Below are 128,950 nucleotides of genomic sequence, written 5' to 3' on the forward strand. Positions count from 1 at the left end.
TCCAAAGAGAATTCAGGCATGCTACAGGAGTCAGAGCATCGTTGGCTACAATAAGAAGAAGAATTTTAGACTCAGGTTTGAGGAGTCGTCGACCAATAAGAGTTCCTCAGCTACAACCTAGATATTTTTTGGACCGCCTCCAGTGGCCTTAAGAACACATACAGCTCTCCCAACAGTTTTGGAATTTTGGGCTTTTTTCAGACGAGACCAGAATCTGTTTAAATAGTGATAACCGGCGAATTCGTGTGTGGCTAGTTGTGCAGCTCTTGTTGACTCTCGCCACATACGAATTCGCCGGTTATCACTATTTAAACAGATTCTGGTCTCGTCTGAAAAAAGCACAAAATTCCAAAACTGTTGGGGGAGCTGTATGTGTTTTTAAGGCCACTGGAGGCGGTCCAAAAAATGTCTAGGTTGTAGCTGAGGAACTCTTATTGGTCGACGACTCCTCAAACCTGAGTCTAAAATTCTTCTTCTTATTGTAGCCAACGATGCTCTGACTTCTGTAGCATGCCTGAATTCTCTTTGGAAGGCTGGTAAAGACATAGAACAATTTCTATGGAAGGAAATTCTGATATATCCATTATGTCGATCATTGGTAACTCGGGGTCTACCAGACCGAGCTCTATTCCGTATCGAGTTTGTCTCCAGGAACCTATTCCATATCCGTGAGACATCACTCTGAGAAACACCCACTATTTACGCCACGAACCGCTGTGAATGATCTTCTTCAACTAATTCGATAATTCTTATACGGTCAAACTCAGAAATTAAAGTACGATTCATTTTTAATCACGTTTTCAAAAATTTCACCAGAATAAATTTTTCAAATGTTTACACCTTGGCAAAACCAGGTCAATTAAATTGGTATTCAAATAAAATAAAAAACCAAAAAAGGTATATTTTTTATAAAAAAGCCCCATTAAATATGTGATGAAGATACGGATTTATAAAAGCCAGTGGCGGCTCGTGGCCTTGGAGACAGGGTCGGCAAGGTTTTTTTGTCTCCTCATATAGGTATACCATCAAACTAAAAGGCTTAATTCATCATAGGAGATTTTGTTGTTTTTTGCTTTTTTTTATTTGATGTACTTGACATTCTCTCTTGTTTCATGGTGTTTCGACAATACGTGTTGATTCTTTTGAGACAAGGTAAATCCCGTTTTTTTTAGGCAGAAATTGGTGGTAATAAGAAAATTGATAAACAGTTTGTTGTAATTAATTGCAGTACTTACACTTACTACATAGAATTATACATACATATTGTGCAACTTATCCCACTTTCTGAAAATATTTGGACCAGCATAATTTTTAAGTACCTAACTTGTAATAATAAATATCTTGGAAATTCTTTGGCGAACGTAACTTTTAAATTTTAAATCGTCAAAGAGGTCAAAAATTTGCAAATCTTCAAAATTCGAAAAACGAGTATCTATTTGCATATAATAGTAGGTATCCAAAATTTTAAGATATACTTACTCGTTTTTCGAGATATGTATCATGTCGTTGTCTTTTTTGGGGTGGTTCGGAAATATCAAGCGAATCCAAAACGTCACTGCGTATATATTGGAAACTACTATCATTACGAAAATCTCTGAGATTTTGCACCAGCTTTCGTATTCTATTTTTAGAATAAATAATGTCAGTTGACTGATTTTGAACAACAAGGAATATCTTGGGCAAACTCTGTCTTAAAAATATTTAAAAAAAATATTGAAAGAGTCATTAGTATTTAATAAAGTTCTCAAACCGATTGCTTCACGGATCGAGGTATCGCCACTTTCAAAATCATCGCCTTCGATAATAAAATCAAAAACTTCCAAAAGCTGTTCACGAAAATCTGCTACAGATACTAAAACTATAAGAGATAATATGCTTAGATAAAACTAACCGAGATTTAAAATTTCATCGCGTCTGACAAACTGTTCGCTTTTTTTTTCGAAACAAATTTGTTCTAAAGCAGTAATCCGTTTAGGTGAGCTAAACTGGCAAGAAAAGACGATATTCTTTATTTTTTTACACGTATCATGTAAAACTAAATTCATTATATGCGCATAATAGTGAGTAAATAAAGCTTGTGATGCAATAGTTTTAACTTTTGCCTGGAGACTATTCAATTCACCACTCATCACAGCAACGCCGTCATAAGATTGCCCCAATTTGCCCTACCAATATATTTTTGGTATCAAAAAATTTGAATCTGTTCTTTAAAACACCAAAAATATATTCTGCCTTATTGCTTTTACTCACATCTCTAAAACCTAAAAACCTCTCATAAATATTACCACGTAACGCGTATCGAACAAAATAATTGATAATTGTGAATGACATGATAATCAGAAGTTTCATCTACTTTCAGTGAAAAGCAAATGGTTTTCTAAATCTCAGATTCAACAACGTTATTCAAAATTTAACTATTTGATTATATGTATTAGTTCATTCTGTATTACGAATACACTTCGAATCAGAAAGTAAATAGGTATTTCTAAAACAATTTTATTAATTCTCTATAATTACTTTGATTTTTAACAAATGCTTCGATCCATCATGTCCACTAAATGATAATTCCTGACAACTTAAAAAAATTACAATATCAATTAAACGACGTAAAACGGCGTAATTATTTTTGACAATTTCTACCGATGCATGCTTCCAAATGAAACACCGACCGGCAGACCGAAATGTGCCGTACTTGCCGCTTAACCTGCCATGCCGTATCTGCTATTGCCCACGGAGAAAGGTAATGTTCGCTTGCTCATCGACTTGTTATGTCGTTGAGTTTTACGTGTAAATTGTCAAGCTACGGATGTTAGGGACGGCTAGCCGAAAAGTCAGATAAATGGCTCGGATCATTCATTTTTTGAGAAGTCTGTTATGCGCAGGGATCACTTAACGCTCGTATTGATCAAATTCTTTTAAAAAACATGAATAAAATTTAGTCTGTATTATCTGATAGATTTTTTTTATTTCACAGATACAAATATTTAAAAAATCTATATCTATAAATGTGTGGGTCGGCACTGCCGACCCTGACCGGCCGCCACTGATAAAAGCGTAAACATCGTGAATACGAGGGGTGATGCATAACTTTTGAAACTATGTGTATATTCACTTACCATATCCTCTTCTATAAGCCACATTTTTCAGCAGAATTTTGAATGAACGGTTCTTCTTCTTTGGTCCATTTTTATCGAACTTTGGACATAGGCTTTCCACAAATCTTTCCATATCTATCTGTTCTTGGCTGCGCTTTTCCGGTGGGTTCCTGTAGCTTTTACAATATCGTCCTTCCATCGCATCTGAAGTCTTCCTCTTCTTCCTGTCTCACATTGTGACCCGCAAATCTCTACTTCACAATAAAACACTGAAAAACGTTTGTTTTTCTATACTTCCACAAAATTTATTACAACTATGTTATTACTAAAGCTGTTTCGGCAAAGTGCCTTTCTCAAGTGATATATTTTACAATGTGTTTGCCTTTTTTAGTCTTTAACTGAAGAGGTTGAGGAGTGGGGAGCTGTTTGTCTCGAGTTGGTCATTCAGAATTATATCTGTATTTTTCAAGTTATTAATTTCCATTGATTCTAAAAGTGATAGCTTAAGGCCTTTATTTTGAATATGTAGAATTTGAAACTCTTCATTGAAATAATGATTATGATCTAGAAGGTGAAGAGCGTATGTAGAAGTGTCTGTTTTTCTATTGTTGAAAGCCCTTTTGTGTTCTGCTATCCGTTTGTCAAAAGTTCTGCCAGTTTGACCGATGTAAGTTTTCGGACAGTCACCACAAGTTAGTTTGTACACACCACTCTGTAGTTGTTTTCTCTTTCGGCTTTTATTGTTTTTAATATGTTTGCTTAAGTTGTTGTTAGTTCTGAAAGCTGGTGTTATTCCTTTCTTTTTTATGTATCTGGCTATTTTTGTTGTTATTTTGCCAGTATATGTGAGAGAGCAAAAGGTACTGGGTTCTTTCTGTGGTGGTGGATACACTAATTTCAAGGCTTTCTTATGGAGTTTTTGGTTTAAAATGTTGTTAACTGTTTGTTCGTTATAGCCATTGTTTACTGCTATTTGTCTAATGATATTTAGTTCTGTCTCGAAGTTATTTTTTGTCATAGGAATTTCTGTCAGTCTATGTATCATGCTATGGTAGGCTGCTAATTTGTGTTGTGTAGGATGGGATGATGAATTGTGTATAGTTGTGTCAGTATGGGTAGGTTTATGATATACGGAGAACTCATGTTTGTTGTGTAGTCTGGTAATCGTTACATCTAGAAAGTTTATGGAATTATTCTGTTCTGTTTCTATTGTGAACTCAATATTACTATGAAGTGAATTAATGTATGATAGAAATTGGTCTAGTTGTCTGTTGTAGATGTAACGATTACCAGACTACACAACAAACATGAGTTCTCCGTATATCATAAACCTACCCATACTGACACAACTATACACAATTCATCATCCCATCCTACACAACACAAATTAGCAGCCTACCATAGCATGATACATAGACTGACAGAAATTCCTATGACAAAAAATAACTTCGAGACAGAACTAAATATCATTAGACAAATAGCAGTAAACAATGGCTATAACGAACAAACAGTTAACAACATTTTAAACCAAAAACTCCATAAGAAAGCCTTGAAATTAGTGTATCCACCACCACAGAAAGAACCCAGTACCTTCTGCTCTCTCACATATACTGGCAAAATAACAACAAAAATAGCCAGATACATAAAAAAGAAAGGAATAACACCAGCTTTCAGAACTAACAACAACTTAAGCAAACATATTAAAAACAATAAAAGCCGAAAGAGAAAACAACTACAGAGTGGTGTGTACAAACTAACTTGTGGTGACTGTCCGAAAACTTACATCGGTCAAACTGGCAGAACTTTTGACAAACGGATAGCAGAACACAAAAGAGCTTTCAACAATAGAAAAACAGACACTTCTACATACGCACTTCACCTTCTAGATCATAATCATTCTTTCAATGAAGAGTTTCAAATTCTACATATTCAAAATAAAGGCCTTAAGCTATCACTTTTAGAATCAATGGAAATTAATAAATTGAAAAATACAGATATAATTCTGAATGACCAACTCGAGACAAACAGCTCCCCACTCCTCAACCTCTTCAGTTAAAGACTTAAAAATTCAAACACATTGTAAAATATATCACTTGAGAAAGGCACTTTGCCGAAACAGCTTTAGTAATAACATAGTTGTAATAAATTTTGTGGAAGTATAGAAAAACAAACGTTTTTCAGTGTTTTATTGTGAGATAAAATGAACTTCCATCAAGTAACGGTCGAATCCATCAATTAAATCTCTACTTGTTATGTTCTGTTACATTTTTTACTTTTGTTTCCTCTATTATCCATTTGTTTGATTTTCTGTCTTGCAGTTTTATTCCCAACATGGATCTTTCCATTTTTCTTTGAGTTATTTATATTTTGTTTATGTTGGCCTTTGTTAATGTCCATGTTTCTGAGCCGTACCTCACAACAGGAAGGATGCACTGATCAAATTATTCTTTGTACTTTCAATGAATGGTTGGTGATTCTTAAATGTGGCAGTATTTTTAACACAAAAAGCATTAAACATTATGGAAAGCCTGGTATTGTAAAATAATAAGTTTTCTATTTACAGTAAAACTTGTCATATCCGGATCAATGTGGCGACAGACCGATCCGGATATGAAAAAATCCGGATATCAAGAACACTTATTTTATAGTCTTTAAAACGTTTTCTCCTTCATACATTCCAGTAATCAACACCATCAATAACTTTCGTCGATAGACACCTTTTATAGATTCTATAATACCTTGATCCATAGGCTGACAGAGAGATGTCACATTTTAGGGCAGAAAAGACACTTTATTTAGCCATCTTCTAGTTCTTTTGGGTCGGGATGAGAGGGTACGTTGTTCAACAGCAGGACTGCCTTTCTCGGTAGAGTTAGGTAGATGCGGAAGGCAGAACCGTCCGGATATGGGGAGGTCCGGATATGGCAGGTTGTACTGTATTTCTCTTCTTTTTACAAGGGTAACATTTCTTTTTAGTTTCTCTTACTGTGTTGCTTACTTATGTACACCGTTTTCATCATATTTGTATCATCTATATATTTCCTCCCATGCACGATGGGAGGTGTTTTAACATACTAAAGAGTGATAAGAACAAAACTATGTAATGCCAAAAATTAAAATTCTTGCGAAAATTGCAAAAGCAGAAAAAGAAACACTACAAGAAAGAAAAGATACTTATCTGGATACAAACTAAAAATAAGTACATACACTAAGCACCAAAATTAACGCACCACCTTAAAAATGGGACATTTTTTATGTCTTGTATTTCCTAAACCTATTGTCCGATTTTTGTGAATTTTTTAATATGTTATAGCTTTATTCTTCAAGAATATCGGTGTAATAATATTGTTGCTAAACAAATAAGTGTCATTGTATACCGGGTGTAACAATGATAGTGTGTTTTTTCCTCAAATTTTGGAACACCTTGTGGAATATTCTGGCGTATATAAATTTTGAAATTAAAACTCGACTGTAGTCTTATGCTTTCTTCACATTATGCTTTTTGATTCATTAGCTTATGTTGAATAATAAAAAAGTTAGGTACTTTAACAACTAGCCATGTTCTTCATCAATACAGGGTGTTTCTAAATAAGTGCGACAAACTTTAAGGGGTAATTCTGCATAAAAAAATAATGACCATTTGCTTTATAAACATGTCCGCAAATGCTTCGTCTCCGAGATACGGGATGTTGAATTTTTTCTTACAAACTGATGATTTATTTATTGCTCTAAAACCAGATGAGATATGCAAATGAAATTTGGTAGGTTTTAAGAGGTAGTTATTGCGCATTTTTTGGCATACAATTAAGAATTTTATATTCGCCATTGGCGTGCATACGGGTCATATTACCCGTATGCACGCCAATGGTGAATATAAAATTCTTAATTGTATGCCAAAAAATGCGCAATAACTACCTCTTAAAACCTACCAAACTTTATTTGCATATCGCAACCGGTTTTAGAGCAATAAATAAATCGTCAGTTTGTAAGAAAAAATTCAACATTCCGTATCTAGAAAACGAAGCATTTGCTGACATATGTTTATGAAGCAAACGGTCATTATTTTTTCATGCAGAATTACTCCTTAAAGTCTGTCGCACTTATTTAGAAACACCCTGTATTGATCAAGAACGTTACTAGTTGTTAAAGTACCTAACTTTTTTATTATCCAACATAAGCTAATGAATCAAAAAGCATAATGTTAAGAAAGCATAAGGCTATAGTTGAGTTTTAATTTCAATATTTTATATACGCCAGAATATTCCACAGGGTGTTCCAAACTTTGAGGAAAAAACACACTATCATTTTTACACCCGGTATACAATGGCACTTACTTGTTTAGCAACAATATTATTACACCGATATTCTTGAAGAATAAAGCTATAACATATTAAAAAAATCACTAAAATCGAACAACAGGTTTAGGAATTACAGGACATCAAAAATGTCCCATTTTTAAGGTGGTGCGTTAATTTTGGTGCTTAGTGTATTATAATTTATCCAACTATATCTCAAAAAAGGAAGATATCCAAGAGGAGGGATTGACCACATCACAGGAAGTTGCAAAAGACTTATTCACACTGTAATAGAAATAACCACAGGCAGAAGTCTATGGAGAGAGACCAAACACTACACTCTATTATAATATATCATGACACCTACTACGCTGTTTTCATTTTGCTGTATACACAGGCTGGTTCATCTTATTCGCCTCAGTCTCTGTACTGAAAATGACTCGTTATTAAAAAAATTTCTTCACAGAAGTATACAGGGCCATTAACACTACAATCTAAAAATAATGTGAATTATACAGGGTGCTTCAAAGTTATATAAAGTATATCAAGTTATATTTTTTCTCATGGAACACCCCTATACCTGATGACATTATTGAATTGCCCTTAAAAAATAAGCTATAATTTTATAAAGTTTCCCTATACCTAAATACTGGATTTTGATTTATTTCAATTTTTATAAATATATAAGGTTTTGGAAAAAGAAAAAAATAAATATCTACGAATCTAAGAATCAGTGACAAATTTTTTCTTGGATCTTAATAACAGACTGTTCATCATATTACCGGTGTTGGTGATGTGTTGTACATAACCATGACATATTTGATTCTAATTGTTAAAGCTTACAAATTAGGACATCTTTAAATATTAAAAAAAAATGAAGGGCGATAAGTATAGAAAACCCTAATAGATATTAAAAACTAAGTAAATTTTCCACAAGATAGACTAATAAAATAAAGGGTGTTTCATTTAAAATAAGTATGTTATTACAGTTTGAATTTGTTAATATGACAATCTAATATTTTGACCACCCTGTACAACATTTTGCTACAATAAACATCTATTTAAATATGCTGAGTAGTCTGTTATTAAGATCCAAGAAAAAATTTGCCATCGATTCTTAGATGCGTATATCGATATTTTTTTCAACATTACATTTTTATAAAAATTGAAATAAATCAAAACACCATGTATTTAGATAGGGAACCCTTATAAAAGTATAGCTTATTGTTTGAGGGCAATTCAAAAATGTTATCAGATATAGGGAATTCCATAAGAAAAAATATAACTTTGATCTACCACTCTTTTTTGGAACAACCTGTATAACTCACATTATTTTTAGATTGTAGTGTTAATGGTCGTGTATAGTTCTGTGAAGAAATTTTTTTTAAATATCAAGTCATTTTCCATACAGAGACTGAGGCGAATAAGATGAGTTACCCTGTATATGCTGTAAGATCTAGAAGAAAAATCTAATTTTATTAATAAAGCCTAACACGGCCACTGTAAAAACCTAACTACCATTCCATAAAATTGAAAATTATTTAAAAAATAATTATAAAAATTAATGGGATCATAAGTTAGAGGATTTTTCTCTCATAAATATCAAGGACTGATTTACCCCCTTCAAATTCAAACTTAATTTGTTCGGGAACCTCATACTTTAAAGCATCTGATGTCTCATATTTAACTTCCCTATTTTCCCTAGGTACTTCAGTAATATTATGAGCTACTTTCATATGGTGTTTAAGATATGATTTGTCTGTAAACTTCTTATCGCAAGCAGTACACTCAAAAGGTTTTATTCCAGAATGACAATACAAATGCCTAGACAACTTTTGTTTATCGTAAAACTGACTAGGACAAATATGGCAGACATACTTCTTTTCTTTTTCAGGCAATCTATCTCCAACTGAATGAGACCTTCTTAAATGTGTGTTTAAAGTTCTTAAAGTCTTGTATTCTCTCTGACAGTATTCACAAGTGAAGGCTTTTACATTAGAATGTAAACTTACATGTCTTTTCAGCTCACTACTGGTGATGAAAGGTTTTTGACATATGTGACAGATGTGTTGTTTATCTCCAGCGTGACGTTTCATATGCTGATCATAGTTGCCTTTTTGTGGGAACCTTTTCTCACATATCGCACATGCATACTTCCAAGCTGCTCTGTCTGTATGTACTACTAAGATATGTGTTTTTAGGTTTTTGTTAGTATTATAAGCCTTACCACAAGCTGTGCACTTATAGTTTCTTCTATTAAAATGAGTGTATTCATGTACTATAAGTTCGCTTTTCGTTATAAACCTTTTTCCACACAAACTACACACATTGTCCCTTTTTCGGCTATGATATTTCAGATGTTGATCATAACCAGCATAAGTTCTGAACCTTTGAGTGCACTGATTACAAGAATAAGGTTTCACCATCCGTTCCTCCATATTATGAACACTTTTACAATGAGCCATTAGATCTTTTACTAAATTAAATATCTTATCACAAGAGTCACAAGTATAACTTCTTGATGATTTTCTTCCACGTTTTTTAAGCAACTTATCTGTATTTTCATCTTCCAATGTTTTTATTTTACCACACTTTCTATGATGTAATTTAAGATTAGTTTTTGTACTATAACTTTTGTTACAAGTAAAACACGTATAGACACCTTTCGGATTTCTTGTGCATGTTTTTCTGTGGAAGCGTAATGCTTTTTTACTTTCAAATTCCTCGTCACATATTAAACAAACACAAGATTCATTTACTTCAACTATTTCAGGTTTTGGTTCGTCTTTAATAGAATTAGTAGAATCAAGCGACCCATTGTTGAGTCTCTCTATTCTTGCAGTTAATACTTCATCATCCAATTCTACATCATCAACATCATCTTTGTAGTCACCCAAAGCTGGACTTACACTGCAACGATCTTCATCATTGTCATATTTAACTTCACTTTCTTCATTCTCTTCTGTATATATAGTCCTAACTCTTTTCACCAAATTTTCTAATTTCTTTTTGAAAGTCAAAAAATCGTCCAATTTTTTTGTACAACTCTCGCAAATGAAGTGTTCTCCTGGAGTATCCTCCTAAAAATAGTTTAAAACGTTTATATTTAAACTTACACCTAAATTCCATTTTTACACATACCAAATCAGCTACAATGGATTTTAACTTCGTTGACCAGTCTATGTTGTTTTCGTCCAAATCACTGAAACGAATTGTACATCCCTTTGAATCCAAGCAGATACTACAGTGATCCATTTTTGTTTTAATTTAACATTTCTTAAAATTACCAGAACTTAATGTTTAGTTTTTGGGTGTTTATAAACTTTCACAGATTTGGGATTTGGCAATTTAAATGTCAAAAGTTGTCAAAGGATAAATGTCATAATATTCTTCTTTTTATGTAGTACAATAATTCTACGTTCCATGCTTCCATTGTCTAAGTAGTTCATTCAAACAAACAAAGCGGGGAGTTGTCACTTGTCAGTTGAGTTGTGTAACTAACTTCTCAAATGATGCTGTAAATATTTTTGTTTGTATTTTTATATTTATTTTTCAATATTATAAGGCCACAATGTTCCCAGAAAATTGTTATATCTGTTTTAAACGAAGTGATGTCGTTTATGATCTATCTAAGATGAATGAAGATGGTTTCAAACTTTCTTTCATGTTGGTATTTTTAGTACCTGAAGTGGTAAGAAATATTTTTTTCCTAAATTAGGATGACTATTTGTAATGACATTGGATTTTTGTGCATATAAATAAAACTAAAAGGTTACCTATTAATCCAGATATTTTCTTGTGCAAGTAGCCATAATTTTGGCAGTGAAACATTCTGTACCATATTATGAGTATTTAAATGCATGAAAATACCATTCTGTAAGTACTTATTCTGTATGCTTGGTAGTGATTGTATTCTTTGTGGCAATACAGACATTATTCTCTACTTTCTTATGGGATCAAATTCACATATTTAACCATTTTGTATTATACACTCACCAGCACAAACTTCAGCCACTTAAAATTTTTGATTAAGTTTCAAGATTATACAGGGGTGAATGGAAACATTGTATTTTCTCCTAACTTTAAAAAATTCTATGGTAAAATGGAAGAGCTGATTTTGTTTCATAGTCCTGTCATACTTACTATTCTGGAGGCATCACTAACTATATTAATTTAAGCAAATAATCAAATAAATTAAAATCAAGTGTTTGCACTATATCCTTTACACAGGAAGGTATTTTAAAAATGAGAAACTTTTTATCAGAGTTGGACTGGAACATTTTTGATAGTGATTTTGATGTAGATTGCTTAGCAATGTTTTTAATAGATAATTATAATTATGCAGTATCTCATTATTTTCCACTAAAAACATTGGTTATTAAAAATAAAAAATGTCCTGTAAATTGGTTTAATGACAAACTTAAAAAATATGAGAAATTATCTGCACTCTTATAAAATACGTGCTGATTCTACTAAAAATCCAATACATTACAACGAATATAAAAAATACAAAAATCATTATAATTCCGAGTTGAAAAACGCGAAAAAGATGGCTTATGAGAAATTAATATTAACATCAAAGAATAGATCCAAGATGTGTTGGAAAATAATTAACTATGAGTGTAACAAAAAAAATAGTTCACATAATATAACAACCAATTTATCTTGTGACACTTTCAATAACTTTTTTGTTGAAATTGCTGAGAACATTATAAAAACCCTTCCTAATACATCAGACGACATAATCTTAAACTATCAAAACTTCCCAGCTCCATCGAGTTCATTCTTTCTATCTCCAACTACTCAACAAGAAGTATCGAAGGTTATAAATTCACTAAAAAATTCAAATTGTTTGGATACAAATGAGCTAAACACAGGGCCGGATCTACAAATTCTGGGGCCCCCTGCAAGAAGTCCTTTGGGGCCCCCTATACGGACTTACCAGATTTACAAAGAATCTTGAATATCGGAGCATAAATAAGAAAGTTATAGATTATAGATTATCAAACTTAATCAAAAATTTTGGGTGGCGGAATCTTGTGCCGGTGAGTGTAGATTCAAATAGTGTCCCATCTATACTTCGTTTACTTCCAAGGTAATCGGAGGTTTTGCCATGTCGTTGCAGCTTGTCATTGATTGGAAATTAATTTCTAATCAGTTTTAATTAATTTCTATCCAAATTACGAGATGTGATGACATAACAAACTCATTGATCAGATGTCTGAAACTAAGTTTTAGCTTATCTCTTTTTGCTGATGATACTACTATTACCTGCAAAGATTGGAATTGTAGGGCAGCAATAGAGGCATCAAAGCAAGCACAAGATAAGGCAGAACAATGGTTTGCAGCAAATATGTTGCTTCTAAACATCAATAAAACCCAGTCTTTGATTTTTTCAACAAGACAGCTTTCATCCGGAGATGCAAACAAATAAAATTTTTGGGGGTTTACTTGGATGTAGGACTATGTTGGAAAGCTCATACACAGTCCCTTGTTGCTAAGTTAGGAACTACAACTTTTCTGATTAGAAGACTTTCTGAGTGTGTATCTCAGTTCACTTTACAACAGGCCTATTTTGCACTGTGTCATTCACACATCACCTATGCAATTTTGGCATGGGGTCACAGTGCTGGAGCCAAAGATGTCTTTCGTATTCAGAGAAGAATAGTAAGGATAATTGCTGGCCGGTCCTATCAGAAAGAATGTCGGCAAGTATATGTTGCACTGCACATACTAACTCTGCCTTCGCTATTTATTCTGGAGAGTCTTGTTCATGTGAAACAAAATATATATTGTCATCAAAGACATGAGGATGTACACCGATATGAAACCAGAAATAAGCATGCCTTAATACTGCCCTACACCAGGCTCCAAAGAAATAGAGACGGACCAAACTCTTATGGTTTAACATTCTACAAGTTGCCTACTGAAATTACTGAATTGCCAACTTTACAATTTAGAAAACAACTAAAGAATTTTCTCATAAGTCAAGCATTTTACAGCAGTGATGAATTTTTAAATTTTAACTTTAATGTTTGGAACTGGGTTGTGAATTGTTGACTTCTAGTTTGTTTATTCTTAGGAACCCAGAAAATGTTTGTCTTGATTGATGTATGTATTATTTCATATTATGTCTTGTGTTTTTATACTTGTATTTTATACCTTGTGTTTTTATATCTGCCCTTTATATCTGTGAACCAAAGTTGTACACTATTTTTCGACATATGTAAGTACTTTTGTATATTAACATGAATAAATGACTTGACTTGACTTGACTTATCTGAGCGAACGAAGTAGAGATAGAGTGATAGATTCAATGAAGTGGCTTCTGGCCTATTCCACTGCAATCTTTTCAGATCTATTGTGAACCTCTAACTCTAGATTACATTCTCTAACCTGACCCTTTTTAAAAGGTCTAATAACTTCAAGACTGAAACTTGTATGTAGCTCGTTGCTGGTGGTTTTCTTCACCTAATGCAAAGAACCACACATTTGCCAGGCTGTCACAGAATGTGCTCTGTTGTTTCTTCCTCTAGGTCAGGTGACAGAATCTGCATAGGTCATCATCTGCCAATACCATCAGCTTCAAATGTCTATTCAGTTTGCAGTGCTCTGTTAGCAAACCTATGACCTCAAAGTTTTCCTATTTTTGCTTATTAGGTATGCCATAAATTTTGGCAAATGTTCTATAATGAACCTATCTTTGTTCAGGTGTATTCCTCCACCATTTCAGAGATTTGTGAGCTAGGTACCCACTTTGTTGTAGCCATTCTTGTTATTGCCTTTACAGTACCAAAGAAGGGTACTTTACAGTACAAAATGAATAGAATTAATGAGTCTTGTTCTTATTAATGCCATTTCATCTGCTTTTTTTAACACCTTGGCTGCGATACTAGACAAATGGACCTTGTATTAGATTAAAGGTTGGCTGTGTTGACTTTCTCGTATACCACAGTGGCAAATGGGGCATACTGGACATATATGCGTTGTAACGCACTCAACATAAGTTTATAAATATCTCTAAATGCAGCCAAGATGTTAATGTCCTTATGACCCTTGTACCTGGTACCCGGACAACTCAGAATAATGTAATATCTAGGAAAAAGGTTCACTGGTAACCCAGTGGAACCCAGAATTCAGAGGACCCAAGTAGATATCTTTGAAACAAAAAAGATGTTTTTCATGAAACTTTGCATGCAAGTACAATGACACATATAGTCTGTCTGCTATAACTTTTCCCATGCATCACGATTCATTTTCAAACAAATTAAGTCAAAACATATAGTGAAACGTAGGCTGATGTGTGTAGTATACAGGGTGATTGATTAGTGGGGTAAAGATCAATAGATCCGCTATAGTAATAGATAGCAATAAAAGTTAATAACAAAAATTGTAGCCAACTTTGAGCTTCACATTACAAAATTGGTCAAAATGTTACAGGGTGTTGGATAACACAGTGGCAGACCAAACTTATATTTTGTTCTGAAGCTATTTCCTTGTGGCATTTTTATGATTAATTATTTATATGGGAAATAAGCCACAATTAAAATGAAAAAAATAATTTTATTAACGTTTCGACGCCCAAATCGGGTGCCGTTGTCAAAATACAAAATATTACTAAAATAAACTAAAGTGTTGTTGCTAAGCAAAAAAATTCTTCTAATAATTTATTTAATCTCACTCATTTATATTGGCAATTCAGACATATATTATACATTTTAAAGTAGAAGACTTTAAAATGATATTGCCAATATTTATGAGTTGCGTTCCTGGGACGACTTACTGAAAGATAGTTCATTCGATTACATGAAATTAACCCCAACTCAAGAATATCCGTCATAAAAAATTATAGTATGTGATATGTCTTTAAAAAGACAACCAAATGCAACGACAGTAAAATTCTCGCGTTAGAGACTTCATAGTAAATCACAAATACTTACGATGTCGGGATAGTATCACAGGGTTTTTTCCTGGTTTTCCCTTGTGATTTACTATGAAGTCTCTAACGCGAGAATTTTACTGTCGTTGCATTTGGTTGTCTTTTTAAAGACATATCACATACTATAATTTTTTATGACGGATATTCTTGAGTTGGGGTTAATTTCATGTAATCGAATGAACTATCTTTCAGTAAGTCGTCCCAGGAACGCAACTCATAAATATTGGCAATATCATTTTAAAGTCTTCTACTTTAAAATGTATAATATATGTCTGAATTGCCAATATAAATGAGTGAGATTAAATAAATTATTAGAAGAATTTTTTTGCTTAGCAACAACACTTTAGTTTATTTTAGTAATATTTTGTATTTTGACAACGGCACCCGATTTGGGCGTCGAAACGTTAATAAAATTATTTTTTTCATTTTAATTGTGGCTTATTTCCCATATAAATAATTAATCAAACTTATATTTTTTTAAATCCTATATTTTATTTTATATTAGAAATTCTGTTAACTTCTCTATTACAAAAATATAAAGGTCTGTTATGTTATACAGGGTATTTACAAAGTTATAACCAATTTTATAAGAAATCATAACAAGTTCAACTCCCTGTATAAATAAAAATAAGCTCAACAGCAATGGTTTCTTCATGCCATATTTTTTATTTATTGTCAAAATTTTCAAAAATTATTGACATTGCTAATCAAATACAGGATGAGTCAAAACGCAAGTACATGATTTTCTCAGCAATTTTAAATGGAACATCCTGTATTTTATATCACTATTGAAAAGTACCATTACTGTACTTTAATTTTTATATAACATTCCCTATGTCAAAATTTATTAGTTTTCGATATTTTCATTTTTCAGAGCAAATTATTTTAGGTGTCTAAATTTTTCCAAATTTTGAGTAAGCCATGACTGAATTGACAATAATTGACGGTTACTGATTATCAATCCGGTAATCAATTTAACAATGTAGCAAATAAAGAAATGAAAATAATTTATTAGTAATACATTTTAAAAAAAATCAAAACCACAACATGCAACATTTTTGAAATAATGAAAAACTACTTTTCTATGTAAATGTAACAAATAAAGAAAGAAAAATAATTTATTAGTAATGAATTTTACAAAAAAAAAAACACAAACACAAAATACAACATTTTTTGAAGGCAATTAAATACTACTTTTGTATGTAAATGTAACAATGTAACAAATAAAGAACGAAAAATAATTTATCAGTAATACATTTTGCAAATAACATGTTTGACAAAATTAAAAGCTACTACTTATTAATAAAATATTTTTAATATTTAATTACATAAGGTGTTCAAAATTACCTCCTAACACATTTGTGCACACCTAAAAACGATCATTGAATGAGCTACATACATATACTACGAAGCATTTGTAAATTAACACATCGAAATACACTTTGTATTATATTTTTCATCTCATCCCTTGTTGTTGGAGATATTTTATAAACTTCATTATTAACGTAACCTCAAAAAAATCAGTCCAGTTATTATTAAATTCTAGTGATCTGGGTGGCCACACTAGGTACTGGTCCATTGAAAAAATGAAAATATCTCGAAAACTAATAAATTTAGACATAGGGAATGTTATCTAAAGATTAAAATACGGTAATGGAATTTTTCAATAGTCATATAAATACAGGGTGTTCCATTTAAAATTGCTGAGAAAATAATGTACTTGCGTTTTGACTCACCCTGTATTTGATATAAAGAAAATTAGCAATATCAATCATTTTTGAAAATTTTAACAATACATAACAAAATATGGCATCAATAAACCATTGCTGTTGTGCTTATTTTTATTTATACAGGATGTTGAACTTGTTACGATTTTCATATAAAATTGGTTATAACTTTGTAAATACCCTGTATCTGTAAAACATAAACCTTTATATTTTTGTGATGGAGAAGTTAATAGGATTTCGAATATAAAATAAAATATAGGGTGTTCCATTTAAAAAGAAACATAAGTTTGGTATGCCGCTGTGCTATCGAACACCCCGTATAGTATACAATATACAAAATGTATATACACATCGACGTTCATTTCACTTTATGTTTTAACTTAATTTTTTTGAAAATGAATCGTGACGCATGGGAAAAGTTATAGCGGATGAACAGTAACACATCTGATTCCTTTTTTTATTATCTGACTTCCAGTTTCAACGGAAATACTGTCAACTTATTTATTTTAAATGGAACACCCTGTATATTTTTGCATGTTTTAATAAAACTTATTCTTAATTCATATATGGATGCCTCAGAAGTCAAACGGTGGAAGTCACATGACTTATGAGATATAACACTTTTTATTATATTTTGTGTTTGCTATATTTTTCTATAACAAACGTTTGTTATTTATAGAAAAAGACAGCAAATACAAAATAATTGATTGATGTGATCGTTCAATGTGATCGACTATATACTTCATGTATATAGTGTTACGTCTTTCACAAACAAATTTGTTTTTTGCAGGAATGGTTGGATCATTTCAAGATATGCGATATTTGTATAACAGAAACAACAGCAGCTTATAGGTTTAAAGAAAAATGCATCAACAGCAGAAATAACCTAAAACAAGAAGTGGAAGTTTTTGACGACGATTGTAGTGATCTCAAAATAGACGTTGAATCTGATTATTCTGAATCTGAACCAGATTTTAAGCAATCTTTTATCTGCTATAATTGCGGACATAATAGTGTAACGAAAGATGAACTGATACAACACATTCAAGAAACACATCAGAATGATAGCAAAGAATTACCAAAATATAAAAGAAATACCATGTGTTTGCAGTGTGGCCGAAAGTTTACTAAAGAATCATCAATTAAAGAACATCGAGAGGTATGCGATGGTGTAAGAAGGCACAGAAAAGTCAAAAATGAGTATCAGTGTACGACTTGTAAACGATTTTACAGTTCAGAAAAAATTTTGAAGACGCATCAAAAGAGATGCGACAAACAACATCTCAAAAGAACAGATTACCAATGTCAAAAGTGTAATATCTATTACAAGAGTGCGAAAACTTTGTTGAATCATACAAATAGGGGTTGCAAGAAAGAAGGATCAGAGCCTGCCTACTTTTGTAAGAGTTGTGATAGTGTTTTTAGTACAGTATTAGATCTTAAAAATCATATGTTTAAAGATCATAACGTTATAGATTTCCAGTGTGAAAAATGTAACAAAGTATTTCAGAATAGTGAAGATTATAAAGAGCATAAATCTGAACATAAAAAATCAGTTCCTAAGCGACTTTTTACATGCGAGGTTTGTAGCATGGAGTTCAAGTTTCTGAAAGACATAATTGACCACTGCCAAAAGATACACGAACTCAAAGAAAAGTCTATCAGACCGTACTGTTGTGACTTATGTCAAAAGAGGTTTAGGTCATCAACAAATCTGCAAAATCACAAACTGTATCATGAGGGTAACAGGTCGCATATTTGCAGTATATGTGGTAAGAGTTTCATAACAAAAAGTGACCTCCAAAGTCATGAAATGACACACTATGATGATAGGAATTTTGGTTGTGACAAATGCGGTAAAGCATTCAAGACTAATAACAATTTATGGACGCATTATCTTATTGTACATACAGATCCTATATTGTGGAAGTTCGTGTGCAAAATATGTGAGAAGAGATTTCCTTTGAAGTCGAACCATGATCAACACTTTCGAAGACATACTGGCCAAAAGGAATTCATTTGTTCGTTGTGTAAAAAAGAGTTTGCAAGTAAGAGCGAACTACAAGCACATGTGAGATGCCACTCTAATGTGAAGAGGTATGTTTGCGATAAGTGTGGAAGGGACTACAGAAAGAAAAATACTCTGGACATTCATTTAACCAAAGCGCACGGTATTGGAAATGCAAAGATTCCAGTCAGAGAGAGAAAATATGCGTGCCATATTTGTCCAGGTAGGTTTTATGATAAGATCAAGTTGGCCAGGCATTTGTGTACACATTCAGGGCTTAAACCATATGCTTGTTTTGCTTGTGAGAAAAAATTTACAGATAAATCATATATGAAACACCATCTTAAAACAGCACACAATATCTATGAAGATAACAGTATGAAAGATCTAGCAATAGCTTAAAGTATTATTTATTGTAGAGAACACTATGTAAATAAATTAATAAAAAGTTTTTAGATGAAAAATTACTTGATTAATTATATCGTATTACTAGGTGGATGTGGGTGCCTTAAATAGACTAGAAAAACAGTAGCAAGGTTATGGTAGCCTGGGTACCAGGGTACGAGGTTCATCAGGGCAATGAAAAGCAGTTGAAATAGCCAATCAAGGCTAGTTTTGCGGCATTGCAAAGGCAGTCACAAGAAAGTGGGTAGCACAGAAATATCTGGAATGGTGGAGGAACTCACCAGGACAAAGACAGGCGAAACCATGATACTATAAATAACGAGATAGTATCTTCCCGTAGCTCAAATACGTCCGAGTTGGCGCATATGATGACGTAACTGGAGACCGGAAGTTGAATTTGAATTCTTGATAAAGTTAAATAGGATTTGTATGTATTCATTGATGAAATTATTCAATTAGCAACATAACATTAAACTTCAATGTATTCGAAAAAAAAATTAGTGTCGAGATTCCTGTCAAAATTTCGTCAAAAATAAAATATAAAATACACTTAGCTTAGAACCGCCACAATTCAAACTAATCGGACATTACGGATGATGACGAACCATTACGAACTTGCCGGTCTCCAGTTACGTCACGACTTCAGGATGTGCAATATATTTTCTTGTTATTTATAAGGTTGAAACAGGCGCTTGAAACGAATGTTGGGCTGCGACAGGGAGATGCGCTGGCGTGTCTCCTCTTGAACATAGTTCTGGAAAAGGCGGTCAGAGATGCCCGAATAGACAACAGAGGAAATATTTTTAATAAATCATCCCAAATTTTGGCATATACCGATGACGTGGACCTAGTTGCCCGCACAACACGCAAACTAGAAGAAATGTATACCACCTTCTCAAATGCCTCAAAAAATATGGGCCTGAAAGTAAACGAGGAGAAAACTAAGATGATGGCATCAACACCCAACAATAGAGCCAGAAACATCGGTCACCAATTCTGTGTTAACAACTCTACCTGAGAACGTCATGACGGAAGAAATCAAACGAAGGATAATCCTAGCGAACAAATGTTATTTTGGACTGAGTAGACATATGAGAAGCAGTAACTTAAGCCAAAAAACAAAAATAACCATATACAAAACCCTTATACAACCAGTGTTGACATATGGATCGGATACGTACATGGACCATCTCCAAGGCAGATGAAAACCTACTGCTTATATTTGAACTAAGGATCCTGAGAGGCATATTCGGTGATAAAGATGTATATATTGGTGGTAAAGACGTAGTATCTCTTATAAGAATAGGAAGACTAAGATGGGCCGGACATCTAGCAAGATCACAGCATAACAACCCTCCTAGAAGAATCCTCATGTCACAACCTGTGGGAAGTAGAAATAGAGGTAGGCCAAAACTTAGATGGAAAGATGGTGTAGATGATAGGATGGGAGAAAAATAGACGCAGCAAACTGGCAATGGATAGGACTGACTGGCGTAATAGACTTGGGAAGGTCGAGGCTCTTTCATAGGGCTGTAGCACCATTGATGATGATGATGATAGTATCATATGCGAAACAGTTCATTATAGAGTAGGTATTTGCCAAAATTTACAGTAGACCGAATAAGCAAAGACAGGTAAACAGTCAAAGCCATAATAGGTCAGTTAACAGGGCACTGTAAGCAAAATAGGCAGTTGAAACTGATGGGATTGGCACATTACCTGGCTGATACACACATGCAATAAAGTGCAAACTTTATAAAACAATACGCCCAGTGCTCACGTAAGGATTGGAAACAGGGGCAATGACGACTCAAGATAAAAAGTTACGAGTCTGAAAGAAAAGTATTGACGGCTATATACTTACTTATGGCGGAGTTAACGAACGGGGTATGTGGAGAAGACGATATAATTTCGTTTTCATACTCTATAGACTTTTTGGTGATGCAGATATCCTGAAAACCATAAAAAAAGGAGATGGAGAAGACATATTGATGAATTTATACACACACACACACCATCTGTTCATTTTGAGATGTACCTATGATAACATACATCCAAAAATTTTGATATAAAAATTGAGAAAATTTACCATTCCAACAAAACAGTTTTTAATTTCAACTCTGCAAGAAAAACTATTTTGTTCCTTTTTTAGTCACATTTTCATATATTTTTATTAAGAGCCTACATAATACAAGTCCAGAAAATTATCTACTACTGGAACTGGAAGAAGAATGTTATGTGTGTTTTGTTTTTAGGTTAGCTGCCATCATGTTCTGAAAGGAATATTTTAACAAATAATTGTAACTATCATTATATCTTATTAAAAACTTTAACATGACTAAAGGAGGTGTACAAGTTATCGAAAAAGATATAAGGAATCATCCCTGCTGTCCACATGGGCCTACAATACTGTTTTCAAGAAAAATTGAAGATGAAACCAGGAGATACTTTGCTTGTTCTGCTTGCAGAGATAGAAAACAGTGTAATTTTCTTCTTTGGGAGGACGAAAAGTCGAAAAATAAAGAAACCTTTTGGGCAACAGAAAACCAAAAATTTGTGAAAGGTATAAATCATCGAAAAATGTTTCTTAATCTGAATGAAATATCTTCGCAGGATGTTTCTAAAAGGTCGTTTTGTAGTACCTGTAACATGTTCTGTAGGGATGATGAAAAACACTCCACTCACAAAGTTGTTAAAGGTTTGACTGATTTACAACTGAGACATCCCTCTACCATTTTGCCAGCCTTGGATGATTCGAAACGAGAAGCACAGTATCATTTTTCAGAAACGTCAGTAACTGTTATTATGGATATATTTAAAGAACTTGGATATAGGTATGTATTTTTATGCATTTACAGTAGAACCCCAATTATCTGTGCTCCGTGGGACTGGACGTGGCACAGATAATTGAAAAAAAAAACAGATAATCTGAACATTTATTTTATATATATCACACATAGGTATGTACAGGGTTATTCACGATATTTTGACCCACTGTAAACTGCTTTATTTACAGAATTAGAAAAAAAAAATGTAAAATACAAAAGTTATTCGAATTTTAAATTATGATTTTTTTACATATCGATGGCTGAAAGGCAAAAATGACCAAGCGACATTTGACTAACTTTACACTAGAGTGGTTTAAACTTTGAAATTTTGAAAAAAAATTCATAAAACATGATTTAGTGGTTTTATTGTCATAATTCCAACGAACTTTAAATGTAGTTTAGATAATCTGGCTGTGATGACGTAATCAACTATTTTTTTAAATGAGAATAGGGTTCGTGTGCTAGCTCATTTGAAAGGTTAACAGCAGTAATATAAACATTAAGATAAATATTTATACAGGGTGTCACAAAAAGAAGAATGAATGTAATTTATTTCATTCAAAATATCTTCTACTTCTGTTAGAAAAAACAGAAGTAAAAGTTTATTGCACAAATAAACATTGCTTTTTGCTTAAATTCAATGTTCAAACTGCCAAGAGGCAGATGGGTGGCAGATTGAACATTGAATTTAAGAGCAAACGGTAGCGATCAACAGGTAGCAACAAACGCGTTCCAAGATTGAATATTTTGTCGAGATATTTGGCACACATATTCGTAATATAATAAAGAATGGCGGTACAGAGCCCATAGTTTAAAATTAGAAATCAACCTCGATGGATGTAATTAGCAATTGCTCCTAAAAAACTGTTGTTTTACAAGTAAATATCAACAATTAATTATTAAAGTTATATCAAATAAGCTGAATTAGTACAAGGAATTTGTAGATCATCTTTCTTTTTTGGAAAAACAATTTGTTTGTCTGTAAATTGCAATAATTGCAATGCAAAGTTTGTACCTTTAGTTTTTCTTTTTTAAACAAAAACTTGAAGCAATTAGGACAAATTGATAGTGATAGATAAGTAATTACCATATACCAGTGAAGTGACTTACTATCTTTATTAAAGGGTTTATTTTTGACATTTTGTTGAATATTCAAATATGGGCAAATGCTTGTTATGCAAGAAAGATGCTGCAGAGGATAAGACTTCTTTCAAGTGTGATGGATGTAAGAGGGCTATACATATTAATTGTGCCAGTATAACAGCTACAGAAGTAAGATGTCTTCAATTGGCAGCAGATACTAGGAAATTAAAATATTTCTGTGAGGATTGTGAGCAAGGTTTACTGTTAGTACCAATTTTGAAGTCTATGGTTGAAGATCTAAAGATTGAGGTAGAGAAACTTAAGTGTGCCAATGAAAAATCCTTACACGAAAAGGATAATCAGATTTGTGATCTAAGGAAGACTATTGATGAACTGAAATGCAACTCCAATGCGCGAGGTTTGCCATTTGAGGAAATGTTCATAGAAATAAATGATAGAATTGTAAAATCTAACAATATTATGTTATTCAATGTTCCCGAATTGAATTCTGAGAATATTGAAGATAGGATAAAACAAGACAAAGCCAAAGTCGAGGAAATTATGAAACAAATGGGAAAAGATGAAGCGTTGGAGGATTTAGTGAAGGTTGTTCGAGTAGGAAAGAACACGGTGTTGTTAAGGTGTTGTTAAGGACATTTTAAGGAGTAACAAAAGACTACAGAACTCAACAATCAAAATAAATAGTGATCAAACAAATATGCAAAGGGATATGTTCAGTAAAGCTTGGAAAGAATTAAAAGACAGACAAAATAAAGGCGAAAAAGACATTGCCATAAAATACAGAAATGGTGTACCAAAAATTGAATCATTCAAGAAAGAAGGAAAAAACTAATCTCATCCCCATTACAAGTTTATTGTCAGAACGTCGGAGGACTTCGTACAAAAATTCAAGATCTGATTAGTTCTATTTTATGTTCTGATTATGACATTTTTATATTTGTTGAAAGTTGGTTACACGAGGATATTTTAGATAGTGAAATTAAAATACCTTCATATAGAACTTTTAGATGTGATCGTGATAATAGTTATAAGTCAAGAGGAGGAGGTATTTTGATTGTTGTTAAAGACTACATTAAGGTAACTGTGCTGAAACCCTTGTACAAATCTATTGAACAACTTTTTCTTTTATGCTCATTTGGTAAAGAAAATTTTATAATTGGAGGGGTATATATTCCACCAAAATCCGTAGAACAAATATATGAACAACACTGTTTATCAGTCGAAGATATATCCCAAAGGTATAATCATCATAAGACATATATATTCGGAGACTTCAACCTTCCGGAAGCTTCATGGGATAACAATGAATCAGGTGTCTTGGTGAATTGTCCTCAAGGTTCACATGCATTGTACTTAGCTGAGTTTTATGGGTACTTGAATTTTTTCCAGATGATTAATATTCCAAATGAAAGAAATGTGTTTTTAGACTTAATATTTACAAATGTTTGTGATTTACAAGTAGCAAAAGCCTCAGATCCGATTTTTAAAAATAGTTATCATCACATAAGTTACACTTACAATATTAGTTTGTGTGAATATCGAGGTAAGTCATTAGAATATACTGAATTTTATCATGATTTTGTAAATGCAGACTATGAAGGTCTCAATAACTATCTTTCAATGATACCTTGGGAAGACCATTTGAATTTGTCAAATGTTGATGATGCTTTAACAGAATTTTACAACATACTTAATATGTCACTATCATTGTTTGTACCGGTGAAAAGATTTAAAACTTCTAGTTATCCAAAATGGTTTGATGCCAACTTGCGTTATTTAGTTGTACAGAAAAAAATTGCTCATAAAAATTATTTAGCTTCCTGTAATCAAGAGGATTATGTGATTTTTTCAGAACTTAGGAGATTGTGTAAGGATCTATCAAATCAATGTTATAACACTTATCTGAATCAAGTAAATCATAATTTATGCAGTAATCCTAAGTACTTTTGGCAGTTTGTAAACAGTAAGAGAGCATCAAATGATTTACCAAACAGTATGTACTATGGTAATGCTATAGCAACAAACGGACAACAGATTGCAAACTGTTTCCGTCAATTTTTTTCAACAGTTTATTCGCCACAATCAAATATTAATAACTTGGAAGTAAAGGGAAACAACAATCTTTTTATACCTAATTTTTCAATATCAGTGAAAGATATTTTCAACAACATATTATCCCTACCCAATAAGTTAAGCAGTGGTCCAGATGGTATTCCCGATTACTTTCTAAAGAACTGTATATATTCACTAACTAATCCTTTATATCTTCTTTTTGAGTCATCATTAAAGACATCAGTTTTCCCAACTTTATGGAAGCACTCTTATATCTGTCCAATTTTTAAATCAGGTAATAAACAAGACATAACAAATTATCGAAGCGTTTGTAAACAATCCTCTATACCAAAACTTTTTGATAGACTATTGCACGATCAATTAAAATTTTATTGTAAAGAGCGTCTAATACACAATCAACATGGATTTTCTCAGAATAAATCAACAGTAACAAATTTAGTACTCTTTGAACAAAAAATATTAAACGCGTTGGAGAATAAAAGTCAGATGGATACTATTTATACTGACTTCTCCAAGGCATTTGACAGAGTAGATCATAACATGTTATTGGGAAAATTAAATGCTTTTGGCTTCAGTCATCAATCCTTACAATGGTTCAATAGCTTTTTAAGAGATCGCACACAGCAGGTGAGAATAGGTTGTTTTACTTCAAATATAATTCATGTGACATCAGGAGTACCCCAAGGAGCTCACTGTTCACCTTTGTTATTTAATATATTTGTGAACGATATATCAGAGTGTTTTAGAAATTGCGATTTCCTGATGTTTGCAGATGATTTGAAATTATTTAAATCCGTAGATTCAAATGTTGATGTAACATTAATTCAAGAAGATTTAGACCGGTTGAGTATTTGGTGTGAGAATAATATTTTGCATTTAAATGTTGCTAAATGCTGTTATATAAGCTTTTATAGAGGTAATAAAAAATATGATACTTCTTACACAATTAATGAAAATGAATTGTCTTATGTTAAAACAATAAAAGACTTAGGAGTCACATTTGATGAGCAGTTGCGTTTTGTGCAACATATAAATAGTGTAACAGTAAATGCATCAAAATCTTTGGGCTTTATCATTCGCAACTGTCTGAGACTATCTGTAGGGGCTTTAAGAACGGTATATTATGCTTTGGTTGTATCTAAAGTGGAATATGCATCTATTGTATGGTCTCCACAATACCAAGCTCATTCTACTACGTTGGAGAGATTGCAGAATAAATTTTTGAGATATTGTGCATACAAATTAAACATACGCATTACTAATCATGATTATACCTATATTTTAAAAACACTCAACATGAATTTATTAAAAACTCGACGAGATAACTCTGATTTGGTATTTGTGTTTAAATTAATAAATGGTTTAATTTGTTGTTCTGAACTTCTCCAATCTATTAATTTATATGTTCCCTCCAGAAGTCTCAGACATGTTGATTTGTTTTATATACCTTTTCATCGGACAAACTATGGTATGCATTCGCCCATTGAGCGAACACTAAAAATTATAAACGAGAATAACTTGGAAATGTTTGGTGTCTCCTTGGCTGGTTTTAAGAATCGGATTAAAAGAGCTTGACAGGTACTTTTTGTTTATTTGAACTGATTTGTGTAATAGATGTAATATGTGTAATGGATAACTATTAATATTTCGTTTTTGTTTAATAAGTATGTAATTAAGATTTATTTTACTCTAGTTTAGTAGATATTACAGAGATTGATTTTATACTGTATGTGTTGTAATGGGGGTAATCCCGTAAATAAATAAATAAAAAAAAATTAAAAAAAAATATGTTAGTATGTGGAAATTACCCTATAACTAAATAAAATATTGAAAAAAAGGAGCCTGTACCTCCATTAAGAAAGACAAAAAAATACACTTTCTTCAAATAAACTTTTTTATCCTGTGCCTAGATTTTGTGTCACATTGGAACTATTAAAAATCGATTTTTTTATAACAAGAAATCGAACGTCACTTACTTGGCAACATTTCGCGCCTATGTGTATAAAAATTATTGTTTTTGATAGTATAAACGTCACTCTCAGTGTCGAATTACAGACGCACTGCTGTCTTATTTTTGAAAGTTCGCAGAACTTTAGCAAACTTGGACCGCGTTTGTTGCTACCTGTTGATCGCTACTGTGTGCTCTTAAGTGAAAAGTAACGTTTATTTGTTCAATAAACATTTATTTCTGTTTTCTGACAGCAGTAGAATGTATTTTGAATTAAATAAATTACATACATTCTTATTTTTGTGTCAATTAATTTAATTAAAATTTTTTTGGACACCCATTATAAATAATTATGTTATTTTTTATATTACTGAATAGGGAATTGAATACCCTTTCAAATGAGCTAGCACACAACCCCTATTCTCATTTAAATAGTCAATTGCATTATCACGCCCAGATGGATGACGTCATTAGTATAGATAGATAGATAGATAGATAGATAGATAGATAGATAGATAGATAGATAGATAGATAGATAGATAGATAGATAGATAGATAGATAGATAGATATTTATTCATTTAAATAGGTTACCCTAATATACAATCAATGTAGAGAATAGATATTACAAATCATTTACAAAATCGAATATAATTAAGCAACATCAAATGAAATTGAAACAAACTTTAAATAAATTTTACAACAAATAATACCATACAATACCCACCCATAAAATTAACATAATAAAGTATTACATCACTTGTTTCTAATATACAGCTTAAGTTTGGCTTTAAAAGATTTTAGTGACATCGTATTTTTTAATTCACCTGGTAGAGCGTTAAACTCATTAAAACCCCTGAATACTAATGAATTCATCGTCATTCTATAATTTGTTTTTGCTATGTAAATATTCCCCATATTTCTTGTAGAATAATCATGCACATTTTTATTGTACACTATAAACTGCTTAAAGTAATCTGGAGCTACATTATTAAGTATTTTATAAACCAAAATCATTGTATAATAATACAGTTTCTCTTCAATTGTGAACCAACTTAAAACCTGTAGCATATATGATACAGGTGTAAGTCGATTTGTTTTCAATATAATTCTCATGCCACGATTTTGTAGTTTTTGTAGTTGATTGAGTTTATTTAAATTAAACATATACAATATAGTTGCGCAGTACTCAAAATGTGGCTGAATAATTGAATTAAAAACTGTAATTTTAGCTTGAGTCGATATATTTTGTGATATTCGGCTAAAAAAATATAGTTTTTTCGTTATTTTACGGACAATATAATCAAAATGATGATCAAAATTCAAACAACTATCAATTTGAAACCCCAAATATTTAACACATCTTACAAGATCAATCTTTTCATTTTTTACTTGTAGCAGAATGTTATCGGTATTTAATTGGCTATATTTGTGTTTTGTTGTAAAGATCATTGCTTTAGTTTTGGAAATATTTAATTTTAATTTATTTGATGCCAAGTATTTAGCCATTTTTTCTAATGTATTATTCATTTTTTGAATCGCTACTTCAAGGTTAGTATCACTACAAGCTACAAAAGTATCATCCGCAAAAAGATTAATAAATTCACTTTCTACATATAGGTCTATGTCATTTAGATACAATATAAATAAGAGAGGCCCCAATACGCTGCCTTGTGGTACCCCAACATTGATATAATGTTCAGAGGATAATGCCCCATCAAAACGTACTATCTGCTTCCTATCACTAAGATAATCACTTATCTATTTGTGTACTTTACCTACAAACCCATAATTTTGTAGTTTTGTTAGGAGTATTTGGCGATCAATGGTTTCAAAGGCTCTTTTAAAATCAAGAAAAACACCTACTACGTATCGGTTTTTATCAATATCGTTTTTAAGTTTACAGAGAGTCAATTGTAAAGCTGACTCACATGAATGTTTCTGTCGAAAACCGGACTGATTATTTATTAAAATTGAATTTTTTCCCACGTGTTCTAGTAGTTGGTCAGAAACTGCTATCTCTAATATTTTTTCAATTGGGGGTAATGTGTTAATGGGCCTAAATTCACTAGCTTTATTTGTATTCAAAATCTTCTGAATAGGAACAATTGTACTCACTTTCAAAAGTGTAGGAATTCTACCTGTCATTAGAGAAGTGTTTATAAAATTCAGTATAACGTGACCAATCGATTCAAAAATTTCCCTCACCATCCTTGAATTTAATATTTCATGTATGGAGAACTTGTTGTCCATACTATAAACTATTTTACGTAAGTCTAACATTGACAGTGGTTTAAATTCACTCAGATTTAACTATAAATTATTATTGGTATTGGTCCAGGAATTTATTGAATCAATATATATAGTTTAGCTCTCCAGGCCTAGAAGGCCCATGGCTTGGTTTACTATTCCTTTCCAATCTCTCCTATTTGCTGCTTTATTTTTCCAATTTGTGATTTTCAGTTCTTCTATGTCTTTTTCAACATCTTTCTTCCATCTGGTTTTCGGTCTACCTTTCTTCTTCTTTCCTCCTATTCCTCCCGTTAGTATTTTTTTGGGAAGTCTCGTGTTTGGCATCCTTTGGATATGTCCCAACCATCTCAGTCTTTGTGATTTTACGATCCCTACTATGTTTGGTTCACCATACATCCTCTCCAATTCCACATTTGGTCTTCTTATCCACATTCCATTCCATATCTTTCCGCCAAATATTTTTCTTAGGACTTTTCTTTCCCATACTTTAAGCATGACTTGCTCGGATTTGTTCATCGTCCATGTTTCACTGGCATACAAGACTATAGGTCTTATCACTGTCTTGTATATTCTTATCTTAGCCCCTCTAGATATGTTCTTATTTCTCAATAAGTTGTTTAGAGCAAAGATACAACGATTACCAGCCATAATTCTCGCTTGGATTTCTTCTTTTATATTTGGTCTCCTAGTGAATGTCGCTCCTAGATATTGGAATCTCTCTACTTCCTCGAATTTATATATTTTTGCCTCTGTGTTTATTGTCAGGTATTGTCCTTGTGTGTATTCTCGTTTTGTCCATTCCATATATTTAGTCTTTTCTTCGTTTATGTATATCCCTTTCTTTCTTCCTATCGCCTCTAGTCTTTTTAGTATTTCTTGTAATTCTTGTTTGCTTCTGGCTATCATTACTATGTCATCAGCGAATGCCAAGCATTGGTGTTTTCGTTGGTATACAAGTCCTGTCCTGTTAATTTCGGCTTCTCTGATGACTATTTCAAGAAGGATACTAAACAACAGTGATGACAGTGGGTCTCCTTGTCGTACCCCTTCACCGACCCTAAACTTATCTGTTTCCTTTCCATTTATTTTAACCCTGTTCTCTGTTTCTCTGAGTGTAACTTTTACCATCTTTATTAATTTTTTACTAATTCCAATTTCACATAGTGCTTTGTATATTTCTTTTCGCTTAACTCTGTCAAAAGCTTGTTTAAAGTCAATGAATAGGGCCATTGTAGATTTTCCGTATTCGTAGCTTTCCGCTTGTATCTCACGCAGCAGGAAAATTTGATCCACCGTGCTGCGTCCTCTTCTGAATCCACATTGATATTCTCCTATGTCATTATCTATCTTTTGTGTTATCTTGTCTTTTATATGTACTGCAAGTATTTTATATGCAACGTTTAGTAGGGCTACTCCCCTGTAATTATGGCATAAACTTTTGTCGCCTTTTTTGTGAATTGGACACAGTGTGGCTTCAGTCCATTCTTTTGGTATGTGTTCTTGTTCCCAAATTTCTTTTATCAGCTTTTCCAAATGCTTAATTAGTACTGGTCCTCCATATTTAAACATTTCAGCTGTTATTTCATCCTTACCTGGGCTCTTGTTTTTCTTTAGTTTTTCTATTATTTCTTTTATTTCTTTTTCATTAGGCGGTCTTTCCTGCATTTCTTCTTGATCAATATTTTCATTCGGTCCTTCTTCTTCTTCTTCTGCATATTCTGTTGTGGGAATTTCATTTAGAAGCTCTTCGAAGTATTCTCTCCATCTGCTCAGTATTTCTTCGTCGCTTACTAAATTCCTTCCATTTTTGCTTTTGTAGTGTACAGGTTTTCTTTGGAACCCCTTTTTCTCATTTTTTACTCCTTGATATAAGTTCCTGACTTCTCCATTTTTATAGTTTTCTTCTATGCATTTCAATTTATCTTCGTTGTACTTTCTTTTCTTTACTCTTATGATTCTTTTAGTTCGTTTTCTTTGTTCGTTGTATTGTATCTCCATCTCTGGTGTTTTCACTTGCATCATTTTGAGTCTTAACTTATTTCTTTCATCCAGTTCTATTTTACATTCTTCATCAAACCATTCTTTGAATCCATCTTTTATATTTCTATTACTGACTTGCGCTGCTTTGGTCATACATACTTTTATTTGCGTCCATTTTTGTTCGATGTTTTCATTTTCTGCAATATTTTCCAGTTCTCTAGTGACTAGTCTTTCATATTTACTTTGTTCTTCTTCTGACAGTAGTCTAATAGGTTTAGTTACTTTGTACCTTTTTTTCTGTTGATTTCTAAGAACTGGTATAACCTGTTTAAGTTGTATTCCGACTATAAAGTGATCTGTGTCTGCATCCGGTCCTCTATATGTTCTTATGTTCTTTATACATTTTTCCATGTCTTTTTCGATGAGCACATGATCTATTTGATTTATGGTTTTTCCATCTGGTGATCTCCATGTTCCTTGATATATTCTTTTGTGTTGAAAGTACGTGCTCATAACGATCATGTTTTTTTCTTTTGCAAAATCTATTAAGAGGTGACCATTTTCATTCGTTGTTTCATGCAGACTATATTTTCCTATGGTGGGTGTGTATATTTCTTCTTTTCCTATTTTGGCATTAGCATCACCTAGTACTATTTTTATATCGTATTTGGGAATATTTTCGAATACTGTATCTATTTGACTGTAGAAGTCTTCCTTTATCTCTATGTTTTTCTCTTCAGTCGGTGCATGTATGTTTATAAATGTTATTTTTTGGTATTTTCCTCTTATTCTTAGTATGCATATTCTCTCTGAAATTGGTTTAAAGTCAACGATTAGATCTTTCAGCTTTTTGTTTACTACAAATCCTGTGCCTAACATTCTATTTTCGCCTCCGCTATTGAAAAATAAATAGTCATTTATTTCCATTGAGTTTTGGCCTAGTTGTTTCGTTTCTTGTAGTGCTACTATTTCGAATTTATATTTTTTACATTCATCTACTAGGTGTTTCAGTTTTCCTTCTTCGTATGTTCCTCTTACATTCCATGTTCCTACTAATATATGTTCTTTTATGGGCTGCTTTTCATTAATAATCTGTACATTTTGTCTATTTCGTGTACCTGTACTTTGCCATGTCATCTCCGTTATTTCAGTCCGCTTTCGTTGTATTGCTAGTTTTTTGGTTGTATATTTTTCTCTTTTATGAGTTGTTGTTGGTTGTTATTCCATGTCCATATTTCACCATTAATGATTAGCTTCTGGTATCCTATTTTTACATTTTTTCCATTATGCCTCTCTACCATAGCCTTGCTTCTAATTTCTTTCTGAATAATTCTTTCTTCTTTTGACATATCATCATTAATATAGATTCTTTCGTCCTTTTTGGTTTTTAATTTACTTTTATTTTTCATTACTTCTATTTTGTTTTTCACGCTGTTGAGTTCCACTATGACAGTATTTTCTCCTATTTTCCTTGCTCCATTTACATCTACTGAAACTTGTAGCTCTTTTTCCATAAAATTCTCCATAGCCCCTCGTAAAACTTTCTGATCATTTGTATCAATTTTTATTCCTTGTATTATTACATTTTTTCTCTTTCTTTCTCTTTCCAATTTCTCTATTTTTTCATTTGCTATACTAATTTCTTTTTCTAATTGACCTATTTGTTTTATAGCTTTTTCGTTTGTTTCTCGCAGCTTTTTTTATTTCATCTTTGTAGCCGCTTTGTTGATCTTTCAGTTCTTTAATTTCATTCTTTAGTTGTGTGATTTCGTCTCCAGATCTATATTGTTCTTTTTTTATGTCTTTTATATCCATTGCTAATTCCCTCATCATTTTCATCATTTGTTCCATTCCACTTATGTTATCTTCATCTGTTTTTTGTGATGTTCTAGCTGTTATTTTTGATTTTTTGCTGGGATGTTCCTCCTCTTCCCTTCTCCTTTTCATTTCATCATCTAATTCGCTATCTGAACTCATTGTTCTTAATTCCTAGTTATTTTTCGTGCTAGAGTTATTAGTCAATGCGTCACGGGTGAAGTTTCGTGGAGAACTCTACTCACAGTTCAAATTCCCACCCGCACCCGCGCTAGCCGTTACTAATTTTCCAGCACTTTTATTCCTAGGTAAAAATCAAAATCAAAATCCGGCCCTGGTTATCTGTTTATAATAAAATTAATTATATTATAATAAAGTTTTCTACTTACAGCTGATTCTGTTTATTAATATGCTTTATTTTCCTGTAGAAATACACCATTCACAATATTGTTTTGTTTCCACCTACTGCAAAAACCTGCTTTGTTTATATTCGATATCACACAAGTTTTTATCACTTTACACAAGAATTTAATTCCTTATCGTTGGAATTACTTTTTTCCGATTTTTTCACTGTATAATTAGTTAACTAATTAGGTTGTTTATTTATGTACCTACATATATTGGTTTATAGTTACACTGCACTTTTGTATAACACAATTGTTTTATTGCTATATCTGCCCGAGAATCGAGTTAAGATACGAGCTAAACACGTGTGTTCTATTCGCTGGTCAGCGACCGTAAGCGTAAAACGTACTATCTGCTTCCTATCACTAAGATAATCACTTATCTATTTGTGTACTTTACCTACAAACCCATAATTTTGTAGTTTTGTTAGGAGTATTTGGCGATCAATGGTTTCAAAGGCTCTTTTAAAATCAAGAAAAACACCTACTACGTATCGGTTTTTATCAATATCGTTTTTAAGTTTACAGAGAGTCAATTGTAAAGCTGACTCACATGAATGTTTCTGTCGAAAACCGGACTGATTATTTATTAAAATTGAATTTTTTCCCACGTGTTCTAGTAGTTGGTCAGAAACTGCTATCTCTAATATTTTTTCAATTGGGGGTAATGTGTTAATGGGCCTAAATTCACTAGCTTTATTTGTATTCAAAATCTTCTGAATAGGAACAATTGTACTCACTTTCAAAAGTGTAGGAATTCTACCTGTCATTAGAGAAGTGTTTATAAAATTCAGTATAACGTGACCAATCGATTCAAAAATTTCCCTCACCATCCTTGAATTTAATATTTCATGTATGGAGAACTTGTTGTCCATACTATAAACTATTTTACGTAAGTCTAACATTGACAGTGGTTTAAATTCACTCAGATTTAACTATAAATTATTATTGGTATTGGTCCAGGAATTTATTGAATCAATATCTTCGACAATATTTGTTATACTCCTGACAAAATATTTGTTAAAATTTTCTGCAATCTCCACAAGTTCTCTTAATACATTATGCTCCGCATCTATATCAAAACATATACAGCTAGGAATATCAAAGTTTTTAACATTAATGTACAGGTCCAGCGATATTTAAACGGATCATAGCCAATACACGTATTACGGCTCTAGGTGGTTGGCCAACAAAATATTTTCAAATAATTATTATATTATACAAGTACAATAACTCAGTCGACTGCTGCATTCTGAACTAAGCTACGTAAATGCAAAAGCCCGCCTACATTTACCGTTTCATTCTGTTTTAAATCAACTGAACGAGTCTAGAGGTGGGCTTATTTACGATAGTGATATTTTATTAATTGTGATTTTTGTCTGTAACTGAATCAGTCATTGTGAAAACAATTCATGTTACAATGTGTAAACTTTTAAGGAAACGTAAAAATATTTTCATTAATAGTTGGATATTCCGAGATAATACAATATTTTATACAGTGAGCACGTAAAGGTTGGAATAAATTCATTTTCTCGAGAATGGACGATTTTGGTAAAAAATCCCAAAACAGGTCAATTTTTATTTTCAAATTGCGACTTTTTGACATATGTATCATACTAGTGACGTCACCCATCTGTACGTGATGACGTCATCTATAATTTTTTTAAATGAGAATAGGGGTCGTGTGATAGCTTATTTGCAAGGTAATTCAATTCTCTATTCAGTAATATAAACATTAACTAATTATTTATACAGGGTGTCCAAAAAAATTTTTTTTTGAATTAAATTTATTGACAAAAAGAAGAATTTGTGTAATATATGTAACTTAAAATACATTTTACTGCTGTCAGAAAAAACAGGAAATAATGTTTATTTGACAAATAAATATTGTTTTTTGCATAAACTCAATATTAAAGCCGCCACCCACCTTCCTCTTAACAGTTTGAACATTTGATTTAAGCGAAAAGGAATGATTATTTTCCAAATAAACATTTTTTCTGTTTTCTGAGAACAGTAAAATGTATTTTGAACTAAATAAATTACATTCATCCTTCTTTTTATGTCAATAAATTTAATTCAAAACAATTTCTTTTGGACACCCTATATAAATAATTATGTAAATGTTTATATTACTGCATAGAGAATTAAATTACCTTTCAAATGAGCTATCACACGACCCCTATTCCCATTTAAAAAAATAATCGTGATTGTGATTTAACAGAGCAACGAAATATTCGTATATTAAACTCCTAATAAAAAGTGTTACCACTGTGGACCATCGTAAAATTCTACACGTGTTATTATTTTGTTTAGGTCACTATTACAAAATTGGGTTTGCTATTAGAACGCATACCATGCCATTAGTGTCAAACAAAAATAGAAAAATTTAGTAGTTTATGGAACGTTTTTATATAAGTGGATGATAATTATGCATCATGCAATATTTGTAAGATAAAGCTGTCTTATCAAACTTAGAGAACTTAGAAAACAAAATTTTAACACATTATTGTTTCCTATAATGCACAAAATGTTAAAGGTGGTACAAAATGATGTGAAAATGAAACATTTTGGATGCTTTGCACACACAATAAATAAACTTTATTGTGAACGATGGCTTAAAGGATGAGGAAATCAGCCACAATTTAACTTAAAAAAATGATTTTATTGACGTTTCAACTTCTACCTCAGATGTTGTTATCAAAAGTGATATAAGAAAATCATTAAAAATTTAACCAAAATAAAAAATACCATTAGCCACTTTAAAAAGAGTTCTACAAGCAACTGCTAAACTTTTAGATTTTGAAAAAATCCAGGAAACGGGAATCCTCTCAAATTACTGCAAGATGTTTCCACATGTTGTAATTCGACATTTTATATGTTGGAAAGACTTATTCAGCTAGAAGAAATTGTTAAGGCTATTATAAGCATAACAAATATGTACGTAAACACTAGTTCAACAATGTATGAGTATTTTATTAAACTGTCGATAAACTGTTTCAACTTTTCGCGGCAGAATAAGGTTTCGACTAATTCCTTTTAAGGATCCAACAAATGCGGAAATAGCACAGAAAATAGAATCGCTCTTATTGCAGAAAAACTTGGAATGGAACAAAGAGATAAAGGATTTACGACTCAAATTTTATTAGAACATGAGAAAACATCTGCAGATCCGGATGCTATTATGGGATCGCAGGATCAGCCACGAGGCACTACGACAAGCAGGGCAATAATAGAAATGCAAAGATTTAGGGAATGCGATCGGTTGGCGCGAAATGAAGATTCGTTAAAATGGCGGAGAGAAAATAAATATATTTTTCCTTATCATGCACAAGTAGCTCAAGAACGAATTAGTGTCATTGGAACATCAGTGCCTTGCGAACGGTTATTTCCAAAGCTGGTCTAATTATTTCTGATTGAAGAACTCGAGTTAATTATAAAAAGGTTAAAAGGCTGCTATTCTGAAATTTTAATTTAAAAGTACCAAATAGTAACTAATAAGTATTTGTAGCAAATACTGGTATTTAAAGTTTACTTTGTATTTCGTTTTTAAGAGGGTAGGCGCAAAATTTCGGGACAATGCTATTTAAATGCATTTATTTCTTTCGAATCCTAAGAAAACTACTAAGTATTTTTGAAAAATTTAAAAGCAGAATAAAAAATTACATAATTACCGAGTGCTAAAAGTCCCTGAAAACTTCTATAATGTGTTCTATAACTTCTAATATAAGTTACAGCGGTAAAAAGAAGAGAAAATTGAGTGTGATTTTTAATTTCAAATATCTCATTCAAATGACAGTTTTTTTATTCTAATGGACTTTCGGCCCTAGATAATAATGTAATCTTTCATTCCGCGTTTATATTTTTCAAAAATACTTATTATTTTCTTAAAACTCGAAAAAAATGAATGCATTGAGAAAGCATTGGCCCGAAATTTGGTGCCTATGCTCTTGTTAGATTTTCTAATAACAATTAAGACAATGAAAAAAACATGAAATTATTTATTAATGCAATATTATTTTCATTACAAAAACTACTTTTTGAATAAAATTGTTTCTCATTCTAACAGACCTAATTTTATAATCATGACCTAGACTCCTAGACAAAATAATAACTATTTTGTTGCTGTTTTGGTTACGGTTACATGATTGCAAATACTTCTAGCCCACCTCTAGGTCAGAATCAGGTATAAGAATTATTATACGACCGGTTCCTATGGGTCCGCCTCGCGATCGCCCCAAGGAATAGAACCGAACCGACCGGCGACCTGACTACATGCAGAAGGCGATTGCAGAATTTGCAGATCCTTCTAGCTTTTTGTGCATACGCGGTACGAATAGATTATTTTATTTTTATAAGTTTAGGTTTATGGATACGTACCTATTTAAAACATATTTTTTCACCTAAAATATTATCTGAAGCTATTTCTTTGTGGCGTTTATGTAATTTATTATTCTAAATACGAAATAAGCCACAATTTAACTTAAAAAATTATTTCGTTAACTTTTATTTCGAACGTCGTTGTCAAAATACAAAATATTAATAATTTAAACAAAAATGTTGTAGCTTAGTAAAAAAAATCTTCTAATAATTGCCGATATGAATAAGTTAGAATAAATTATATTATTAGAAGAAATTTTTTTTACTAAGCAACAACATTTTTGTTTAATTTATTAATACTGTGTATTTTGACAACGACGTCCGAAGTGGAGGTCGAAACGTTAACAAAATCATTTTTTAAGTTAAATTGTGGCTTATTTCCCATTTATAAAAATAAATTACACAAACGCCACAAAAAGTAGCTTTAGAACAATATACATAATATTATGTATAATGCCAATCATCACTATCCGTAAATAGATACACATGAAATATTTAGCACTATAAATATTAAAATAAATATTTTAGGTTAAATTATATGTTTTAAATACATAAAAAACTTATAAAAATAATAACCCATTCGTACCGCGTATCTGCAATCGCCTTGTCTGTGCATGTAGGTAGTGGGTTCGGTTCGGTTCTATTCCTTGGCGCGGTGCGGACCCTTAAGTCCGATTATGTACTTTCGGCTCATTCGGCTGGGCTCGCTATTTTAGTAAACTCCCAAAAAGAGAGATAGAAGTAGGAGGTTCTAGTTAAAAGATATTTTCTACATGCCAATGTTAATGTTGCTATGATTTCTGGTTTTAATGTCTGGAACTTTTATATTGGTCCACTATCTCAAATGCAGTTCAAACACTGTGTCTTAAAAAGCTATGTTCCATATTTCTTAAATTTATACTGTATATCAAAACATATACAGCTAGGAATATCAAAGTTTTTAACATTAATTAAATTTTTTAATGTTTTCCACATTTTGTTTGGATCATTTTTAAACCTATCAATTTTCTCCAGATAATACTTATCTTTTTTAGCTTTTAATAAATTAACGACATGGTTTCTATGAGTTTTAAACAATGACCATTTATTTTGTTTCTCATTTTCCCGGCAATTTTTAAACTCCTTATATGTTTTATCACGAATTCTAATTTGATTATTATTATCAAACATTATCAAACCATGGTATAGTTGATTTATATTTACACGATTGAATAGGCGCAGTATTATTAATTTCTTTTTCGCAATTAGTTATAATTTCATGAAAGATAGTGTCAATATTTGTTGTATTTAAGTTCCAATTAACCATCATTAAGTTAGTTTTAATAGTGTTTAAATTGTTTTCATTTATATTTCTATATTTTTTTTATGATACTGTCAGTAGCTGTTATATTAAATAAATTGAGAGAAACAATAGAATGGTCAGTTACTTTTGGACAATCATGCACATTTACTGAAATATTATTTTGGTTTGTTAAAACAAAGTCGACTAATGTTTTACTGGTTTCGGTAATGCGAGTTGGTTTTGTTACAAGCTGATTTAAGCCATATATTGAAACTAGATTTTTAAACTTTATAGTATAAAAACTATCACTAAGAAAATCAAGATTAAAATCACCTACTAATACACACTTATTATTCCTAGACAATACACTATCGCATATTTCTTCAAAATCTTCCAAAAATTTCGCATCTGAACTTGACGGCGAGTGGTAAAGACATCCAACAATCCAAGTGGTAGAAATTAAATTTATCCTTATAAATCTACACCAGTAATTACCATGTAAGACAAATGACTTAACATAAGAAAATTCATAATTATTCTGAATATATAACAATACACCACCAGTGTACCTACTATTTGAATCACATCTAATACATTTATAATTTTCTATCATGATCTCTTTATCATATATATCTTGCGTGGTTCTTGCTTCACTTAACAAAATTAATTTTGGGTTATAGTTTGCAATGCTTGTTCTTATTTGATCAATATTTTTTAAAACGCTTTGTGCATTTAAATATATAATATCGGTATTAAAAAGTAAATTAGGGTCTGCATTTAGTTTTTTTCATCAATTGAAGTTGAATTGCTAGCAGTATTTGGTTTATTATTTATAAATTTAGGGACAATGGTAGGCCTATTGTTAATATATTTAATAGTTTTTGTTGAGTCACCTGCTCTAATCAATTCATCAAGTTGATTCTTTACAGTAAAATAGTAATCTCTTTGTCTTTTGGTTTGATCAGCAAAAATCTTGATTCCAGGAATGTTTATTGATGCTTTATTTTTTAGGACCTTTAGGGCATCTTCACTTGATTGGAGGATAACTTTGATGGGACGAGTTTTTTTGTTATCGAACTTACCCAACCTAAACAATTTTAAATTATTTGAGTCCACTGGGAAGTCCTTCAAAATGTTTGTTATTGTTTCACTGTCTTCTTTAGTACGATCTGCTTGAGTCGGTTTATTCGATTCATTTATGTTAAAGACAATAATATTAGATGTCCTATTTTGTCGATCCATCACTTCATAAATAACATCCTCTTCTTTTTCTGGATTTACTAAGTTTGTTTGGATTGATTTAAACGATTGAATTTCCTTTTTTAATTCAACATTTTCCTGTTTTACTAACTCAACTCCAGACGACAAATTTTTCATATCATTAGTAAGCTTTTGAAGATCTTGCTTCAACTTACTCATTTCTATCAAAAGTTTAGGAACCCTTTTAATCGCCTCTCGACACTCCATACAGTAATAGGCCAGGGATCTGTTTTGAATAATGACTGCACGATATTCAGAAGCCGCCAATTTAGTACAGGTTTCTGTAGAATGAACAGATTCAAAACAGCTATCACAGACAACTAATTTTTCCTTTTCGCTGAAAACAACATCACATGTTGCACATTTTCCTTTGCTTGGCATTTTTGCAACAGCGACCCCCTATTTAAAAATAAAACTGTACACCACTGGATTCTAAGGAACACTTTTAACAACAGCTGATTTAATAACTTCCTTCAACTTTTTTGTATCTAATAGAAAAAAAGTTAAAAAGCTGATAAAGCAATTTGAAATATGGGTCCCAGATAAGAATAGTACTGGCTAATGGGATTTTAATGCCTTCAACAAATTAAATTTGCTGTAATTTGATGAAAAACGTATATAATTAGGTTAAATCGTCAATATTTTCACTTTCTTTTATTGGAAAATTGTGTACTACCCTTCAAGAATTAATTTGATACCACTTTCAATTTAGAAAACCCACTATTTCACCACTAATTTAACTTTCTTTCAGGAGCACTTGATGTGTTACTCTCTATAGTTATTGACCTTGACCAATGATATATTAGTACGATATATATGTCAAAAAATCATAATTTAAAAATCAAATAACTTTTGTATTTTACATTTTTTCTAATTCTGTAAATAAAGCAGTTTACATGGGGGTCAAAATATAGTGAATAACCCTGTACACACATACTAGCTACTATAAAAGATTTGCGATGTTAAGTCACAATGACGACCTCTTGTGGATTTCGGCTGAACTAATATTGAGGGTGTTTTTCTTTTTTTTCTTTTTATTGGCCTGCTGTAATAGGGGCTTTTAATGTCAAATCGTTGGATTCCCCAAGAGCTGTTGCTATTGACATTGCATTATGCACCTCTCTCATTTTGTATAGAGTTTTTATCAAGCGATTTACACTGATGCTATTTCAATAAAACCTCAAAAATGCAATTTCAGTACCAGAAAATCATAGCATGGATAATCCACAGACCTAATAATCTGCTCTCAGATAATTGGGGTTCTACGGTACTGTATTTTGTTGCATTTTAATAATATATTTTCAATATTTTAAGGAATGTTATATGTATTGGAACTCCTAGAATTCACGAGTACATTCAAAGTAATTGTGATCAAATGTCTAGTATTTTGCTAGATATAGATAAAAGGTTTCACAATTTTTTTGGTCCTCTTCAATTTTGTTGGTATAACATGTTCAACAACCATTTTTTCTTCAAAGAAGCCAAAGATGTGTTTATTGATTTTCTTCAGTCGGATGGGTAAGTAAACATTACTACAGTTCATACTCATACAGTATAAATACTATTGCATGTCATCCGGGTAATAGCAAGTGACATCACATGATACCAACACAAAATATTGTAAGTTGTAGGTCTGTTCCTTTTTAGAATCGTTTAGCTAAGTACACTGGAATTACAGCCACTGAACATATCTTATTATATAAGTGTAGAAATAATATTTGAAGATTAGTACTAATGCAAACCTAACCCTTCTTCTTCTTCTTCTTCTTTTGCCCTTTAATTCGTCCAATTTTGCCCTTTAATTCGTCCAATTTTGAACATAGGCTTCCCCCAGTTTTCTCCATTCGCTTCTGTTTAGTGCTTTCTGTTTCCAGTGCGTTCCTCCTATCTTTTTAATGTAGTCTCCCCATCTCATCTGGGGTCATCCTCTTGCTCTCTTTCCTGTCCATGGTCTCCATTGTTGTATCGTGGTATTCCACCTATTGTCCATTTGTCTAGCGTTATGACCTGCGAAGCTCCATTTTAGCCTGGCTATATGTTGTCCTGCGTCTTTGACTTTTGTTTTATTTCTTACCCAGTTGTTTTGCTTTTTGTCTGTCAATTTTACTCCTAACATTGCTCTCTCCATGGCTCTTTGTGTCTTCATTATTTTATCCATGTTTGCCTTGGTCAAGGTCCATGTTTGGCATGCGTATGTGAGAATTGGGAGTATGCACTGGTCAAACTTAACCCTACGGTAGCCAAAAACGGTATTAGATGTTAAAAGTCGAAAGTTTGTTATAATAACAAAAGAAAAGCCTCATTTTAACATTTTATTGTATGACTTTAACATAATGTAACGACTCGGGCACAAAATAAAAACATGAGTAGTAAGTCTTACAATGTAATCTGAACAAAGAAAACGTTAACTACAAAAAAAATTCACAAACATCCCAAAACTAAAATACAGTAAAAGCTCCGTTAACTGAAAAAGTTGGGGGAGGCCGTTTCGGATAACAAAAATTTTGTGTGGACACCGGAGGGTTAAAGAAATACATCATTTATACATCATGATACATCATATACAATCATTTAGCCTAGTACATTGGAATTACAGTCACTATATTATGTACCTACGTATTTTATTTTACAGTATGTCCCTCTAAGTTGGAACAATATGGAAAACTTTTTTATTATTAATTTTACGAAAAAAAGTTATTCATCATAAAAAGTTCTGCATGGGCTAAAACCTGAGATTCAACCATCAGGCAGATATCAAATTTTATGAATATTATACGAGGTATGTCAAAAAATATGAATTTCGCTTAAGAGTAAGAGCTTTATTTTTCACAATATTGAAAATTGTTATTATGAAAAGTTCTTTGGAATTAAGAATTATATTTTAATATGCAATTACATCCTTCTAATTAAAAAAAAAGAAATTTTGAAAAATTTTCCTAAATTATGGATATCTAACATTATTTTCAGTTATTTCAATTATGATAACTCTTTTATTATTAATTTTACGAAAAAAAGTTATTCTTTATAAAATGTTCTGCATGGTCGAAAACCTAAAATACAACCATCTTATGTCAAATTTTATGAATTTTATACGAGGTATGTCAAAAAATATGAAAAATATGAAAATTGTGGTTATAAAAAATTGTTTAGAATTAAAAACCATGTTCCAATGTGTAATTACATCCTTGTAATTGAAATATTCCGAACTATAAAGCTACTTTACTCTTGATCGAAATTAATATTTTTTGACATACCTCGTATAAAATTTGATAGAAGATATAAGACCATGCAGAATTTTTTATCAAGAATAACTTTTTTTCGTAAATTTAATAATAAAAGTGTTATCATTGAAATAATTGAAAATAATGTTGGTTATCAATATAATTTAAGAAATTTTTTTTTCAATTAGAAGGATGTTATTGCATATTAAAATATAGTTCTTAATTCCAAACAACTTTTCATAATAACAATTTTCAATATTGTGAAAAATAAAGCTATTTTAGTCTTGAGCGAAATTCATATTTTTTGACATACCTTGTATAATATACATAAAATTTGATATCTGATGGTTGAATCTTAGGTTTTAGGCCTTGCAGAACTTTTTATGATGAATAACTTTTTTTCGTAAAATTAATAATAAAAAAGTTTTCCATATGGTTCCAACTTACAGGGATATACTGTATAAGTGTAGAAATAATATTTGAAGATTTCTGTTAAGGGCATGGGCGCAAATATTTTACGGCTATCCCTACTTTTTCTGTCTTTACACGGCAAATTACGTGTAGTAAAATTCTCACTGGTATGGGTATGTAAACATTACTTGACAAATGTCATCATTAACTTTAAAGAGATGGCTTTCGAATGTTCTTGGATAACTGTTACTTGTAAAATTGCATCATTAATTCAGTTAATTAATATGATAATTTTTTCACTATGTATTCAGTGATTGTAATAATTTATATACTGTACAACAAAAACTAATACTTAATCGATTGAGTGTAATGATTTTTTAATAAAATATTGTTACTACGGAACGCTTAAAATTTTGAACATCTTTAACAACAAAATACTTGGATCAGAGAATATATCCTGCTGCATACTTTGCTTGGATCTTCCATAAATAATAAACAATAAATAATTTTGTATTAAGTTCACGTCTTAAATCAATTATTCATTAAATACACTATCAATATTATTTAATCAACAACTCAAAATACTCCCGATGTCATGTCAAATATTTAAAATTGTCACTGTCTTGTCATCATATTCTATTCGACTCAGTGCGTTGTATGACAAAGATAGGGAATGTTCGATTTGGAAAATATCACCACGGACCTGGTGTCCTTTTTTTTCAAATCCTGAAAAAACTAATAAATATTTAAAAAATATTTAAACGCAAGAATGAAAGACTAAATTATTATCGAGGGCCGAAAGTCCCTTAGAATAAATAAAAATTTTCTTTTGAATGAGATACATATTTGAAATTAAAAATCACACTACATTTTCTCTTAGTTTTTCAACCCTGTAACTTATTAAAATGAACATTCGGTACATAATTTTTCAGGGACTTTCGGTACTCGGTAAGAACGTAATCTTTCATTCTGCCTTTAAATTTTTCAAAAATACTTATTAGTTTTCTCAGGAGTTGAAAAAGAATGAATCCCATTTAAACAGCATTGGAGCCGAACGAAACTACGTACCCATCCCCTTAATGTAAACTTAATACACCATAAATCGTTTCCTTTAATTTGTGTGGATTATAATGGATTAAAAAGGGTTTTTACGAAGCACACTGCACACTTGTCCGGATAACACTTTAACTGTGATTGAACAAAGGTGATATTTTGGCATAAATTGGTAACACTTATTTGACAGTTGCGGTGTGGACCATAGATGTTTAAAAAGTTCCATAGACTCTCCTATTCAATGAGCTTACAATGATTCGAATTTTACTCAATATCCTTTCAGGTATAATGTAACAAATTTTCCAAGTATTTGAAGATCTGAAACAAGTATTTCAAACAAACTTTTTTTGTTGGCTCTGCATAATTTTGAAAATTAATACTTTCAAAACCTTGCAAAATTATTTTGCGAAATTTTATATATTGATTTTTTTATATTAAAAATTGCTTGATAATAAATCCATTGTATATGATCATCAAAATGAGTATCTTAACAGTGACAAAAAGTTCTTGTTCCTTGTAATCCGACAAAATTCACAATTATTATTGGATCTGAAATTAGGCACATATTACGAAACATTTCCCCCTAGTAGTTCAAATCAGATGTACCTATCTTTAATCTTTAGTACATTGCATTTGCTTTAGAATATTTATGGGATCTTGATTCTCAATATAGAAGTTCCTAGCAACATATTATTTGTAGTGGTAAAGATATGGTAATAATAACAGACCCACCATTTGGGGGAAGAACAGAGTTGATTTCAGCAACATTTAAAAGCATAAATAATCAATATCAGAAGCTTAACCAAACCCAAAATACTCTGCCGATGTTCTGGATATATCCGTACTATATGGAACCACAAATTTTAAATTCACTACCAGATTTTTCTATGCTGGATTTTAAGGTGGAATATGACAACCATCAATCTTTTCAAAATAATTCCGGAGGAAGAAAACAAGGGTCCCCGATCAGAATTTTTACTAATGTCAAACCCAGGTAAGCAAAAAATATTTTTTTCTACAACCGTGTTAAAAATGCAATTTTTAGCACTCCCTAGGAGCGTTAAAAATGCTACTTTAAAGCACTAGTACTTAAAAAAATTTTAAGGCACTGCAGTTAAAAAAGAATTTTCAAATTGTGAAACGTCAAAATATTTATATTTCATTTATTAACATTAATATTAATAGTACAATTTGCGCAATTTGAAAAAGGTGGTTTAAAAGGTTTTTTAAAATTTAATTTAAACTGTATTATTGCATTTTTAACACGTTTGTAGAAAAAAACTATTAAAATTTGTTAGAATATACAACAATAAAAGTAAGATGTTATTCTAGAGTTGTTATGATTTACGTATTGACAGTATAGGCAGTTTTGATGTAATGTCAAGAAAAATATAAAAGTGGAATGTCAGTCAAGTTCAAGTAAAAGTTTTTGTAGATATTGTCCTGTAATTGAGAATGAATAAATTATAATTGTTGATATATAAGACGTTTGTAGAAAAATATTGTATGATATAGGTACGTGTGAAAAAGTACATTTTTAAGACACTCATGTGAATTTTTACATGCGTTTACGTTTAAGGCAACTTTCACATGGGTGCCTTAAACGTGTACTTTTAACACTTATATCATAAATAACTATTATATAAAAGAACTTTAAGGTCCCTTTTTCTCGCCTGCCGTTTGGCAACAAAAAACGTGGCATTTATAGATGAAACAAAATGAAACTTTTGTTTAGCATTTTTTGACGCGTGTTGATTTCACATAAAATTTGTTAAATACAGTCCATGGCCATATTATTATGACCACCTATGAATTTTTATAAAAATTAACTATTCCCCCCTCTCTCTCTCTCTCTCTCTCTCTCTCTCTCTCTCTCTCTCTCTCTCTCTCTCTCTCTCTCTCTCTCTCTCTTATGACGCTACAGCTTAAGTCGGGCCGTGGCCTCCTCCAACATCAACCTCTAAGTATCTCTGTCCCTGACTGCTCTCCTTCGGTTGTCCACCCTCAATATCTCTTTAGCATCGGTTCTCACTTCATCTCAGGGTTGCCAGGTCAGTTTTGCTTTCTTCAGTAGTTTTGCTTTCAAAAAATCAGTAGCAATCAATAGATTTTTAAGCCATGTATAATACAGTAAAACCTGTGTTAACGGCCACCTGTACTAACGGCCAGTTTCTAAATATCGGCCAGTTTAAAAATTCTCCTAACCAATTATTATAATGTAGATTCCCTTATTTATGAACTGGTTTCTGCGGCCACCTTTATATTACGGACGCAGCGGAATAATCTCGTATTTTTAAAACCTTCATAATACTTTTGTTATAAAATACTAAAATACTACAACTTTACTGTAAAATAAGTTTATTTTGACGTTTTATTTTTTTATTTTACTTCAAAATAAACTCATTTTATGTGCTTCAGTGCTTATTTCCAACAAAAATATAAATTATAGAAATTAATTATTAATCATTTCTAATTAATAAATTAAAAACAAAGTACATACTGCTTATCTCATATTTAATTATTACAATCAACACCGCAAAGTCTAAATATCACCACTCACAACTTAACAAAACACGCTCTGCACTTATTGGAAATTGGAAACAGAATAAGTACTAAACTAAAGAAAAGACAAAAATTACCCATTCCATTTACCAAAATATAAAGTACCCACCTATTCATGAGAAACCATAAATTAACTCCGAGGCGACACAGTTCCGAATATTGGAAACATATGACACATGGTCTATTGAAAACAAAACAATTCTCGACGAAAGAGTCCCTTGTCCCTTATTATCTTAGACTAGGCACTTGACATCATTATTACCATGAAAATCCTTTGTCGCTAACTTTAATATCAAATATATCGACTATTTATAGAAATTTAGGTAAAGTAAAAGGAAAGAAGATTAATGCGTTGTTGGATGCTGGGTTTTGGGTTGTATAATATGAATAAGAAATGGTTTATATTTTAGCACTGCATTTTTTTTAGATTTTTCGGTAGATTTTATACAGTTTTGAGTACATCACTAGATTGGAGTTCAAATCAGTAGGTTTTATACAGTTATCAGTATATTGGAGTTCAAATCAGTAGGTCTACTGAAAAATCAGTTGACCTGGTAACCCTGCTTCATCTATCGATCTCTGGTGTTCCTTCTGGCCGACGCCGACGTCCAACCATAGTTACGCTAAGTGTTCTACTAGGTGTTCTGTTGTTATCCATTCTTATAATGTGACCTGCCCAGCGCAATCTTTGTATTTTTGCATAGTTTGCTATAGAGAGTTCTTTGTAATATTGATATAACTCGATGTTGAACCTTATTGTCCATATAACATTGTCGCAAGTGGGTCTCAATATCCTCCTTAATATCTTTCTTTCAAATGTCTTAATACCTCTTCTACTACGTCCATTTTGTTTAAAAATTATTTTTAAATTTAATTTTGTTATGTAATGTTAAACATTAACTACAATATATTTAATAATAAACAGCAATAAAACATTTGAAAATATTACATATTTATATGTTTTTTAATATTTTGTTGAACTCCTGACCTTAATCCCATAGAAAATATTTGGTAGCTTTTAAAACGAGAAATTTCTAAATTGTTTTGATTGAAGAACTGATATATTATTGGAACCATAATGACAAATTGAAGCAAACTGAATTTAACTGTATTCAAAGTATGCCAAGACGGGTATAAGCAGAATCAAAGTTAAAGAGGGCTCAACACAATATAAAAAAATATAAATATGTGATATTGTCAAATGTTTTATTGCTGTTTATTATTAAATTTGTATACATTTAAAAAGACTAAGTTTTTAATCTAATAGCACATAAAACAACACCAAAAAATGTTACTCTACATTCTACCAGATTGAAAACACTCTGTAGAAGCCTCGGAGGTGTTACCAGAGAAGGTTCCCATTGTTTTCAGTCTGGTAGGATGTAGAGTATCATTCTTTGGCGTTGTCTTATGTGCTATTAGATTGAAAACTTAGTCTTTTGCTAGCAGTTGCCGCTAGGGCATCCCTGTTCTAGTTGGGTTTGTCCTAGTTGGGTCAGAGAGAGCAGCATATGTGCCTCCTGATGAGAGACTAATAAGTTTCGAAACCGGTAGAGGTGCTTGCTGCACTCTCTGATTGAACTGGAATAATGATGTGGCTGTAGTTTCGTGTTGCAACGAAATTGAAAATGGTTATTCATTTTTGATTTATAAATTTAATATGCACACAAAAACACGTTCATAAAAGGGACCTAAGTGTCTAAAGGCATAGATTAAATTTTGCTAACATTTAAAATATTTTTTGTCTTTCAGTTTGATAAAATTACCTTCTTCAGACTATAAACATTGTAAAATATGTAAAAGATGGGTGGCAAAAGAAAATAAACATTGTGCTGCATGCAACTCTTGTACTTCAAAAAATGGAGTTACATATGTTCACTGTGAGGAGTGTAATAGATGTGTGAAACCCACATGGAAACATTGTAAAAAATGTGGCAGATGTGCCCAAGTTCAACATAGCTGTGCAAAAATTGAGTTTGTTAAGGTAGTTTTTTTTATTATGTTTTTTTGTATTTACATACTATGTTGTCATGTATTTTCAATCAATAATATCTATTTATTTATTTATTTATAAACGGGCAAAGCCCAATTACAATTTATAACTTTTAAACTTTTAGATTACAGAATAATAAGTCTTACTTAGTTAGTGTTTACTAAAACCTGACTCAGGAACTTGCTATAAGTTTGGAAAAGGTCAATGTTAAGGTGCTGGTTTGCTAGTCTGTCAGTTCTGGTGAGGAAGTTGTTAAGACCATAGTTAGTACAGTGGATTGGGTAATGGAAACTAACTGTAGCCCTGGTTGTTCTTAGTGGGACATGGATATTCATTTTTTGCAGAAGCTCAGGAGTTCCAGTTTTTCCATGTAGGATGTTGTAGAAAGTGATGAGATCCCTTCTCTTATGACGAGCAGTGATTATTGCCATATTTAGGATATTAAGAATATCTGCATCATTGTAGTTGTCCAAGATATTAAGTCTATATGCAATTTGCTTTAAAAATTTATGTTCAACTAACTGAAGAGCAATAGTATGTACTCCATAAAAAGGAGACCATACACAGGAGGCATACTCAAGATGGGGACGACCAAGTCACAGTAGAGGGTTTTTAAAGCTGTAATATTTGTGAAGTCCTGGGTGCATCTTCTAATAAAAGCAAGTATCTGGAAAGCCTTATTAACAACATTCTCCAGATCATGAGAAGGCTGTAATTTTCTATCAAGGGTGACCCCCAAGTCTTTAATATCATTGTAACGAAATAGCGATGGACTACCCCAGCTAATTGAAACAATATTCGAAAATATTACCCCAACTAACCAAGATAGCCATCGTTACACCCCTAGCTTAGCTCAGTCACTCAGGTGTGTGTTCGTCTTGTCCTAACCTTAGAATGAACTCTGAAAATTGGAATGGAAGCAAACAAAACATAGTTTTTAACTAATCATGTTTATTGTTCATAAAGATATAATAAATAAAATGACTTAGTAAATTGCATTAACAAATGTATTCAAATTCTTGCCAAAAACTAACAATTCTGGATTATACTTATGGCTTTTGGTAGCTGATGGTATCTTCTTGATGTCGTATGGTACTGCTGTGGACTTCTCTTGACCTGGGCAGATGTTGAGGCCCTAGGTCAGTGCAGCAAAAGATGTTCAGTGTTGCAGCCTAGATTTCATGGTCCATTGTTGTGGTATAGCCCTAGTTCCATCACCGGTGTGGATGGCTTGAAGCTCCCGGAGGGAGGACTGTGATCTTTATTCTCAAAAACTATAAAACAGAGACACATATCAATCATCAAGAAGAAAAACCAAAATATACCTTTGCCAAATAGTATTCAGAAATAGTAATTGGCAAGGGTAAATTACATAGAATTTAGATGAGAATAGTTAAAATTCTGATTACCAAACGTGCATATTAATAGATGAAAAGAAATATAGAAATCAAACACATGTAAATTAAAAAGATTTGAAACTAAAATATTAGAACACATGGTCTGACATTGGAAGTTAGGTTAGATATTTATAAAAAATGTTATAAGAAGGAATGGAATGGATGGAATATAATGACTGTAAGAAATTATTAGAAAAAACTATTTGTAGCTCACCCCAAGAGGAAGATGATTTGTTGAAATAAAATGATTTATTTTTGAAGCTGCTTTGCTTTTTAAAACATTTCCACCTCCATTTTGAGAATGAGATATGGGGGTTGTCATTGTCATTAAAATGACATGACAACGAACCTTGGACGAAATTTGAAATCACGAACATGGAACACAAGAGATGATACAATGTAAATAGGGTTGCCTATTATAGAACGAGCGCCAACCAATTTTTAAAGGGGAAATGGGTAAACCAAATAGAAGAAGATAATGATTAATGAAATATTAAAGGAAATAAGGTAAAATAATTATTTAAAAATAAAATATCAAAGATGTGACGTTTGTAACGTTACATCATAATATCATTTGTTTTGTTTCAATTTTCAATATTGTTAAAGGATACCTCACATATCTTATGGAAAATGTAATGTCACTCAAATACAATAAAATATACATGAATAGGTTCGTCTAGAAATTAAAATCATTTCAGATCCTTGTGCCAACTCTAAATTTTGATTAATGAAGGCGTAAATTGATATAAATAAATCTTAAATGAAATAGGTATGCATATAACATAGAGAGACAAAATTATTTTGTAGAAAGGCATTTCATAAATATTTCTGTAGGTATTAAGGTCTCTTATCTTATAGATCAGGGGTGGCCAAACTGTGGCTCGCGAGCCACATGTGGCTCTTTGAAGGATTATCTGCGGCTCTCAATAAATATCTGAATTACTTTTAACTTTTTTCTTTCAAAATGTCTTAAATAAGTTAAGTACGTAATTATTACTGACAACAACAAATATAAAAGACTAATGGCCGGTTTCACCAACGACAAATAGTAGTTTATTCTATGAATAAAGTTATTCGACCAATAAACTGACATTTCTCCATTTTACTAACGTCACATAAGACTTATTTTAGTTATTTATCAAATAAATACTTACTCTTCGAATAAATTGGCAAAATAATCTCGCTATAAATATTTTAAAGAAAGTAAATTCGCCAATTTTACATTAAATTATCAAAATTATATTGAAACAAAATATAAATATAAACGTCTAATAAATTTTAATCGACGAATAACTATTCATTGATTTATTTGTTGTTGGTGAAACAACACTAAGTGTAACTTGTAACATCAGGACTTTGACAAGGAGACCCCTTATCACCGTTGCTATTATTTGGCGTTAGAATATGTAATAAGTAAAATATCATCTGAGATGACAGAGGGATTTGCGAATCGATGATCAAAACTATTGTTGGCCTTTGCTGGTGATCTAGGTGCAGTTGCTTATTCTACAAGAGACATGAGAGAGGTGTTTTCACAACTCGAGGAAGAAACAGGTCGTCTGGGGCTTCGAATAAATGAAGAGAAGACGAAATACATGCTAGTAACCAAAAATCCAAGACCAAGAGTTAGGCAGAACATAACTATTAACGACTACAACTTCGAAGTAGTAAAAGAGTTTAAATATCTGAGGGCGGTAATCATAACCACATATAAAAAGAGGTCTCGGCACGGATAGCTGCAGTGAATAGAGCAGCTTACCCCCTATCATCGTTGTTAAGATCCAAGAAACATGGACTCTACATCAGCGGAAAATAAATATGCTGCTGGTTTTAAAAGGAAAGTTCTCAGAATGATATTTGGCCCTCATCGTAAGACATATTTGTAAAAGCTAAGATAAAATGGGCTGGTCATGTGGTAAGATCAGAGGAAGACAGAGTGTTACAGACAATGTTTTTTGAGAGACGGTAGAATATCAGTAGGCCGTACCAGAAAAAGATGGAAGGATGATGAAGAATCTAAATATACTGAAATAGTAAAGGCTGATTGTAGAATTATTTCCACATTTGCAACAACGATGTGAACAATTTTAATTCAATTTAAAATTCGTGAAATCCAAACACTGAGCCAAAAATTTTATAACTTTTTTACACTTTCTAAATTTAAAGAATTGTTTAATTGCGGCTCGCGAAAAATTTCAAATTTATTTGCGGCTCGGATTATCAAGGAGCTTGGCCACCCCTGTTATAGATAATAAATGACAATGCACTTCCAGTGATGCACCGCAAACTGAGGGTCAGCCTCACGCTGGGATAAGCTGTTTTCAATAGCGATAATATATTTTATCGCCAATCGTTACTAAACTCATTCATTATTGTACTCATTTGCCCTCATTTGCGGCAGTAAAGTAACACTTTATTGTACTGAAAGAAGAATTTTTCTTTACCTGCCGCTATTAATCGAGATTGAATGTAAGTGGTTGATGGCAGTAATCGATTATTTATTTGAGTTAACTTGCAATTTATTTACTTTAATTATTAAAAATAATATACAAAATTTACTACATTGTTAATTAAATTTATGTCAAAAAGTGAAATTCTGTAGTATTTTGTAATTATATTCATATAAAATAAATCAAAACTTTACCGATTTAGTAATTATTCAATATTGATAACTATCGATTAAAAACCGAAAGCGGCCCTCATGCAAAAGTCATCTGTCATCACTGTCACTGTCATTGAATTTTTTTTACATCTAAAATTTAAAAACTTCTTAAATTGTAAATTGTAAGTAAGTGTTAAAACCAATATCAAATTGTTGGCGATAAAATTTTGTATGCACCACGTCAGTAAAGTTACTCTTTATCGAACTCGTCTGTTATTCGCCTCGCTCGCTATGCTCGCTCTGCTCATAATTTCAGACTCGTTCTATAAATAGTAACTTTACTGACTTGGTACATAAATAACTATTAGACTAATAGTATTTTATGAATAGGACAGTTTTATAGACTTCAAAAATATGATTTTCATAAACTTTAATTACAATTTACGCCTTATCAAAAATCAAAGTTGGCGTAATGGTATGAAATTATTATAATTTCGAATTTTATTGTATTTGACTGACATTAAATTTTCCATAAGACGTGTGCGGTGTCCTTTTGTTAACATGTGCTTCTGTTAGATTTTCGCAATCAATCAATCATATTATATATTTAATAGACAAGTCGGACAAACGCATGCGCTTATAAACAAGATTTGGAATGATGAAAATATCTCTAGCGACTGGAAAACAGGGATTATAATATGTCCAATAGAGTGGATCGATTATCGCCATATTTTAAAAAAATTGACACATTGATTTGGAATACCCACCAAAATTTTCCTTTAGTAACGATAATAAAAAAGTGTTATTACAACTTTTTGATAAAATTACATCTTCTGCCCTCTACCGGCCTTTGAAAAACGAAAAAAAAAAAATGTTAAATAATCACAAAATAAAAGAAAATTGACAAATTGAATTGGAATACCCACCAAAATTTACCTTTAGTAACGACAATAAGAAAGTATTATTACGACTTTTGGATAAAATATTATCTTCCGTCCTCTATAGGCTTCTGAAAAACGAAAAAAACAATTTATTGGCATTATCAACAGAAGCCTGGTCCTGGCGGCCCTGGTTTGTTTAGTATATTGGTCCCATTGATCCCAAACTGACAAGAGCAAGAGATCAATGAAAAAAAGGTTGTATGCAAAACTCCCCCGAAACTTTGAATGCCATATATTTTGACGGAAGGAAAGAAAATATTGAAGGCAAGCCCCACAGAGGAACCGCACTCGAAGAACAGGTTTCATTAGTTCAAGAGCCAGGCTCCACATTTTTAGGTCACGCAGTACCCCTTTCTGGATCGGCTCTAAGCATTTGTCAAAATATTGTGAACTTTTTAGAGAGTTATAGGTATAATCTAGAAGAACTAGTGGTAGAAGGATATGACGGCACTGTGGTAAATACCGGAAGAAAAAATGGTATAATTTTTCAACTAGAGTTAACGTTAGGCCGCCCTTTACAAATATTTATCTGTCAGCTTCACGCTAATGAATTGCCTTTACAGCATCTTTTCCAAAAGCTTGACGGTCAAACTCAAAGTCCAAGAGCTTTTGCAGGAACTGTAGGAAATCAAATACTGCATTGCGAAAATATGCCGGTTGTAAACTGTGACATTATTGACTGTTAGTTACCAGAAGTAGATTTAATTCACGAGGAAAAAAATGTCCTGTAATTGGCTGTATACCATTTATTACAAAAAACCATAAAATCCTTTATAGAAGGTATATTTGTTAAAATCCCTGTTAGATTCAAGCACACACTGATGATGATCGGTCAACCGATTAAAAACTAATTCTGTTCTGTGATGTAGCCCCTTATAGGGATTTTAACAAATATACCTTTTATAAAGGACTTTATGGATTTTTTTTTAGATTTAATTGACTTTAATCCCGAACAGAAATATTTGTTTCAAATTTGTGTCGCAATTTCTACAGGGAACTGTTCTGTGGATTTATTTAACCAAAGCCCTGGAAAGTTGAAGTCATTCCCGATGGCTAATGTTGGCCAATCGCATTATACGTCTTTATGTTAGCACTGAAAATCCAACATCAGAATTAAAGAAACTGACCAAATTTATTGTCACGGTTTATGCTCTTTTATGGTTTCATATCAAATGCAATTCATCATGTGTGAATGGTGCAAGGCATGTTTTACAAGCAATTAAGCGTAGTCGATACTTAGAGCAATATTTGAAAAGTTTTATAGACCCTGTAGGTAAGTCAAAGAAATGCCTATTTTGTATATCCGGAAAGTCTTCTGCTATGTATGCTGCATGACACTCGCCCGCATATAAAAGAACTTGCACTTATCGTCGCATTCTCAATGCAAAAACTAAGGCCAATAATGATTCATCTAACATCCGACCTTTTATTATTCCTCAAATTAATTTTGAAGCAGATGATATTGATCTTATTGATTGACAAAACAATAAAATATCTTGCCCTCCATTGCTTCAAGGTTTGAAAGTAGAGGATTTGAAAAATATTATTTCCGGATCTCCTGAGAAAATCATTGACATCGCTACATTTCCCTGTCACACCTAATCTGTAGAGAGAATCGTGAAGCTCGTAACTGAAGTATCTTCATCGATTCTTGGATCACAAAAAGAGACAATTTTATCAAATTGATTCGCGCAAAGATATGCCAAAATTTGAGTCCAAAAAGACTACACAATAGATAATCAAAATTAAGGGGGAGGGTAGGGAGTGGGTAGAAGAATAAATATGACATATTTAAAAAATATCTCGATTGGATATCATTTTTATACTAACAACATCTACTTATTACTTAACTTTTCATTTAAAATCGTAAATTCGTATTTTTAATTTTTTTTTATTTTTCAACCCCCGGTAGAGGGCAGAAGATGAAATTTTTTTTGAAAAATCGCAAATAAAGATTAGGTTTGTAATACCAATTGGCAACTTTTGCGCACTATTCCAAAACAGTTTTCGAAACTTCGATTTTTCGATCCACCCTAATGTCCAATCTGTAAAAAAGGGGATAAAATGAAATGCGAAAATTATCGCGACATAACCCTCTTGTTCACAACGTATAAATTTTTTTATCAAATTATAACCATGGTTTTTGTTTCTACAAAAAGGTGTATGTATAAATTTGGATTTGTTATCCAGTGATAACAAAAACTCCACTAGTCTTCCTTGATGATTGGAATGTGCCTTTAACGCAAAGTACTTTACTGCACTTCACTTCACTTCACTGCTGCTTAGAACCTCAATGGTAGCTCCAATGGTTTGTACCTCTTCAGTCTCTGAGTCTGCTCACTATTATCTAGCAGGTTTTTTGGTTGAAAATGTGTTTTCTTCTATTTAGTGTAACACGTGGCACTGTACCTCTGTATTTGGTAAATGTAACCCTGCACTGATGTTGCTTCGTTGACTTTGATTCTCCAGTTTCTTGTCCCATCCTGAATTTTCACTAGATGTTATTGGATAATTCTTGCAGCTATGACTGGGTCTTTGTGTTTAACCATTATCGCTTTATTATCTACAAAGGAAATTGTGATTGTTTGGTTGCTTACTGGAAGGTCAGCTGTGTACAGGGTTATTCAATATATTTTGACCTCCATGTAAACTGCTTTATTTACAGAATTAGAAAAGATGTACAGTTATGTTATGTTATTTGATTTTTAAATTATGATTTTTTGACATATATATCATACTAGTGACGTCATCCATCTGGGCGTGATGACGTAATCGATTATTTTTTTTAATGAGAATAGGCGTCGTGTGCTAGCTCATTTGAAAGGTTATTCAATTCTCTATTGAGTAATATAAACATTAAGATAATTAGTTATACAGGGTGTCAAAAAATTTTTTTATTTAAATTATTGACACAAAAAGAAGAATGTATGTAATTTATTTAATTCAAAATACATTCTACCGCTATCAGAAAACAGAGATAAATGTTTATTAAACAAATAAACATTACTTTTCAATTAAATTTAATGGTCAACTGTCACCGATCTGTCTCTTGGCAGTTTGAACATTGAATTTAAGCAAAAAGCAATGTGCAATAAACTTTCATTTCTGTTTTCTAACAGCAGTAGAAGATATTTTAAATTAAATAAATTACATACATTATTTTTTGTGTCAATTAATTTGATTCAAAAAATAATTTTTTGGGCACCCTGGTTAAATAATTATCTTAATGTTTATATTACTGAATAGAGAATTGAATAACCTTTCAAATGAGCTAGCACACGGCCCCTATTCTCATTTAAAAAATAGTATGACGTTATAGATGTAGACGTTATCACGCCCACATGGATGACGTCATTGGTATGATATATGTGTCAAAAATCATAATTTAAAAATCGAATAACTTTTGTATTTTACATTTTTTTCTAATTCTGTAAACAAAGCAGTTTACAGGGGAGTCAAAATATAATGAATAACCCTGTACATAAGATAAATAAGTGGACCAATAATACTGCCCTATGGTACGCCTGCCTTTATCAATGCGATTGTTGAAATATAACACAATTAAAGTAGCTTTAATTGTGTATTATTTGAACAATATTGTATTTTAACAATTTAGTATTTTGCATTGCATAAGTATGTATATTGGTGTCTTTTTTAGGAATGTTTTAATTGTAAGAAATCAGGCCATAAGAAAGCTGATTGTCCACTGCTAACTCCAACACAAGGCCAGAAGAGGAAAAAATCAGCTGAAGCAAATCGCAAAAAGAAGAAAAAGTGATAATTATTTGTTATTTTAAATAATATACTTTATTATAAATTTTCAATAAGAATTGACTTTTATTTACAGCTCTACTCTCATTTTTTAAAAAAGCTGCTCAAGAACAAAGTATAAGTAGCATCAGTTTGGTGAATACACTCTTTGAAAGGTGTGTCTATTTATTTTTTGAGTGCCTTTTAAGGAGACCCAGAGAAGGCCAAAAACTACAACTGTTTTTGTAGTAACAGAGACCTACCACCCTCTTAAGGGGGGGTTGGGGTATGGTTTGAAATTTTAAATTTTTTTATTATTTTAAATTGAAGTGCTTAACTTTAAGAATACTTCTTACATGTACGTAAAAACTCACGTGAAATATGTTTTAAATATTTTTATTATTTATTGTAATAATCATAGATAATTGAAAAAAAATGCATACTTTCGGGTTTAATTTGTAATGACTGTTTTCTTGGTAAACATTTTTGGATTTAGAAGATCTTATTTTTAAGACGATCTTTTGATCAGTCATTTTTTAGACATCATCTACAATGCGTAGTTTTTTTTCAATATTTCACACTTTTTTGCTTCATTGTTAATAAAAAACCCCACCTTGATTTTCGTATGTCTTGACCTACATTATAAAAATGATGATCAGTTTTTTAACAGTTAATTAAAAAAACAAATATAAATATACATGTCTTTTGATATTAATTATTGTCATAATACCTAAAAATGTTTACACATCGTTTTTACCGGAACACACCTAACTCCAAGGGAAATGTATTTCATGAAAATAAATTAATAATACATTAATTTCTACATTAGCAGAAAAGGTTTTTGACAGTAATAGTTTGTTGGCGGCAAAATTTAATATGTACCAATTAACATAACCTAACGCAACAATGTTTTGTACAAATATTATACGAGGTGTGTTACTTAATTTTTCTTATTTAGGTTAAGGTGGGGCAAGTGCGACCAGTTTTTAATTTGCGAGACTTTAAATTTAAATTTAAACAGTGGCGGTTGGCGATAATTTTGTTCAAGGAGACGCTGACTCAAGACTGCAAAAAAATAAATATGTACTTATTAAAAGCCTACTTTTGTACCGAGGAAATTAGGCACCTATTAAATTCGACATCTATTAAATTATGGTGCCTAAGTTTTTATTGCAATTAATATTATTGTAAGTATTGTATACTTCAATTTATTGTATTCAAATAGAAATGTCGAAACTGCAATAAACCTAGCATACTTAAGAATGTGTTTTTTGACCCTAACCCGAGAAACAAATAAAACAAAAATTAAAAAAAAAAAACGCCAATGAATAAAAAACAAATAAATATGTTTTATTTTTATTCGTTTATAAGTGTGTGTGTGTTCACAAAGAGGGGATGGCATTATATATACTTTTTGCTACATATACAGCGTGTCTACTTAAGTTGGAAACATATGGGAAACTTTTTTATTATTAATTTTACGAAAAAAAGTTATTCTTCATAAAAAGTTCTGCATGCTCTAAAACCTAAGATTCAATCATCATATATCAAATTTTATCAATATTGTACGAGGTATGTCAAAAAATATAAATTTCGTTCAATGGTAAAGTACCTTTATTTCTCTGAATATCGAAATTTCTTATTATGAAAAGTTGTTTGGAATTAAAAACCAAAATCAAATATGTAATTATATGCTTCTAATTGAAAAAAAAATATTTTACAAATTTTTCTCTTTATGAATACCCGTCATTTTTATTTATTACAAATTAATATGATAACTCTTTTATTATTCATTTACGAAAAAAAGTTATTCTTTTTGATAAAATTAAATTATCTTAGATTATTAAAAAATCTTAAGATGAAACTATGATATATCAACTTTTATTAATTTTATACGAGGTGTGTAAAAAAATATGAATTTCGCTCATGAGTATCGTACCTTTAAATTTCACAATATTTCAATTAGAAGGATGTAATTACATATTGAAACATAGTTTTTAATTCTAAACAGCTTTTTTAATAACAATTTTCAATATTGTGAAAAATAAAGGTACTTTACTCCTGAGTGAAATTCATATTTTTTGACATACCTCGTATAAAATTAACAAAATGTGATAACTGATGGTTGCATCTTAGGTTTTAGACCATGAAGAACAGCCTTTTTTCGTGAAATTAATAATAAAAGAGTTATAATTTGGGTAATAAATAAAAACGAAGTATCCATAAATTTGAGAAAAATTTGGAAATTTTTTTTCAATTGGAAGCATGTTATTGGATATTCGATCTTGGTTTTAAATTCCAAACAACTTTTCATAATAAGAATTTTCGATATTCAGAGAAATAGAGGTATTTTACCCTTGAACGAAATTCATATTTTTTGACAGACCTCGTATAATATTGACAAAATTTGATATATAATGATTGAATCTTAGGTTTTAGAGCATGCAGAACTTTTTATGAAGAACAACTTTTTTTCGTAAAATTAATGATAAAACATTTTCCCATATGTTTCAAACTTAAGTAGACACGCTGCTGTATAAACAGATATAATTACTCGTATACAGTGCGTCCATAAAACTCCGCCTGTGGTGACAAATGGGTGAATCGAGTAGCTCAGGAGTCACCACTGCCGGTCCTAAGCCCGGATAAAGGAGGAAGGTTGGGCAGTGGGCTGACAACCCACTCCCGGAAAAAACACACTGTTACGAAACCTGAACATTTGCCTCGGAATACAGGACGGAACTTTCGGAAACGACTCAAGCTACGAAACATGGACTATGCATTTGGAAACTGGAATGTGAGGACGCTAAATAGACCAGGAGCTCAAACCGCACTTCTGCAAGAACTAAAAAGATATAAGATCATGATTACTGCTCTTCAAGAGACAAGATGGCTGGGGAAAGGTGTCAGGGATACTAAAACGCACACAATTCTATATAGTGGGAAGGAACAAGGAAGCAAAGAATGTGGAGTCGCATTTGTGGTGGATAGTGATTTTAAGTCAAAAATCATCGACTTCCAGGCAGTCAGTGAAAGGATATGTAAGTTGAGAATTCGCACCCACTTCTTCAACCTAACAATGATAAACATTCACTGTCCAACAGAAGATCAAGAGCAACATACAAAGGAAAGCTTTTACCAACAGCTGGAGATAGTATATGATAATGCGCCAAAAAATGACATCAAGATTATAATGGGTGATATGAATGCTAAAATAGGCAAGGAACCGCAGTTCTATGGCACAATAGGAAAACACTCTCTGCACAATGAAACAAGCGAGAATGGGGAGTTTTTGATAAATTTTGCCACCAGTAAAAACATGGTTATAAGTTCCACATGCTTCCCACATAAAGGCATACACAAAATGACATGGATTTCACCAGATGGAACCACAACCAATCAAATTGACCATGTGCTGATAGACAAAAGGGCAGCCAGTAGTATCTCCGATGTGAGAACACGACGAGGAGCATGCTGTGGATCAGACCATCTTTTAGTACAAACCAAATTTAGATGCAGAGTTAACAGCAAAAGAAACGAAAGACAACAAAGAACAAACAAACTGGACCTGGAAAAACTGAAGATTCAGGAATGTAAAGAGAAGTTCGAACAAGAAGTCGCAAATGAGTTAAGGACGCTAGAACTGCACTCCATAGAGGGCAAATGGACTAATATCAAAACAGCAGTACTGACAGCAGCAGCGTCCACCCTGGGAAACAAGAAAAAGGAGAGAAGAGCAGCATGGTTTGATGACGAGTGCAGACAAGCAATCGAGGAAAGAAATGAAGCACACAAAATGTACATAACAAGAAGAACACGGGAAAGACGAACATTATTTGAAGTCGCAAGACGGAAAGCAGACAAGACATGTAGAAATAAAAAGAGAGCCTATGAAAATGGACAAATAGAAAAAATGGAAGAACATTTCAAAAACAACGAAATTAGAGGGGCTTACGAATACCTAAAAAAGATAAAAAGTGGGTATAAACCTCAAACAAGTCTATGTAAAGATGAAAGTGGGCAAATAATCAGTGACCAACAGAAAGTCACAGAAACCTGGAAGCATTATTTTCAGACACTACTTGGAACTCAAGTAGACATGGAAGATGAAATGGGTATGATCTACGTAGAAGAGAATGGAGTAGAAGCTCCAACCATAGAGGAAGTTTTCGAAGCCATTAAGGCCCAGAAAAACAACAAAGCTCCGGGAGTTGATGAAATACCAGCAGAATTATATAAGGTAGGTGGCGACCACCTAGCAAGTCACATCCACGCGCTCATCAGAGACGTATGGCAAGAAGAGAAAGTACCCGACGACTGGAAGAAAAGTATAGTATGCCCGATCTATAAAAAAGGAGACAAACTATCGTGGAATCTCTCTACTATGTACAGCATATAAAGTCCTCACGTATATTATAAACCAGCGGCTCCAACCACTAGCAAAAAATATTATTGGAGAGTATCAGACGGGCTTCCGACGGGGAAGATCGACACTGGATCAAATATTCACAGTAAAACAGATCTTGAGCAAAGCATGGGAACACAATTTTGATGTTCACAACGTGTTTGTAGACTTCAAACAGGCATACGACTCAGTCAAAAGGAACAAACTATACTATATATTGGCTGAATTGGCAATACCACACAAGTTAATAAGACTCATTAAAGCCACAATGGATGAAACTCAGGCATGTGTACGAATACAAAACCACCGGACAGACTTTTTTAACATTTCGCAGGGACTAAAACAGGGAGATGGGCTGGCCCCAACATTGTTTAACCTGGCACTGTAGTATGCGGTTAGGCAAATGCAAACTGGACGAGGAAATCTACTGACCAACCGAACGGTTCAACTGGCCGCTTATGCTGATGATATTAATATTATGAGTAGAACATCAACAGGAGCACAGGAAACATATGCAGAGTTAAAAACACAAACAAAAATGCTAGGTCTGGAAATTAACACAGAAAAAACAAAAATAATGACTTAGACGAGAAGAAATATAGTCCCAGAAAACATTATACATGAAGATGACATTGAAACGGTTGAAAAGTTTACATACCTGGGAGTAGAAATATATGCCGACGGATCAGAAGATGGAGAAATAAGGAAGAGAATAACGCAGGCAAACAGAGCTTATTTTGCCCTCTCCCATATATTTCGGTCAAAAAGTGTCCACCGAAATACAAAGATGAGAATCTATAAAACCTTAATTCGACCAATATCATGCTATGGCAGTGAAGTCTGGGTGCTGAAAGAAACATCCAAAAACAAACTCGACACATTCGAAAGGAAAGTACTTAGGAGAATACTAGGACCTGTGAGGGAAAACGGAATCTTCAGAAGTCGATACAACAACGAGCTTTATCAACTTTATAAGGAAACGCCCCTGTCAGACTTCATTAGATTACAAAGATTGCAATGGGCCGGACATGTGATAAGAATGGGAGAGGATAGGCTACCAAAACGAGCACTGAATGCTAGAATGCAAGGAAAGAGACCGGTTGGGAAGCCACGAAAGCGCTGGGAAGACACAGTAAACAGCGACGCACAAGCCCTTTTAGGAGTCCGTGTATGGAGAAGGGCAGCCACAGACAGGCAAGGGTGGAGGCAAAAAATAAAGGAGGCCAAGGCTCAATTTGGGCTGTAGTGCCGTAGAAGAAGAAGAAGAAGTGCGTCCATAAAGTAACGCATAAATTCATTATTAACTAAATAAACAACATTATTAGAAATTCCCGAAACAGGCCGATTTTTTATTTTAATTTAGGATTTTTTGGCATTAATTTCATACTAGTGACGTCATCCGCCTGGACGTGATGACGTAATCCATGACTTTTCAATAAAAATAGGGATCGTGTGATAGCTCATTTGAAAGGCAATTCAATTCTCTATTCAGTAATATGAACATTAACATAATTATTTATACAGGGTGTCCAAAAACAACAAGGGTTTTTAATCAAATTGATTGGCACAAAAAGAAAACTTTGCGTAGTTTATTTAATTCAAAATACATTTTACTGTTGTCAGAAAACAGAAATAAAATGTTTATGTCAAATATAAACATTACTTTTTGCTTAAATTCAATATTTTGCGGGAGCAGTCGCGCTTCTTATCTAACAATACAAATTTAAATACGAATTTAAAACAAATTTCTATTTTACAATATTTTCATTGACTTGTTATGTTAAACATATTTATTTCTAACAATTTTAAAGCTAATTGGTTCTCGCCAAAGCCATAAATTCCAAAAAAATAAAACAACAAAAAAAATAAAAAAAAAATTCCACGCATTACTACAATCTTCCTCGAGGCACTTACGAGTGGAAAGTTATGTTGCAAAATTTTTCATCAAGTTATCACGGAAAAGGATCAAATGTTGGATTTTTTCTAACGGCGCGACTTCTCTAGGCTTAAATTAGCAACAACGCGGAATTAAAATCGATGTCAGCATTTTAAATCATCTAAGATTTTGCTGATGACTAGTCCTCTTAAGCAATAATACAGAGAAACTAATCTACATGCTAAAGGAGCTTAAAAAAGAGTCTGCGAAAATCGGTTTAAAAATGAATTTAAATGAAACAAAAGTGATGACAAATCAAAATATCATAATCAACTTAGATGGATCAAACTAGGCAGTGACGGTTTAAGGCATCATGGGGCCCTAGGCGGCCATTAGAAGTAGGCCCCTTTATAGCGAACATTTACTTAAAACAAATTTACAGATATTTATGTTGTTTTGGGAAGTAGTTACTCCAAAAATAAATTACGACAATGTAAAAAAGATCATTTTTCTTTTTTTGCTTTAGTTACTTTGCTGAAGATTTAAGTAAAATAACTGCATCTGATAAATTTATTTATACTTGGAGCTTTTAATGTTCACTAGCAGCACTAAAACGTTCTAAAATTTTGTAGGTACCACATAATGGTTAAAAGGGCTATTTAATATCTACTTATTCATTTTCCTATATAATATTTGTACTGCTTTAACAGCATCAAATCTAACTGACCATCTATATAGTATACAAGTCTTTTAACCGACATTTCGCAACAACTTCTCATTAATAGTCCATAGCTAATATGCCAAAGAAAAAAAAGGGATATTCTGTTGATATGTGATTTTGCCCTGGGTATGAGTGCAACCTCTTCGGGGGTGAAAAAACATACATTCAAAATAAGTGCGGAAATGGATAAACTGATTAATTCTAAGTAACTTTTTTTCTATAGAGTTTTTTTACTAAATCAATACATTTTGAGTTATTTGCGAGTGAATATATTCATTTTTTATGAATACAAAAAACACGTTTTTAGACGGTTTTTCGCAAATAGCTCCAAAATTAAGTATTTTATCGAAAAAAATTCTTAGGAAAAATATAGCATATACAAAATTTAAAAAAATGGTGTATGTGTGAAATATGTAGATCCAGTATAAGCAGAGCTGGAGCTAATGTAAAGTAGATTCTCATTCGACAAATTCCAAATCAAATATTTCAACGAAATAACCAAAAATACACTTTTCGGTGAAAACTCATCACAACTGTTTTAAAGTGTTAAAAAAGTTTTATTTTTGTTTTTTTAACAAGTTTCAAGTATCAAAATTAAGCAAGTAAAGCTTAAATAATGTTGATTACTTTTTTTTGGCGAAAAAATCTTGAAAATTTTATTATGGAATTTGAAGTAAAATAAATTTTTTGAAATTTTGAAAGAAAAAATATATTTTTTTTAAAATAACTTAAAAATTATTAGTGATACCAAAAATCTTACAGAGTAAAAACATGTAGGTTTTACTTTTCTGAATATTTCAGATTTTTGCTTTTTTGGAAGATAAACATTGATTAAGATATAATTGTTCAAAATTTGCATACCCTGGGTAGAGAATTTTTCATATAGTTTTTATCCTTGTGGGATCGGTACTCACCGGAGTACCACTACTCATTACACTAGGTACCTGATTGGAAAAATCCACTGTACCATGCCAATGCGCAATAGTTGTCGAGGCATTAAGCTAAATAAAAAAAATTGCATACACTCTTGAATAGTGACTTGTTCAAGCCCTTTCTATTGCAGCCTTTTTATAAATAAGCACTTTATACCGATAAAACTTACAGAGCATATAAACAATACATAAGTAAAGTAGTTTGTGAAGTGGTAAGCATAAATTTCATTTGGGATGCTAATTAGGGGGTATTTTCGCCAGTTTTTTTATCCAAAAAATGGGATCAACTTTATTCTGAGCGTATCTTGCTTACTTTTTATGCTAGAAACTTAAAAAAAAACAAGAATAATGCTTTTTTTTTAAATATTTAAACCAGTTATGATGAGTTTTCCATGAAAAGTGCTTCATTTTTTGATTATTTTACGTTGAAATATTCGATTTGGAATTTGAAATAAGAACCTACTTTTCATTAGCTACAACTCTGCTTGTACTGGGCCTACAGACTGCACACCATTTTTTCACTTTTTTTTTTTCGATAAAACACTTACTTTTTGAGTTATTTGCTAAAACCGTCTAAAAACGTGTTCAAATAACTCGGCATGTATTGACTTGATAAAAGAACTCTATTGAACAAAAGTTGCTTAGAATTGGTCAGTTTATCCACTTCCGGACGTATTTTGACGGACGTATTTCACCCCCGAGAAGGGGTGGACTCAACCTTAGAGCAAAAACACACATCGGCACAATATCACTTTTTTCTTTGACATGTTAGCTATGCTTATACCAAATGTCAATTCAAGCTCTTCTGTCAAATCCAAAGGTTCTTTAAAATCCGGAGGTCTTGCAATATTTTACCGTGAGTGAATGGACTATTAGAAGGCCCATCGGTGGATAGAAATTGAAAAAAAAAAACGTACCATACCAAAATAATTACCAGCTTCTAAGCAAAATTTGCTTGCAAAATTGATTACCAAATTGAGGGAATGATTAGAACATATAAAAATGCCTTTGAACTGCTTAATTTGTCTTGAAGTCGGCTGTATTTTCCTGATTTTTGACAGAAGACAAAGTAAAAAACTTAGTTTGATTGGAAATCATAAATTAACCATTCTCTTTTTTTTTGTCTCAGTTATCCCTATTTGATTTTTTTTAACATTTTATTTTTTTTTTAATTACTGCTTAAATGGTTAATAGTCCGCCTAATGGTTAATCCGGCACTGAAACCAGGCAAAGAAAATCAATCGGCAGAAATAACTAGAAGAATCCGAATGACTTATGTAGCAGCAGAAAGACTCAGTGTTGTGTTAAAAAACAAAAAGTTACCAATACACAGTGGCGGATCTCATGGGGAGGTTTTTCTTCAGGAGTGGATGCAAACAGGTGCAAGAAGATGATACTTCCAACACATCGAGCAATTTTAAAATTTGCACAAAATTCATACATTTAATACAGTCGAAACCGCTTATTGGAATAGCCTTTGTACCAAGCAAAAATATTTTTATAACCGGAATATTCTAATAATTGATCATTGGTGGCTAGCCGAAATAAGAGTACCGAATATACGTAATAATAGTATTTACATATTATGCCAATATGTAGTTTTACATACTGTGCCAATATGTATATCATATACATAATCAGTATATGTAAATGGTTTTAGGTCTTTTTATGTCAATATAATTAATACCGTAATTAATATGAAATGTATGCAATATGTAGATATGTAAATATTTTCTTATTAAAATGCATATTATAAAATTACTTATTTTTTCTTGAGAAATTATCGGTAATTATAGCTTTTTTGTTGTTAATCCTTGTGGGCGTCCTTAATCCATTGGTTGAATCGAAGTTGTATTGGCAGCAAGAAATGGATTGTTACATTATTCAACCTCACGTCGCGTCGGGTTAACCTTCCGATGACCAACCTTTTTTTGTTACACGGATGACCAAGGGGGGGAAATGACCCCAGGTCAAAAATGACAATTAACAAAAAAATAAAGTTTTTTTTTAAAATTTTTTTTATGGCATGGGCTTTATGTCATTCAGCCAGTCACAACATGAGTATTAGTGTCATGTGTAGTGTGTATGTTAAGTGTCTTGTTACTTTGCAAAGTCGACGTCATTAGCGTAAAACTACTTGGAATTACACATAATAGACGCTATTTTACTAAACATCAACTTCAGAATATATTTTTTATTCGTAAAATATAGGGAATTTTATTTATTTTAAAATATGAGGATATCTAGAATGATATTAAAGTCAAATAAAAAAATAATGAGTTAAAAATTGAAAATATTTTTGAATTTATTAAAGAAAAACATACGCTGGGGTCACAATTTCCTCCGCTTGGTCATCCGAAGGTTAAAGTAAGATCTTTTCTTTTCGAATTTAACGAAGCCATAATTCATATCTTGCAAACAAGTAGGTACCCTCTGAGTGAATTCTAAATAAACTGCTTTTAAAATTTTTATAACAGGCATCTAAATGGGTGAGAATACGTACAGAACTTTGTAGACAAATAAAAATTACTTTATGACCCATGCATTTGTCGGCTAAATATCGAATTGATACTCGTAACAAAGTAATAAATATTTATTACCCTAATAATATATATTCCACCACTACAGGCCCTTGACGACAAATAATACTAAACATAATTTAAATTTTTAGTAAATTGTAAAAAAAAATATTCGTTGACCTGAAAAATATTCTAATAAGCGGTATTATTTAATTAGAACATATTCCAATAAACGGATAAATTTATTAAGGAGTAAATGGAAACGTTTCGGGACCTCGAATTTATATTCCATAAACCGGGATATTCCTATAAGAGGGATTCTAATAAGCGGGTTCGACTGTATTTGTTTTTCCCATTTTTTTTAATACATTACTGTGTACTATTATTATTAATAAATAATGTTGAATCTAAGTACCTATATGTCTAATTTCACGTAATTAAATATCATGAAAGAGAAAAAACCTACTTTGCAAGAAAAAATGGGGCCCATATTAGGACTTTCTCCTCTAGTGAACAACAAAAATAAATTATCACCTCTCTAGGTATTTATGTATAGAAAATGAAATTACATATTAACAAAATATTATTCACATAAAAATTACAATTCCCGTAGGGTTGGGTGTGTAGCATAGCGATATATGTCAGCGGAGAAGTGTTTATTATATCCATCTAAATATCGTAAACACTATGTAAATACATATAACAAGCGGGTGATTGTCATAACACGATGGCAGGGGTGGTTTTACATAATTTTGTCCAGGACTGTTTTAAATAAACCCATTTTTAGAGTCATTCGAAAAATCGAGACGCGTTCAGTAATCATAGGCCCACGGCCGATAATTTACGGCGCCGTAAGAGTTGTAAACCTGACGAGGCATTGGTTGACTAATTCCTATTTCATCTACAATTGGTGGAGGAGTTAGTCAACCAATGGATTTACTACTCTTACGGTGCAGTAAGATATCGCCCGTGTATAATAGTAGACGCGAGAAATACATATCAAGCGAGGTGTGAGACAGGGTGAGACTCTCTCACCTAAATTATTTATAACGATCCTCGATTACGCCCGTAGGGTTGGGTGTGTAGCGTAGCGATCTATGTCAGCGGAGAAGTGTTTATTATATCCATCTAAATATCGTAAACACTATGTAAATAAATATAACAAGCGGGTGATTATTATAACACGATGGCAGGGGTGCTTTTATACAGGCTGTTTCATTGGGAAACGGAAATACTTGAATGGTGGATAGAGGTCACTGAGGCGGTTCTAGATATACTACATTTATTACCTCTTCAATTTTTATAACCGAGTTACAGGGTGTTTTATAAATTTTGCCCATTTTTTTCTGGACCCATAACTTTAGAACCGCCCTCTATATTTTTTTGATATTCGGTACTAATATGTCTCGTGTAGATCCCAAACCATCTAACTACTAATCACAAGAAAAATCCAGGTCCGGAGTAAAATAAATTATAAATTCATTATGACCTTGAAACAACACTCTGTATATAGAAATTTTCAAAATCCGTTTGCATATTTGAAATGAGCACAAAAAACTAAGTTTAATGGTTCACTTCAATTTTTTGGCTATGAGTTTAATGACTTTAATTTTGAAATTTTATCGAAATTTTTAAGAACTCTGAGATTAAAAACTGGTGTTATTAACTTTTAATAATAAATTCTTAAAGTTAATGAACAAATACTCATTTTAACAATAATCAATACTTATTATTTACTACATCAGAACGACCCATTTACTAATCACAAGAAAAATCCAGGTCCGGATTAACAATAAAATATAAAGTAATTTTGACCTTGAAACAACACCCTGTATATTGAAATTTTCAAAATCTGTGTGCACATTTGAAAAGAGCACAAAAAATTGAGTTTATAGGTTCGCTTTAATTTTTTGCTCAGAAAATTTATTGACTTTAATTTCCATATTATGTTCCGAACGAGGTGATTCAGAGATTCAGCACGACATACCCCTAAAATTCGTCAAAGAAGCCCTACAACTTTTTAGTCCGGAATAGTGAACGAGTGCGTGTGCATCAATGTGTTGGCCAGACAATTAAATGTGCACGATATTTTCGAAATGCGTAGACTGAAACGATTAATACTGCCGTCCGACCTGCCTTCAGGTCCTAACCAAACTTAGTGGATTTAGTTTATTCACATTAATAAAACCTTAAGTTGAAAAAAAATAGTACCTGCCAATTTACAAAAAAGAAATTAGACTAACATTATTTCAAATTTAGTTTTTTTTTTTATTTCAAACGTATTTTAGCCGGTTCTGTTTCATATGCTAATTACTATTACTGATGATGTCCGATCTTTATCTGCCGTTTGGGCAGTCTGAACTTCAACAGCCATAAGTAAGTGGTAAACTGCAGACTTCAAAACACGTGAGTAAAATGCATGCAAATAACAAATAACATTCAATAGACAAATTATAGCAGACTGCTCGCAGGGATGAATGAACTGTAGAATGAAAATAAATATACCTACAAACAGGAATAATTTTTTAGTTTTAAAGTTGATTTATTTTATTTTTTTGACAAAGGTAAATTTTCATTTTGTTATAATAATAGATATTTATAAAAAGACGGAAAAACAATATGTGAGCAAAATATTGTCTTTCCATCTGGCTTATAATAAATTATTTGAGTTTTGAAGTTCATTCTTTCACAGTAATATATTTAAATCGTAAAAATTTAAAGAACTGCACTGATTTTGATAAAATTTTGCAAGCAATTTTGTTGGCCATTTGGGACTGGTTTTAGGTGAACGAACATGACAATACGCTCCGAAAAATTGACAGGAAATCGTAAATGGTTCTCTTACTATACTTAACTTCTTTGATATTAAAGATATTTAATTAATGCAAAGCACATATTGTAGAGAATTTTGAGAGATACAAGATATGAGAACTTGATCTTTTTTAAAGTCCTAGATTGTAAAAGCATGCGATATCATCATCATTATCTTTGCCTTATCACTATGCGGGGTGGACTTCCCTAATTAATTGCATTTCTCCACACAGTTCTATCTTCCTCTCCTACTCCTTCCAGGAATCTGCACTTCAACTATTCTTCGTATTGGGTGATTAATGTCTTGACGTTGAACATGACCAAACCATCTTAACCTATGCTCTCTCATTTTGGCATCAATTAGTGCCACACCTAGACGTCCCCTAATATACTCATTTCTAATTTTATCCTTCTTTGTCACTCCACTCATCCATTCATCACTAAGCATTCTCATTTCCGCCACATGCATTCGTTGTTCCTCTTTATTCTTCACTGCCCAACATTCAGTTCCGTTCATCATAGCCGGTCTTATGGCTGTTTTATAGAATTTTCCCTTCAGCTTCATTGGAATTTATCTGTCACACAACACACCACTCGCTTCTTTCCACTTCATCCATCCAGCCCTAATTCTACTGTATGCATCTCCATCTATTTCTCCATTACTCTGTAATACCGATCCCAGTTACTTAAAACTATTGCTTTTTACAATCAGTTCACCATCCAAAGATACCATTTTATTTGTACATAGTAACTCCATCTTTAAATGAACATTCCAAATACTGTGTTTCTGTCCTACTAAGTTTTAAACCTTTTTCCTCCAGAGCTTGCCTCCACTGTTCTAGTTTTTGTTCTAAGTCTCTTTCATTATTTCCTACTAACACGACATCATCAGCATACATGAAGCACCATGGAATGTTAGCCTGTAGTTTCGCTGTTATCTGGTCCAAAACTAATGAGAATAAATACGGACTAAGCACCAGCGTTGCCAGAGAAATTTTTGTAAATGCACTGGAATGACTGAAATTGTGACACAAAATGTGCTAAACTAACACATTTTGTACAAAAACTAAAAAAAACGTCGTTTAATATTATTTGAAGCAAATTTCTTATATCACAAAATTTGAGGTTTTTGCATTAAGATACTTTAGTATCAAAAGTTTGGTTGTTAATTGTATCAAATTGGTACAATTGTACCAACTCTGGCAACGCTGCTAAGCACAGAGCCTTCGTGCAATCCTACTTTCACATGAAATTTATCAGTCTCTCCCACACCTGTTCTAACACTAGTCGTTACTCCCTCATACATATCCCTCACGATATTTACATATTCACCAGGGACTCCTTTCTTATTGAGTGCCCACCACAGAATCTCTCGAGGAACTCATCATATGCTTTCTCAAGATCAATGAATACTATATGAGCGTTTGTTTCTTTACTCCTGTACTTTTCCATCAACTGCCTTATAATGAAAATTGCATCTGTTGTTGATCTGTCCTGCATAAAGCCAAATTGATTCTCGGATATTTCGGTCTCTTCACGTATCCGTCTATCAATTACTCTTTCCTATATTTTCATGGAGTGGATAAGCAGTTTTATAGCCCTGTAGTTTGTACTATAAAACTGCTTAGCCACACCATGAAAATATGGGAAAGAGTAATTGATAGACGGATACGTGTCCGTCCGAAGATACCGAAATATCCGATATAAAGGGTTTAAAAAAGAAGCTTCTCACACTTATACAAACTTGAAACGTCAACGTCTCAATTCATTTTTATCGCATAAAAAAATGGAAACATAGACAAATGGTATACATATTCCATTTTCGTATTTGTGCATATTTTTCATATCTCCCTCAGTTTCTGAGTAATTTTAAAAAAATTGCAAAATTTTATTGAATTTAAAAAATGAGGTTTTCTTCAAATCTAGGCCTTTTAAATTGGTTAAAATTTTAGAACATGTTGATATATAAATAAAGCTAACTGTAAGTACTTGAAATAAGATTAATTTTCATTTTTGTGGATCCGAAACACTCTTATCTTAGCTCATTTTAAAGCTCTCCCGAGAGATTTTTCACCCTCGAGAAGGAGTGGCATTTACTCCTGGGGTAAAAGCACACATCGGCACTATTATTATCTTTTTTCCTTAATATTTTTCCTATGCGTATTTCAAATTTCATGTCAATACAAGCGGTTCTTTAAAAGTCTGAGCAAAACCATGAAAGAATGAACTATTAATTTTTATCTTTCATATTCATGCGTTTAATATTTCCATTCCTTTTTGTGTTTTTAAATTTATTTTATCCTAAAAACAGTATGATGCAAATGTTTGAAATTAATTCGTTATTTCATAAGCTAGCATATTTAAGGAAAAATTCTGAAACAAGTCGATTTTTATTTTTAAACTATGATTTTTTTTACATACATATATACAGGGTGTAACAAAAATACAGGTCATAAATTTAATCACATATTATGGGACCAAAAATAGTTCCATTGAACCTAACTTACCTTAGTATAAATGTGCACATAAAAAAAGTTACAGCCTTTTGAACAAACTGAAAATCGATTTTTTTCCAATATATCGAAAACTATTAAAGATATTTTATTGAATATGGACATGTGGCATTCCTATTGCAGTAGTATCTTAAGAAAAAATTTAACAACAATGATGTTCTTCAGCATTTGAATTTGTCACTTCTTGTAAATAGACGAATAAAACTAGCAATAATGCTTTTTATCTATAAACTAATTAACGGCTTTGTTAACTGTCCTGAATTACTATCGAAAATCCGAATTAATACAACCAGTTACAACTTACGAAATCCTTCTTTATTCTGTATTGAGTATCACCGTACTAATTATGATAGAAATGATCCGATGACTAGAGTTCTTAGGCACTTTAGCACATATACTGTTGATCCATTTTTAGTTAAATTTATTCTTTTAGGCAATTGTTAAATTGTGTTGATCATGTTTAGTTTGTTTATGGTGTTACATCATATTTTTAACACATTTTATATTGTTTTTTTTTTATTGTATATGTTAGAATTTAACTATGTCAACTATTTTATAATTCATTGTATTACTTTTTTGAACAATGGTGAAACCGTTAACAAATAAGTAAAGAAAATAAAAAAACCCCCATAAAAGTTTTATGTAAACATATTAAAAAAGAAGCCGCAACTCGATAAAAACTGCCTTATCGAAAAAATACTACGAGCCAAAAAGTTTTAAAAATATTGAGTTTAACTAACGGTACCACAATTATAATTTAATTGGAACGTACACAAAAATTTGGGGGGTTTAAAGGAGCAAAACCCCCACACAATTTTTATGGGATGCACAAATTTCACTATAATTTTTCTTTAAGATGTTCCTGCCATAAGAATGCCACATATCTATTTTCAATAAATAATCTCTAATACAATAAACATCAAAATTAACGCACCACCTTAAAAATGGGACATTTTGATGTCTCGTATTTCGTATTTCCTAAACCTGTTTTCCGATTTGAGTGATTTTTTTAGTATATTATAGCTTTATTCTTCTAGAATATCGATGTAATAATACTATTGCTAAACAGGTAAGTATCATTGTATACCGGGTGTAACAATGATAGTGTGTTTTTTCCTCAAATTTTGGAACACACTGTGGAATATTCTAGAGTATATAAAATATTGAAATTAAAACTCAACTGTAGCCTTAGGCTTTCTTAATATTTTGCTTTTCGATTCATTCGCTTATGTAGGATAATAAAAAAGTTAGGTACTTTAACAAGTTATTAACAAGTTTATTAAGTTATTAATGCCTGATTGCACCAAACAGATCTTAAGCTCCAGCTTAGTTAAGCTATACTTATAGATAAGGCCTCCTTGAGTATCTCTTACATTGCACCATAATTTTAGATTCTTACCTTATTATTAATTATATCTATTCTTATATTATGGTATTCTTATTGTAATATATTATAATTATATTATATTAATTCTTGTGATATTCTCGACTTAAGCTTAAGATCGGTTGGTGCAACCGGGCATAATAGTCTGGGCTGATTATCGGAGAATAGGCTATTTTTGGGAAAAGTTATTTACCAGCAATTTTATTGCTGGAATCGAATTATAAGATCCTATATATTAATAATATAGGTATGCAAAGTCCTCAGATAGTGTGCTACTTTTTTTATAAACAAAATGGCGCCCGAAAATCGTGTTTTTTTCAATTATTGCTCTAGAACTCCGAAGATTTTAACTTTACAACAAAAACACTCAAATAAAAATTCACCGTGATTAAATTCTGCATAGAGACCTGTTTTTCCCGATCTGCTCCGACAAAAATTTTCCTCGGAAAATGCGGGTTTTCCCAACAAAATCTTTAATTTTCAAATAAAGTTTTAGATAAGTAATTATTTACCAATAATTAAATAATTTGGTGACTTAAAAGACTTCTTGGTTTAGATTATAGTTCCAGAAGCTGGTGAAAATTAAACGAATATTTTAGCAACAATTCAATTGTTAATTAATAATTTACGGTCGCAATAATAACCAAAATAATTATGATACACTTATCAAACTTTGAAATCTTATAAAAATGAGATGCCTATTTAACATTTTGTTGACAAAATATAAATTTTTTATTTTTTTGCATAATCTTTAAATGTTTAAAAAAAATAGTTATAAACAAATTAACGTTTCTCAGAAAGTTTTTATTATATTATAATTTTAAAAAATAGCTAAAATGCGCATTTCAAATATCTCGAAAATAAATGCTTTAAAACTTTTTTGCAACCATTTGCAAAAAAGTTATGAAAAGCAAAGTAAATATACGATTACTACGGTGTTAATATATTTTTTTAATTCTTTCAAAGCGTAGAAGTGAGTTTAAAGTACAAGCTAATTATTTATAAAACAATATCGATTATCAGCTTAATGGTTATATTTTAATTAAAGATTATAAATATATTTTTTTGTAATTTACACGCGCGAAAGTAGAATAATACAGTACCGTAGCTACCCGCCCACATACACAACTCACGCGAGTTTAAGCGTGTCAGTCGCGTCGAGTGAACATTTTATCTCCGGCTCTGTATCAAGCCTACTTTCGCGCTAAAAATTACAAAAAAAAGTATTTTTAATCTTTGATTAAAATATAACCATTGCACTAATTTTTGACATTCTTTGTGAGTAATTAGATTGTACCATAGACTCACTTTTAAGCTTTGAAACAATTAAAACAAATTATAAACAATGGAGATATCGTATATTTATTTTGCTGTTTCCTAACTTTTTTGCAAATGGTTGGAAACATTTTTTAAAGCATTCATTTTCAAGACCTATGAAATACGCATTTTAAGTATTTTTTAAAATTAGAATATAATAAACAATTTCTAAGAAATGTTAATTTGTTTATAACAATTTTTTTTTAACATTTAAAGATTATGCAAAAAAATGAAAAATTTATATTTTGTCGACAAAATATTAAATAGGCATCACACCTTTATAATCTTTCTAAGTTTGATCAATGTCTCATGATTATTTTGGTTGTTATTGCGACTGTAAATTGTTAATTAACAATTGAATTGTTGCTAAAATATTCGTTTCATTTTAACCGGCTTCTGAATTTGTAATCTATACCAAGAAAGCTTTTATTTCACTAAGCTATATAATTATTGATAAATATTTACTGGCTCAAAAAATTTATTTGAAAATTCGAGATTTTATTGGGAAAACCCACATTTTCCGAGGAAAATTTTCGTCGTAGCAAATCAGGAAAAACGTGCCTCTATGTAGAATTAAATTGGGGTGAATTTTTATTTGAGTATTTTTGGTGTAAAGTTAAAATCTTTGGAGTTATAGAGCAATAATTGAAAAAAAAATACGATTTGTCGGCGCCATTTTGTTTACAAAAAAGTAGCACACTATCTGTGGACTTTGCATACCTATATTAATAATATATAGGATCTTATAATTCGATTAAAGCAATAAAATTGCTGGTAAATAACCTTTCTTTGTACTTTACTAATTAGACCAACGTATTTTAACTATTTTTTTCAAATTTTAAAGATTATGCAAAAAAAAAAGAAAAATTTATATTTTGTAGATAAAATATTGAACAAGCATTTCGTCTTTATAATCTTTATAAGTTTGATCAATGTATCATGATTATTTTGGTTATTATTGCGATCGTAAATTGTTGATTAACAATTGAATTGTTGCTAAAATATTCGTTTAATTTTCACCGGCTTCTAGAATTACAATCTATGCCAAGAAATCTTTGATATCACTAAGTTATTTAATTATTGATTAATAATTACTTACCTAAAACTTTATTTGAAAATTATAGTTTTTGTTAGGAAAACCCGCATTTTCCGAGGAAAATTTTCGTCGGAGCCAATCGTGAAAAACATATCTCTATGCAGAATTTAATTTCGGTCAATTTTTATTTGAGTGTTTTTGTTGTAAAGTTAAAATCTTCGGAGTTATAGAGCAATAATTGAAAAAAATACGATTTGTCGGCGCCATTTTGTTTATAAAAAAAGTAGCACACTATCTGCGGACTTTGCATACCTATATTATTAATATATACGATCTTATAATTCGATTCCAGCAATAAAATTGCTGGTAAATAACTTTTCCATGAATTTTGCTAATTAGCCCAGAGTATAAGTTATTTAACATGTTATTCATCCATACAGGCTGTTTCTAAATAAGTGAGAAAAACTTTAAGGGGTAATTCTGCATGAAAAAATAATGACCATTTTCTTTATAAACATATGTACGCAAATGCTTCGTTTCCAAGATATGGGATGTTGAATTTTTTCTTACAAACTGACGATTTGTTTATTGCTCTAAAACCGGTTGAGATATGCCAATCAAATTTAGTAAGTTTTAAGAGGTAGTTATTGCGCATTTTCTGACATACAATTAAGAATTTTATATTCACCATTGGCATGCATACGGGTCATATTATCCGGTCATATTACCTGTATGCGCGTAAAGGTGAATATAAAATTCTCAATTGTATGCGAAAACATGCGCAATAACTACCTCTTAAAACCTACCAAATTTCATTTGCGTAACTCAACCGGTTTTAGAGCAATAAAAAAATAGTCAGTTTGTAAGAAAAAATTGAACATCCCGCATCTCGGAAACGAAGTATTTGCGGCAATATGCATATGTTTATAAAGCAAACGGTCATTATTCTTTTATGCAGAATTACTCCTTAAAGTTTGTCGCACTTATTTAAAAACACCCTGTATTGATGAAGAACGTTGCTAGTTGTTAAAGTTCCAACTTTTTTATTAACCAACATAAGCAAATGAACCAAAAAGCATAATGTTAAGAAAGCCTAAGGCTATAGTTGAGTTTTAATTTAAATATTTTATATACGCCAGAATATTCCACAGGGTGTTCCAAAATTTGAGGAAAAAACACACTATCATTGTTACACTCGGTATACAATGACACTTATCTGTTTAGCAACAATATTATTACATCGATATTCTTAAAGAATAAAGCTATAACATTTTAAAAAATTCACTAAAATCGGACAACAGGTTTAGGAAATACGAAATATCGAAAATGTCCCATTTTTAAGGTGGTGCGTTAATTTTGATGCTTAGTGTAGTTTTCGATATATTCGAAAAAATCGATTTTCATTTTGTAACTTTTTTTATGTGCATATTTGTACTAAGGTAAGTTAGGTTCATTCGAACTATTTTTGGTCCCAGAATAGGTGATTTCATTTATGATCTGTATTTTTGTTACACCCTGTATATTATACGGGTGACGTCATCCATATGAGCGTGATGACGTAATCGATGATTTTTTAAATGAGAATAAGGGTTGTGTGCTAGCCCATTTCAAAGGTTATTCAATTCTCTATTCAGTAACATAAACATTAATACATTTATTTATACAGTGTATCCAAGAAAAAATTTTTTGAAATTAATTTACACAAAAATAAGAATATATGTAATTTATTTAATTATTCAACATACATTTTACTTCTATCAGACAATATAAAAAAATGTTTTTTGATAAATAAACATTGATTTCGCTTAATTTCAATGTTCAATCTGCCACTTGGCAGTTTCTGTTCACATTCCGCTTTCATTCGTCTAGGAAAAAGGTCGGAGAGAAAGTTCCTAGTACTCAAAATCTGAGTAATAAAAGTGAAAATTGAAGACAGTTTATGTTTTCTTTCGATTCAGAGGCAACACACAATCTCCAGACAGCTGTTTCTGTCTTACGACGTCCTCAGTGGAGCTGCGTGCACACCTCTGAATCAAAACAAAACTAAACTGTCTATTTAACTGTAATTTCAAAAATAGATTAAAATCCATATCTTAAAGAAAACAGAAAAGTCCCAGATACAAATTTCACGATTAAAATAATAGAAAATAATTATTTAAATCTGAAACTTTTCTTATTGGAACCCCTTTCTGGTAACATCCTTAATCTTTGACTTTTACAATCTATAAGACAAAAGAATTTGTTTCCTAGACCAGTGGTTCCCAACCTTTTATGTCTGGCGACCCACCTTCTCATGTTTTTTCATATTCACGACCCATCCCTCACCCATGATGATATATAATGTACATTATTCGGCTACTGTAAGAGCCACGCCGCGACCCACCTAAAATCCGCGCGCGACCCACTAGTGGGTCGCGACCCACCGGTTGGGAAACGCTGTCCTAGACGAATGAAAGCGGAATGTGACTGCATATTGTAGAGTCATTTTCGCTTTCTTTATTCGGCGTCTCTTGTCTTTTAAATTGTAAAAGTTAGATATTGGATGTTACCAGAAAAGGGTTCCAATAAGAAAAGTTTCAGATTTAAATAATTATTTATTAAAATAAAAATGTATACCATTTTAGGATTGCACTCCGTATTCTAATTGAAAAGTGAGATTGTTTTGCCTTCGCATTGCAACTGAATAAAAATTGTATACATTTTTATTTTATAGTCGTATTACTCCGTAGAGTAACTAGGTACATTTTCCGTTGGAACTTTATCAAGCTGCAGACGGGGATGTGAATTGCATAGTGTAGAATTCCTTCCCTTTGTCTTCACTGTAGCATCCATTTGGCTTGCAAATTGTAGAAGCCTTGGGGGTGTCACCAGGAAAGTGTACCAATAAGTTTTTCAATTTAAAAATCTTTTAGTAATATTTATAATATTTTCAATATTATTAATGTTGCTTTTAGGATTGAAAAACTTCATCTTTTAATTATTTATTATTTTTAATAATGAATTTTGCATCTGGGACTTTTCATCTTTTCTTTAAGAGATGTTGCTACAGCGTCCTAAAAGTGGATTTTATACCATTTTTAAAATTCCACTTAAATAGACAGTTTGGTTTCGTTTTGATTCAGAGATGTGCACGTTGCCCCACTGAGGACATCGTAAGTAGTGATATTGATTATAGTTACTTTCGAGTATTCGTTACAAATTGTTACTTTTGTATAAAGTAATCATTTACAGTATTCGTAACTTTGATTATTTTTGTTACTTTTGTATTTGAGTACCGGTAATCATATCGAGAATCGCATTTCTCAGTATTTCTTATAAGTATAAGATCCGATATAACAACCACCTTTACTGATCTATTTAGTGGATAGAAATTAAATGATATTTAATCTATTATGTTGAAAATTATTGAAAACAAGGGGTGCCCGACATAATTTTGTCCAGGCTAATTAATAATTAAAACAATTATTCTGTTTGCATCAATTAAGTGCCAAAAACAAACCCTCGAAACTCTAGATGACGTACCTTAGCAGTAACCCTGGGCAACCAGGTGCTTCGGAGGTCGATTCTGATTGTATATTCGTGTTCAGTGACCCCAATTACCCCGAAATAAGAAAATCTGGCCCTTAATATACTGATTTTAACATGTTTATACAATTTTCGATGCGTTTTATACACTTTAAAATGCATTTCCACCCATTTTTCTATTGCAAACTTTTTTCCAGACGTCATCCTAATCCTAAATACAATGCAAAATGTTGCAAGTCGCTATGTACAGCTGGTTCCAAAAAAAAACTGATACGACTCTTAAAGCGTATTTTGTAGAAAATTGAGCAGTGTACTTTCTTCTTCTGCTTCTTTTTGTTTTTGGCCTTGCTGCAAGGCAATTACCAGCACGATTTATAGGCGATCTTGATGTAGTCTGGCTCTAAGCCATATCAAAATCGCTGACTATGTTCTTTTAAAAAGCTTTTGATGAGGTGTGATAATGAATATGAGTTTAATTATGTTTAATTTATTATATTTTGAAGGATAAATACTTATTATTTACATACTGTCACTGTCACTGCCAAACCTTAAAATTTGTCAGATAACTTCAACCTCAAAAAATGGCTGTTTGTTTGTTTATTTTATTATTTGTCTGTCATAATAAATATAATATAATGTCAGACCAATCATACACTGCTCAAAATGATCAAATCTTACTAAGAGTCGTATCAGTTTTTTAGGAACCAGCTGTACCTACCTACTATATTTAAAAATGGATTTATTCCTGTGTTTTTAGTGTTAAATCCCTGGTCTAATAAAAACAATGCCATACCTACTACTCCTGTCGCCAGGGGGGGTACAACGGCCTCCTGTATTCAGATGGACTTACCCAAGTTTTTTTTATGTATTTTGACCTGTAGAACACGAATTTTTTGGGTAACAGTTGATCCGCATGTCGATAAGATTGTTATAAACCAAGAAGTTGAGGAATCACATAACAGAGATTTCTCGCAAAACAAAACATTGTTTTGTATTTTTTGGGCCATTCTAACCAAAAAATGTTCCTACAAATTTTTTCGTAGGATGCATAGTTTTCGAGATAAACGCGGTTGAACTTTCAAAAAATCGAAAAATTGCATTTTTTGAACCCGAATAACTTTTGATCAAAAAATAAAATAGCAATTCTGCTTACCGCATTTGAAAGTTCAAGTCAAATTATATCGGTTTTAGTTATTTGTATTGCTAAAAATTTATTATTTTATTGTCAAAAAAAAACTATAAACACCTAGTGCTTGAGTGATGTTTTCAATGATTTCTCATTTAAAATCGAACGAGTAGGTAGAAGAGGTAAAAGTGCAAGCGGGGCTATTTCTACGTAGCATGCATTAAAACGCATGTATTAAGCACGGGAAACACTATGTGTTTATAGCTTTTTTTAACAATCAAAAAATAAATTTTTAGCAATGCAAATATTCAAAACAGATATAACTTGACTCAAACTTTTAAAGGCGGTAAGCAGAATTGCTATTTTATTTTTTATTCAAAGGTTATTCGGGTTCAAAAATTGCAATTTTTCGATTTTTTGAAAGTTCAACCGTGTTTATCTCGAAAACTATGCATCCTACGAAGAAACTTGTATTAACATTTTTTGGTTAGAATGACCCAAAAAATACAAAAAAATGTTTTGTTTTGCGAGAAATCGCTGTTATGTAATTCCTCAACTTCTTTGTTTATAACAATCTTATCGACATCCGGATCAACTGTTACCCAAAAAATTCGTGTTCTACGGGCCAAAATACATAACAAAAACTTGGGTAAGTCCATCTGAATTAAGAAGGCCGTTGTGACCCCTCTGGCGACAGAACTATACATGTAAAATTATAGTTGATGATCATAGTCTAGAAATATTATCATTTCTACACAGTGGCGTGCGGTGACATTTTCGGAAGAGAAAGCGATTCAATAAGTTTATAAGTTTTTAACAAATATTTTCTTACGAGGGTCGAGATCAAATTATATACCTACTTAATAGGTATATACCTAATGTATTAACTGTTAACTTATATCGACTAAAGACAAGAACTACAAAAAATTAAGTTTAGTGTTTAACCCAGTCTAAGAGACATGCACACGCCTTGAGAATGAGATTCGGGTGATGCAAATTCATTGGAGCAAGGAGGATTTACTCTCATAAGCGGGGGTCACTCCATCCCGCCCCAATGCTTCATACCTAGTATCCACTTCCACTCCGATAGCACTCTGATGCGCTATAGGGGCTCTCTATCAGCAAAGTGCTTATTATGTGGGAGTCCTGGATACAAGGAGTCACAATCGAAATCCTACCCCGATCAATGCAGGTGAGTGACTATAGTGACTTAGTATATCGTATGTCTAGTGACTTATCATCGATCTGTACTACTTGCTCAAACTCGAGTCCCTGCTCCAGGCTTGGTTTCTTTAAACTTAAAAAGAAGAGTTCTATTCAAAATTGTTTTTATATTCCGATTTCAAATCACCTTCCACAACACACAACTTTCAACAATGTGACACTTTCGGTGTCACATTGTTGAAAAAAACTTGAGTTCTATCCTTCTATCGACCAGTGCAAATTTTTTGTCGATAACATCGTCGTAAAATTTTGGATTTTCTGATAATTGTTTAATACACTCTTTTTCAATGGATAATAGGGCTAACTTGGAAAGTTTGTCTTCGCTTGTGAAATTTATTGTAAAACTTTTAATGCGTTTTAATACTAAAAAACTTCGTTCAACTGATGCACTTGTAGCTGGGATAGTTAGTACCTACCTACTAATTCACACAACTTGACCACTTCACACAGAGACTTATAGGTCTGGACCCGCGTATGAAAAAAAAGTTGATTAATAGCAAGCTGAAAATTTGTTAATAACTTAAGGGTGTCTAGTCGGATAAACTTTGATATATGGGAACACTGGAACAGGGGCAGTTTTAATTGTGGAAGAGGTTAAAAATTTGGAACGGTCACACCACGAAAACGGCACACTTATTTTGTCCGACAGAACAGACTTAAACTCTCCGAACAGAGATTAAACTCTCATGCAAAAATCAGACTGCTATTTGGTGATAAATAGCAGTCTGATTTTTGCATGAGAGTTTAATCTCTGTTCGAAAATTTTAAGTCTGTTCTGTCGGACAAAAATAAATGTGCCGTTTTCGTGGTGTGACCGTTCCAAATTTTTAACCTCTTCCACAATTAAAACTGCCCCTGTTCCAGTGTTCCCATATATCAAAGTTTATCCGACTAGACACCCTTAAGTTATTAACAAATTTTCAGCTTGCTATTAATCAACTTTTTTTTCATACGCGGGATCCAGACCTATTATTTAAACCAGTAGTATTCAAAAAAATTAACCGATTCCTAAGTATTCAAAGTATCCAAAGCTAGAATATCAAAAAAATCATAATTTAATCGTACTGAATTAAATACCTCCGTGGAAGATTTTGATGAATTATAATTAGACATATTAAAATTACATAATTCTACATATTTTATTTCTTTAAAATTTTCAAAGTGATAATTCATTTGTTGTAGAATATTATCAAAAATTTCGATGTATAATCATCGATAGGTCTCTCTTTCGCCGACATTATCAATCATCATTATTTTTCTTTTAGGTTCGAAGCCCATATTTTCAGCTTTATCCCAAATATTTTTAAACAGCTCATTTTTTAATCATCATAAGTCATCAAATTGTCTTATACAAAATGCAATGTCACTTGACTTCGTCTGTAAAATGTCGTAGGTACTATAAAATCTCAGTGAAAGAAAAAATCTCAAAATGTCTAATAACATATTAGTAAAAATATTAAGCAAAAAATTGAAATCGAAATTTTCTTTAAGCCATTGTACCTAAATACCTACCTCTTATAGCAGGAGTAACAGTCTCCGCATCTCGTTTTCGGAATCGGATGGCGCTCGGACGATCGCTTCCAGGGGTATCAAAATTCGCGTGAAAGGAACATGACAGCGGGTGAGGGTATGAAACCCTGACCAATTTTTGAACGGGACAAATGCATGACAACAAGAGATTTTGATATGCGCTTCCGTCGTTGAATTGTGTAATATTTGAGCTCGTTTGTATGCGATCATTTTTTCATGTTTCAATGCCTATTGCCTACATAATATATAGATTACTTAGATTAGGGAAACATTGTTGATAATGAAATACTAATTAATAATATATTTATTTTCTTATATGGAAGTATAGGGAAGCGGTTCTTCCGGTCAATCTAAGCTATTTTTTTCTAGGCCTGATAAGAATAGGCTTAATAGGATAATTTGTTATTTAAATATACCTAATGTGTTGCATTTTTATTTTCAAAGGAACGAACATTTGTGAAATTCTGTGAATTATCTACCTCAAGAAATCGTATAGAATCTGTTTTAGGTGCATGCTTTGTTAAATGATATACCTCCCTCTGTTTCGGCTACTTCTCAGCGCCCTGTAATCCTGTAAAACTCTTCATAGTCTCCATAGCCTTCGCCCTTCATAGATAAAATTTTAGTTAACTGTACAGAGCGACAAACGAGAGTTGGCGGCTGACCTTCTCGTATTCTGCATTTGTCGCTGTGTATTTTCACTCAAGGTCACGCGCCAGCACTGGCTTGTCGGCTTGTACTGATACCGAAAACTCGTGGAATACCGGTCCGATTCCGATATCAACCGATTGTAGATACAATAGGTACTCAAATAGATACTCGCTCTGATACGATTGGTACGAAGTAATCAGAGTAATTAAAGTAATCAAAGTAACGATTTGCCTCTCTGTATAGTAATCGTTACTTTCGGTAATCGTAAGTAACGAGTACTTTGTAACGAATAGATACTTTTTCAACATCACTAATCGTAAGAGAGAAGCAGCTGTCTGGATATTGTGTATCGCCTCGGAATTGAAAGGAAACAAAACTGTCTTTCATTTTTACATTTTTTAAAGTTTTTATTTCATCTAAATTTTTGTTTTATTTATGTTAAGTATCTTTCAAGTTCTTTTATATGTCAGCATATTATAGTCGAAAATTTGGCTCCTTACAATGTTTTATCTGTTTTATTTTATATCTTCGTCATAAAAAGATCATGACAGTTCCCGAGAAAGAAGCCAATGGTACCGATGTGGAAAATGCAGCTCAGCAAAAAGAACAAGAAGTACAAAAAGAAAAGGAGCTCCTTAAAGCAATGAGAAAATCCAAAAGAAAGTTTCCTGGATTTCGTAAGAACTTATATGATTATTTTCAAGAATTCACTGGTAACACGGGTATCCACGGATTTAAGTATATGGGAGAACAGGAAAGGACCACATGTGAAAGGTAGATGTATATGATATAATTTTATTGTTATTCTATTTGATTGTATTTTGTACATATAAATACAAATATTTTGTTTCTTAATATATTTACATTAATGCAATACTAGAATACCACTTCATCACATACTAGAGAATTTAGGTATAATTATGTAGATAGAAACAAAACATTCTTGTTCTTCTTCTTCTTCCTTCTTGTATGTAGGCTTTAAAGCCTGTCTTTTCTTCAATATTAGCCTCCTAAATTATTTAAATTATCGCACCTCCTTTTTGTTGGTCTGTCAATACTTCTTTGTCCATTTGGTGACTTATCTCGTGCTATTCGTACTATCCTATCCTCTGATATTCTACTAATGTGTTCATTCCACTCCAGTCTCCGTTTTGTCACCCATCGATTTATATCTTCTACATTGCATGATCTTCTTATGTTTTCGCTTCTCTCCCTATCCAACAGACTTTTCCCTGATATTCGTCGAAGTATTTTCATCTCTGTTGTTTCTAGTAGTCGTCTCGTTTTAGATGTTTCAGGTTTTGTCTCCGCCGTGTATGTCAACATAAGTCTAATTGCTGCTTAAGATTCTTGCTTTTGTGTCTTGTCTTAGATGTTTGTTCTTCCAGATTGTGTCATTAAGAGATCCCGCCGCTTTACTTGCTTTTAAGCTTTATTGTCGTACTTCCTCTTCAACATCTCCGTAACTGGTTATACCTATTCCCAGATATCTAAACATTGCTTCCTGCTTTATTATTTTCCCATCAATTTCGATTTTATATCGTAGTGGGTATTAAGATGTTGTCATATATTTGGTTTTTTCTGCTGATATTATCATATTGTATTTCATAGCTGTTGTATTGAATATGTGTGTTAATATTTGAAGATCGTCTTCTGTCTTGGCGATTATTGCGGCGTCGGCGTCGTCTGCATAACATAATATTTGGATTTCTTTGTTCCCATTCTGTAATCATGACCTTTACGTACTGCTTCTATTATTTCGTCATTATTATTGTATTAAAGAGAAGTGTGCTTAACGAGTCACCTTCTCTGACTCCGCTTTGTATTGGTAAAAACTGTGTTAGTTTTCCATTTATCTTTAAAAACATAACATAACATATATAACATTTCAACTTACGAAATGTTGTACCTACTTTATGTTATGAAACTACTTAATTCTATCGGCGTCAAAACACATGATGATGGTCCTTTTCTCACATGTTTAGGGTCAACTAGTTTTATTATCGAATTAGATTCTAGATGTTTTAATTCTCTCAGAATTTTAAGATATGGCAATAGATGCCTACTTTAAGATCAACTTGTTCAAAATTTCGCAGGGACTGAAGCAGGGAGATGGGCTGGCCCCAACATTGTTTAACCTGGCACTGGAGTATGCGGTTAGGTAAATGAAAACTGGACGAGAAAACCTACTGACCAACCTAACGGTTCAACTGGCCGATTATGCCGATGATATTAATATTATGAGTATAACATCAACAGGAGCACAGGAAACATACGCAGAGTTAAAAATACAAACAAAAAGGCTAGGTCTGGACAAAACATTATACATGAAGATGACATTGAAACGGATGGAAAGTTTACATACCTGGGGGTAGAAATATATGGCGACGGATCAGAGGGCGGAGAAATACAGAAGAGAATAACACAGACAAACAGAGCTTATTTTGCCCTCTCCCATATATTTCGGTCTAAAAGTGTCCACCGAAATACAAAGATAAGAATCTATAAAACCTTAATTCGACCAATAGCATGCTATGGCAGTGAAGCATGGGTCCTAAAAGAAACTTCCAAAAACAAACTCGACACATTCGAAAGGAAAGTACTGAGAATACTAGGACCTGTTAGGGAAAAACGGAATCTTCAGAAGTCGATACAACAACGAGCTCTATCAACTTTATAAGGAAACATCCCTCTGACCGTTGTCAGACTTCACCAGAATACAAAGATTGAATAGGCCGGACATGTGATAAGAATGGGAGAGGCATGCTCCCCAATTACATGTATAAAGTATAAGTAATATAAATATTTTTAAGATCAAGACGCTATTGAAAATAGAAAATGTAAATTCACGTTTAATTTTCAGGTTCTGGTGGGTGATACTTTTCTGTATCTCACTTTATGTATGCGTGGATTTGATAATAAAAACATGGCTGAAGTGGGACCAGTCCCCAGTGCTGGTAAGCTTCGCTAGAAGTCCAACTCCAGTATGGCAAGTTCCTTTTCCAGCAATAACTATATGTTCCGAAACCAAAGCTCGACAAACAGTTTATAATTTTACACAGGCATACAATAGATTTATACAGTATCCCGAAAATATGACAGCGGAAGAGTAAGTAAATTATTTTCATATTAAAATGTTAATAAACTTTAGTTACCTATGGTTTTTTAATTATTCAAATGCTAAGAAAGATAGAAATGGCAAAAATATTTGAGAAAAAATAAATTAAAAAATTAGAACAATAAAAGAAACAGAGGTCAGTAATGATATAAACAACCTATGTGAAACAACTATTGGCTGTGAGTTTCGACGGTAACGCTCTCTCGCGGTTTGAAATAGGGATGGCGGTTGTTGACAAAACACCAGTTTTCGGTTATACCGGTTTTTTTACCTACGGTTTAACCTAGCGGTTATAACCGGTCAAAAAAACCGGTCATTCCAAAAACCGGTGTTCGGTTTTTTTAGTCATAGCCAATACCCAATAGGTTATTACATTGCGCTTTAGTTTGCGACACTTCATTCGAATCCATATCAGTATAGAAATCAGTCATCAGTGTTGTGAGATTGGTTTCAGTCAGCTTAAAACTTCTCATTTAGGCGCGGGGGCGAAAAATTATCCCATTTTGTTCTCTGAATTCAGTATTTTTTCCGCTTATCCGGTTTTTCACCGGTTATTATTTTATAAAGAAAAACCGGTTATAACCGGGACATAAAACAACCGGAAAAACCGATTATTTCAGAGGAAAAAAACCGGTTTTAGGTTAAAACCGGTAGGTTTTTCCCATCCCTAGTTTGAAACTTGTACTTTTCTGATAAAATTGGTGTGTGAAATATATAAAACGAGAAAAATAGATATTTATCTAGAAAAACACAAATTATGAACTGAAATATTATTGTAACCTGATTACTGAACTAATACACAGAATTAATAGTAAAAGTAATTATGTTTTTGTTTTATTCATTATAATTTTAATATTTAATATATAAATTCGTGCGACTGGATGACTGCTTACGCAAGAAGCTATTGAGAAAAAGGAGTTTATGTGAAATTTAGCGGTTAGGTACCTCTGTTTTTATTGGCCGTGGGTTTCGTCGGTAGCGCTCTCTCGCGGTTTGAAACTTGTACTTTTCTGATAAAATTGTTCAAATTCAATACACAAAACTGCCACTAACAGCGCTGGCGAAAACTGTCAAATTTCCTCTACTCATCGGCTCACAGCGAATAAGGATCTATTATTAGAGGCAGCTAAGGAAGTATGTTAAACAAGTAAAAAAGACTCAACAAATAAACAGACAGCGCATGGTGGTCTGAAGTAATAAAAAACAAGTAAAAGTGAAGAAAAAAAGCATGGAAACAATATCTGAAAGATAAAACAAACGATAATTATAATAACTATAAAAATGAAAGAAAAAAGGTGAAAATATTAGTAACAGAAACAAAGAGACATAATTGGTAAAAAAGAAGATAGCAAAAGTAACCAAAAGTATAAAATCCTTTATAAAAGGTATATTTGTTAAAATCCCTATACAGGATATATCCTCTTCAAATAGCTTTAGCTCCTTTAGGAAGCATTTTCGGACTAGATGAATTAGGTTAAATTGTCTTAAAATTATCTAAGGAATTTCCTGTCTTTGTTTGTCGGTAGAGTTTCTGCACACCCTGTATCTTGATCAACTGAAGTCTGCCAAGTGACTTGGAATTCAAACGTTGCAAAACCCTTTCGTTTGTGACTCTTTCTACCCAACTGATCTTCAGAATACGGTGGTTGACCCGCATCTCAAATGCTTCTAGGTTCTTCAAAAGCAATTCTGTGAGGGTCCATGCTTCAACCCCGTACTGGGAACATATAACATCGAACTATTCTTATGCAAAGTTCCAAATTGAGATGGTGACTGCAAAGGATTTTTTTAAATTTCATAAAACTTGTTCTTGCTTTGGCAATTCTACTTTTTATTTCTGTAATTTATTCAGATTTCCATTCCAGCTTTCATTAATATGAGTACCAGATATACACGATAACTTACGCGTTCAATTGAGTCATTATAATCAATTGTTACGTTATAGTTATTATTATAAGGTTGCCTGTTTACTAATAACCATAAAATTTGTTTTTCTTGCATTGAGTTTGAGTCCATATATCGCACAGGCCGCCACCATTCGGTTCAATAACGCTTGAAGATGTTCAAAATTGATCCTGTCACTAACAAGGTGTCATCTGCGTATATGATATTGTTCATAAGCACGCCATTAATGATTATGCCTTCTTTTGCGTTTTCCAGCACTTCATTTAAGATTATTTCAGCGTAAAAATTAAACAACAGTGGTGACAATATACAGCCTTGTCGAACTCCACGCTTGATTTTTACTTCTTCAGAGCATAGGCGTAACCAGGGGGTGGTTTTGGGGGTTATAACCCCCCCCCTTTTGGATGTACATTGAGTGCTATACGCTTAACACCATTATTATTCCATACCCCCAGAGACCTTCAAGTAGATGTAACCCCCCCTAGGATCATACTGGTTACGCCTCTGCTTCAGAGCACTGATTCCCAACCCTAACACATGCAGCCTGGCCCCAATACAAATTTGCGATGATTCTAATGTCCTTACCGTCCAGACCGGAAGTCTTGAGAATATGTAGCATTTTTTCATGGCGAATTTTATCACAAGCCTTTTCAAAATCAATTGCGCACATGAAAACGTCATGATTTACATCTCTTACATTTCTGCATCTTTCACGCGTTCCAAGGCTAGAGCGAAAACCGAATTGAGTACTTTAGAATCTGTCCTCAATTTTTCTATACGTTCTTTGATGAATTATTCTAAAATTTTCAATGCATGACTCGTGCATTAGACTGATGGTGCGATAATCGCTGCATTTTGTGGCTCTGTGTTTTTTGGTAGTGCAACAAATGAGGATTTAAGCCAACCTTTAAGAATTTTTCCGCTGTACGTAAGTAAAGATGTTGACACGAAACCTCAAAGAATGGAAGAAATTTTAAAAATTATGATCATTTGCAATAATTATGTGTTTATTTCAATAATTTTATTTGAACCCTATTCTTAAGTTGTACTTATTTTAACACTCTATGTTTAAATGAACCTCTGTTTCATTAAATGTTCAATGTGTAATGTTCAATTATTATGGTCATTGTCAATCACTATTTATAAACCTTGTTTTTTAGAATGAAAAGGTTTTCTGATAGCAGTTTAATTTGCGATAACCATTTATATACAGAAGGAGAAAACGTTACAGAATTTAAAACAATTGAATACCTAATGAGTGTAAGTACCTTTTAAATATCAAATAGTCCAGTAAAACAGTTTTGTAATTATTTTTGATATTTTCTGGGAAAAATGCACATACTTTCATTGTAAAATAAATTCTTTAATAATAGTTCAACTTCCAAATCATACATCAAAATATCCTAATAATAACTATGTAATACCGTCCAATACCTCAATCAACGGTAATACAGTGCATCCCAATATTGACGGAACACTATTTAATCCTATAAATTTTTTGATAAAGATACTAACCAAATAAAAGCAAAAATAAAAATTTTAATATGCTTAGGTATAGTATCTAAACAATGATACAACGGTCGTATGACCAAATTCCAGAAATTAACGTGTCTCATCTAAACCAAGAAGAAGACGAATATATGTATCTAAACAAATTTGTATCAACTCTCTGTATGTGCTTCCCGGTTTTCCAGCGTGTCATCACCTTTCGGTGAGACAAACTTGTTAGTGAGCATTGCGTCTGAGAATCTTCCAATTGATCTGCAAAGCCACTTCGAAGACAACTATTGTAATGACACCATTGTAGTGTTGGACTTCCTTTACATTAGATCAACTGTTTTACATTATATCAAAAGAAAGACAGTTTATACTTTTTAATTTATCATATACCTTAACACATGTACAATTGACCAAGGTCGGGTCACTTACTACATTGCAAAATGGTGTAAGCGATACCACTAAAAGGGAACTTACACAATTTTTTTATCACATTTCAGTTCAGTTTTGTATAAAAATGAGATTTCCAAAATTTCACCCTTCAAAAACTCATAATAACTTAGAAGTACAAATTTAAAGTGTTCTGTATTTTAAAATAGTTCACAAATGACCCGTGACGTCACATAGTTTTACTAGATTGTTATGTTTATATTTATATTCATATATTTATATATTTATATTTATATATTTAGGTATATTCTTTTTCTCCTTCATTAGTTTATTGGCCTCCACCTACTTGGGTATTTGGCTAGTTCATCGTCGCGGAATAAAGGGAAACTATTTATATTCTAATGGCATTAATCGTATGTCATTGTAATAATATATACCAGTTTGTTGAGATTGGAGTTTGATAAAGTGTTTGAAGGAAACGAAAGAAGATTTACTATGGAAAATAGAACCATTTTGTAAAAGTACAAGTTTTCTATGAATAGTTCAAACGATCAAAAACACTTGTAACGTCACATAACTGTATTTTCTACTGACTTTTGTAATGTCTAATTTAAAATTATATACTACTACTACTATCGGTTTACAGCGTTCTCCGACGCCTTCCGACTCCTAACCGCCATTCTTCTCTGTTTAACCATATACCTGGAGGGATTTCTCTTTCCTCTAGTTCTTTTTCAATTCCCTCCCTCTAGCTTCTTCTCGGCCTTCTTCTTTTTCTTCTCCCTTGTGGTGTCCATGCCAAAATCTGTTTAGGGATCCTGTCATCTGGCATTCTCTGTACATGGCCATACCATACCAGTTGTTTTGTTTTGATGTCATCAATTACTGTATGTTTAAAATTATATACAATTGTGTTTAACTTTGTTTTGCGGAATGTTAACATATAGCCCGATGACGTCACGACCCGTTTTGGGCTGGCTGGTATAATTTGAATTTTTAATCGTCTTTAGGAGCCAAACGAAAGACAAACAAAACTTTTTTTTTCTTTGATACATGTTTTAAATAATGTTCTGTTGTGATTTATAACATTTTTTTCGAATTTAAAATTTTATGCAAGTTCCCTATTGAAATTGAACTGAACTATGTTTATCTATTTTCTTCTCTTTAATTATGTGACTTGCATTCTTTATACAGTAAATATCTATTGTATAATGATAACATTTATATTCTCATGTTTACTATGATCTATCATCTGATCATGTTTACTATGATCTACTGATCTAAATTCAAATCAAACACATGTAAAACGAGTTCAATTTGAATTTCTAAAATTTATGTGTGTCCTTATGCCACATAATTAAGATAAGTTTGATTTTAGATCGCTCCGCAGTTTGTTGATTCATTCTTCTCCTGTAAGTGGACCCTATTAAATGAGAGTTGTGATAATATGTTTACTCCAATGCTGACTGAAGACGGTTTATGTTTTACATTTAACATGCTGGATCGGACTGAGCTGTTAAGGGAAAAAGTGTAAGTTAAACTTAGATCTTAAGCTTAGTGGTTTGTTAGTAACAACGTTGGTCGCATTCAGAAGACGAAAAAGTGACGGAACAGTTCCCGATGGAGCGGTAACAGTTGTGTTTCGTCTTGTTAACGCTCCGCTCCTTAAATTCGTGAGAGCCTATCACTTTGTTATATTATGTGAGGTTATATAGATACCTGCCTCTGCACAATAAATTGTTTTTGAAGTTATACTTCTTTACCGGCGATATGAGGGTGAATTTTTATATGTTAAAACCTATGATCCCGGCGCATGCGCATTATAACTTTGTTCTGATTGGATGTTCAAATGACATGTCAAAAATTATTCAATATGGCGGCTGTGGTACAGCTGTAGTTTGATTATTTATGGTTGTTGCGTTTTAAAATTTGTGTGAAAAGAAACAACAAACAAAAGTTAGTTAATAGTTATACTGCCTTTTTAAATAGTTTTCATATACCTATATTTTTGGACTTTTGGACTATTTTGGACAAGGAAAACTCATTCTAATTTGGTAAGTAGTTTTTATTATAATCATATTGTAATTATACATTTGGATTAGGTTGAAATACAGTAGAGCGTCGATTATCCGAACTAATTGGGGGACATAGGTGTTCGGAAAACCGATTAGTTCGGATAACCGAACTACAATATATTGATACATATTTATAGTCATACATATTTATCCACAAGTGAATAAAAGCCATATTTATATACCTACATATTTATTTATATCTTGATAATGACAACTAGCAACTAAACAAAAAAGTGCAGTCTTTGCAACAACATAATTATTTTTGGATACAATATTGAAGAAAATTGAAGATATTTTAAGCGTCAATTACTAACGCTTGCTCGGTATTCGAGTGCGGGACGCGGGAGTCGATAGTTCGAATAAGCGGTCGTTCGGTTGATCGACGTTCGGATAATCGACGCTCTACTGTACATTTATTTTCTCAAGAATGGGGATTTTAGAGAGAAATCCCAAATTAGGTCCGATTTTTATTTTTAAATTATGATTTTTTGGCGTAGATTTATTTATCTAGTAGGTATGTAATGCTTTGATTTACATACTTAATTTGATTACCAACAAAAGTTCTACCAATCTTCATCTAATATATTGTTTTCTTACTGTTTTGTTATATTTTAATATTTTCTTCCACAAAATTTAAACTACATAATTTAATTTATATTCAAAACAACTGTCAAACAGTAAAACGTTCAGTTACCCTATTTTTCCACATGACAAATAATGTGGAATTGGACGAGTGAGTCTAGGCTTCGATTACGAATCAAAGCGCCCCGAAATTCACGGGTTCGATTCCCGATGCAAGTTTTTATTTTTTTATTTTTTATGCATTTTATGATTTTAAGTATATTTGTTATATAATTTTTTTTTTCAGAAAATGCGTATTTAAAATTTTTGCCAACAATTATTATCGTTCAGAAATAATTTTTTCTTTGTGGCATTTTTCAATGTGTTTGTGTGCGTTTTATTCTTTTATTTTTTTAAATTTTTGGTATTTTCTTAAAAATCACATAATATGTAGTAGAAGTATAACTTCTTACGTGCGTACAAAGTACACACACATTCTTTTTTACTTCATAATCATGGTCAAAGACCATGTATTGCTTACCGTCTCCGCTATTTTCCAATTGATAATTATATTAGTGCTTGATATATTAGTACTTGACGCCATCTTTCAACAAGTCTATTGCAAATTCACAAAAGTAGCATACGTTGGACGGAGGTAGCGGAATTAATATGAGCTCACTATCATGGTGACCGTTCCGTAACACGTTCCGCAAGTAGTGCCGCATTCAGAAAATGAATTCCCAATAGTTGCGGAACCGCTCCGTCACTTTTTCATTTTCTGAATGCGACAAATGATTACGTAAAAAAATTACGCTTCTTGATCCCTTGCAAAGTTACGGCATTTAGGCAATTTTCACTTCTAACTCGACTGTTTTTTAAGTAAAATAACTTTATAATAGCTCAAATTAAAGGATAAACTACCAGCCCTAGAACTAAATCTTAATTATAATCTAAACTAGTCCAGTGACCAGGCCAAGGTCCGTGGACTATTCTGTTCATTATGTGATTTTCCTGGTTATTAAGTGCTAGTAACATCCCATGTTCCTATTCTTAAGATTTGATTGATAATATTTTGATAAGATATTCGCTGGTTAATGGATCAACAAGTATAGTCACTTTTCGTTCCAGATTTTGGCCTCTAACTACCATCACAGTTATCATGGTTAGTGAAGTTGTGCCTAAAATATTGCCTTCAGCAATTTTTTGATAACTAATATTCATTTGAAAGTAAAGATGATTCTGATAATGAAGTAGGTCTTAATATGAACTTGGAAAAAACAAAAATAATGACGAATACACCGAACATTAGAAAAATAAGGTTCAACTACATAAATTTAGAAACAGTAAGCGAATACATCTACCTGGTACAGTTAATGAAAGTTAACAAAGAAAATCAAACTGCCGAAATTACCGGAAGAATAAAGTTAGCGTGGGCAGGATTTGGAAAACTGAGTTGGATCTTGAAAAACACTAAAATAGAACAATATTTGATAACCAGAGTTTACGATCAGTGTATGCTCCCTGTACTCACGTATGGTTCACAGACGTGGACACTCAACAACGCCAATATGGATAAAACAGTAAAGGCACAAAGAGCGATGGAAAAATCAATGCTCGCGGTAAGGCTTATAGACAAACAAATGGATTAGAAGCAAAACCAAAGTAAAAGATGCAGGAGAACATGCTGCCAAATCAAAATGGAGCTTCGCAGCGCAGGACATAATGCCCGACCGAGGGATAAAATATGGAATCACGAAATAGAACAATGGAGACCATGGTTAGGAAGAAGAAGCAGAGGAAGGCCACAAATGAGATGGGCCGATAATATTAAGAAGATTGGAGGACACAACTGGAAACATGTGGCGCAAAATATAAAAAACTGGAATGAATTGGGAGAGGCCTATGTCCAAAGTTGGATTACTTAAGACTCATAGGTACAACTTGGTAGAGGCCCTATACAGGTGCTTTAATTCCTGCCTCTTTTGACTAACTAATATTTATTTGTTTAAGGTATTTACACGGGCAATATATGACTCACGGAAGACACTCAGAAGGTTGGAGTTTGGAAGACGGATATCCAAAAACGGCCAAAAAAGATACTTTTCCAAGACGAGCGATGTCTGCTGGTCTTTCAGCTGGATTATATTTGGTTCTAAAAGCTTACGAACCTGACCTAGATTATTTGTGTAGGGGTCCTGTTCAAGGATTTAAGGTAAGATTGTATTGTTTTTTAAAACATAGATTATAATCTTTTCAGCTGTCGAAATGTATATCACAGTATACCTAATAATTAGTTTTCTCATTCTGAAGCGGTACCTTTGAACTCTAGGTACAAATTCGGTAACCTTGATGCCATATTGTGTGAGGGTAAATCAGGCATGGCAGCACAGCGTATATTTACGCGACAGAGCCGACTTTGATTTATTTTGAAATTTTTTTTAAAGAAATTGAGACGTGCATATATAGGAGCAGTGGCGGATATATAGATAAGTATTTGCCTTGGGATGGAAAATTGGCCTTAGGAGGGGGAACTTCCAATAAAACACCAACCAAAAGACATAAAAAAGATAAACCCAAACTAAATAAAAGACATAAATAATAACTTATATGCATTAAGTTCCCTTAATTTTACTAACTGGCGTGTTTATTGGGTTGAATTTGTCTGTCTCTGGTTTAAGTTTCATGTCAACTAATATATTTTTATATATCTACAATCTTTTTCTTTAATTTTGGACCTTGTTAGGGGGGAAATTTCTCCTTTTTCCCTCCCCGTGGATCCGCCACTGGATAGGAGTTAACCAATTTCAAAACTCTCTTCTTGTTACTACTTACTTAATTTTTCGGGAAATTAAAAAAAAAACGTAAGATTATCTTTTTCACTGCGTTTTATTTATGCTTTAGTTTTCTAAAGTTTCACAACTATTTGTTACTAACTGTCATAAACTATTAAAAAATCAAATGGAGAGTTTTGCAACAGTTTTTAATAGATATGGTAGTTTTGAAGTTGTATGTTTGTCAAGTAGGTAGACTAAAGTATCTACAAGTTTTATTACTGAATTCAAATGGAGAGTTTTGAATCAGTTAAAACATTTTAGTTACATCTCACTAAAAACACAAGAGGATGTGAATAAAACTCCTAAATAGGTAGTATATTGCTTAGTGATTAATATTATCTACTTGTGGTAAACGAGGAAAAAACCAAATATATGTATATGTTGGTTCCTAAAACCTCCCGAAATATTAAACAGATAATTCAAACTAACAATCACACCTTTGAGCAAGTCAAGGAATTCACATATCTTGGATCGCTAGTAAACTCAATAAACACGACAAGCGATGAAATAAAAAGACGCATAGTAATAGCAAAAAGAACTGTTCACGGTCTCCATAAACATTTAAAAAATAAAAATATAAAACGTTCAGTAAAGCTCAATATATACAAGACCTTAATAAGACCGGTTTTGATATATGGAGCTGAAACGTGGACCCTATCTCAACATCTTCCATGGTCCAATATCACAACATACTCTGTCAGACTTCTCATACCTTCCTACTCCCCCCCATATTTTACAATCATTTAATTTTTAACCAATTTGATGTCAGGTTTCTGGAGGACTAAGTTTCATCAAGCTACTTTAGTCTCATTTTCAATCAGATAAAAACAAAACAGTATTTTTATAATTATCATATCACTTTTTCTATCATTATACAATTTATGTTGGGTCACTACCATGTTGACTACCAAGAAAGTCATCAGTCATTAAACAATTATCATTTAATCAATACTCTTAAAATCGTACACATATGTACACATTACATACTATTTTGTGTTCCTAGTATAAGACCTTTACCATTATTTGTCTAATCGTATTGATAATTTCATACCACTAATACAACACCTATTGGTATTGTTGACTGCATAACTTCCTGTAACGTAAACATTTTATTTCCCTATTTTGAATACTTAATTAATGCATTATTTTAAGGGAAAAATTTTTCATATTTTGCGAACATCTTTTATTTTTAATATTTGTAAATTTGATACTGTTTTTTATCTTAAAACATTCAAATTAATCTTTAACGTTGTGGCTGAAGTAATATTACAACTAGGTTACATTGACAGTTCTTGATGTCATTTTGGGTTGCTCTTGAATTCACTTGTCAGTTGGCCATTGAAATCCAATATGTGAGGTTTTCTCCACAAATAGGTTCCAACCACGTGGGGAGAGTCCTGTGTTGCCCTGGGTAACATCCAGGTTTATCTATAACATCCGATGAATTTTATATAAATATGTAAAATAACTTTATGATTTACATTTAAAGGGTTTTTACCCTATACATTTTGGTGGCTCAGGCATGCAAATTTTGTAAATATGGCCTCTTGTTCTTGAAAACCTCTGTCAATTTTAACTTTTATCTCATTTAATTAGGTTATACTTAATTTTAGGGCTTTTAAACACTGATGATGGATTCCTTAATCCGAAAACGTTTTGTATTGTGACCCTTATTTAGGGTATTTTAATATATACCTTTTACAAAAAACTTGGTATTTTTTTTTATCTCAAAGTGATGAAAGACTTCTTGGTATTTTTGAGAGAAAAATTCTTAGAAAGATTTTTGGCGCAGTAAATGAAAATGGGCTATGGCATCGAAGATACAACTTTGAACTGTATCAGTTATACACCGATCCAGATATTGTGAAATTCGTTAAAGTGCAGAGACTTAGATGGGCTGGACACATTGCTAGGATGTCAGATCACGAATAGGCTAAGAGATTAAAATTTTCAAAACCAGAGGGCACAAGAAGTAGAGGACGACCACGAATAAGATGTATGATGATGTGGAAGAAGACCTAAAGATTCTAGTGGTCAGAAGATGGAGGGAAGTTGTCAGGAATCGACAGGAGTGGCGACTTCTTTGTGAGCAAGCCAAGATCCACAGCGGATTGTCGAGCCACTTATGACGATGATGATGATTAATATTATCTGGGCATCTACCTTTGCATCTAAAAAACACGTAAATATTATATTGGCCAAATTACCTAATTAAACAAAGTAGATGATGAAGTAGAAATCAACTTTACAAGAAAGGTGAAGTCGTTAGATATGCCTGCTTCCAATTCCCTTATTTGGGCAGACCCAGTAGAATAAAGTTTTTTAGGAATTGACGGTGGCTTCTTTCGTGGTTTATTTTACCTAGCATATACGTAGGTAATACAGATTAAAATATTGTAATTCAAATTTTACTTGGTTTCAAGATGCGGGTTGTAAATATATGAACTTTTAATATTTTGCTACACACTTACCCCACCCGAATACCGTTGATTGAAATATTAATATGGGACCCCCAATACATCAATCAACAATATAATATACAGGAAATACGGTTTTAATATCTAAGCGCAATGTCTATTGTTTTAGAATCGCTATTTTGGTAAATTTCAGTTGAAACAGCTCCTAAGGTGCACACAAAAAATACAATTTTTTTTTTTACATTATACACTTTTTTCATATAATATAATAGCAATAAAATTAACTCATTTTGGTAGATCCTACTTCATCATCCAGCGGAGGTTCCAAGGGTCCAGTTGCAATATTTTAGAGCTCCTCTAAACCACGAAGTGGTAGTTTCCCTCAAGCCTGATATGATGACAACCTCAGAAGGTTTACGAGAGTACGATCCGCACCGTAGACAGTGCTATTTCCCAAGCGAGAGATATTTGACATATTATAAAAGTTACACCCAACAAAATTGCCAAGTTGAATGTCTGACGAACTACACTTTGGCAAAATGTGGTTGTATTGCATATCATATGCCACGTAAGTATTTTTGTCAATTTTTTAATTTAAAGATGATTATGAGACATTTCTGGCACCCTTAGGGTACCAGTAGTCTTTATGCCAAATATTTTGTTTCCACCCAATTTTGAACAAATGTGAAAACTTTGAATTATCCACTCCGTCCGTCCGTCTGACTGTCTATCTGTCCGTGAACATAACTCCTCCGTCATTATACCAGGTAAAATGACAAGTGAGTGTCAAATGAAAGCTTATAATCCAAGGATGGTACTAAAGGTGAGAAATTTGACCTAGGACTTCCGGTTTCAGAACTACAACCGAAAGTACTGTTTTAAAGTCACCCGAATAATACAAGTGATATATTACTCGATGCGCCTTAGCAAGACGAGAACAAATATATACTTCCGGTTTCATGACTGTCTGTCCGTTGGACAGATATCTCCGTTATTAATACAGATAGAATGACAAATGAGGTGTCGAATGAAAGCTTATAACCCAAGGATGGCATAAAAAATAAGAAATTAGATATCGGACTTCCGGTTTTAGAAATGCTTTAAAGTCACCCGAATAGTGCAGGTGATGTATTATTCGAAGCACCTTAGCAGGAGGAGAACAAATATACAAACAAGTATATTATACTTCCGGTTTCAGACTGTCTGTCCGTCTGTCCGTCCGTCCGCAAATATAACACCTCCGTTATTAATACAGATATAATGACAAATGAGTTGTCGAATAAAAGGTTAGGTATAACCCAAGGATGGTATTAAAGATGAGAAAGTTGACCGCGGACTTCCGGTTTTAGAGTTAAAACCGGAAGTACCGTTTTAAAGTCACCGAAATAGTAAAAGCAATATATTATTCAACGTGCTTGAGCAAGATGAGAACAAGTGTGTAATTTTGGTTTTTGTAACATTTCCGGTTAAAAAGAGTGCCAGATTATAGTCGTAGGAATAGTACATTTGACATATCAATCGAATCGTATTGAAAAGCCGAGCTTGAATTTTTAGTTCCGGTTTTGAAGTCATTTCCGTTTAAACAAAATTATGATCGAAAGTTTAGTAAAAATTACTCAAAATTAGTGAACTACTATAATATCAATCGACGCAAAGTATCGATGAGTTCAAATATCGACTTCCGGTTATACTTTCGATCACTTTGGGTAAAAACCTATGACTTACGAAGTCCAACTACTTGTTAAAAATTGTATCAATGCTCCTCTAGCGATTCGTAAGATGGCATAAGGGATAAAATCGTCGCAGCACATGCGATTTGCTTTGCAAAAGAAAATTAAATTTTCACACAGATTTCCAAGGAAACACAACAGTTTTCACATATTCTACTCTTCTTGATTTCATCTTTAAGTACTTTCAAAGGAAAACGGGATAAAATGGCTGAAGTCGCTGAACTTTTATTAAAATCCGACGGTCTAATAGTACATACTGTAATATCCTTATGTTTCACCTATTATAAATTTATTTATGTTCCAGATGTTAAAGATACGCCAATATGTGGTTCAGGTTCCCAAAAATGTATGTTTGAAGCACAAAGTAAGTATTAAACAATATTTAAGATATCAATGAGTTATTTATTTTATCTTATTTGGCTACACATTGTCTCATTTATTTTGGTGATTCTTACTTCGAAGAAATAGAGTGATGAGCGCGATAATAACCGGCAAAACAGCACAAAATATGGAAAACGTGTTAAGTTGTGAGATAAAAAGAAATGAAACTAGTCGAGCTGGGAAATTTAGCGATATTAACCTATAAATTTACATTATATTGAATGTTTCCCACCTTTAGACGTATCGGACGAGTTTGGCAACTACCACTGTCACAGTGACAGTTTTAGTTGACATATTCCTCTGATACTTGTAAAGGTGGGAAACAATCAATATATTGTAAATTTATAGGTTAATATCGCTAAATTTCCCAGCTCTACTAGTATCATTTCTTTCTCACAACTTAGTACGTTTATCATCTTTTGCGCTATTTTACCGGTTAGTAACGCGCTCACGATTGTATATGCTAAACATGAAATAACACAATTCATAGAAGTAGAATCACCAGAGCTAGAAATAAATATTGGAGAAATTACAGGGGAAGAAATTGGAAACACACTAAAACTTCTAAAAAATGACAAAACCTCAATCGACAATATACCCATTGATCTAATGATAATGAGAATGTCAAAAACGAAAATGGAGAACTGATGATAAACTTCTGCACGAATAACAAAATTCGAATAAACAACACTTTTTTGACCACAAAGACCAACACAAATATACATTCAATAATACCCGTGGACAAAGATCTATGATAGATTATGTTGTAAGTAACAGAGATATCAAAAATAATTGACGTAAGATGCCTCAACTCAGCAGATGTAGGTAGTGACCACAGCCTAAGTATTATGTAAAATTAGAATCACCCTGAAATGCTTCACACCTAAGAGAGTGGCACCAACACAAACAAAAATCAAAGTCGAAGGACTAAGTACGGAATCCACGGAGTACTTATATAGAAAAAGAATATCAGAGAAGATTGCTGATAATGAAATATTAGAAAACGATAACATCGAGGAAAGCTGGGAAAAACTCAAAAGTAACATAATTAACGCAGCAACAGAATCACTTGGAGAGAGGAAAGTAACGAATACCAATATATCAAAAAAGAAAACCCCATGGTTTCGAGAGGAAATGAAGATAAAATGTGAAGAAAAGAAGAAAGACTTTTTACAATACAGAACACAACAAACACAACAGGCATACAACCACTATAAAAGAATTAGAAACGAAACAAACATCATTTTAGTCAGACAAATAAAAAGAGAACCCTGGGAGAGTTTCTCAAAACAGATGGAACACGACTTCTACGGAACACAAAAGGAAATATGGAGAATGATCAGAGGACAAAGAAAAGAGATGAACGAACTAATAAAAACGAAACACATCCAGAAGAAAACTTGGGCAGACTATTTTCGATCTCTGTTTGCTAAAGATAACGATAACGAACCACCAACACCTGAAGTGACAACAAACGAAGAAATAAATATTGAAGAAGCAGAGGTAACGGAAGCATTAAGGAAATTAAAAAATAGAAAATCACCAGGAGAGGACCGAATATCGAATGAACTCCTAAAGTATGGAGGACAAGACCTGACCAAACAATTATTAAAACTAATCCAAAAAATAATAGAACAAAACAGAATACCACAAGAATGGAGATGAAGCATCCTAATACCTCTCTTCAAAAAGGGAGAAAAATCGGACCCGGATAATTACAGAGGAATTAATTTATTAAACACAACACTAAAATTAACGACCAAAATAATAACAAACAAACTGAATAAAATTCTAACATTAGCAGAAGAACAACAAGGTTTTAGATCGGGAAGATCATGCACCGACGCTATATTTATAATGAGGCAGATTCAAGAAAAGTCGTTAGAATACAACAAACCGGCATACTTATGTTTCGTGGACCTTAAGAAGGCATTTGACAGGGTAAAATCAAAGGACGTTATCCATTTATTGTACGCAAGAGAGGTACCTCTAGGAATAATAATTAAAACGATCGAAAATATCTACCAGAACAACACAATAAAAGTAAAAGTAGATGAAGAACTAACTGACCCAATTGAAGCTGGTAATGGGATAAGATAGGGAGATTCCCTAAGTCCTCTGTTGTTCAACCTGATCATGGACGAAATAATAAAAAAAGTAAGAACAAAAAAAAACAAATGGGAGAAAAACAACTTAAAAATAATCTGCTATGCAGACGACGCAATACTAATCTCTCAAAGTGAAGATGATTTACAACTTATGGTGCACGAATTTAATATAACCGCTAGAAAATTTAACATGTTAATTTCCCCAAAAAAAGACTAAATGCACGGTTATAACAGCAGATCTAATAAGGTGTAAATTAGAGCTGGAGGGTCAAATAATAGAACAAGTCATGGAGTTTAAATATCTACTATGGAGTTTAAATATCACACTATGCAGTTACGGAAAGCTCGAAACAGAAGTGGAAGATCAGGTGAATAAAGCAAACAGAGCCGCAGGTTGCCTGAGTGAAACAATATGGAGAAATAAAAACATCGGAAAAGAAGTGAAAGGCAGAATTTACAAAACAGTCATCAGACCAATAATGACATACGCGGCAGAAACACGACCTGATACATACAGGACAAAAAGAATGCTAGAAACAGCAGAGATGAAAACATTGCGAAAAATCGATGGTAAGACGCTGTGGGATAGAGCTAGAAGTGCAGATATACGAAGAAGATACAAGGTGGACAATATTAATAACTGAGAGAAAAGCAGAAGAGTAGAATGGAACGACCACGTAAGCCGAATGACAACAAATAGGACGGCGTAGTACGCAGAGTAAACAGAGTAGTAAGGACGGCGAGAGACGGTTCCCCAATGGGAAGAAGATTAGTGGGAAGACCACGAAAACGATGGAATGACAACTTACTGGAGGCACATTGAAAAACAGACAGAGTAATGTCTGTATAAAAAGAAGAAGAAGAAGAAGAAGATCTAATAAAAGCAAACACTGAGCAATCAACAGAAATGTTATATAATATGTAAAGTTTTGAACAAAAATGAACTAACAAAGAATTACTAAAAAAGCGGAAACAGGGATCGATGATAAAAATACCCAAAAGGACACCTGAGTAGATGCAACAATTGGCGTACAATAACACTACTAAGCGCCACACTCAAATTATTGAACGAAATCATATTGGAAAGATTGAGGCCGAGACTAGATAAAAACTACTGAGAAGTAACCAAGCAGGCTTCTGTGCCAAACGATCCACCATTGATCAGATTTGCACCCTTAGAATTACCTTAGAATAATCATATGAATGTAATAAAGATCGTAGATGTGTTTTATCGATTTTGAAAAGACATTTGACTGTGTCAATAGGGTACAGATGTGGAAAAAACTAAGATTATCTGGGATACCAGTAAAAATCATAAATTTGATTAAACTCTTCTTTGAAGGATACAAAGCCAAACTGGAACATTCAGGTGAAGTAACAGAAGAAATAGCCGTAGAAAGTCAAACGGGGTTGTGTACTATCCCTACCATATTCCTTATTATCGTAGATTGGGTAATGAGAAAAATAACTGACGATTGAATAGGCATCAGATGGAACCTATTCAAACAGTTAGAAGATATGAATCTGCAGAGGACATCTATCTGCTAACTGACGACTGAATTCATATGCCAACAAAAATTGACAAGAAGGCACAGTATTCTGACACGATCGGACTCCGAATAAACACAGAAAAAACCAAAGTCTTAAAAAAATAATAACCATCCAAATAAAAAAATAATAAAAGACTAAGTTTTCAATCTAATAGCACATAAAACAACATTAAAAATATTACTCTACATCCAACCAGATTGAAAACAATGGGAACCTTCTCTGGTTACACCTCCGAGGCTTCTAAAATTTTCAAGCCATAACGGATGCATAGACTAAAGAAGATGAGGAAATTTTACAATTTATAATTATTCACGTCCCATCTGCTCAGCGCGGTAAAGTTCCAACGAGAATGGTTCCCTTCGTACTCTCAAATCAGAGTAAACATGTAAATAAAAAATGAATAACCATTTTCAATTTCGTTGCAACACGAATATAAAGCGGCTGTAGTTTCGTGTTGCAACGAAATTGAAAATTGTTATTCATTGTTGATTTACATGTTTACTCTGAGTGGAGTACGAAGTGAACCATTTCGTTGGAACTTTACCACGCTGAGCAGATGGGACGTGAATTATAAATTTCGTTGGAACTTTACCACGCTGAGCAGATGGGACGTGAATTATAAACTGTAAAATTCACTCATCTTCTTTAGTCTCAGCATCCGTTATGGCTTGCAAATTTTAGAAGCCTCGGAGATGTCACCAGAGAAGGTTCCAGTTGTTTTCAATCTGGTGGGATGTAGAGTAATATTTTTAATGTTGTTTCATGTGCTATTAGATTGAAAACTTAGTATTTTGCTAGCAGTTGCCGCTAGGGCATCCCTGCCATTTCGTTCGTTGCAATCTGTAACTGCACGCCGGGGTTTGTCCTTTTTTAACTATTTATAATGGGAAATAAGCCACAATATTATTAAAAAAATGATTTTTCTTAACGTTTCGACGCCCAAATCGGGTGCCGTTGTCAAAATACAAAATACTACTAACATAAACAAAAATGTTGTTGCTTAGTAAAAAAATTCTTCTAATAATTTATTTAATTTGACTCATTTATATCGGCAATTCAGATACATATTAATTTATTCAGATACATTTTAAAGTAGAAGACTTTAAAATGATATTGCCAATATTTATGAGTTGCGTTCCTGGGACGACTTTACTGAAAGATAGTTCGTTCGATTACATGAAATCAACCCCAACTCAAGAATATCCGTCACAAAAAAATCATAGCATGTGATCTGTCTTTAAAAAGACAACCACATGCAACGGTGACATTAAAATTCTCGCGTTAGAGATCTCATAGTAAATCACGAGGTTTTTCCTGGTTTTCCCTCGTGATTTACTATGAGATCTCTAACGCGAGAATTTTAATGTCACCGTTGCATGTGGTTGTCTTTTTAAAGACAGATCACATGCTATGATTTTTTTGTGACGGATATTCTTGAGTTGGGGTTGATTTCATGTAATCGAATGAACTATATTTCAGTAAAGTCGTCCCAGGAACGCAACTCATAAATATTGGCAATATCATTTTAAAGTCTTCTACTTTAAAATGTATCATATGTATCTGAATTGCCGATATAAATGAGTCAAATTAAATAAATTATTGGAAGAATTTTTTTACTAAGCAACAACATTTTTGTTTATGTTAGTAGTATTTTGTATTTTGACAACGGCACCCGATTTGGGCGTCGAAACGTTAATAAAAATCATTTTTTAATAATATTGTGGCTTATTTCCCATTATAAATAGTTAAAATTGTAAAAATGCCACAAGAAAATAGCTTCAGGGGTTTGTCCTGGTTGGGTCAGAGAGAGCAGCATATGTGCCTCTTGATGAGAGACTAATAAGTTTCGAAACCGGTAGCTGCACTCTCTGATTTAACTAGAATATGGTGTGGCTGCAGTTTCGTGTTGCAACGAAATTGAAAATGGTTATTCTTTAAAGAAATAATAATAAACAGTAGGGATAGAAAGGTTCACATATTTGGGATCAGTCATATAAAGGAACGGGGGTGTAAAAAGGATATACAGATGAGAATAATAAAGTCTCAACTTGCATTCAAAGCTTTAAATAAAATTTGGCAAACAAAATATCAACTAGTCTTTCTTAAGTTGAAAACTGGATCTTTACTTTAGTCTTTAGCAAGAGGTGCTGTAATTGCACCTGCTAACTGTGGCACATTGTTTACTTCTTTTATACTCATAGTAATATACTTCTTTTTATACTTCTCATACTTCTTTTTATACTCATAGTAACACTTGACCATTATTAACGCCAATTACATGATTTCAGCGGAACTGTTAACACGAGAGGTTGAATCTGGCATAGAAAATTTTGAAACAGAAACTAGAGATGCAGTGAACGATTGTGACTGTCTACCAGCCTGTACCTCGTTGACATATAATGCTGAGTATTCTCAAGCCAAATACGAATGGGAGAAACTATTCCAAGCTTTCAGAGTCAACTTCAGTGAATTTCCCGGGTAAGTATAAAATTTATATAGGATGATTAATTGGTGTGATAAAGCTCCGTGTATTTCTTCTTTGCTCTCCTCTTCTAAAGAATATAGGTACGCCTGCAACGATAAAGTTTCAGGTAAACTACACTGACGATGAACTTTTTAGTTCGAGAACGTTCTGTGATGTACCCCTTTGATTGATTTTAAATAAAATATGCCTTTTATACATAAATACATACATAATCGATTATCCTCTTATACCGTAAGGGTCGAGGTGTCTTCTTTACTCGTTATTCTCTGCGAACTTACGCCACTTTTTCGGTCCCTAGCTAATTCTTTGGCTTCCTGCCACGATTTTCCTCTATCCTGCAATATTTCCATCACACTGGTATTCCACGTTTTACTTGGTCGGCCTCTCCTGTTTTTCCCTATCGGTCTCGCTTTCCATGTCATTTTAACCTGTCTGCCGTCGTTCATTCTGAATAAGTGCCCAGTCCAATTTAATTTCTTTTCATGAATTTTTTCCTTTAATGATTTTACTTTAAATTCTCTTCTAATATCATCGCTACGTCTTTTATCGGTTCTCCTAGCTCCCGCCACTTTTCTTAAATACCTCATTTCCGCGGCTTGCAATCTCTTTTCTTGTTTGTCGTTCAATACCCAATTCTCTGCTCCATATGTAGTGATAGGTATGTAAATTGTTTTAAATAGGTACTATCATTTTGGTTTTCCTTGTTATTTCTTTTTTATTTAGGAAGTTTTTATACAGCGAATGATATGTTCTTGTGGCTGCTTTTATCCTATTTCCAATTTCTTCTTCTTGTGTCCCCTTCTTATTTAAAATTATTCCAAGGTATTTAAATGTATCTACCTGTTCTATTGTTTTGCCTTGGATTTTAATATTTAGCTTAACATCTTTCTTCGATATTGCCATTAATTTTGTTTTTTCCATATTAATTATTAGATTGTAATTTTTTAATTCTGCCTCCCAGATTCTTATGTTCTCCTCCAGAGCTCTTTCTGTTCTTGCCACAATAACAATATCATCCGCAAATACACAGGCTTCGATTTTTATTTGTTGTAGATTTCTGTATCCTATGGTATATTTTTTTGTTTTTGGCCAGCACTTTTTAATTACTTCGTCTATTACACAGATAAACAGTAGGGGGCTCAATACCCCTCCTTGTCTAACTCCATCGTTATTCTCAAATTTGCTGGAAATAAGATTGCCTGTTCTTACCTGATTTATGGTATTGCAATACAAACTCTTGATTGTGGTTATCAGTTCCATATCCACTTCCTTATTTGTCAAGCTTTGCCATATTCCCTCTCTGATCACCATGTCAAAAGCTTTTTTCATATCTAGGAATCCCAAATATACCGTTTCATCTTTTAGTATGGCTTTTTCAGTGATCTGCTGTAGAGTGAAGATATGGTCCTGAACGTTATGTGCTGGCCTAAACCCACTTTGAATATCTGCTATAATATACCTTTTATAAAGGATTTTAGTAATTTTTTTGCTAAAGGTTCCTCTTTTTAAATGATGAAAGGATAGTGCTATAGTATTATAGTCTTCATCTTATCTTTTTGTTTTAAGAGTGACTGTTAATATCCTCTTCTTAACGTAGGTGTAGCCATTAATCAATTTTTCTATCTGTTGTCAATTATTATCGCTACCTCTGCTTCAGAAGATTGTGGTACTTCACTCCGAATTAGTATATTATCATCTCCATCTTCTGTTCTCTTTAATTTTTTCGTAATTTCCGTAAAAACATCTCTATTTATCTTTCTTTATCTCATTATTATTTTGATCCAACCGTTTTAGTTTTCTAAGTACTGGCGGGGCCAGGAGATCGTTGGCGAATAGATTTAGATGAGATGATAGTCTCTTGAATTAGTTTATACAGACCGACTGGAATAGCAATAGGCGTGAGCATACTTTATTTGCCTCCATTATCGTCAAATTCTTCAACAAATCTTTAACGAATTTTATGATGTTATATTATAAGTGAAAAACAAGTGCTCACTATACATAAAATTCGTAAGAGATTTGTTGGAGATTTTGACTATAATGGAGGAAAAGAAAGTATGCTCACGTCTATTCCTATTCCGGTCGGGCTATACACTGAGTGACGGTTGCTTTTTTAACACTTTCAACATTCAGCTCATGATGAACAACATAGTATGGCACACCATGGGCTATTGTAAACGTCACAAAGGACTTTGGATTGGAATCTTTGCATATTTGTATTAAACCAGTCTTTTTCTTCTTCTAATGGGGCTACAACCCTTTTTGAGTCGTGGCCTGCTTAACAATTCTCTTCTATATTGCTCTGTCGGATATTGAGTTATATTCGCGATCGGACGGACAGACAGCCTAGGTCAAATTTTTCACCTGTATAGTACCATCATTGGATTATAAGCTTTCATTTGACACCTCATTTGTCATTCTACCTGGTATAATGACGGATGAGTTGAGTTCACGGACAGACAGATAGGCGGACGGACGGACGGACAGACGGACGTGGATAATTCAACGTTTTCACATTTTTTCAAATTTGGTGAAAACAATATTAATTCGTACACGATTTTATTCGTAAGTGTATCTTTTCTTTTAATTTTTGGAGAGAACCTTTTATTTAATTTTTTTTATAATATTTAATTATACAATAATATGTTGATTTATAGCATGTCTCAATATCTTCATTCGATGTATCATATGATACAATATATCCCTGTATATTTTTTTGCCATCCCTATTGGGACGTGATTTGAGAATTTCCCGCATGTAAAAGTCCTTACATGTTCGCTAAATTACTTTCGACTCGGCTAAATTGGTTTAGACTAGGACGTACTAGTTTATCCTGAAGTGTGAGTCGTTATTATATCAGGATAAACTAGTTTGGCCTAGGCCATACTAGTTAATCCTAACGCGCTTCGGACAAACTTGTTTGGCCTAGGCCAAACTAGGTTGTCCTGAAATCGGGTTTGGCCGGTAACATATTATATACGTTATAGTCAAAGCCCGAATTTCAGGCACTCCTAGGTTTGACTAGGCAATCCTCAGGTCTGAATGACGGTCTTAGTTAAAGCCCGAAATAAATTACAGTTTCGGCCTTTGACTAGTCAAACCTAGGAGAGACTAAGTTGGTCAGACAAAGGTCGAAATTTAATTTTATGAAATCGGGGTTTGACTAGTCAAACCCCGATCAGCTATTAAAATGTCGTAATTTGTTATTAGTCCAGAAAGCCACTGCGCATCCGCTAGGAAAAATATTCTAATTCGGATTTTTTGCACAATCTTACTCAAAAAGGACCCCTTTTAACAAATTTGCATGTTGCCAGGACCAAAAGTTGGTCAAACATTTTTTAAACGTTTCTTTTTGTTTTTTTCCTAAAATTATTTTTTTTGATGGAACAAAATTTTTTTAGGTTTTTTGGATCATTCCAAACAGAAAAGGTATTTGGTGACTTTTTTTTAAAGTTAATAGTTTTTGACATATAAGCGATTAAAAATTGAAAAATTGCGAAATCGGCCATTTATAACCCTCAAAAACTATGTGAAAAACTGAAAATTTGAATGTCGCCAAGGTAGGTAGATATTCTTCAAACATTGATTGATGAAATCACGAAGAGTTTTTTGCAATACAATATTCAAAACTCCTTTGTTTTTTAATTGCTAATCAAGCGTGCGCGACACTATTTTCCACCGTTGCATGTGTATGCAGTATGGTGCAAATGAAAGGAATAAATTCGTTATTTCGTAAACCGGCGACTTTAAGAAAAAATCCCGAAACAGGTCGATTTTTATTTTTAAGTTATGATATGATATTGTGACATATATGGTATACTAGTGACGTCATCCATCTGGGCGTGATGACGTAATCGATGATTTTTTTAAATGAGAATAGGGGTCGTGTGCTAGCTCATTTGAAAGGTTCTTCAATTCTCTATTCAGTAATATAAACATTTACATAATTATTTATACAGGGTGTCCAATAATTTAATTTTTTTGTCAATTTGCCAAATGATTTAATTTAATAAAAAATTTTTGGACACCATGTATAAATAATTATGTACATGTTTATATTACTGAATAGAGAATTGAAGAACCTTTCAAATGAGCCAGCACACGACCCGTATTCTCATTTAAAAAAATCATCGATTACATCATCACGCCCAGATGGATGACGTCACTAGTATACTATATATGCCACAATATCATAACTTAAAAATAAAAACCGACCTGTTTTGGGATTTTTTCTTAAAGTCACCGGTTTACGAAATAACGAATTTATTCCTTTCATTTGCACCATACTGTATACACATATAAACAGAGCCCTTGCTGACCAAGATATAGGAGTTAAAATAAATGGCACTTTAATAAACAATTTGAGATACGCTGATGACACAGTATTAATAGCAGAAACCCCGGAAGATCTCCAAACACTGATAAACAGAATAGTAGAGTGCAGCGAAAAGTTCGGTTTATCACAAAAAAACAAAAATAATGATGGTGTCGAAATCTCCACAAAATTTTTCTGACATAACCGTACATGATCAAAGAATTGAGCGTGTTAGAAAATATAATTACCTGGGAACTGTGATTAATGAAAACAACGACAACTCTGAAGAAATCAAGATCAGAATAGAAAAAGCTAGAGCTACTTTTACCAAAATGAAAACAGTTTTATGCGGAAGAGAGCTAAGTTTAAATCTTAAAATTCGCCTGATGAGATGTTACGTGCTGTCAGTTCTTTTCTATGGAATGGAAGCTTGGACACTGAAAAAGATCGATACAAGGAAAATAGAAGCATTCGAGATGTGGATGTACCGCAGGATACTGAGAATATCGTGGACAGAGAGAGTGACAAACATGGAAGTGTTGCGAAGGATGCAGAAAGAAAAAGAACTTGCGCTTACTATTAAAAAGCGCAAACTGCAATACTTGGGACATATAATGAGGGGACAAAAGTACCAGCTACTACAATTAATTATTCAGGGAGAAATACTAGGTAAAAGATCCATTGGCAGAAGAAAACATTCATGGTTGAAGAATTTAAGAGATTGGTACAAGTGCAGCAGCTGCCAATTATTTAGATCTACGGTATCAAAAATACGCATAGCCTTGATGATAGCCAAACTTCGGAACGAGGACGGCACCTGAAGAAGAAGAAGAAGAAGAAGAAGAAGTATACACACGCAACGGTGGAAAATAGTGTCGCGCACGCTTGATTGGCAATTAAAAAACAAAGGGGTTTTTGATATTGTATTGCAAAAGACTCTTCGGGATTTCATCAATCAATGTTTAAAGAATATCTACCTACCTTGGCAATATTCAAATTTTCAGTTTTTCACATAGTTTTTGAGGGTTAAAAATGGCCGATTTCGCAATTTTTCAATTTTTAATCGCTTATATGTCAAAAACTATCAACTTTAGAGAAAAGTCACTGAAGACTTTTTCTGTTTGGAATGATCCAAAAAACCTAAAAAAAATTTGTTCCATGCAAAAAAAATAATTTTAGGAAAAAAACAAAAAAAAAACGTTTAAAAAATTTTTGACCAACTTTTGGTCCTGGCAACATGCAAATTTGTTAAAAGGGGTCCTATTCGAGTAAGATTGTGCAAAAAATCCGAATTAGAATATTTTTCCTAGCGGATCCGCAGTGGCTTTCTGGACTATATAGGAGGTTTAATAAAACATAATTTATAAATTTTTATGTTTATTATTTTTATGTTGTTGTAATTAGAATTAAAAAATTAGTAAGTCAAAGTTTTAAAGCTTTCAACCTAATAGAAACACTAAAAATATTGAAAAATATTAAAAATATTCCTAAAAGATATTTAATTGAAAGTTTATTGGACCATTTTCCTAGTAACACCTCCATGGCTTCTAAAAATTGCAAGCCAGATGGATGCTGAAGCGAAGAAGACAAGAGTGAATTCAAAAATTTCCAATTCACGACCCCGTCTGTTCAGCTGGTAAATTCCAACGGAAATGGACCTAAATGGAATAAAAATGATATACATTTTATTTCATTTTATATTGGTTTTACTCCTTTGAGTAACTAGGTCCATTTTCCGTTGGAGTTTACCAGCTGAACAGACGGGGTCGTGAATTGTAAGTTTTTGAATTCCCTCTTGTCTTCTTCGCTTCAGCATCCATCTGGCTTGCAATTTTTAGAAGCCATGGGGGTGTTACCAGGAAAATGGTCCAATAAGTTTTCAATTAAATATCTTTTAGGAATATTTTTAATATTTTTAATGTTTCTATTAGCAGTGGCGTAGCTGAAGATTGGGGGCCCCCCGTAACGATTTTTGTGGGCCCCGTATTACAAACATTTACTAAAATATGTGTAAATGACAATATTTGGCCTTTCTTTAATGTCTTCATCGGTTCGTGTTAATAGATTTCTTGGGAATAGACATGAAAACCTATTATACCTTCATGTCTCTTAATCCGACAAACCTAAACCTATTAGTAAGTTGTTGCAATATTATATCTAAAACATTGAAAACATTAACTTCAAAACTTTTTTTGCTACAAGTTGTTTTTTCGTCGCAGCTGAGCTCATCGTAATTTTTTATACGTTTTTTCCGTTTATTTTTAAATTCCGGTTTAATCTCCACTATTCGGCTATTCCTGCTTATGCTGCTTCTGCTTAAATTTCGGATAGCGAATTTCTCATTTCTCGAAGATTATTACGAGTTTTTTCGTGAAATCGAAAGTGATAATACTACATATGTAGTACATTCCATCTTTTAATACTTAATAATAATAGTCTCCCGTTTTATACCACTGTGGCTTTGGGAGTATAGCAGTTTAGTCTGCTATATCTAGGGCCTACGGTATACAAGGAAGGTAACAGGGCCAGTGCTACGCTTCAACCGCCTATTATTACCCCTGGTTTTACCCAAGGTACTCATTTTATTCAGGCTGCGTCGACCTGGGGCCTATAAACATTTTTAAAAATGTCTAGTTGTTCTTGCCGGCGGTAGGATTTGAACTCCGGATCACCGGCACGCGAGCCAAGCACACTACCACTTCGCTACGCCGGCCCATCTTCTAATACTTGCACTAAAAAAACATATAATCTCTTAATTATGTCGTAAAAAACCAACTCCTGTACACCAGCAATGCTTTCATTTAACACTAGGTTCAGATTATGGGATGCACATGAAGATAGGAAACTGTTTTTTCAATGTCATTTATGCGCCTTTGTACGCCTGAATATACACCACTCATAACGCTTGACCCATCATACCCCTTTGCTCTGCAGTTGTGTACGGAAAGGTGCTTTGATTGTATAAATTTTAAAATTTCATTTACAGGACCTTCTGCACTTTGGTCTAATATGCAAATAAATCCCAAAAAACTTTCAACAACTTCTGCTTTGGAAGGTAAATTATTTTCATCGCAATTTAATTTTACATACTGGAAAATAAAACTAAGCTGGTCGTGATTTGAAATATCTTGAGTGGTATCAATAATTATTGAATAAAAACAAATTTTTTAAATTAAATTAATAAATTTGTTTTCAGTTTCTTGAGCCAGCAAATAAACAGTTAAGTAACTGTTTTTATCGATTAATTTAGGTAAAACAGGATCATAATATTTAGCTATAGTAAAAGGTCCACCGACAAAAAATTACCTTTTTGGGATTCATTGTCATCTAAACTACCAACATGCCTACTAAACGCTAAATTGCACCTTGCACCCGGAAAGAGTAAGAGTTACGTCAATTACCTGCTTCATTACTTTCTTCCAAATTTCCTATTTCGATGTTTATTAAGAAAATATGTTTTGGTCCCCAATTTAAAGAAAGCAGAAGTATTAAGCTTGAAGGCTTTAAGAGGCCCCTACGCCTCTACGCTTTAAGTCGGGGCCCCCCGCCTTGCGGGCCCTGCGGGCCTGTCAGCTACGCCACTGTCTATTAGGTTAAAAGCTTTAAAACTTTGACTTTCAGTTACCAGATGTCGTTAGACACCTACTCCATAAACGTCAGTTGCAATGCGCGGATAAGCTGTCGGAGTTTCGTCACTTGGGGCAGAGAGCAGCAAACCTACACCTCTCTGATGATGACTCCAAATAGAGTCGAAAATCGTCGATTTAGAGTGCTGGTTTGCGCTCTCTGTTCTAAGTGAAAAATAAGACAGTTTTGCCTTCGCATTGCAACTGAATAAAATGGTATACACTTTATTTCATTTTAAAAAATTAGTGTTTATTCTCACATGTTGAGGCATTATGGCATTAGTTGCACAATACTTTAGACCTTTTACACTTACATAATTTTGAAGAGCACTTCTTATTGCAATAGCATTTTATAAAGCATTGTCCTCCAAATTTAAAATCTTTTGTACTAATTTCTCTTAAAGACAACTTAACCTGTGGAACATCTTCGAAATTAAGAAAATTATCTTTGTATTCTCTTATTTGATTTCTTGAAAAAAGTGTGTTTATTGTTCCGCATTTCATACCAACTCTATATAAACCGTCAATTGTTTTATCTTGTATGATACCCAAAATATTTAGAGCGTCTCGTTTGACCCTATCAAAGCTGGGGATAGGTATTGTTACAGTTTTTCCGATCAAAATTGTAGGAATTTTTTTTCACTTAATTGTTTTATAGCATTAGCCTGGGCATGAAGAACTTTAATCGCCTTTTCTTTATTTATTTTAATCTTTTCTGTCTGTGCACAACGCATGCAAGTAACTTTTCTTTCAAAACGATGCACCAAGTGTGTTATCAGGGCATACAAAATGTACCACCTGATTACAAATTATCCACGTATGTGCGTCAGAGCTTTCTTTTTTGGCAAATACAACAAACCGCATCTGAAGCAGTAATCTGAATTGTTTGTAATTTTAATTACGATTACATCGGGAACTCCTGTTCTTTGTCTCAAGTCTTCATTTCTAACTCGATCACGAAGCAATATACTCAGCATTGACCTTTTCATTTTCCTTTTAGCTATTTGCAGCATTTTAGAAGTTGTATCTGTCAATGTCAAAGTTTCGGCACCATAGGTCATCACAAGTAAAACACATTGGTCAAATTTTTTATGTTTTAAAGAAATTGGTATATCGCTTTTAAAGATGTTTTGAGTTTTCCCTATGCTGCCCATGCTGGGTTTATTCTTCTTCGTAGTTCGCATGTTTGGTTGTCTCTTGTGATCTTTATTTCGTGTGCAAGATAATGTTGTTTTCCACCAGCTCTACTTCGTTGTCTCCAATATTGATATTTCCGTTAGGTACTAGGTTTCTCATGAATTTTGTTTTGGAGATGTTTATTTTAAGACCCACACTGGCATACACTAACTGAAGTTCATGTAGCATTGTACATTGTACATATCTCCTTGAGGTTGTCAGAGAACACAACTATGTCGTCTGCGAATTTTAAATTTGTTAATCTTCTACCGATAATGTTCAGGCCTCTCTCTTCCCAGATAAGCTTTTTACTCTGGGCTAATTAGTAAAATACAAGGAAAAGTTATTTACCAGTAATTTTATTGCTCGAATCTTGTGATTGTTTATATTAATAATATATGTAGGTATGCAAAGTCCGCAGCTAGTGTGCTATTTTTTTTATAAACAAAAGCAATAATTGAATTGTTAGTTAAAAATTTACGGTCGCTATAATAACCACAATAATTACGATATATAAGAATAACAATGATTTTTGTATAAAAAGACACTGTACCCATCTAATGTACTTTACAGAATTGAAATTGAACTATTTAAGCGGCCTCAGGAAGATTTTAAAATTATAAACAATTTTTTTGGCTTATAAACAAATAGAATATTTCGGGAAATATTAAACTAAATTAAATCATGAAAACGGTATTGGAAAAAAGCGTCAGGACGCTTCTTCTAAAAGAACAAACTTTTAATTGTGATAAGTGGTTCCTGAGATACAACCTGTCAAAGTTGACCGGCATTTACGGCAAAGATATAAACAATAGGATCATAAATTTCGAACTAACACCTTTTTATTTTTGTCCTCTTTTTCCACATCAAATTTCATATCTTTAAAATACTCATAACATATATTATTATAATAAAAACTATCGATATTACGAGTGAAAATTGCCGAAAATTGCAAAATTCCAATCAAAAATGAGGTTGGAGAAAATGTAATCTCAAAGTTCAAAGTCGGTATACGTTAAAAAAATGCATTTTCTCGGCTTCCCATGGAGCAATTTCCTTCATTTTTTTTTTGTTACCAAGTAACTCGAGTAGAGCCATCTAACTAACGCATTATTAAATGTCAAAGTTGCTTTCGTTTTGTTATAATAGATTAATTTATTTAGGTATAAGAAAAGAAAACTACATATTTTTTCCAGTTGTAGCCTTTTTTTAGATAAACTTACTACACTTGTACCTTTTAACGTTAAAAACACAAATATTCTCATTTGAAAACTGTATATTGATTTAAACAATCTCTATTTAAACAAATTAAAAATTTTTGTTATAATAAAAAAATTATTTACTATAACAAAACAAAAGCAACTTTGACATTTAATAATGCGTTAGTTAGATGGCTCTACTCGAGTTACTTGGATACAAAAAAAGAATGAAGAAAATTGCTCCATGGGAAGCCGAGAAAATGCATTTTGCTAACGTATACCGATTTTGAACTTTGAGATTACATTTTCTCCAACCTAATTTTTGATTGGAATTTTGCTATTTTTTGGCAATTTTCACTCGTAATATCGATAGTTTTTATTATAATAATATATGTTATGAGTATTTTAAAGATATGAAAATTGGTGTGGAAAAAAAGGACAAAAATAAAAAGGTTATGGTTTGAAATTTATGATCCTATTGTTTATGTCTTTGCCGTAAATGCCGGTCAACTTTGACCCGTTGTATCTCAGGAACCACTCATCACAATTAAACGAATTTTCTTTGAGAAGAAGCGTCCTGCTGCTTGTTTTTCAATAAAGTTTCCATGATTTAATTTAATTTAATATTTCCCGAGATATTGTTTATAAGCCAAAAAATTGTTTATAATTTTAAAATATTCCTGGGCCGCTTAAATAGTCCAATTTTAATTCTGTAAAGTACATTAGATAGGTACAGTGTCTTTTTATACAAAAATCATAGTTATTCTTATGTATCATAATTATTGTGGTTATTATAGCGATCATAAATTTTTAATTAACAATTCAATTGTTGCTAAACTGTTCATTCAATTTCCATCCGCTTCTGGAATTATAATCCATATGGAAAAAGCTTTGACATTACTAAGTTATTTAATTATTGATAAATAATTACTTATCTAAAATTTTAGTTGAAAATTAAAGATTTTGTTGGAAAAACCCGCATTTTCCGGGGAAAATTTTTGTCGAAGTAAATCGGGAAAACATGTTTCTATGCAGAATTTAATTACGGTGAATTTTTATTTGGGTGTTTTTGGTGTAAAGTTAAAATCTTTGGAGTTATAGAGCAAAAATTGAAAAAACACGATTTTCGGGCTCCATTTCGTTTATAAAAAAGTAGCACACTATCTGCGGACTTTGCATACCTATTTAACTAATATATACAATCAAAAGATTCGATTCCAGCAATAAAATTGCTGGTAAATATCTTTTCCCAAAAATGGGCTAATCTCCGATAATCTGCCCAGACTATTTAACAAGCATATTCTAGTACCGCGGTAAACATTTTAGGCGATAAGGTATCGCCCTGTCGGACTCCTCTTCCGATTGGGATATGATACGTGCTTTTATGTAGTTTCACCGACATAATAATTGTGTTCTTGTAGGCATTATATGTATTATAATTAACCTTGTGTATGGGTAGTCAATAATATTTATGTTTTAGTATCCAGTTGACGAGGTTGACGGTGTTCTTCAAGGAGCAACAATTTATTACATCAGAAAGAAACGAACTCTATGGCCAGACGGACTTCCTTGCTAGCTGTGGAGGTATTTTAGGCCTTTTTACTGGATTTTCATTTTTATCGATTGTGGAGATTTTCTACTTCTTAACTCTGCGATTAATGTGCAACGTCAAACATTATGGACGACATTATTGGTCAGCATCTCCTAGATTGGTTAATGATCCAGCTTACGTGCATCCCAAAATTCCCAAATAGATAGTTCATGTTGTACGGTATTTAGTACCTTCACAATTAACATTGGTCACTCTTTGCTTTTCCTATTTAGATTTAGCACAAATGTAGTAACTTATAGAAATAAATAAATTGAAGTTGTTCGTCTTTGTTTGTCAGAAGAAGAGCCAACAGAACAAGAAACCCAGAAGACAAAAGAATTGCTAATGAGCTGAATAGGGAAGTCAAAAAACAATTAGACAATCATCGAAATGAAAACTGGGACAACTATACCCAGCAACTAAACCCAAATAAATCCGCGTTCTGGAAGCTATCTAAAATATTAAGATATGATAAAATACCAATCCCTCCTTTACACGGAGAAAATCTAATTGTGTACACAGAAGAAGACAAAGCGGAAGTAATGAAAAACAAGCTAGAAAGAGAATGTAGGGAAAACTATCATCCCGATGAAGATCTAGACTTCACAGAAGAAGTCGAACGAAGATGTAGAATTCCAAAAAGAAGAAAGGGCATTATAGGTATTACACACATCTCTCCTGAAGAGGTCAGACAGCTGATCAAGCGTACTAATGCCAAAAAAGCTCCAGGACCGGACAAGATTACGAAGAGAGCTCTGAAAAATCTGACAGGAAAAGCAATACTGTACATAAAAAATTTAATAAACAACATCTTAAGACTAAGACATTTTCCTGAGAGATGGAAAGAAGCTAACGTAATCATATTTAAAAAAAAAACAGAAAAAAATGGCACATTTCCACAGAATTATTGACCGATAAGCTTATTACTTTATTATTTTTTTCTCGAAGAATTGAAAAATCTTTTCAATGAATGCCTTCACAAAGGGGAAGTCCCAGATGATTGGAAAGAAAGTTTGACAATAATTCTCTTCAAAAAAGGAGACAGGGGAGATCTGAAGAACTATAGGAAAATTTCTCTGCTGTTCCAAATGTACAAACTGTTTACAAGAGTAATACCTAATAGGTTATCGTCGAAGCATGATAGCTATCAACCGGTAGAGCAGGCAGGATTCCGAAAGGGTTACAGTACAGCGGATTATCTTCTTACATCAGAACGCTAATAGAGAAAGCCAATGAATATCACTTGAACTTATACATTGGCTTCCTTGATTATGAAAAGGCATTCGACTCCATAGAAATAGAGAGAGCTATGAACAACTGCAGGATAGATTCTCGATACAGAATGCTCATACATAATATTTATAAGAAAGCTACAATGAAAATACAAATAGATGAGAAAACCAAAGCTATACCAATCAACAGAGGAGTTCACCAGGGAGACGTTATTTCACCAAAGCTGTTCAAACTGGTACTTGAAGATGTGTTCAAAGAGATTAACTAGGTAGATAAAGGAATAAATGTTAATGGAAGAAAACTGAGTCATTTGAGATATGCTGACTACATTGTAATCGAAGAATTACAGACCATGATGACGCAACTATTTTAAGCTTCGGAAAAAGTAGGTCTTAAGATGAACTTGGAAAAACAAAAGTAATGACGAATACACCGAACATTACAAGAATACCGTTGAATGACATAGATTTAGAAACCGTAAGGAAATACATCTACCTGGGACAGATAATGAAAGTTAACAAAGAAAATCAAACTGCCGAAATTACCAGAAGAATAAGGTTAGCGTGGGCAGGATTTGGAAAGCTGAGTTGGATCTTCTAAAAACACTAAAATAGAACAATATTTGAGAACCAGAGTATACGATCAGTGTATCCTCCCTATACTTACGTATGGTTCATAGACGTGCACACTCACCAAGGCCAATATGGATAAAATAGTAAAGGCACAGAGAGCGATGGAAAGATTAATGCTCGGGGTGAGGCTCATAGACAAAAAAACAAATACATGGATTAGAAGCAAAACCAAAGTAAAAGACACAGGAGAACATGCTGCCAAATTAAAATGGAGCTTCGCAGGACACATTGCCCGACTGAAGGATAAAAGATGGAATCACGAAATACAACAATGGAGACCGTGGTTAGGAAGAAGAAGTAGAGGAAGGTCACAAATAAGATAAGCCGATGACATAAATAAGTTTGGAGGATACAACTGGAAACAGGTGGCGCAAAATAGACAATACTGGATTGAATTGGGGGAGGCCTATGTCCAAAGTTGGATTACTGAAGGCTCAAGAAGAAGAAGAAGAAGCTTGTTACCAGCAATAAGCAAAATCGCACAGCGGGTCATATCAGCCAGGTTAAAAGAAGAATCTGAAGCAATCGAAACAAACTAAAGCACAGTTCGGAGTCGGATCCGAGCACTCGTGTGAACTACAAGTGCCGAGGTTAACAGAATATATCACGAAAGGGTTCTACGAAAAGAAATATACAGCGGCCGTCTTTCTAGACGTCAGTAAAGCATTCGACACTCGACAGAGTCTAGCACGACGGCCTGCTGTATAAAATGAACCGATATGGTTATAATGAGGCGATGACATGTCTTCTCTCGTCATATCTAGCCAACAGGAGGTTCAGAGTTCGAATAGGGCCAACCCTGTTCGAAGTTGGAACCATGGAGGCTCGTGTGCCACAGGGGGCGGTGTTGTCGCCATATGCCATATCTATATACCATATATACGGCAAACACCCCAACTGAACCCAGATCGTTGCTAAGTCTATACGCAGATGATACAGTGATAGCTTTTAGCAGTACTGACCCAGATTTTGCAACAAGACACATACAAAGAGCTCTTGACGAACTACAAGAATGGTGTGTGCAGTGGAAAATAGCTGTCAACCCTGATAAAATACATGCCGTCATGGGCGTCATGTACCAAAAAAGAAGAGGCAGACCAAATGAGGTACTATCCCTGTTTGATACCCAAATTGAATGGTCAAATCAAGCCAAATACCTAGGCGTAATGTTGGACAAAAGGCTGACCTTTACACAGCATGTGAAACAAACGACCAACAAAGCTAAAGCCCTTAGGAGTCAACTCTCATCGCTAATAGGTCGAAAGAGTAAACTAAGATTTAAGACAAAGATTAGGATGGCAAATTGTATAATTTTACCAACACTAACATACGCCTCAGCCGCATGGGGGCACACGTGTAAAACCAACAAGCAAAAAATACAAACCATCCAAAACCGCGTAATCAGAAAAGCTCTAAATATACCTAGATAATATGTCCCATTAAGATACGTTTTTGGACATATAGTCCTGAGTAATATATAGTAAAGAATGTCCTGAGAATGATATACGAAAGAGCACACGAAATATTCAACAATATCAGGAACCATCCTAGCAGATTATTAAGAGAATTGAATTACTATGACGAAACCCAACGAACGGTACATAGACGGCCTAGACAGCAGTTAGCTGGATATAGAGGAAACCCTTAAGAATGAAGAATTGAGATAGCCACAAGTGGAAGCACAAACGTCGCCCTTCTGGCATTAAGTACCCTTCAGGTAGATCAAATGAACCATAGTCGCGGAAGTTGAGCATCGAGGTCACGTACCGACAGACGTGGGCTTGATGGCCACACCTTTCGAGCGCTCAGCCATCGAGGAGAACAAAATTTATTGAGTGACCGAGCACACACGGTCTGGACAGCGAGACACCGATTTAGATCGGTGCCTTGATGTCAGGAACACATTATTTTAGGACACAAGTCCAAAGTAAAGTAACAAATTAACTGAGTCAGTAATAGGGAGAAAAGCTCTTCTAGCTACCCCTAAAATCAAGTGGCTTAACCACATGAAGTAATACAGGGGATGTCCCATTACTCAGGGCATCAAAAGTAACGTTAAGGTTAACGCCTCTGTATGTCCTTCGATGGGGAGGAGTGGTGGTATAGTTTGGGGGTCAGATAGGTACCACTCCACTACGGAGTGTGACCGCTTTGATCTTCGGACAGGGTCCCACTTTTCCATTGGAACACACATGTCCCCCGGGGCTGGGGTTGATACGAGCATGTGTGTGTGTGTCTTTATTTGCCCTGTAAGAGTTAGTAGATCGATTGGGGCACGTGGAGAACTACCGGAGATGTTCAGATTGGCAAGGGTGTAAGGCAGGGCTGCGTGATAAGCCCCAGTGTTTAAAATACACTGTGTCAATTTGAAAAGTTGCTACCTCCTATAATTTGGTCCCTATAGAAAATTTAAAAATATGCAAAAACACGTCAAATTTATTTGTGAGGGGGACATTTTGTAGACCAGTTTTCAACTAAATTACATCAACCCTATAGCGGAGACGGACACTATCCCCAAAATCTTTAATGGAAAGGGGGGTTGAATGATATCTCATTTTAAAGGTCATTTAATTAAATTTTCAAAAATACCACATACCTTATATTTCTTTTCAGTACTTTTGGAAAAATCTTGGACTCAATACTCGAACAACAATTTTGGAGTTCTGAACTTGATACTTAATATCTTGACGGTTTTACTTGATTTTTCCAAAAATACTCCAAAAAATACTCTAAATACTCCAATACCCAAAAAAAATTTAATTTGAAGTTCAGTAATCCAAAAAAATGGTTTCACTTGATCTTTCCAAAAGTACTAAAAATAAATATAATATATTATGTGGTATTTTTGAAAAGGTAATCGAACGATCTTTAAAATGAGGTATCACTCAACCCCCTTTTCCATTAAAGATTTTGGGCCTTGTGTCCGCCCCTGTTAGAGGGTTAGTGTACATAATTTAGTTGAAAACTGTGTTACGTGTTTTTGTATATTTTTAGATTTTCTATAGGGACCAAATTATAGGGGGTGGCAACTTTTCAAATTGACACCCTATATATGGAGAAGCCATTATGCGAGAAGCAAACTCAGCGGAAGAATCAACACCTTATGCAGATGATATAACGTTTTTAACCAAATCCTTGGAAGAATTGACGGAGCTGTTAGAACGAATAGACAGAGTGAGTTTGGCCAAATACTATGGACTCTTTAGTCCATAGAGTCCATAGTATTTGGTTTGGTCCATAAATAAATCAAAATTTGATTTTGTATTTAATACAAAGATTATGATCACAGATAGAAGATATAACAACCAGCCAGATATTATCAGAATCAATGACATCGAAGTGGTAAATCAATTTGTGTATCTGGGCACACTCAACCAATTACAGAAGATGCACCAAGAAATAAAAAAAGTCAGCCATGGCCAATGGAGCAACGACAAAGCTCACTTAAGTATGAAAAAGCGGCAACATCAACATGGATAACAAAGGCTTGTAAAATCAATGGTCTTCTCCATTTTCAACGAAAACTTTTCGTTCATAAATTCTCAAAGTGTGTGTGTTATTGCGTTGCCTCTCTTGCAATACTTAGAGGAGATTTATCGATGGATTCTTATGTAGTTTTCTCTTCTAAATCGAAATCTGAAAACGGCATTTCAATATCTCTAACCGTCTTCGAGATAATCGACCTCAAAATATAAAATGTAACGTCACAATCCTTTTATTTTCTACCGACACACTAAACGTCAGCTGAAATCGTTGCTAGTAACTAGGCTAGTTTTTTAATCTGAATTTGTTAAGCAAAGCGTAGGTTATTTACATTTGAGTTTGACATTTCGTGAATGTCAAATTAAATTTTAAATTAAGTAGTAATAAAATATCAATGACATTTGATAGGGAATTTAATTATTATATAAAATAAATACGATGTTCAAAAACACAATTTGAGTATATTTTGAAAGCAATAATTTATTAGTAATTTTAAAAAGGTTTATACGAGTATACGGCTTCCCCTTTAATGCGAGTACCTAATGATAAATGGACTGTTCCATTTGTTACGAAATAAAAATTGTTATTATAGTCGGTTCCCTAAACTCAGACACAACTGGCTAGTGATTTTAGTAGGTAATTTTTTGTTTTTTGCCAATTTTGCCAAAATTGGCAAAATTACTAATTATTTAGTAATTATTAACTATTTAGTAATTATTTTTTTTGCCAAATTGGTAAAATTACTGACTAAAATCACTAGCCAGTTGTGTCTGACTTTAGCGAACCGACTATATGAAATGTTGTCTGGAATAAAAAATTATGGTCTGATATGTGCAATTACATCCTTTTAATGGAAAAAAATATTGGAAGCTTTTTCCTCACATTATGGATACCAACAACATTTTCATTTATAACTCTTTTATTTTTAATTTGACGAAGAAAAGTTATTCTTCATAAAAAGCTCTTCATTGTCTAAGATTTATGATGCAACCATCATATATCAAATTTTATTAATTTTATACGAGGTATATAAAAAATATGAATTTTGATCAAGAGTTTGTAGTTCACATTTAAATTAGAATGATATAATTGCGCATTAAAACATAATTTTTAATTCTGAACAACTTTTCATAATAGCAATTTTCCATATTATGAATTAAAATACGTAAATAAACAAAGTTCTCGTTATGATAGTGCTCGCATTTTCAGCTTGTTCTATATGGATCTGAATGCTGATCTTTGAAGGAAGTTGATAAAGGCACTATATACGCGTTTGAAATGTTTTGCTGGCGAAGAATGTTGCGAGTATCCTGGACTGCAAGAAGAATCAATGAGTCTGTAGAGGCTGATATCGTAGGGGATGGTGCAAGAAGAGAAAGAGAGCCCGGGGTAGCATCAACAAGATATGTGGACCACAATACAAAAGAGGCCTGAGTTGGAGAGGATAGAGAAATATGGAGACAGTTTAGAGAATTCATTGAAAATTCAAGACGGCACAATGTTCGAATCGGACAACGGACTAGAAAGAAGGAAAGAAAGGGAAGTCCACAAGTTGTGTATTATTTTGGTTAGAGTTAAAATTAACGCAAGGGTAAGCTTTGCCTTGAAATTTAAGTTAGACGAAGAATTTCAGGTTTAAAAATGTTCACTATTCAAACCAGCTCTCAGGTGTTTTGAAGGACACAATAGAGAGCGTTGGGAAGTGGGTCTACAGATATCTAAACGGTGGATATTGAAGTTGAAAGTTAAAAAGTGCATCGTACTAACGAAAAGAACAGTAGATAAAAATTGAACTAAATTTGCATAGGAACCAACATACATCACATTTTCATTATTTTTACGACATTAAATGATGAAAAAAGATGAAAAATCGAAAAGCACCTGGGAAAGACAGAATAGCTAATGAACTTTTAAAATACGGAGGAGGAAGACTTCACAAAGAACTGAATATCCTAATAAGTAAAATAATAAAGACAGAGAGAATTCCAGAAGAATGGAGAACTACTCAAATGATAGCATTATTTAGGAAAGGTAATAGGGTAAACCCCAGTAACTATAGAGAGATAAATTTACTGAGCACCAAATTTAAACTCACAACAAAAATACTAATGGAGAAAATAGTAGCGTGTATAAAAATATATCGGATCAACAACAAGGATTTAGAAGTGGAAGGTCATGTAACGATGCAGTTTTTGTTATAAGACAAATAGCGGAGAAATCATTAGAATGTAATAAATCAGCCTTTCTCTGTTTCATAGACCTAGAGAAAGCGTTTGATAGAATACAATTAAAAGATGTGATACACCAAAAATGTGATATGACAAAAATTTACCACTGGATATTATAAAACTG

General features: G+C 32.7%; 4 protein-coding genes and 1 long non-coding RNA gene across 6 annotated transcripts; 3 read left to right on the forward strand and 2 right to left on the reverse strand.

Annotated features, from left to right (window-relative positions):
• Positions 1-7,387: 7,387 nt before the first annotated feature.
• On the reverse strand, positions 7,388-10,809 carry LOC114335303 (zinc finger protein ZFP2-like). Its single transcript, XM_028285524.2, has 2 exons — positions 10,532-10,809; positions 7,388-10,470 (listed from the first exon to the last, which is right to left on the reverse strand). Exons 1-2 carry the CDS (start codon positions 10,643-10,645, stop codon positions 8,968-8,970), a joined length of 1,617 nt encoding a protein of 538 aa, XP_028141325.1. The 5' UTR covers positions 10,646-10,809; the 3' UTR covers positions 7,388-8,967.
• Positions 10,810-10,867: 58 nt separating this feature from the next.
• Positions 10,868-19,521, forward strand: LOC114335302 (gastrula zinc finger protein XlCGF57.1). Its single transcript, XM_028285523.2, has 2 exons — positions 10,868-11,081; positions 17,847-19,521. The coding sequence occupies exons 1-2, from the start codon at positions 10,962-10,964 to the stop codon at positions 19,464-19,466; spliced, it is 1,740 nt and encodes a 579-aa protein (XP_028141324.1). The 5' UTR covers positions 10,868-10,961; the 3' UTR covers positions 19,467-19,521.
• Positions 19,522-21,709: 2,188 nt separating this feature from the next.
• Positions 21,710-58,801, forward strand: LOC114335301 (rRNA N6-adenosine-methyltransferase ZCCHC4). The gene is made up of 5 exons (XM_028285522.2): positions 21,710-22,303; positions 42,106-42,309; positions 46,177-46,470; positions 49,791-50,022; positions 58,630-58,801. The coding sequence occupies exons 1-5, from the start codon at positions 21,804-21,806 to the stop codon at positions 58,747-58,749; spliced, it is 1,350 nt and encodes a 449-aa protein (XP_028141323.1). The 5' UTR covers positions 21,710-21,803; the 3' UTR covers positions 58,750-58,801.
• On the reverse strand, positions 50,963-51,962 carry LOC126881659 (uncharacterized). The gene is made up of 2 exons (XR_007696954.1): positions 51,643-51,962; positions 50,963-51,305 (listed from the first exon to the last, which is right to left on the reverse strand). It is a non-coding gene; the product is annotated as an uncharacterized LOC126881659 (long non-coding RNA).
• A 12,661-nt stretch (positions 58,802-71,462) lies between the features above and the next one.
• On the forward strand, positions 71,463-121,532 carry LOC114335300 (pickpocket protein 28-like). Of its 2 annotated transcripts, none has more exons than XM_028285519.2 (10): positions 71,463-71,580; positions 86,833-87,065; positions 89,155-89,400; positions 92,475-92,574; positions 94,580-94,731; positions 97,848-98,049; positions 101,386-101,656; positions 103,123-103,182; positions 109,147-109,336; positions 121,140-121,532. In XM_028285519.2, exons 2-10 carry the CDS (start codon positions 86,836-86,838, stop codon positions 121,411-121,413), a joined length of 1,725 nt encoding a protein of 574 aa, XP_028141320.1. In that variant the 5' UTR covers positions 71,463-71,580; positions 86,833-86,835; the 3' UTR covers positions 121,414-121,532. The 2 variants fall into 2 exon arrangements, with proteins under 2 accessions (XP_028141320.1, XP_028141319.1); XM_028285518.2 differs by having other exon boundaries at positions 71,577-71,738.
• Positions 121,533-128,950: the final 7,418 nt, after the last annotated feature.

This window comes from Diabrotica virgifera, chromosome 3 (genome assembly GCF_917563875.1).
Source record: "Diabrotica virgifera virgifera chromosome 3, PGI_DIABVI_V3a".
In the NCBI taxonomy this organism is placed as follows: Eukaryota; Metazoa; Arthropoda; class Insecta; order Coleoptera; family Chrysomelidae; genus Diabrotica; species Diabrotica virgifera.

Excerpts from the sequence above, each read along its gene's own strand:
- LOC114335303 (XM_028285524.2), bottom strand. The coding sequence starts at position 10,645 with ATGGATCACTGTAGTATCTGCTTGGATTCAAAGGGATGTACAATTCGT. Across the intron at positions 10,471-10,531 it reads AATCCATTGTAGCTGATTTG|GAGGATACTCCAGGAGAACA; the intron begins GTATGTGTAAAA and ends AACTATTTTTAG.
- LOC114335302 (XM_028285523.2), top strand. The coding sequence starts at position 10,962 with ATGTTCCCAGAAAATTGTTATATCTGTTTTAAACGAAGTGATGTCGTT. Across the intron at positions 11,082-17,846 it reads TATTTTTAGTACCTGAAGTG|GAATGGTTGGATCATTTCAA; the intron begins GTAAGAAATATT and ends TGTTTTTTGCAG.
- LOC114335301 (XM_028285522.2), top strand. The coding sequence starts at position 21,804 with ATGACTAAAGGAGGTGTACAAGTTATCGAAAAAGATATAAGGAATCAT. Across the intron at positions 46,471-49,790 it reads TTTACTAATGTCAAACCCAG|TTTGATAAAATTACCTTCTT; the intron begins GTAAGCAAAAAA and ends TTTGTCTTTCAG. Across the intron at positions 50,023-58,629 it reads CAAAAATTGAGTTTGTTAAG|GAATGTTTTAATTGTAAGAA; the intron begins GTAGTTTTTTTT and ends TGTCTTTTTTAG.
- LOC114335300 (XM_028285518.2), top strand. The coding sequence starts at position 71,652 with ATGAACTGTAGAATGAAAATAAATATACCTACAAACAGGAATAATTTT. Across the intron at positions 101,657-103,122 it reads TATTGCATATCATATGCCAC|ATGTTAAAGATACGCCAATA; the intron begins GTAAGTATTTTT and ends TTTATGTTCCAG. Across the intron at positions 103,183-109,146 it reads ATGTATGTTTGAAGCACAAA|CGGAACTGTTAACACGAGAG; the intron begins GTAAGTATTAAA and ends ACATGATTTCAG.